General features: G+C 37.4%; 3 protein-coding genes across 22 annotated transcripts; 1 reads left to right on the top strand and 2 right to left on the bottom strand.

Annotated features, from left to right (window-relative positions):
• Positions 1 to 3,040: 3,040 nt before the first annotated feature.
• Positions 3,041 to 7,469, bottom strand: LOC128923155 (uncharacterized). The gene is made up of 2 exons (XM_054235672.1): positions 5,296 to 7,469; positions 3,041 to 5,226 (listed from the first exon to the last, which is right to left on the bottom strand). The coding sequence occupies exon 2, from the start codon at positions 4,242 to 4,244 to the stop codon at positions 3,339 to 3,341; it is 906 nt and encodes a 301-aa protein (XP_054091647.1). The 5' UTR covers positions 4,245 to 5,226; positions 5,296 to 7,469; the 3' UTR covers positions 3,041 to 3,338.
• A 22,608-nt stretch (positions 7,470 to 30,077) lies between these two features.
• On the top strand, positions 30,078 to 100,875 carry LOC105219319 (synaptotagmin-7). 11 transcript variants are annotated; one of them, XR_003752998.2, is made up of 11 exons: positions 30,242 to 30,440; positions 33,179 to 34,436; positions 39,788 to 39,952; positions 42,081 to 42,242; positions 51,403 to 51,487; positions 51,581 to 51,883; positions 58,510 to 58,590; positions 59,036 to 59,204; positions 66,107 to 66,319; positions 69,994 to 70,361; positions 77,120 to 100,875. XR_003752998.2 is itself a non-coding variant. In XM_054235584.1 (10 exons), the coding sequence occupies exons 3-10, from the start codon at positions 39,792 to 39,794 to the stop codon at positions 70,092 to 70,094; spliced, it is 1,275 nt and encodes a 424-aa protein (XP_054091559.1). In that variant the 5' UTR covers positions 30,078 to 30,164; positions 33,179 to 34,436; positions 39,788 to 39,791; the 3' UTR covers positions 70,095 to 100,875. The 11 variants fall into 11 exon arrangements, 7 of the variants coding, with proteins under 7 accessions (XP_054091559.1, XP_054091565.1, XP_054091558.1 ...); XR_008472179.1 differs by having other exon boundaries at positions 69,994 to 87,475; positions 89,941 to 95,848; XR_008472177.1 differs by having other exon boundaries at positions 69,994 to 87,475; positions 89,577 to 95,848.
• Positions 100,876 to 107,897: 7,022 nt separating this feature from the next.
• LOC105219320 (fibrillin-1) lies at positions 107,898 to 132,925 on the bottom strand. Of its 10 annotated transcripts, XM_029044958.2 has the most exons (12): positions 132,178 to 132,400; positions 131,827 to 131,916; positions 128,368 to 128,602; positions 121,921 to 122,484; positions 121,730 to 121,861; positions 119,297 to 119,800; positions 112,922 to 113,062; positions 112,439 to 112,792; positions 109,285 to 109,422; positions 108,550 to 109,204; positions 108,251 to 108,481; positions 107,898 to 108,178 (listed from the first exon to the last, which is right to left on the bottom strand). In XM_029044958.2, the coding sequence occupies exons 3-12, from the start codon at positions 128,495 to 128,497 to the stop codon at positions 108,016 to 108,018; spliced, it is 3,012 nt and encodes a 1,003-aa protein (XP_028900791.1). In that variant the 5' UTR covers positions 128,498 to 128,602; positions 131,827 to 131,916; positions 132,178 to 132,400; the 3' UTR covers positions 107,898 to 108,015. The 10 variants fall into 10 exon arrangements, with proteins under 10 accessions (XP_028900791.1, XP_011193669.1, XP_011193667.1 ...); XM_011195367.3 differs by lacking the exons at positions 131,827 to 131,916; positions 132,178 to 132,400 and adding an exon at positions 132,454 to 132,925; XM_011195365.3 differs by lacking the exons at positions 131,827 to 131,916; positions 132,178 to 132,400 and adding an exon at positions 132,425 to 132,912.
• Positions 132,926 to 135,878: the final 2,953 nt, after the last annotated feature.

The raw sequence follows: 135,878 nt of genomic DNA, 5'->3' as shown, positions 1-135,878 counted from the left end.
TTGAATGCTCAATTTTTGCTCAATTTCTTTTACACATGTTTCTAGTGTATGTTTCTTTTATTTTTAATGCTTGGTAATTGTCCCTTTTCTAGCAAATATTTATTTTGTTTTAGTTTTTCTACTAAAAATTTAGAAATGTCGTAAATTTCTATTTTATTGTTATTATTTGATCCTACTTCTACTTTTCTTTTACTTGACGACACGTTTGCACTTCTATAACATTAGATGTTTGATCTCCCTTTGCTCAAGTAATTGCAATTGGTTTGAACTCATTTTTATGCATACGAAATTGAGCAAAAGCTGTTGCTGTTTGATCGAACTCGACTTCCGAGCAATTGCTCACATGCCTGAACTCAGCGCTTTTACTCGTTTTTTTTTTTATGTTTTTATAAAAATTTGTGTGTGTTAAAATAATTGCAGGTTGAAAACAATATAGGATTTATCATAGAGATCTCCTTTAGGAGTAATCATAGAGATCTCCTATAGAAGTAATCATAGAGATACATATATACATATTACCAACACAAATACATACAGTCAGCGTCATATTTCATCGTACGGTACTCTAAAATGAAAATTTCCGTTTTTAATCCACTCAAATGAAAAAAGTTCTTCTATAGATAAAAGAAAGCTTGGAAATAGTATAATTTATATGCAAATTAATTGAATATATTTCAAAATAAAAATGATAAATTAAGAAAAGCTTAAACTGAACAAATTTTTTGCGTCATATTTTATCGTACGTTACACATTTAAGTAATCAATATATTTACTATTATGTTATACGCGATACATTTGTTTAGAAACTTAAAATATAGTAGTTTGTGGGTCTCTCATTCTATTTAGCATCGAAGAGATGAGTGTAGCTGTAAAAGTAGTCGGCATTTTGTTCGACTTTTCTATTAAGCCCTTTCTTGAAGTGACACATACGAAATTGTATGTTTTTAAAGATTCTATTTCATATAATCGCTTAAGTACATTTAGTTTGCAAATAATTTTTATAACTGGAATATGAAATCTATTTTGTTTTTTATTTTGATCAGTTCATAGAAGAACTTTTTTCATTTAAATGGATTAAAAACGGAAAATTTGATTTTAGAGTGCCGTACGATGAAATATGACGCTGACTGTACATATGTGCATAGCCAAAATTACTTGCTCCTTTACTTAATACTCTGTCGCAAAACATATTGAACGTATGTAAATACAAAAAAAAAAGCCATTTACGCGTACGGCTTTGCAAATTTCGCATATACATATACTGTACATCAGTGATCGGCAGCCCATTGCCCGCGGAGCGCTCTCTGAGCGCACACTGAGTGTACGTGTGAAACACACGTACTTGCAATCATTTTTACACCATAGACGCGATGTCAGGTCAGTTGCTTGCTGACTTCACAGCATAGATAATATGATACGAAACTCTTTCATTCGTGAGAGAGCTGTCAAAGTCCGCATTTTTTATAACATTTGGCAGTGGTGCCACTGCGGGAAAACATAAGTTAGGAGATTTTTATTCGATTTCTTGGGTATTTTGCAGTTTCCACACCACCACTGAGGTATGCAAAAGGCGCGTTACCGAAGTTAGTTTTGGGTGCTCGGTTCCCCTATAGGCCTATATCACCCGTATAAGTACAAAATAAAATCACAGAATTTCAAATAAAAAATAAAAATATAAGCGATAAAATATTTCAATTATTACAAAAATAACTTAAACTTTACAAACAAAATATCACATTTCAATGAACATATGTTGTTAAACAACAAAATATTTGTACATATTTATATATAAAATAATAAATAACAAAATAACAAAATAATATAAAATATTTACATATATACATATATACAAAAGCGACCTAAACCCAGTCTTCAGTAGCGAAATACCTAACAAAAAACAAAACTTAAAAGAAAAAAGAGTTTCGAAATATTTAAAATAAAAATTCAAAAAACAAAACCTGCACACATATGTTTCTAAAACCATTTCAAGAAACCTATTCTACCTACATATGGGATACGCATAATATTTTCGACTTGAAATTAGGGGTGCTAAGGCTTCTATTAAAAAATTTAAGTACAAAGAAAATCCTTATCTTAATAAATAAGGTTAAAATTAAATTGCTGTTGGAGTTTTCACAGCAAGAATAGGGTCTGACATTTTTAAGCTTGTCAAATAGAAGCTGACCTATACCTATCCTGTGACAAGTTGAATCAAATTCTTTTAGGAAAATTATTTCTAACTCTTTTAAATAATCTAAAAATCCCTGTGGCGGTTTTATTAATCCAGGTGTCTTTGTTGAGTAAAATAAAATTCTCTGGAAACATCGTCTTCTTCTATATAAGGTAAGGGTTGGGAGCAAGCGTGTGTCTGGGAAATTTTTAAATAAAGGTAACCGCAAAAATATGCATAGGCATTCTCTTTAAAAAAGTCTACTTCTAAATCTTCTAGCTCTGAATTATCTTCACCTATTATCCTATTAAAAGTATGGTCTGGTCGGGGTAAACCTTGAAATTCCTGCCAAGAGAGATCCCGTACTGTATTGTCATTGCACACGCTTGCGATTAATTCGTGAGTCTGTTCTCTAGTTATTTCGTTTTGCGGAACGGGTTCGCAATTTCCCTTTACTACGATATTGGCGTATCGTAACCCCCAAGATTTTTTGAATAGGTTGCAAAACATGTAAGGTGTTATCCTTACACTTCTGCCACCTCCTCTTCTAATTTGTCCGAAGTAATGTTCTAAATTATCCTGGCAAAGTCGTCTCGTCTGTAAGCTATTGAATCCTGTCAGTGACAAAAATCGCCACAATCGTCTTAAACTACTAATATTTAAAATCCAACCCTTAATGTAATTGAATGAATTGGTTATATCAGAACCATTTTCATCCTCTACTCTAATCGATTTTAAAACTCCTACTGCTTCATCTAAAAAGTTTATTTGAGCGTCTGTTGCCGAAAATATTTTTTTGGTGGGTAAAACAGCTTCAAAATTGCTGCTGTTGAAAATATCGAAAAGTTTATTAAAAAACAAAACATACTCAGATGTATTCAAAAACCTAGCGTCAGGACAGGACAGAAGACCAGAGCTATATGAAGCGAGCATACCCGAAGCTACGGTGTCACTCATAACCTGGGAGGCTAGCTTCACGCTCATCTTTTGGAAATTGTTCGGAAACATATGTGCTTCAGTTAATTTCGGGGCGCATCTCACGGGATTTTGCGAATCTTTGTGATAGAAATGAATGATATCTTCCCAACTCACCGGACGCGATTTATAACTGACTCTGTTCTTCGAATTTTCTAAACAATTCCTGGTACTCTTTAAAAGGTGGGGACTATCAAAAAAAAAAGAATATATCCTTGCCATTTACCTGGAAATATGGGCGCTCTTCTGATACTCCTAAAATTCTGGACAAATACAAAAAGTTAGATCCCTGATCTGAAACAAAATGGCAAGGTATAAGACCAATATTTTGTAATTGGGTGATGGCCTCAAATATATATTTTTTGGCAACATCCCCTTTACATGACCCATGGACAATAAAATAAGAAAGTGGATGTGACCAAGGTATTCCACCAATACCTTGAACCATAAGAGTCATTGCACTATTGCCTATCCTAGACGTACGATTTTCATCGCCGTAATCTTCAACTCCTACTATTTTATCAAATTTAGGGACGTATTGAAAATGACTCTTAAGTGCCATTTCGTCACACAAAATTGACACGAACTTTTGCTCCTGAGTGAAACCCCGGCTTCTTAACTCTAAACATTTCAAAGAACTATTACTACAACCGGGGTCTCGGGGCCATTCGGAAACGAACTCGTCAAGTGTTCTCTCTTCCGGAAATCTAAGAAGAGGCTTTAGGTGTCTATATGCTAAAGGAGAAAGAAAGTATACACCTAAAGCCAACGTTTTAAAATAATTGTCGTATCTACGACCTTTTGGTTGACGGGTGCAATTTAACAAGCTGTTTTTTATAATACTTTTTATTTGTGGAGGAAAATCTCTATCTAAATCCCTATCACAATCCTTTCTCAAAGTTTTAATATCCCTCTCTAAAGACTTAACTTTTGATGACACTTCTACCAATTGATACTTTAAATAGCTAATCTCCTGGTCTTTTTCTTCCAATTGAGCCCTCAAACTTAAATTTTCCTCCATATATTTTGAATTACTTTTTACGATGGATGTCAAACTAAAATTCGTTTGAGATCCTCTATCTACACAACTACTGCCCATGGGGAAATTGTTCAAAACTCCTATTTCATGTGCCTGTGCACCTTCAGCTGCAGAAGCTAGTAATAAAAGGTCGCTTGAATCAGAGGGATTCTCGACAATATTTGGGAAAATCTCTAAATCTACCTGAAAACTGGGAGTAGGAGGCAAATTAATGTCGGGAACCGCAGTTGGCGACAGTTTTTTTTTTAATTTTAATTTGCCGGAGAAGTGGCGGTCGCAAGCATATAAATACTTATTGGTATTTTTTTCTCCTACGCCCAATCGCTGAAGCCAAACTGAATGTCTAATAAAATTATACAAGAAAACAAATATTCCCTACACCTTAATATATTTACTTATCATACTATATTTAAAAATAACGAACTAAAAACGACTACGTATCCAATTTAGCCGAAAATAAATATAATAAATTGCAACGCATTAAAGTACCTCAACATTTATTACTACTTACTAAAAACTATTCTACTCTGATTATATTTATAATACTCTATTGTTTTTTGTGGACTTTGGTCCATACTTAAATATTGTAACAAAATTAAAATTAACATACATAATTTGTTATTTAGCAATAAGTTGCAAAATTATAAAAAATATGAACAACTCATCAATAAATTCTAAGTCCACTAATTTATATTAGAATAAAACTATAAAAATGGAAACATTCACCATAAAGCATTTCTAAGCTTTACATAATAATAAAATATACTATCTACTAAATAATATTAGTATAATAAATAAAAACATTTACATTTACATGGTATATTTTTTATCATGCAATATATTGCGTGTAAACTATATATAATCACTAATTCGTTAGAATTAAATCTACATGTTACAAATATATAAATTTACACATTTTTCACTACAAATTATAATAAATTAACTGACCTGGATTCATCCTTCTCCTTGCATGGAAAATTAAAAAACCGTCGCGCATCTACGCATCCAACAACACATCGATTTTTTGTTTTTGGCATTTTTTCTTCAAATAGTAAGAAAACACAATCTTTTAACTTATATATATCTACTATTCCTTAAATTGTATACTTACCAACTGAATTTGTAATATTAATGGGGTTTTACGTCGTTTTCAGTGTTGAAATTTAACTTTTGCACTTATAATGAAAAATAACGCACTGATTTCGTTCGTAATTATTGGCGGGATTTTCTCTGGCAAGTCGCCTTATTGTCTACCAGCTGTTCAGTAGCCCATGATCTGGCTTTGTTGCCAACATCAAAAATGAGTTCATGGGCTCTCTCAACAAGCAAAAGAGAAGAGTTTCGTATCATATTATCTTTGCTTCACAGCGAGCAGGACGTATGGTGGATGGTACGCACGCATGTATAAACACAAAAGACAATGCTTTTATATATATTATTATATTTCTATTTAGATTATTATTTTTTTTTATTATTTTTGCAAGTCAGTTCATAAAAACACAACGATTAATTTTCCAACTTCATTCGCCATTTAAAATGTTTGTAATATAATTAATAATTGTGTGTTTAACTCGAAGTAGAACTATCGATTTTTGTTTTGCAAAAAATGTAATTTACATAAAGTTGACTGCTTTATAATGTTTTCATACACATTTCTACGCAGTAAAAACAATTGATTGTATGTGTTAAGTTAACGTACACTAGAAAAATTATGGTTAGGTAACCTGTATTGGTATATTTCCCCAGTTCTAAAAAAGTCCGGGACCAGTAGAACAGAACTCTTGGTCAGTTGAGTAGTTCTCAACGCGCATACACTCTCACAAAATAAATTGTTTGATTGTATAAGTTTGCCGACCACTGCTATACATACATAAATACAAAAGACAAAAAGTAATACCTGCATATAGACTTATTCTGTGTCCCGAAACACACCACAAAATAAACCACAAAACTAATATTTTACATAAGTCAAGTATTATATACTTGCAATTTCTACAGCGATACCCCTTAAGCTAAAAAGCAAAAAGCAGGATCGCTAATAATTCTAAGTAAAGGCAGAAGAAAAAAGAAATAAAAAATAATACACTGCTTAAAGAGATTTAGGTATGTACATATATTCCTCGCTATATATATTCGCGCTATATAAATGATACCGCAATCGTACCCATCCTTGTGCTCTCTCATTTCCCATACATATTCTCTCTTCATATACATACTACATTAAACAACAATATACATATAAACACACATAAATATACGTAAAAATAGTTAATACAACTATTTCGCGCTCTCACTTCTCTCATTATATATTTACTTGTTACATATATAACGGGTGATTTTTTTGAGGTTAGGATTTTCATGCATTAGTATTTGACAGATCACGTGGGATTTCAGACATGGTGTCAAAGAGAAAGATGCTCAGTATGCTTTGACATTTCATCATGAATAGACTTACTAACGAGCAACGCTTGCAAATCATTGAATTTTATTACCAAAAAAGTTGGCAGAAAATCCGCTTTTTTATCGACAAATTTTGTTCAGCGATGAGGCTCATTTCTGGTTGAATGGCTACGTAAATAAGCAAAATTGCCGCATTTGGGGTGAAGAGCAACCAGAAGCCGTTCAAGAACTGCCCATGCATCCCGAAAAATGCACTGTTTGGTGTGGTTTGTACGCTGGTGGAATCATTGGACCGTATTTTTTCAAAGATGCTGTTGGACGCAACGTTACGGTGAATGGCGATCGCTATCGTTCGATGCTAACAAACTTTTTGTTGCCAAAAATGGAAGAACTGAACTTGGTTGACATGTGGTTTCAACAAGATGGCGCTACATGCCACACAGCTCGCGATTCTATGGCCATTTTGAGGGAAAACTTCGGAGAACAATTCATCTCAAGAAATGGACCCGTAAGTTGGCCACCAAGATCATGCGATTTAACGCCTTTAGACTATTTTTTGTGGGGCTACGTCAAGTCTAAAGTCTACAGAAATAAGCCAGCAACTATTCCAGCTTTGGAAGACAACATTTCCGAAGAAATTCGGGCTATTCCGGCCGAAATGCTCGAAAAAGTTGCCCAAAATTGGACTTTCCGAATGGACCACCTAAGACGCAGCCGCGGTCAACATTTAAATGAAATTATCTTCAAAAAGTAAATGTCATGAACCAATCTAACGTTTCAAATAAAGAACCGATGAGATTTTGCAAATTTTATGCGTTTTTTTTTTTAAAAAAGTTATCAAGCTCTTAAAAAATCACCCTTTACATATACAACAATTATACTTAACTACAAGGGACACGATCAAAACAAAACAAGGAAGGAAAACATCATATGGTACACATAAAGCATATGCAAACATATGAAAATAAATACATAGATACAAACAATTTTACTTTGCATTTTTCTTTCGCGTTCTTGATTCGGTTCTCTTCTTCTTGACTGGCGTAGACACCGCTTACGCGGTTATAGCCGAGTCCAAAACAGCGCGCCACGCATCTCTCCTTCTGGCAGTTTGGCGCCAATTGGTTATTCCAAGCGAAGCCAGGTCCCTCTCCACCTGGTCCTTCCATCGGAGTGGAGGTCTCCCTCTTCCTCTGCTTCCACCTGCGGGTACTGCATCGAATACTTTCAGAGCTGGAGCACCTTCATCCATTCGAACAACATGTCCTAGCCAGCGTAGCCGCTGTTTTTTTATTCGCTGGACTATGTCTATGTCGTCGAATAACACATACAGCTCATCGTTCCATCGTCTGCGGTATTCGCCGTTGCCAATTCTTAAGGGACCATAAATCTTCCGCAAAACCTTTCTCTCGAAAACTCCTAGTGCCGTCTCATCGGATGTTGACATCGTCCACGCTTCTGCACCGTAAAGTAGGACGGGAATGATGAGAGACTTGTAGAGTTTGGTTTTTGTTCGTCGATAGAGGACTTTACTTTTCAATTGCCTACTTAGTCCATAGTAGCACCTGTTGGCAAGAGTGATTCTGCGTTGGATTTCCAGGCTGACATTGTTATTGCTGTTAATGCAGGTTCCCAGGTAGACGAAATTATCTACAACTTCAAAGTTATGACTGTCAACAGTGACGTGGGAGCCAAGACGCGAATGCGCTGACTGTTTGTTTGACGACAGGAGATATTTCGTCTTGTCCTCGTTCACCACCAGACCCATACGTTTCGCTTCCTTATCCAGTCTGGAGAAAGCAGAACTAACGGCGCGGGTGTTGTTTCCAATGATATCGATATCATCGGCGTACGCCAGTAGCTGTACACTCTTATAGAAGATTGTACCTTCTCTGTTTAGCTCTGCAGCTCGTATTATTTTCTCCAGCATCAGGTTAAAGAAATCACACGAGAGTGAGTCACCTTGTCTGAAACCTCGTCTGGTATCGAACGGCTCGGAGAGGTCCTTCCCGATCCTGACGGAGCTTTTGGTGTTGCTCAACGTCAGCTTACACAGCCGTATTAGTTTTGCGGGGATATCAAATTCAAACATCGCGGCATAAAGGCAGCTCCTTTTCGTGCTGTCGAAAGCAGCTTTAAAGTCGACAAAGAGATGGTGTGTGTCGATCCTATTTTCACGGGTCTTCTCCAAAATTTGGCGCATGGTGAATATCTGGTCCGTTGTTGATTTTCCAGGTCTAAAGCCACACTGATAAGGTCCAATCAGTTTGTTGACGGTGGACTTTAGTCTTTCACACAATACGCTCGACAGAACCTTATACGCGATGTTGAGGAGGCTTATCCCACGGTAATTGGCGCAAATTGTGGGGTCTCCCTTTTTGTGTATTGGGCTGAGTACACTGAGATTCCAATCGTCAGGCATGCTTTCTTCCGACCATATTCTGCAAAGAAGCTGATGCAAGCACCTTATCAGCTCTTCGCCGCCGTATTTGAATAGCTCGGCCGGTAATCCATCGGCACCCGCCGCCTTATTGTTCTTCAAGCGGGTAATTGCTATTCGAATTTCTTCACGGTCGGGCAATGGAACATCTGCTCCATCGTCGTCGATTGGGGAATCGGGTTCGCCATCTCCTGGTGTTGTACTTTCACTGCCATTCAGCAGGCTGGAGAAGTGTTCCCTCCACAAACTCAGTATACTCTGGTCAGCAATAACTAGATCACCTCTGGGGGTCCTACAGGAGTGCGCTCCGGTCTTGAAACCTTCAGTTAGTCGCCGGATCTTTTCGTAAAATTTTCGAGCATTACCCCTGTCGGCCAGCTTGTCAAGCTCTTCATACTCACGCACTTCGGACTCCTTCTTTTTTTGTCTGCAAATGCGTCTCGCTTCCCTCTTCAGCTCTCGGTATCTTTCCCATCCCGCTCGTGTTGCGGTCGATCGCAAAATTGCGAGGTAGGCAGTCTGTTTTCTCTCCACTGCGAGACGACAATCCTCATCATACCAACTGTTTTTTTGACTTTTCCGAAAACCAATGGTTTCGGTTGCAGCTGTACGTAAGGAGTTTGATATGCCGTCCCACAGCTCCCTTATACCGAGATGCTGATGAGTGCTCTTAGAGAGCAGGAGTGCAAGTCGAGTAGAAAATCGTTCGGCTGTCGGTTGTGATTGCAGCTTCTCGATGTCGAACCTTCCTTGTGTTTGTTGACGTGTACGCTTTTCTACACAGAGGCGGGAGCGTATCTTAGCTGCTACAAGATAGTGGTCCGAGTCGATGTTGGGACCACGAAGCGTACGCACATCAAAAACACTGGAGACATGTCGTCCATCTATCACAACATGATCGATCTGGTTGCGAGTGATTCGATCCGGGTACAGCCAATTAGTTTGATGGATTTTCTTATGCTGGAATCTAGTACTACAGACGACCATATTTCGGGCCCCGGCGAAGTCGATCAGCCTCAGACCGTTTGGTGATGTTTCGTCATGGAGGCTGAATTTTCCAACTGTTGTGCCAAAGACACCTTCTTTACCCACCCTAGCGTTGAAATCGCCAAGCACGATTTTGACATCGTGGCGGGGGCAGCGCTCATAGGTACGTTCTAGGCGCTCATAGAAGGTATCTTTGATCACTTCGTCCTTCTCTTCCGTCGGGGCGTGGGTGCAAATCAGCGATATGTTGAAGAACCTCGCTTTGATGCGGATTGTGGCTAGACGTTCATCCACCGGAGTGAATGCCAGGACTCGACGACGGAGTCTCTCTCCCACCACGAATCCCACACCGAATTTGCGCTCCTTTATATGGCCGCTGTAGTAGATGTCACAAGGACCCACCTTCTTCCGTCCTTGTCCCGTCCATCGCATTTCTTGGATTGCGGTGATGTCAGCCTTTACTATTACGAGGACATCAACCAGCTGGGCAGAGGCACCTTCCCAATTAAGGGTCCGGACATTCCAGGTGCATGCCCTTATTTCGTAGTCCTTTAAACGTTTGCAGTGGTCGTCATCAAAATTGGGGTCTCTCATCCGAAGCTGTTTTTTCTTTTTCATTGGGGGGTGTTTTTATGTGGTGGGTCCCAAACCCTACGCACAACCGCATAAGCGGGTTTCGCCTTCTCACTTTAGCTCGCCTCCAAACGGATGTCTGTTGGCTACCCAGAGGATACTTGGTCTAAGACCGGAAGTCGTGAGCTGCTTGAGCCACATGTAAAAGAATCGTTCCTGGCCATTCCCAAGTGAATGACAGTCAGAAACTTTCCTCACTTACGTGAACTTCTACATATGACTCCATCCTCTTGATTCGGTTACAGATACAAATATACAAAAGGAGCGCAAGAGAACTGGAGATACACGGATACACTGTAAAACAAAAAAAAAAATTGTTTTCTTCCAGTCATCTATAAAAAAAATATATATATATTATATATAAAATATTTATTTAAATATACTATTAATCGGCTTATGCGGTACCGATTCGAAATCTTCACGAATTTACAGAAAAATAAATCTCTTCACAAAATTTTTTAATTATATCAAAATTATAAATTATCAAAAGAGGTTAAACCAAGAACACCTATATCATTAGAAATTCCTAAAATGGCTGATGAAGATAAAACACAAGGCCCACCTGCAGAAGCTACACGCTCAAAGAAGAGTGTAAAACAAAAAAGATCAAAAGATCATTTATTATCAAAATTCATCAATGAAGGTGATACTTTTATAAGCTATTGCACAAGATTCAAAGCTTCCCCTATCGCTGACATCTCTGAATCAGTTTTAAAGGCAAAACTTGAAAGTGTCCACGAAATATGGGCACGCCTTCTGGCAGCGTACGATGCAGTAATTGAAGCTGACGACGCGAGAAAACATAAAAGCTTCGGCGACAGCCAAATTAAATAATTGCCGTGATCAGAAAGAAATAATAAATGGAATGATAAGCGAACAATTAAATGTAATAAGGCCAAATAGCGCCACTACTCCCCCACCCAGAGTAGTCACAACAACAAAAGAAGACCTAGATAAAAGCATGTATCTAAATGTACCAACTTGTGATACTGAAGTTTTTACTGGATGTTATGACCAATGGCCGTCCTTCCGGGACATGTTCACAGCCCTTTACATAAACCATCCTAGACTTGCAGAAGCACAAAAGCTTTTCCAACTAAGGTACAAAACACAAGGGGAAGCAGGCATTATCGTCAAGCAATTCGATATAAATGGCGACAATTTTAAGCTGGCTTGGGAAACACTAGCTCAAAGATACGAAAATAAAAGGGTAATGATAGAAAACCCCATAAAAACTATATTACATTACCCAAAAATTAAACAAGAAACCAGCCAGGAATTTCAAAAATTTTACTCAACAGTGACTAATTGCCTGTCAGTGTTAAAAACACAAAATTCTCCCGTAGAATATTGGGACCATATGATAGTAACTATCTGTGCAGAAAAACACCCTCAGGCTGCGTTACTACGATGGGAACAATCACTTGACAATAGAAGAGCAAAGCCCACATGGGAGCAAATGAAAAAATTCCTCGCTGCTCAGTACGAGATAGCTGAGCGAATGGGCAGCCAAAATATGAATATATCAAGTCCGCCAAATGAGTCGAGTAAAACCTCGTTTAAACCTCAAGCCAGCAATAATATTCAATACAACAGACACGTTAATAAAAGTCATTCCTTCGTGTCAAATCAAAATAATCAACGGCAATCGTTATGTGAACTCTGTAAAGGAGGTCATAAGTTAAGATCTTGCGAGAGATTCAAAAAATTACCCACTTCAGATAGAAACAATCTTGTTCGGCAACACAAACTTTGCAAAAACTGTCTGTCAAACTATCATATGACAAAAGACTGTGAAAGCAAATTCAATTGTGTATATTGCCAACGAAGACATCACTCATTGCTTCATATTAACAATTTTCAAAATATGAAGCAAAATCAATTTCAAATAACCTCGGGGTTAGTCGCTACAACTTCATGTAGTAATCCCTAAACATCAAATCCCGAAAAATGGGAAGAACAACCATCTTGCTCTAAAGCAGCAAAAATCCAAGCGCTTCATTCAGAAAATGAAAGCAAAATTCTTTTACCCACTGCGGTCATCACCATTGAACATAAGGGTGATTTATTCAAACTAAGAGCACTAATAGATCAAGGCTCTCAAAGATCCTTTATATCTTCAAAGGCTCAAAATCGGCTGCCAAAAAAACATTCTAACTTTCAAATCTCGGGAATGGGTGGAAGAATTATTCAAAATTCCAACAAAATATGCCCAATCACCATTGTATCTCCAAGTGCGGATATTAGAATAGATGCGCAAGCCATCGTTCTACCGCAACTTACAAACTTGCTTCCTAGTTATGAAGTTAATAAAAAACACTGGGAAAAATGCTCACATCTCAAGTTAGCAGATCCCAACTGTCATACCCCATCTCAAATCGACATATTATTAGGCAGTGACTTAATACCTCAAATAATTCTGGAAGGTATTGAGAAAATCTCCAATAAATTGTTAGCCCAAAATACAATCTTTGGGTGGATTATAAGTGGCCAAGTCACTGAAAAAATCAATTCTTTCACCACTCAAGTGGAAAATATCTCAAACGAGTATCTAAATAATGAACTTAAAAAATTCTGGGAAGTAGAAAAATTACCTCAGACTATTCAACCTTCAGAAGAAGACCAGGCATGCGAAGCCTACTACAAGTCCACAACAACAAGAAACGAACATGGTCGTTATGTTGTGCGACTACCATTCAAACCAACTTTTCCAGAAACAACAGCTCTAGGCCACTCTAGAATATCAGCAGTCCAGCAATTTCTAAGCCTGGAAAAAAGCCTGATAAAGAAAAGCGAGCTTAAATCATATGGAAGAGACTGTACCATATGAAAAAGTATCTAAAGGTAGATATCTATCTTTTTATCTGCCACATCACGGGGTAATTAGACCAGATAAAATTACAACAAAAGTACGAGTAGTTTTCAATGCCTCGAAGATTACTAGCTCAGGCAAATCACTTAATGATGTACTATACACAGGGCCAACGTTACAACCTGATCTCATGTTGCTAATTCTTAATTGGCGCATATTTAAATACGTTTTCAATGGGGATGTAGAAAAAATGTATAGGCAAATTCTAGTACACGAAGATGACCAAGATTTTCAACGCATAGTCTTCCGCAAAACAAACAATAGTCCAATTAACGACTACAAACTCAAAACAGTAACCTTTGGCATAAATTGCGCACCCTATTTGGCCATTAGAACGTTACATGAAGTTGCAAAAACATGTAAACAAAACTTGCCTTTACCATCTTCTGTGTTGCAAACACAAACATACGTGGACGACATACTTTCTGGTAGCCACAGTATTCCATTAGCATGCGAATCACTATCGCAAGTGATCGAAGCACTGAAATCAGCAGGTTTTCCTTCAAAGAAAATCACATCAAATCACCCCGAAATAATAAAAAATATAAAAAAGGAAGACTTATTAGATACAGACTTTCTTAAATTTGAAAAGGCTAGCACAACCAAAACTCTAGGGATTCAATGGAATGCGATAACAGATTAATTCTCATATACAATTGAGTCAATTCCTGCAATGTCCGCCATTACAAAACGCCAAATACTTTCCTCGGTGGCAAAACTTTTCGACCTCGCAGGATGGCTTTCGCCAATAATGATTCAAGCAAAAATCCTCATTCAAGAATTGTGGCAAGATGGCACTGAATGGGATGAACAGGTCAAACCTGTACGTTTAACTAAATGGGTTCAATTTGCTAACAACTTTCACACCATATCAGAAATTCGAATCCCTCGATGGGTTAACTTCACCCCTGGCATTAATGTAGATTTACATGGTTTCTGTGACGCCTCTGAAAAAGCATATTGCGCAACGGTCTACGTACGAACTCAGTACGATAGCAAAATATCTTCACATCTCTTGGTAGCCAAAGCCAAAGTTGCACCTTTGAAGACACTAAGCCTGCCACGACTCGAACTGAATGGTGCTCTTCTGTTAGCAAAATTAATTTCAAACTTCACTTCACCTCACCAGCACTGCACTCTGGTGGAACGGTCCTACATGGCTAACAGAATCACAAGAGTTCTGTCCAAAGTCTCCTGCTCGGAATATAATACCGCCAGAAAGTCGGAGAATTGAAAATTTCCATATCACTCCCGAAGAGGATGATATTCTCCACCGATTTTCATCATTTCCTAGAGCACTAAGGGTAGTCGCTTATATGCACAAATTTACCCAAAGACTTAGACACAAAATAAAAGGAATACCAAATGACCCTTTCGTGCATCTAACGCATTCCGACTTGCAACATGCTAAAGTTAGTATCATCACATACACCCAAACTCGCTACTTCAATCGAGAAAAATCTAAGTTATTAGATAGACAACCTCTCGAAAAGGGAAGCTCTCTTCTCGTCTTAAATCCATTCTTGGACGCTAAGGGATTAATCAGGGCAAATGGAAGACTAGCGAACTCCAGCCTTAGTTACAACGAACGGCATGCCGTTATTATGCCACGGCATCCCATCATTATTCCAGAGAAATCCCGTTTTACTTATCTATTCTTAATATATCTCCATCAGCTTACAATGCATGGTGAGCATCGCTTGATGCAACAAATGGTCCGACAAGAATTTTATATACCGCGACTAAAACCACAAATTAAAAGAACCATCTTCATGTGTAAACAGTGTACTATATACAAACACAAGATGCGTACGCAGATCATGGCAGCCTTACCACCTGAACGCTGCAATTATGCTCTACCCTTTACCATCACTGGGGTTGATTTTGCTGGACCTTTCCAGATAAAGGCCCCGATGTTAAGGTCTTCCTCATTTAGAAAAGGGTATGTGGCTGTTTTTGTATGCTTTACGACAAAGGCAGTACACCTCGAGCTATGTTCAGATCTGACTACTGCGGCTTTTCTTGCAGCATTTGCACGCTTTGTCGGACGACGCGGATTTCCTTCAAAGATAATGAGCGACAATGGTAAAAACATTGTCGGAGCCCAAAGAGCCACAGAGAAGGTTTATAAACTTCATGAAATAAGTCTCTCCTGAAATTGTCAATAAATATGCACCCCAAGGGATCGATTGGCAATTTATACCCCCATGTTCTCCACATATGGGCGGACTCTGGGAATCAGCAGTAAAAAGCTTTAAGTCCCATTTGAAGAAAAGGGCCGGCAATCATAAATTCAATTACGAGGAGTTTACCACACTACTCGCTCGAATAGAAGCCGTACTAAACTCAAGACCAATATCACCCCTCTCGCAAGATCCCTCCGATTTCACAGCCCTCACACCAGGCCATTTCTTAAAAGGAGCTCCTCTTCTCGCCATATCTGAGATAGAAGGAGACTCACTCTCTTTAATAAATCGATCGGAAAGAATAAAGGTTCTCCATCACGAATTCAGCCACAGATGGAAGGAGGATTATATTAAAGATCTCCATAAGAGATATCGATGGAAAACAACCCAAAAGGAACCCAATGCAGGAGAATGCATCATCATACAGGACGAATGCCTTCCTCCAACAGAATGGCGACTAGGCCGCATTGTAAAGGTCCATCGAGGATCAGATGGTCACATCAGAGTAGTCGATATACGAACACAAACCGGCATATTAACTCGACCAGTCGTAAAATTGTGCTTTCTTCCAAACAGCGAAGAGCACCAACCAAAACCGCAAAATAAACCGCAAAATTAATCAAAAATAAATAATCAATACCGCAAATTCGCAAAAAAATCCGAAATTCAATCTTTTAAAATTCTTAGACACAAAACAAATCCTAACAAACGCGATTAGATCAATTTTATGTGTATATCGATATGTATATGTACCCCATAACCAAAAAAAATATTGTTCCAAATTAAGAGTCAAATCATGTTAATATGTATTCCTATTCCCATAGAAATGGACGTAGAAGACGTACAAATTATCAGCGAGACATTGAGGTCCGAAAAAGCTACACCCATAGCGCCAGCTGCACCTGTTGCCGCTCCAAGAACCACGGTTATGCGATCATCATCTGCCGCAGCAGTCAGGAAGACAATGGAAGAGCAGCTATTAAAAGATCAAGGGCCTCCTCGATGTCGTCTGTGCCATCGCCCACACGCCCTGAAGAGATGCCCGATACTTTTGACCATGAAGCCTATTCAACGCCAACAAATTGCGAGAGCCTACGGGCACTGCATGATGTGCTTGGCAGACGATCACGCAACCAACGAGTGCTGGGCCGACCAATCATGTAAACACTGCCACAAACCACATCACACGCTGTTTCACCGATTTGCGAGACGACCCAATCCCACACCAACTCGCACTCGTCAAAGACAACACCGCGATCCGGTCCAGCGCCGAAGAGGCAATCGCTCTGAAGCAACCAGGGTAGCACGATCACGGCCGTTCTCGCCACGTCATGAGTATCATCGTCAACATCGCCGCCCAACCGGATTAAGCGCCGTAGTCAGCACGCTCCAACAACTTCAGAGACTTCTAGGCAATTAATTCGCCTAGGTAATTAATACACCCATAGCGTCAGCTGCACCCGTTGCCGCTCCAAGAACCACGGTTATGCGATCATCATCTGCCGCAGCAGTCAGGGAGACAAGGGAAGAGCAGCTCTTAGAAGATCAAGGGCCTCCTCGATGTCGTCTGTGCCATCGCCCACACGCCCTGAAGAGATGCCCGATATTCTTGAGCATGAAGCCTGCTCAACGCCAACAAATTGCGAGAGCCCACGGGCACTGCATGATGTGCTTGGCAGACGATCACGCAACCAACGAGTGCTGGGCCGACCAATCATGTAGACAGTGCCACAAACCACACCACACGCTGTTTCACCAATTTGCGAGACGACCCAATCCCACACTAACTCGCACTCGTCAAAGACAACACCGCGATCCGGTCCAGCGCCGAAAAGGCAATCGCTCTGAAACAACCAGAGTAGCACGGTCACGGCCGTTCTCGCCACGCCATGAGTATCATCGTCAACATCGCCGCCCAACCGGATTAAGCGCCGTAGTCAGCACGCTCCAACAACTTCAGAGACTTCTAGGCAATTAATTCGCCTAGGGGGGCCGGGATGTTTACATGACTTAGTAGCATGCAACAACATCTCACAAAACATCATCACATCACATTACATCACGCATCACATCATTACATCTCAATGCAGCAGGTTACAACCCACACCACTACACACGCACGCATCATACACAGCGTCTAACATCGCTCATCGTAAAACACAACAACCACACGATCATCAACGAATTGAGTCAGATATTCACCACCAAAATCATTAAAAGGGATAGATCCCAACGGGATCTTCCTCATTCGATTCTAATCGTGAACCAGAACGCTCGCCACCAACCCGGTTTAAAATCGTATATTCCCAGCAAGGAATCTCATTCCGTCCGTCCATTCCAGTCAGGATACGGACATCAGTTCTAGTGCGCTGTGTGTGTGTGTGCGGTGACTCATCGTATCTCAACTCAGTTTAATTAAAGATAAGCCAAATTGTTTTCGACAAAAGTGAATATCCCAACATATGTTCATATTAGAACAAATTAAGTTGAAATTTTAATAATAAACTATTATAACTTTTAACGAATCTTGAGTGTTTGCGCTTTCACTTTCGACTCAAACTTTCCGCACGTAAGTATACCAGTGTTATACGTATACACCAACAAAAGCTGTCCCATTGTCGCTGTATAAATCATGACAAGGACCGCGTCTGCTGGTGAAACGAGTGAAAGCGTCTAGGAATGCCTGTGCCGACAGGTCATCGACAACTTCAATGTGTACAGTCTTGGCGACCAAACATACGAATATGGCGAGGTATGTCTTGATGAGCGTTCGCGAACGTTTCGTTCCTAATCGCAGTGTGAAAGGTCCACAATAATCCACACCAGATGATATGAACGGCCGTGCTGCTGTGATCTTCTGCCCGGGTAAGGAAGCCATTTGCTGCTTCAACACTTCCCCTCTGTGACGCCGGCAGATCACGCAGTTATGGATGAAACTCTTGACCGCCTGTCTGCCACTGAGAATCCAAAATCTTCGGCGAAGAGTATGCAGCATGATTTGTGTTCCTCCATGTAGAGTGACTTCATGAGCTTGTTGTAATAAGAGTTTCACCAAAGGCGTTGCCTTTGGCAGGATAATCGGGAATCGTTGATCATGTGCTAATTCGGCTTAATGAATTCGTCCTCCGACTTGTAGGATCTAGTTCTCGTCTAGAAATAGATTTAGAGGCAATATTCGAGAGGAGGATACCAAACCTGAACGAGACTTCAAATGTCGGATTTCATCTGCAAAATGTTCCTCTTGCTCTAAACGGATTATGGTGTATAGTGCGTTATCTAGTTCCTGCGCGACGATGACCGATTGACGAAGATGTCGTCGGCGCCGTAACCAACGAAGAATAATGGCAATTGTGCCCAAGAGGCGGGTAATTGTATTGAAACGTTCAGTTAACAAAATAGAGTGTCCGTTTGGACGATGTGTATACAATGGATGTGAAAAGAGTACAATCATCTTATTAGTGTTACGAGTTTCAGCGACTATAATTTCTGACTCGTCCTTGCTGAGCAAAGTATCATTGTTGGTAGAATAGATCATGTGTGTCTCGTCCGGGCCATGCCACCAAATGGGGTGTACTAATAGCTCTTCAGGTGTGATGCCTCTGCTGGCACAATCAGCTGGGTTTTGAGCGGAACGGATGTGATCCTAGCGGGCGGGGGATGTCAGCTCCTGTTTTCGACGAACTCGATTGCATATGAAAGGTTTCAGTGTTGTTGAATTCTTCTTTAACCAACACAATACAATCGCAGAATCTGACCAGAGATAGTAGGGAACATCAGCCAAACCCCATTGCATCTCGCTCGTTTTGAAGTATCTTAGCGAGTAGTAGAGCTGCCGAAAGTTCCAGGCCTGGTATAGTAGCGGCCTTGAGTGGTGCCACCTTGGTACGTGCAGTCTAAAGGGTGAAACGAATCGTCGGAACAAGATGTCCTTGTGTAGATAACAGCTGTGTATGCGTGTACGCTAGCGTCGCAAAAGCCATGAATCGAGGTTGGAGCATGTGGAGTCAAACCTATCCACCGTCCGATGCGAACTTGATCTATATTTCAGCCACTCGCGACAAAGATCATCAGGTAATGGTGTGTCCCAAGATAGGCCCGCAGACCACAGCTGCTGAATGAATATTTTCCCAGTTACAACCACAGGCGCCAACAATCCAGTAGTATCAAAGAGCCGCGCTATTTCGCAGAGTACTCGGTGCTTCGTAGGTATCTCTCCTGTCTCACTGAGATCGACACGAAAGAACATCTGACCCGTCCCATCGTAGGCCCAAAACGAAATTCGTACCAGAATGGAAGATGTAAGTAGAAAGAGATGATTCATTAGCTAAGCACTTCATCACCTGACTATCGTTCGAATTCCATTTTATCAAGGTGAACTGCCCTGCAGAGAGAATGGCATCCACGTTTTTCGCCAATTTCATTGCGTCTGTAGTGCTTTCCCAACTTGTTAAAGAGTCATCAACATAAAACGAAGTTAGTATCGCCGTTCGAGCAAGTGCAGCTTGCTGTGTATTTGGAACCACAGTTGAATTGTCACGAGCACATTGTTGCAGTGTACGAACTGCATTGTAAGGACTGCATGCCATCCCATATGTGATGCCTTCTAGCGGTACACTTGGATGTCGTCTTCAAGAGATTCTCGCCAGATGATTCGTTGATAATCGCGATGCTCAGGTGCAACCAACACTTGCCTGAACATTTTATCTATGTCCGCAGTTATCGCCACTCGATAGCGTCGAAAACGTAAAAGTATACTACTAAGTGAATCCTGAAGCGTTGGACCAACCAGTTGAATATCGTTGAGTGAGACTCCAGAGCTGGAAGGTGCCGCAGCGTTGAACACCACGCGGAATTTAGTAGTGATCGCATGATGTGGAATGTAGTAGCAGTTAGTGTGATTGTAGGGTCGTTGCAGCGGTAACCGTACAATATAACGGCCATCTGAGGTTCAGCTATATGTGGTTTCGAAGATCTGCTCGCATTCATTCTCTCGCGTATCGCCAGCAACCGCTATGTCTTCCATTGCCAAAACTTACTCACCAGTTCTAAACGGTGATCTTCTCTCTCTACTAACGTGGTGAGTGTGAGCAACGATTCCTTCGAAGCATGAGACACTGCTGCTGGGCCAAACACCACCCATCCAAAGCGGGTACGCTGGGCAAAAGGTTCGTCTGGTACTCCACCGATGACTTCCCCTTGTATGAATCGACCCCACACGTCCGCGCGGAAAAGAAAGTCGATTGTTCCAGGCGTACCAAACTGGTCGTCCGCCAAAGCTAAGCCTTTCAAGTATGGCCATTGGTTCATGTCAATCTTCACTGCTGGAGTCGGAGAAGTAATGGACGATAAAATCATCCATTGTGGTCGCAAGCACAACACAGATGATTGTGATTCTCCACGAATAGCGCGAAGTGTGCTTCAACTGATCTGGGTTCTTGTTGAAGATGAAAAACATCCTGATCATACATGACGCCATCAGACACCCGTGCGTGTATACGCTTTATTGAATTTACCGCAGATGTACGCCAGTTGAGTTTCGCCATGAAAAATACTCAACCGTATTAACACACAAACTTTAAATATTTGTCCTCACAGGAGGCACCAAAAAATTTTAAGTAATTAATTTTACAGCGGGTAGAGTTCCTATTGAATCTTCCGTTTATTGGACGACTTGACCGTATAGCTTGACATCAGAAAAGAGAAGGACTAGTGCATGTATGTCCTGCACTATTTATAGTAGTTTGTAGGAATGTAAAAACCGTAACATTGAATTCGCGTAAAGAAATAGCATAGCAAACAGAAGTGGATGATAAAAGAAAGAAAACAAAGTAAGCATAGATAAGGCATTGCCTGATAGGAATTATAACAATTGGGAATAAACTTAAATATTAGGACTAAAATGAAAACTATTAATCTTAAACAAAGGGCATGCACCTGAAATGTCCGGACCCTTAATTGGGAAGGTGCCTCTGCCCAGCTGGTTGATGTCCTCGTAAGATTAAAGGTTGACAACACCTTCTTCTTCTTGACTGGCGTAGAAACCGCTTACACGGTAATAGCCGAGTCCACAACAGCGCGCCACGAATCTCTCTTTTTGGCAGTTTAGCGCCAATTGGTAATATCAAGTGAAGACAGGTCCTTCTCCTCCTGGTCCTTCCATCGGAGTGGAGGTCTCCCTCTTCCTCGGCTTCCACCAGCGGGTACTGCATCGAAAACTTTCAGAGCTGGGGCACTTTCGTCCATTCGAACAACTTGACCCAGCCAGCGTAGCCGATATTTTTTTATTCGCTGGACTATGTCTATGTCGTCGAATAACACATACAGCTCATCGTTCCATCGTCTGCAGTATTCGCCGTTGCCAATGTTTAAGGGACCATAAATCTTCCGCAAAACCTTTCTCTCGAAAACTCCTAGTGCCGTCTCATCGGATGTTGACATCGTCCACGCTTCTGCACCGTAAAGTAGGACGGGACTGATGAGAGACTTGTAGAGTTTCGTTTTTGTTCGTCGAGAGAGGACTTTACTTTTCAATTGCATACTTAGTCCTTAGTAGCACCTGTTGGCAAGAGTGATTCTGCGTTGGATTTCCAGGCTGGCATTGTTATTGCTATTAATACTGGTTCCCAGGTAGACGAATTTATCTACAACTTCAAAGTTATGACGCGAATGCTCTGACTGTTTGTTTGACGACAGGAGATTTTTCGTCTTGTCCTCGTCTACCACCAGACCCATACGCTTCGCTTCCTTATCCAGTCTGGAAAAAGCAGAACTAACGGCGCGGGTGTTGTTTCCAATGATATCGATATCATCGGCGTACGCCAGTAGCTGTACACTCTTATAAAAGATTGTACCTTCTCTATTTAGCTCTGCAGCTCGTATTATTTTCTCCAGCATCAGGTTAAAGAGATCACACGGGAGTGAGTCACCTTGTCTGAAACCTCGTCTGGTATCGAACGGCTCGGAGTGGTCCTTCCCGATCCTGACGGAGCTTTTGGTGTTGCTCAACGTCAGCTTACATAGCTGTATTAGTTTTGCGGGGATACCAAATTCAGACATCGCGGCATAAAAGCAGCTCCTTTTCGTGATGTCGAAAGCAGCTTTAAAGTCGACAAAGAGATGGTGTGTGTCGATACTATTTTCACGGGTCTTCTCCAAAATTTGGCGCATGGTGAATATCTGGTCCGTTGTTGATTTTCCAGGTCTAAAGCCACACTGATAAGGTCCAATCAGTTTGTTGACGGTGGGCTTTAGTCTTTCACACAATACGATCGACAGAACCTTATACGCGATGTTGAGGAGGCTTATCCCACGGTAATTGGCGCAAATTGTGGGGTCTCCCTTTTTGTGTATTGGACAGAGTACACTGAGATTCCAATCGTCAGGCATGCTTTCTTCCGACCATATTCGGCAAAGAAGCTGATGCAAGCATCTTATCAGCTCTTCGCCGCCGTATTTGAATAGCTCGGCCGGTAATTCATCGGCCCCCGCCGCCTTATTGTTCTTCAAGCGGGTAATTGCTATTCGAATTTATTCACGGTCGTGCAATGGAACATCTGCTCCATCGTCGTCGATTGTGGAATCGGGTTCACCATCTCCTGGTGTTGTACTTTCACTGCCATTCAGCAGGCTGGAGAAGTGTTTCCTCCACAAACTCAGTATACTCTGGTCATCAATAACTAGATCACCTCTGGGGGTCCTTCAGGAGTGTGCTCCGGTCTTGAAACCTTCAGTTAGTCGCCGGATCTTTTCGTAAAATTTTCGAGTATTACCCCTGTCGGCCAGATTATCAAACTCTTCATAGTCACGCATTTCAGCCTCTTTTTTTTTGTCGCGTCTCGCTTCCCTCTTCAGCTTCCGGTATCTTTCCCATCCCGCTTGTGTTGCGGTCGATCGCAACATTGCGAGGTAGGCGGTCTGTTTTCTATCCACTGCGAGACGACAGTCCTCATCATACCAGCTGTTTTTTTTTACTTTTCTGAAAACCAATGGTTTCGGTTGCAGCTGTACGTAATTAGTTTGTAAAAAATCGTTCGGCTGTCGGTTGTGAATGCAGCTTCTCGAAGTCGAACCTTCCTTGTGTTTGTTGACGTGTGCGCTTTTCTACACAGAGGCGGGTGCGTATGTTAGCTGCTACAATATAGTTGTCCGAGTCGATGTTGGGACCACGAAGCGTACGCACATCAAAAACACTGGAGACATGTCGTCCATCTATCACAACATGATCGATCTGGTTGCGAGTGATTCGATCCGGGGACAGCCAAGTAGCTTGATGGATTTTCTTATGCTGGAATCTAGTACTACAGGCGACCATATTTCGGGCCCCGGCGAAGTCGATCAGCCTCAGACCATTTGGTGATGTTTCTTCATGGAGGCTGAATTTTCCGACTGTTGTGCCAAAGACACCTTCTTTACCCACCCTAGCGTTGAAATCGCCAAACACGATTTTGACATCGTGGCGGGGGCAGCGCTCATTGGTACGTTCTAGCGCTCATAGAAGGTATCTTTGATCACTTCGGCCTTCTTTTCCGTCGGGGCATGTGCGCAAATCAGCGATATGTTGAAGAACCTCGCTTTGATGCGGATTGTGGCTAGACGTTCATTCACCGGAGTGAATGCCAGGACTCGACGACGGAGTTTCTCTCCCACCACGAATCCCACGCCGAATTTGCGCTCCTTTATATGGCCGCTGTAGTAGATGTCACAAGGACCCACCTTATTCCGTCCTTGTCCCGTCCATCGTATTTCTTGGATTGCGGTGATATCAGCCTTTACTTTTACGAGGACATCAACCAACTGGGCAGAGGCACCTCCCCAATTAAGGGTCCGGACATTCCAGGTGCATGCCCTTAATTCCTAGTCCTTTAAACGTTTGCAGTGGTCGTCATCAAAATTGGGGTCTCTCATCCGAGGCTGTTGTTTCCTTTTCATTGGGGGGTGTTTTTATGTGGTAGGTCCCAAATCCTACGCACAACCGCATAGGCGGATTTCGCCTTCTCACTTTAGCTCGCTTCCAAACGGATGTCTGTTGGCTACCCAGAGGATACTTGGTCTAAGACCGGAAGTCGTGAGCTGTTTGAGCCACATGTAAAAGAAAAAACAAATGCCAAAGAATATTCTTCCGAATGACAATAAACATTTTCTGTTAATTTGTTCTTTAAAAAAGTAGTGAACCTCGAAATAAAGCGCCGTTTATTTATCACTTTGGTGTGCGTGGTCCCCAACAGCATTTAAAGGGTCGATGGCTGAGAACAAAGTTATTTTTACATTTAATATTATTATAATAATGTGCATTTCAAAAAAGTTCGAAAAGTTATGAAAAAAAGCGGGTTTAGTATCCGTTATGTATTGTACCGAGAAAAAGACCTAATTAGAAAGTAAATAAATATCAAAAACCGACCAGATTTCGTACTGCGGTATGCTGACAAATCACGAGAATTGCATACGAACGTGTAGTTTAGAGAGGAAAGAAAGCATACAAAACGACGAAAATCGAACTAATGATGAAGGAGTGGAACCAAACAACGGGTGAAACACTAAAAAGCGCATATTTTTCGGTTGAGATTAGATAGCGCAGGCCTAGGCAATCCCAACTAAATACTAAATAATGAATATATTTTCTGTGGAATTTTGCATAGATTAAATTTAAGTATATTTCTGTAAAGGGTACGTATAATTTTCTTCGTTACAAAACAGATTTTTGCGTTTTATATAAATTTGAAGCATTTTATTTTTTATTTATATAACTGAATCAAGATTTTTGTTCTTATAAGTTTAAATGAAGTTATTTTTCGCATAACAAAAAAATAGGGGAGAGGGCGTGGCGTATACGTACTATAATCTGTGTAACTGTATATTCTACGTTTACGTTCAGTAACAGTAACAATAACGCCGATTTTTATTTTATAGAAGGGAGTCAACATATCTTTATGCAATGACGTTATTTAAATTAAAAATACTATATACTCAACAGTTTACATACATAATTATTGTGTTTACTGGTTTCTATGGTAAAGTATACATATTTAACAATATTAAATGGTTATGTTCAGTAACACTTGTTGTTGTAATGATAGAGGTCATGCCTCAAATAATTTAGAAGAATGCAGCCGCATTGCTAGTATACGGGCGGGTAAAAATCCAGGTCCATTCAGTTAAGGATTTTGGATGATTTTAGTTGCTGAAACAATTGTTTTTAATGTATACCAGCATATACAGAGGTAGTCAAAATTATTTACACATCGGACGTTTTTTTACATGTTTCACAGAAAAAGCCTTCGCTTGTTGTTGTTGTTGTCGCAGGGTAACAAAATGCTATGTTGTTGTAAACCTTGATCTATTCCTGAGCGAATGAAGTCGGTTTGGCTAGAATAACTAGAAATATGGCGGAGAAATAAGCAAATGAACTGAAGACTCGCAGTAGTCAAAAGTATTTACACACATTTTTTTTTGCGTCAAAAGTATTTACACACGGCGATTTAACCTTTATCCTTGGATTTGGTTTGAGCAAAAGTAGTAATTGGATTCTATTGCATTCTTAACAACCTAACTCAGCCTTAAAATATAAAAGTTAGTAAATTATCGATTATAACTAGATTGCAGACTGTTACTAAATTTAAGACTCGGGTTTCGGCTTCGGAGTTAGTTAAAATTTATAGGAATTGATAAAATACTGCTTATAATGTTATTAAAAAGAAGGACACGAAATATTAAAAGGGCAATTAAAGATAACTGGGCGGAAACCTGGGATAACTCAAAGAGAATGCAGAAGATTAGTAGGAAATGTCATACAAAATCCCACAATTAGTCCTGTTAATATTGCAGCAGCATCGAATCATCATATTGCATGAACAGCCAATGATGCCACACTGCTAAGGACATTTAAAAATAGTAACATAAATACATACGTTGTGCATAAAGTTGACCACTTCCGAAACCAAAAAAGCTTAATTTCTGAAATCAAAAATCTCTTTTTCCATTGATTGCATCCTAAAGCCTGTCGTGGGCATATAAGGCTAAATTTTAGTTCCAGGGCTTCTTTAGTAAACGCTTTATGCATCTACCACGTGAAAAGAAGAATAATGCAGTTTAGACGCTAAATGGAGTCGGGTGTGACATTATGATTTTTTGAAATTTTTTTGGAAATTTTCCTTACTTCTGTTTTGAAGATTTGGTACTAATTTAGGGACCCTAAATCATCCGGATATATAGGAATTCACATGACCATGCCATTCTAGTGCTCCGTCGGCCTTTTCCAACTATTGACTGCATTTTACAACAGGATAATGCTCAATTTCATAAAGGATCTTTACCTACAAAAGTTTTAAATGAAGCAAATCAAGTTGACCTCCGCCCAGCCCTGACCAAAACTTTAGTCAAAATGATTGGTCTTTCGTTAAATATCACAGGACAATTGATATAATAACCGAAAACGCCGAGATTACCGACATTTGGTCTAAATTAACAGTTAACTTAGCGCACAGTTGTGTTGAATCAATTCGGACCATAAAGCAGGCTCTTATTGATGCCAATGCTAAAGTAAGCAATTATAAATTTATCGCCTTAGAATAGGAATTTATACAGAACATTAAAATTGTATAGTTATCATTAAATGAGAACAGGATAATAGAGTTCGAGTTGTGTGTAAATACTTTTGACGCAAAAAAAAAATTATGTAAATACTTTTGACTACTGCGAGTCTTCAGTTCATTTGCTTATTTCTCCGCCATATTTCTAGCTATTCTTGTCAAACCGACTTCATTCGCTCAGGAATAGATCAAGGTTTACAACGACATAGCATTTTGTTACCCTGCGACAACAACAACAACAAGCGAAGGCTTTTTCTGTGAAACATGTAAAAAAACGTCCGATGTGTAAATAATTTTGACTACCTCTGTATTTCATTAAAACAACTCATATTTAAATAATATTTGGTGAAATTTTCATTTAAAAATTTCGAAAACCCAATCGTTGGTGCCACATCTCTATTGACATCTCAAAAAATAAAAGCGCTTGCTGTGTACAGCATAATACATTATCCTAGTTAATGAACGCAGGTAAAAGAAAATATTAAAATTTGTATTTTTCACAGAATTTCAACGAAAAATCTCACATTTTTGAGTAATTTTCGCCATATATTGGCCCGAAAAAATACTTGTAATAACAAGTAAGGAAGGGGTAAGTTCGGGTGTAACCGAACATTTTATACTCTCGCAATTTGTTTATTTAACTTTATTTATATTATATAATACACAATTTGACCCACATATTCGTCATATATATTGTATAAAGTCCATTGAAAGTTGGAAACCATAATATTAGGTTAGAAGCACCGAGGTCCTCGTGTTCGATATATGGGGCCTTAAAAACCTATGGTCCGATTTCGGCGATTTTTAGAATGGGGCTGCCACACTATTAACATTGTATTTGTGCAAAGTTCTGCATCGATATCTTCACTAGTGCTTACTTTATATATTGTAATGTAAACGATTCAGATCGTCTTCAAAGTTCTGGTATATAGGAAGTAGGCGTGGTTGTGAAGCGATTTGGCTATTTTCACAACATATCATTGGGATGTAAGGAAACTATTACAAACCAAGTTTCATGGAAATCGGTCGAGTAGTTCCTGAGATATGGTTTTTGACCCATAAGTGGGCGACGCCACGCCCATTTTCCATTTTGAAAAAAAATCTGAGTGCAGCTTTCATCTGCCATTTCTCATGTGAAATTTAGTGTTTCTGACGTTTTTCGTTAGTGAGTTAACCCACTTTTAGTAACTTTGAGCCTAACTTTTGTATGGGAGGTGGGCGTGGTTATGATCGGATTTCTTTCATTTTTGGACTGTATGTGGAAGTGGCTAAAAAAAACGACTGCAGAAAGTTTGGTTTATATAGCTCTATTGGTTTGCGAGCTATGTACATAAAACTTAGTAGGGGGCGGGACCACGCCCACTTCCCCAAAAAAATTACATCCAAATATGCCCCTTCATAGTGCGATCCTTCATACCAAATTTTATTTCAATAGCTTTATTTATGGCTTAGTTATGGCACTTTATGTGTTTTCGGTTTTCGCAATTTTGTGGGCGTGCCAGTGGTCCGATTTTTGAAAGCAACCTTCCTATGGTGCCAAGAAATAAGTGTGCCAAGTTTCATCAAGATATCTTAATTTTTACTCAAGTTACAGCTTGCACAGACAGACGGACGGACGGACGGACAGACAGACATTCGGATTTGAACTCCACTCTTCACCCTGATCACTTTGGTATATATAACCCTATATCTAACTCGTTTAGTTTTGGGTGTTACAAACAACCGTTATGTGAACAAAACTATAATACTCTCTTTAGCAACATTTGTTGCGAGAGTATAAAAATAAAACATGGAAGGAAATGCTAAGTTCGGGTGTAAACGAACATTTTATACTCTCGCAATGTATTTATGCAATTTTATAATACACAATTTGACCCATAAAGTCCAATAAGATATCTCACATTTTAACCAAAATAACTTATATTTAGGTACGTACTATATGTATATGGGTGCTAAGAGAAATTAAATATTTTTGGTACAGAAACACGCTATTAGAAGAAAAAGATTCCCTCTGAAATACATTAAAATATCTAAGAGATTTACTGATATTTTCGGTGAAAAAACACCCTTAGGCACTGCGTTCCTTATGTTCGATATCCGGGGCATTGAAAAGTTATAATCCGATTTCGTCAATTCTTCCACAAGCGATGCCGCACCTCAAATACAGTATTTGCGTAAAGTTTTATTCCGCTATGATCATTAGTTCCTAATATATATTATAAAGTAAAAGAATCGGATGGAATTCAAAATTAAGTTATATGGGAAGTAGACGTTGTTGCTAACCAATTTCGCCCATTTCGGAAATATCAGGAAGCCGAACAAGTATTATATACCGAATTTCATTGAATGCGGTGGAGTAGTTCCTAAGATATGGTTTTTCACCAATAATTGGCCAGTTTACCATTTTTTTAAATATCTGAGTGCAGCTTCTTACATATAATTTTGAAACCCACCTAACTCCTTAAGGTAGATCCGACTCTCATAGTAACGGTTTATGGTATGCTTACAACACCATTGCTTACGTTTTAGCCAATTCTACCGTTAGTTGATAAGAGCAAAAGAGAGCGCATGGCATTGAACAGTATGTGCGTCATGGTGGAAAATTTTCTTCCTGTTTCGAAAAAAAGTGGAGTCGTCATTACTGTAATCAGCCAACAGTTGAAAATGTATGCAAGCTCGACAGCGAAACGCGTACACAATAACGAAGTGCTGGCGCTTGCTCTCTTTCGGCAACTTATGCTACGATGTGAACGTTAACGAAAGCCATGAAGTAAGGGATAAAATATGACCGAGCCATGTTAACTTGGTGAAGACTCAAACAGTTCATATTTTTGGTTACGTTTGAAACGTACAACCAACGAAATTATTCAGAAGAGAGTTAGTTATGTATATACAAACATTTTCTCTAACATTCATATAAATCTATAACAATTAATAATTAAAATTAAGCATATATTATGATTAACAGGCAAATTACGTTTTTAGAGGTAGTAATCCATAGCTAATGACGTGAAAACTACATAACAGTGCATTAAAAAAACTGTGATTTGAGAATGGTGTTGCAAACTCACGTAGTACGACCTACACACCAACATATGGATATTGCATATGTAATCAGCATTAAAATATTAGCAGTAACGGGACTATGCAACGGTAATTTAAAGGAAAGGCAAATAGCTACGCTGGTTTTGATGTGATTGTTACAATAATGAGAAAACGTATTGAATTCAAGTGGGAAGGAAGTAACAAAAACAATACGTTAGCGTGTATTTTTGTTGTGCCATATGTGCTGTGTGTTGTGCCGTGCGTAATAATAAATATAAAATATATTAATTTTCACGTATTGGAGTGCACTGACAGAGTCGCATTCCCATGTTGCTATTGTTTATTCATGAATGCGTATGAGGGGGAGTGCATGATGACACACAACTTCCATAAGCTACATGTGTACGTATGTAAAACGGAAAGGAAACACACACACACACACATATATATATAACAAAAAAACATTGATAATGATAGCAGTTATGATTTGGTAGCAACTACATTGTGAAGCAGGCTCATGTAAGTAACGTTTAACCAATGCGCATATGTGTTGCTTCACAAACAATTCCTGACTTCTAATAACACTTTGGATTGAATATAGAGTTAAAAAAGCAACAAAAATATTCCATACAAAATATATTATGAAAAAGTTAATGTTTTCAAAATGCAAGCAAAACACATTGCAACTGAAGTACCGACATATTTACATAAAGGACTGTGCATAATACAGTTTAACAAAATAGCAAGATAGTGTGAGCGACGGTCGCTGTACATGCACATATGTTTGTCGATAAAAGAAGCTACGACTATACAGCGTTAGAATGACACTGATCACGTAAAAGCAGTGTTAATACAAAATATCTAAAAGCACTTTTGTGCGTATAATGCCATTAGAAATTGAGCAATATTATTGCTAAAATGCATTAGTTTTGGCTACTAAGTGTTTAAATGCTTGAAGAAAAACAATTTTTAGTGTTTAAATAGTGGTATATGGCTTACGCATGTAATGCCGCACAGATGGTGTAAGTTTAAGGAGCGATGTCATAAGCGCTTGCACTTGCTTTCTTTCTTGCATATAGAGTTTCAATAACATTTTATAAAGCAGCTGCTTAAAGCACAGTGTCACAATTTTAGGTACATAAAGGCATATAGCAACAATTATATAAGGCTTCGGATAGTAAAAGTTGATACGAAAGACTTAATATCCATGAGTTGAGTTTTTCAAACGCAATAATTTGCAATATTTGATATGCGATTATAATGCTGCGTACTGCTCGCTGTACTTATTTTCATATTTTTGTATTTTTCCAATTATCACTACATCCATTAATAAAAGAACCGAAACGAAAACATCAATTGCGGAAAGTTGTATTTAATTTAAATTATTTATTTATTTTATATTTTTTTATTTATATTTGTTATATTTTCATTTTTATTTATATTCTATACTTTACTTTAAATTAAAAATCTAAAAATTTTAATTAGTAATTTATTTATTTTATACCTTTTTATTTATTTATATTTATCGTATTTATGTATTTTATATATTTCTTTATATTTATACTCTCGCAACAAATGTTGCTAAAGAGAGTGTTATAGTTTTGTTCACATAACGGTTGTTTGTAACACCCAAAACTAAACGAGTTAGATATAGGGTTATATATACCAAAGTGATCAGGGTGAAGAGTGGAGTTCAAATCCGAATGTCTGTCTGTCCGTCCGTCCGTCCGTCCGTCTGTGCAAGCTGTAACTTGAGTAAAAATTAAGATATCTTGATGAAACTTGGCACACTTATTTCTTGGCACCATAGGAAGGTTGCTTTCAAAAATCGGACCACTGGCACGCCCACAAAATTGCGAAAACCGAAAACACATAAAGTGCCATAACTAAGCCATAAATAAAGCTATTGAAATAAAATTTGGTATGAAGGATCGCACTATGAAGGGGCATATTTGGATGTAATTTTTTTGGGGAAGTGAGCGTGGCCCCGCCCCCTACTAAGTTTTTTGTACATACCTCGCAAACCAATAGAGCTATATAAACCAAACTTTTTGCAGTCGTTTTTTTTAGCCACTTCCTAATACAGTTCAAAAATGAAAAAATCCGATCATAACCACGCCCACCTCCCATACAAAAGTTAGGTTGAAAATTACTAAAAGTGGGTTAACTCACTAACGAAAAACGTCAGAAACACTAAACTTCACTTAAGAAATGGCAGATGAAAGCTGCACTCAGATTTTTTTTACAAAATGGAAAATGGGCGAGGCGTCACCCACTTATGGGTCAAAAACCATAACTCAGGAACTACTCGACCGATTTCAATGAAACATGGTTTGTAATAGTTTCCTTACATTCCAATAATATGTTGTGAAAATAGGCCAAATCGCTTCACAACCACGCCTACTTCCTATATACCAGAACTTTGAGGACGATCTGAATCGTTTACTTTACAATATATAAAGTAAGCACTAGTGAAGATATCGATGTAGAACTTTGCACAAATACTATGCTAATAGTGTGGCAGCCCCATTCTAAAAATCGCCGAAATCGGACCATAGGTTTTTAAGGCCCCATATATCGAACATGAGGACCTCGGTGCTTTTAACCTAATATTATGGTTTCCAACTTTCAATGGACTTTATACAATATATATGACGAATATGTGGGTCAAATTGTGTATTATATAATATAAATAAAGTTAAATAAATAAATTGCGAGAGTATAAAATGTTCGGTTACACCCGAACTTAGCCCTTCCTTACTTGTTTATAATTATATTTAATTTTCTCGTTACTGAACTTCGTTAGTGTCACATTTCTACATTACTGTTCTTTTATTTACTTTCAGACGCATACCAACGCAGTGAACAACAAAAAAAAATAATAATGTGATTCACACGTACCTTTTCGTAATGCATCAAAACACAAAAACAAAAAACCAAAAAAATTTAAAACAAATATAGCGAGTACTAAAGTAACAATAAAACAAAAAAATTAATATCAATATCAAAGCAAGGATATACTGTAACATTTAACTAAATATAATAATTTAAAACTACTACGAAAGAAAATAAAATTAAAATAAATGAAAATGAAAAAAAAAAAATAAAATAAAAAAAATAGAATGAAACAAAATACAAAAAAAATACTTCGCGCAAACCTACAAGAAAAAACACACTCCGATTTAAGACGTAATTTATTTACAAAAAAAGTTATACACAAACAAACGTAATTTAAGCGCTCAAATGGAAATATATATAAAATGAATGCTAAACATACAGAACATTTTGCTTTATATTAATGTTTAGAACAAACTACATTTAAGCATAATATTCATTTCGCGCATATTCAGTGTTAAGTATACTACATACATATATGAAAATGCCTTCAAATAGTGCATAAAGTGTTATCAGTATACCCAAACCAAAGCGTAAAGTGAGTAATTGTAAGCAAACAAAGTTTAATAAAATGACTAAAGATTTAAATTTTTATAAAAATTGAGGTAACAAACAAATATTACGCCCTAAGTAAATCATACATCAACGAATTAAATAGAAGTGATCACGAATTTTTTGTAAATGAAGCTGTAAAATACCGAAACAACGTTTCTTTTTCGGCTTAAGTGTTATTAGTGTGTTTTTGGACGTCATTGTCATTTGATATTTGTCAAAGTTTTATGTAAATGTGCGTATTGTCAAAAAACGTTTCATATTTCTAATAATTGACAGTTATTACATTATTGTGAAACATAATAAGCTAGTTAAAACTAAAAATATTTAAAAAGATATGGCTTAAGAATACCAAGTAAAAATAAGTGGAAACAAAATCGTTCTAAAACTGATTTTTTGCATCTGACGCTGAACATAATTGAGGAAATTAAGATAAACCGTAAGCATTTTGACATGCTGTAGATTTAATAAAAAAACTTCAATACAAAACAAAAACTGCAAAGTATCTTCCATGCTATTGACAGTGTGCTGTAGTCTATAGCGAACCCATCAGGCACACAAATTCATATGCTTTGAAACACTTACCGGTAACGCAGCAATACTTGCGCAGGAAAGTCTTTGAAACATTACCGCCGGACCACAAGGACATTAAATAAGGTAGTTTACATGTTAGCACTTTCAAGATCAAATAATGTAGTTCCAATATGTGTCAGAGAATTAATTTATTTGCAGCACATATTACTTTATATTAAAAAAATAGCTGACACAGCGGTGAAGTTTCTTCCCCCTTAGAGGCAGTAAATCAAGAGATTTTTGATTTTATTGAGTTAACGTTTTTATTAGAATAATATAAAAAATAAAGCTTTTTAATGATTTTTTATTGGTTATGTATTTTGGAGCATGGATTTCACTCTCTGGTCAAACACCTTGTGATATGCATTCCTTCTAACAACGTGACTGCTATTCCAGAAGAAGCAACAGCAATCACAATGTTGGATCTCTCACGAACGGCTCTCACTAATTTAGTAATGACATATCTACATACATATGTTGTTCTCTGTCAGTTTCAAATCTATAGTTTTCATAGGACTTCAATTCGACTGTCGTTGAACCACATACCAGTTCCTTAAAGAGAAAAATACTCTTCAAAGATTGTAATCCGGTATGTATACCATCCATCCAGTCTATTGTACATAATTCTATTCCATGCTTTTTATATCGTTTAGTATCCAGTCTTCTTCCAGTACTTTGAATTGACCTTATTATATTTTTATACTCGCGCAACAAAGTTGCTAAAGAGCGTATAATAGTTTTGTTCACATAACGCTTGCTTGTGTCACCCAGAAATAAAAGAGTTAGATATAAGGTTACATATATCAAAATGATGAGGAGAAGAGTTGAAATCCGGATGTCTGTCCGTCCGTCTGTCCGTGCAAGCGATAACTTGAATAAAAATTGAGATATCTTGACGAAACCTGGCACATATGTTCCTTGGAACCGTGAATGGGTTGCTTTCGACGATGGGCAAAATCAGACCACTGCCCACAAAATGGAGAAAACCGAAAACACATAAAGTGTCATAACTAAGCCATAAATAAAGTTATAAACGTAAAATTTGGTACAAAGGAACGCTCTAGTAAGGGCCATATTTGGATGTAATTTTTTTGGGGAATTGGGCGTGGTCCTGCCCCTAAATAGGTTTCGCCCACTTATGATCCAAAAACCATATCTCAGGAACTACTCGACCGATTTCAATGAAATTCGGTGTGTAATATTTTCTTCACACCCTGATGACACGTGGAGAAACTGGATGAAATCGGTTCACAAAAACGATAACTTCCCATATAACTAAATTATGAATTCCATCTTATTCCTTCACTTTATAATATGTACATAAGGAACCAATGAAGATAGCGAAATAAAATTTTACACAAATACTGTATATGATCTGTGGCATCTCTTGTGAAAAAATTGTCGAAATCGGACTATAACTTTTCAATGCCCCGGATATCGAAATTGGAGAACTCAGTGCCTTGGGCAATTTTTCACCGAAAATATCGGTAAATCTCTCAGATATCTTAATTTAATTCATAGAAATTCTTTTTCTTCTAATAGTGTGTCTCTGTATCAGAAAAAAATTTGAAAGTCGGGTCATAACTTCCCCTACCTTTTATATACCTAATAATAGGATTTTCAAAAATACGATGGGCTTAATAGCTTATAAATTGGTTAATATGTGAAATATCTTAGCCAAATTAAATGAGCATATAATTATAGATATAATGTATGTTGGTGGTGAAAATGAGTGAGATCGGTTCAGGAATTACCTCAGCCCTCATAGTACTATATATGATGATTTTCGTTTTTCTATTGGACTTTATGCCGAATATATGGGTCAAATTGTATGTTATCTTAAAAAAACTATATCAATAAATTGCGAGAGTACAAAATGTTCGGTTGCACCCGAACTTAGCCTTTCCTTACTTGTTTTAAATTTTTTTATTTTATTCTTTTATGTTATGAAATGAACAAAGCTATATTTTTATGGGTAAAAATACGGACGCTCATTTTTTTTACTTTGAAAAAAACTCGTTTAGTTAATAATCCAAGGCACAAAATTTTATACATTAGTACTAAGGACAAGATTGCATACCTAGTTTAAAAAATAAATAAAAATGGAAATATCCTCCTTTGAAAAGAACTTAAATTATATATTATTAATTATATTATTATTGAATCTTATAATAAGTTTTACATTTATATGCATATATCATCGTGTGGCATAAACAATATTAATCTTTATATTACAAATGCCAACTGATTAAACACCAATCAACGAACATTCTCCATCGACATGCGTTTTGGTATCGTTTCCTTTATCATATTATTATCTTTATTAAATGTCGTCATGCCAGTTCTCCACTGGGAGTTAACGTTTTTATTAGAATAATATAAAAAATAAAGCTTTTTAATGATTTTTTATTGGTTATGTATTTTGGAGCATGGATTTCACTCTCTGGTCAAACACCTTGTGATATGCATTCCTTCTAACAACGTGACTGCTATTCCAGAAGAAGCAACAGCAATCACAATGTTGGATCTCTCACGAACGGCTCTCACTAATTTAGTAATGACATATCTACATACATATGTTGTTCTCTGTCAGTTTCAAATCTATAGTTTTCATAGGACTTCAATTCGACTGTCGTTGAACCACATACCAGTTCCTTAAAGAGAAAAATACTCTTCAAAGATTGTAATCCGGTATGTATACCATCCATCCAGTCTATTGTACATAATTCTATTCCATGCTTTTTATATCGTTTAGTATCCAGTCTTCTTCCAGTACTTTGAATTGACCTTATTATATTTTTATACTCGCGCAACAAAGTTGCTAAAGAGCGTATAATAGTTTTGTTCACATAACGCTTGCTTGTGTCACCCAGAAATAAAAGAGTTAGATATAAGGTTACATATATCAAAATGATGAGGAGAAGAGTTGAAATCCGGATGTCTGTCCGTCCGTCTGTCCGTGCAAGCGATAACTTGAATAAAAATTGAGATATCTTGACGAAACCTGGCACATATGTTCCTTGGAACCGTGAATGGGTTGCTTTCGACGATGGGCAAAATCAGACCACTGCCCACAAAATGGAGAAAACCGAAAACACATAAAGTGTCATAACTAAGCCATAAATAAAGTTATAAACGTAAAATTTGGTACAAAGGAACGCTCTAGTAAGGGCCATATTTGGATGTAATTTTTTTGGGGAATTGGGCGTGGTCCTGCCCCTAAATAGGTTTCGCCCACTTATGATCCAAAAACCATATCTCAGGAACTACTCGACCGATTTCAATGAAATTCGGTGTGTAATATTTTCTTCACACCCTGATGACACGTGGAGAAACTGGATGAAATCGGTTCACAAAAACGATAACTTCCCATATAACTAAATTATGAATTCCATCTTATTCCTTCACTTTATAATATGTACATAAGGAACCAATGAAGATAGCGAAATAAAATTTTACACAAATACTGTATATGATCTGTGGCATCTCTTGTGAAAAAATTGTCGAAATCGGACTATAACTTTTCAATGCCCCGGATATCGAAATTGGAGAACTCAGTGCCTTGGGCAATTTTTCACCGAAAATATCGGTAAATCTCTCAGATATCTTAATTTAATTCATAGAAATTCTTTTTCTTCTAATAGTGTGTCTCTGTATCAGAAAAAAATTTGAAAGTCGGGTCATAACTTCCCCTACCTTTTATATACCTAATAATAGGATTTTCAAAAATACGATGGGCTTAATAGCTTATAAATTGGTTAATATGTGAAATATCTTAGCCAAATTAAATGAGCATATAATTATAGATATAATGTATGTTGGTGGTGAAAATGAGTGAGATCGGTTCAGGAATTACCTCAGCCCTCATAGTACTATATATGATGATTTTCGTTTTTCTATTGGACTTTATGCCGAATATATGGGTCAAATTGTATGTTATCTTAAAAAAACTATATCAATAAATTGCGAGAGTACAAAATGTTCGGTTGCACCCGAACTTAGCCTTTCCTTACTTGTTTTAAATTTTTTTATTTTATTCTTTTATGTTATGAAATGAACAAAGCTATATTTTTATGGGTAAAAATACGGACGCTCATTTTTTTTACTTTGAAAAAAACTCGTTTAGTTAATAATCCAAGGCACAAAATTTTATACATTAGTACTAAGGACAAGATTGCATACCTAGTTTAAAAAATAAATAAAAATGGAAATATCCTCCTTTGAAAAGAACTTAAATTATATATTATTAATTATATTATTATTGAATCTTATAATAAGTTTTACATTTATATGCATATATCATCGTGTGGCATAAACAATATTAATCTTTATATTACAAATGCCAACTGATTAAACACCAATCAACGAACATTCTCCATCGACATGCGTTTTGGTATCGTTTCCTTTATCATATTATTATCTTTATTAAATGTCGTCATGCCAGTTCTCCACTGGGTAGTTTTGGTTGCGGTTTCTATACTCTCTTTTGTCCTCTAGAGCAGATAAAATTTCTTAAGACGAAAATTAGCCGTACTATACCCACTTGTCACTGCCTTTTCTTTTCAAAGTAACTCGCATGAGGTCAAGGGAACTCTTCGTCCTCAGTAAGGTCAATCTTTCCCTAGTCATAGGTGTCCTAATTGGCCACTGTCCCATCGGTATTCACGCGGTCAAACTAAGGACTGTTCTTAATAGTCTAAGTGTGTTTCCTTTTAGGGAACAGCCTTAGAACCTAACTTAATCTATACCCCCTGGTTCAACGCCTGTACCATATTTTTGTTATGTAAAGTTTCCTTCATACTTAGTAATAAATATATATATGTATATTTCTTCCTACGTTTTTATATCTATCTACATATATTTGCTTCTCCGAGACTATGAAAGCCTTTTTTTATTGATCATCCGAATTTTTTCTCATTTCAAATTGTGTCAATCGAAACCGGGAACTTTGAACACAATAACAACGTTGCATTGAAGAATGTCGATTCTTCCAAAACTACAAACAGTTTAATAGCCTTCAGCCCCACAGCCAAATTAATTTAATACATTATTATAATTGAGAAACCACTTTTTGTCTTTCACACAGCCGACTACTCGATTAAATATCAGTTATACATTTTGGGTTTTTGCTAATCATAAGAAGTTGGTAAGATCAACAGCTGATTGCTACTTTATCAAAAAACACAGCCAAATTTACACCCTAGATTTGTATTCGTTTAAAAATTAATGTAGTAAAATGTGAGTATAAATTCACCAGCAATATGCTTTTCCAGCATACTGGTAATAACCTAGGGCTTCCCCGCTCTCTATAAAATTTCTTCCAATTCTAATCTAAGTTTTCGTGCGTATGTAGCTTTTTGTGTAAACTAAATATAATATTTAGTAACCGATTCTTAATTGTGCTGTGGTTTTTTCTTGTTTTCGTTTCTTTACAGGAATATGGCAAACATAATATTGATAGCTTGCCTTGCAGTATTGGGCATCATAATTGCTATCGCGTTATTCCTTGCTGGAGGCTATCTCTGGTGGCGCCACAAACGTTCGCAGCTGCAGTTTATCGAACCCAATGAGGATGAGGACTCCAGTAGTTATAGTTTAAGGCAAGTATATGAAAATAAAATATATATATGAATTATGAACCAATGAAGATATCGAAATAAAACTTTGCACAGTTGCAGCATTGGTAGTCTAAAAACCGAAACCGATTTTAAGTCATTTAGATAGTCGATTAGAACTCTTCCAGACCGCGAGTACCGAACATAAGAATTCTAGCAGCTTTGTCAAACTTTTTACTGAAAATATCGGTAAATAACCATAATATTTTAATGAAAATCAGAGGGCGTATTTCCCTCATAATAGTTTTCGCTAGTGCCCAAAATGAATAATCGGTACTTACTCTAGTCCCATATTTTATTAGTAAAGCCACAAAACCTTTTGAAATTCGCAGGCATTCTAAAGGATGATTACTGCTCATTAACTACGTGACGGCACTCCATCTGGTATCGAAAAGGACCAAAACTGGTCTATGTATGACTTTCTGGCCTACCAGATTAACCTAACCTAACCTAGTTCCATATCCACGTACCTGATATAACGCATTCCAAATGGCGGTGGATCATTAGGCCTATTAAGAATTAGAAATATTATTCAACAATCACACAAAAAATCTAGTATATAAACGAGAATCCATTTCGAGGTTCCCTACTTTTTTTAAAGAAGAAACACAGAAAATTCAAATTCAATAGGATTGTTTATCTTTGGCACATATATTTTAAAGATTATCTCTTTCAAATATTGGCCCTGGCTATGACTAAGATGGTCCGTCCGTTGAGTCTAATTGTCCGCATAGACTTTAGACTTGGCATATCCTCCACAGGAAAAAGTCTAACGGTGTGATATTACATGTTCTTGGTGGCCAATCGACCGGCTTAAAACGCGAAATAATTTGCTTACCGAAGAGTTCTCTCAATAAATCCATTGATTAATGCGATGTGTGATAATGATTCCACCGGTCCACAAGTTTAAGGAGCGATGTCATAAGCGCTTGCACTTACTTTCTTTCTTGCATATATAGTTTAAATAACATTTTATAAAGCAGCTGCTTAAAACACAGTGTCACAATTTTGGGTACATAAAGGCATTATTACAATTATATAAGGCTTCGGATAGTAAAATTTGATACGAAAGACTATAATATCCATGAGTTGAACAGTTTTTCAAAAGCAATAATTTGCAATATTTGATATGCGATTATAATGCTGCGTACTGCTCGCTGTATTTATTTTCATATTTTTGTATTTTTCCAATTATCACTACATCCATTAATGGAAAAGCCGAAACGAAAACAGCAAACGCGAAAACTTGTATTTAATTTAAATTATTTATAATTATTGATTGATTAATACGATGTGTGATCGCGATTCCACCGGCCCACAAACCACGAACCGTTATTTATTCAGGATGAATTGCCAGCTTTGACTCGAAAACGTCTGATCTTCTTTGAACTTTTCAAGAGCCCATAGAGCGAAGCGATATCGCTTGGAAAGGTCGAGCGGCTTCAGTTCTTGTTTATGCTGTATCTTGACGAAATAAGCGCCAAGTCGTGCCATACGTCAGTCCGAGTTGCTGCGGCGCCGAATCGACTCTCCACGGTCTTCGTGTACACTCTCAGCTACGGCTACTATACTTTCTTCACTGCGTGCTGGACGTGGTCTATTCGGTCGAACATTATCCGAAAATGAATGTTGGGTCTCAAGATGAGTAATGGGGTTGCGAGTAGGCCGATTATGTTGACCAAAAGATGAGCGAAGCGCACGAAACACATTCTTTAAAGAAATGAAATTTCGTAATAATGTTGAACAATTTGTAAACATCGTTTAGGCGTAAGTCTTTCCATGATGAAATGCCAAACAATACTGAACAAAAATAACATGACAGCTTGACACGATTCACGCGTGAGCTGTCAAAAAAAGGCTATTGAACAAAGTACCTCTACTTGGATCACACGATATATTTCATTACACCCTAAATAAGTGTTGCTTCCGAATATGAGAACTGCCAATTTTCCCATTAATTTTCAACTTTTCCATTTTTTTCCCGAACAAAAGCGTAGATATCACTAGCTCTCTACACAAAAAAGAAATTTCACGTTATAATATAAAATCTTATTAAAAAGTTAGTGAATGTATATTATTTATAAACATTTGCTTGCATTTTTATATTTTTCAGACTACCACAATCCTCTACTCAAGAGATGCAGGATGCAACAATTCCACCTGCGAAAGTGCAACAACAGCAACAGACCACCGCACAATCATTAACAACACCATTGCAAAATAATATCAATAAGAAATTGAACGGATTTCTCAATTTAAAAACTCCCTTAATTGGGTAAGTAATTAAGTATATACTCGTATAATTTAACATTATTCAAAACGAACCATATACATATGTATATAAATCTTTATTATAATCTCTAACATGACTTAACTTCAAGCAAAAATTGTGGCGTCGTGATGAAACATGGTACATGTAATCTTACATGTGACAAACTTCACCCGAAATAGTTCGAACTCGGCCTTTATTTTTCTAGCATCCAATATAGCGCTTCTTGTTGACCTTATATCATTATATACAATATGAGAAAAAAAGTTTAGTAGTTTTCCACCTCAAATCTTTGTAAGAGGGGTCAGCGTGGATGTAGCCCGATTTCACACATTTTTATTCATAACAAGGCTTTGAAGAGATATTGTAATTGATATAGCTTTAGAATCTTAAGAGATATATAAAAAAAACCTATTACAGGGTTCAGTACACATTATTTGGCAACTTTTAGTTCCTTCTCAAGAGTTTCATAGTTTATTTTGTGGTTGTGATTCGTTAAAGCTTAAATAAGTCGAATTTAAAAAATGTCCGAAATGTAAAAAAGTAATACAGTTGAACTTTTCAAACTCGAATCACCAGAATCCACAAAAGAACTTTTAGAGAGACTTCGAGTTATAAAAAGTAACTTGTATGAAATGTTTCTTCTATTGGCAATTAAACAGTTCGATTTATGGAGAACGAACAACAAAACTGGATTCATCTTGTTTGGCGAATTGTTAGCTTCTCAGAGGAGTGCAAATGTAACATTTTTTGTAGCGACGGTATGTTCTACGTAGGGAGCAGATCCTGTGAACGGTTCAAGGACTAATGTGTTTAAACAGTTAAGCAGGAAGGTAGCCGAATGGTCGGTTGCTTTTCTCACCATGAACCTGGGCAAGTATCAGAGGATGCTTGCAACAACTATAATTCGTTCTAAAATAATATAAAAGAAAACATAATTTTTTAGTTATCCGGAAATTATGCAGAAACAAGAAAATACTTCAAACGCCTTTAAGAGACAACGTGGGTTTCAAAATTTTATTTAACAAATTGCCTTTTAACATTTTTTGCATTGAGTGCGCTGAGTTAAGTCAAATGGAAAACATATATATATTTTTGTAATGTTTTACCATATTTATTAAAATTAGTAAGTATTTTTGTTATAAATAAGAAATAAATATGGCTTTCATTCTAAAGGAAAAAATAATAGATCGACGTATTTGATAAAAAGCTTGGTAAGTACCACGAGGCACTTATTCAAAATACGCTTATTTTCATCCGCTTAAACCCAGCTAAATCCTTAATTCATAAAAATATAGCAGCATACATTGTGCGGCTGCACACGAACTTAGTTCGTTGTTGCTTGTTATTAAAGACTTTCGTTTCTGCACCTTCTGTGCATAAGTTTATCACTATCGTCGTCTTATCACAACAACTGATGTGTGCTAAAAATTCAAAGGCTATTTTCTGCAGCATACATTTATTGTTGGCCATCAAATAAGCCACGCAGCATTATGAAACTGATGTGAACTGATAAAAATCTAACTGGGAGAGTACATACACTTTTCATTCAACCGTTCTCTCAGCTGCCATAGTACTGCGCGTGGGGAGGTTTTTAGGGTTATGCTGGTACACACATTTTCTAGCAATTTGAGCAACAGCACTAATAATAACAAGAACATTTTTACTCTCGCAATTTATTGATATATTTTTATTAAGATAACACATAATTTTACCCAATTAGAAAATCGTTTAATTGGGTATATGAGAGCTAGGTGAAGTTATATTATTAGAAGAAAAATATTTCCTCTAAATTAAATTAAGATACCTGAGGGATTTACCGAAATTTTCGGTGACAAATTACCATGGGGCACTGAATTCTTCATATTCGATATTCGGGGCTTTGAAAAGTTATAGTCCGATTTCGACAAATTTTTCACAAGTGATGCCACAGATCATATACAGTATTTGTGTAAAGTATTATTTCGCTCTCTTTATTGATTTCTTATGTATATATTATAAAGTGAAGGAATAAGATGGAGTTCAAAATTGAGTTACTTTGGAAGTTGTCGTGGTTGTGAACCGATTTCATCCATTTTCCACACGTGTCATCGGGGTGTCAAAAAAATATTATATACCGAATTTTATTCGAAGCGATCGAGTAGTTCCTGAGATATGTTTTTTGACCCATAAGTGGGCAATGCCACGCCCATTTTCCATTTTGTAAAAAAATCTGAGTGCAGCTTCCTTCTGCAATTTCTTCTGTAAAATTTAGTATTTCTGACGTGTTTCGTTAGTGAGATGACCCACTTTTAGTAATTTTCAACCTAGCCTTTGTAGGGGAGGTGGGTGTGGTTATTATCCGATTTCTTTCATTTTTGGACTGTATTAAGAAGTGGCTAAAAAAGACGACTGCAGAAAGTTTGATTTATATAGCTCTATTGGTTTGCGATATATGAACAAAAAACCTAATTGGAGGGGCGGGGCCACGCCCACTTCCCCCACTTCCCCAAAAAAATACATCCAAATATGCCCCTTCCTAGTGCGATACTTTGTTCCAAATTTTGCGTTTATAACTTTATTTATGGCTCAGTTATGACACTTTATGTGTTTTCGGTTTTCGCCATCTTGTGGGCGTGGCAGTGGTCCGATTTTACCCATTCGATAGCAACCCTCTCACGGTCCCAAGGAACATGTGTTCCAAGTTTCATGAAGATATCCAAATTTTACTCAAGTTATCCGTTGCACGGACGGACGGACGGACAGACAGACATTTGATATATATAACCCTATATCTAACTCGTTTAGTTTTATGAGTTACAAACAACCGTTATGTGAACAGAACTATAATACTCTCTTAGCAACTTTTGTTGCGAGAGTATAAAAAGGACAACAGTGTACAATCAAGCTAAGTGAAGATATAAATATAAATTTGAGGAAATTAAATTTGAAGTTAAAGTGTTTAAAATTGGTTTAACGTTTTAAACGCGCACTTTTAGACCGCACATACATACAAAATAGCAAGCGTACTATTTGAAACCATTGTGCATATGTCCTTATGTCCATGTGCCAACTTTGGTACAAATTTAGCACAATTTTATGCACACACTCATACATACATATATGTATCTAGCGAATACATTTAAGTGTCCAACTCGTTGTTGTGTTTAATCGTTTGAAACACATACATACATACATATATGGTAGATTGTGTCGTGTGTATTTCGTATTGTGCTGTCGCGCTGTTGTCGGCACTTGTGGCGAGCAGCGCGTTACCAGTGCAGCAACAGTTAGTACCGCAAACGGTCTGCTCTAGTATAGCCTTCACCTTTTAGCCAAATATTGCTGCGGGGCTTCATTGCTGTTACTAAGGATTTCAGCAGCTAAATTATTACAGACTAGCAATTTATTAAAAATGTAAAATAAAAATGCAGTGTTTTCCTACCTTCACACATATTCTGAGTAAAAGAGTGATTTACATACATATATGAAAGGTACATCTGTAGCGATTTGAAGGCATAAAGCATAAAGCAATGCTCACTAAAAGCAATTTGAAAAGTGTGTGTAAAGCTTTGACGCGCTTTCAATTGTGCAAGGAAATGTGTTTCAAAGAATAATGATAATGAAAATCTAAATTCATATATATATATGTGTCGATATCAACTGAAATACAGCGCGATAAGCAGTTAATACACATATGAATGGCCTTTAATACCTACATTAAACGTATAGAGCTTAGAAATTAATGCTCAAAATAATATTTGATTTTTATATATACTATAATATAGTATATACTCCTTTCATTCTTGTTGAAAGGAATAAAGAAACAAATGGTTTCTCAGCTACTCCGCTACTTAATAAATTAAGCAGACAGTTTTTTTGCTTTCAATTGAGTGCATCACACACACTTGTGGCATAATTTATCAATTTTGTACACTTAATGTTTGTACTTACCGATTTAATGCAACTATGTAAAGTGGTATTCCAATGAAGCGTACGAGTTCAAACAGAAATTTATTTGTAGAACATTGTGCTTAAACTGAACGCAATACATTTTTATTACAATGCAATTCAGTTTAATTTTAAAGTTTCAACAACGACTGCAGCGCTCTTAAATGCAGCTAGCACATGTTCGCCAATGATAATTCCAAACATTTGTAATGGGGTTAAGTTTATATATTATTCGCATACTTATGATATTTGAAAATTACGACCTACAAATTACGTCTACAATAGCGATAATTTGTTTAAAATGAAATTACTCATAAATTGACAAAATGTGTTGTGTAGAATTGGTAGCAATAATAGTAACGTAATTCTGAATAATAATATTATCTTATGTGCTTAATTTTTTTTATTATGTAACAGTATTATTTACAGGCGAATTTGTTTAACGACCGCCGAGCTACCGTATTAACATGTGTGAAGCGGTTATGTGGGTTTCAGCGGTTGAACACAATCGTATTTTTAATGTTTTTTTTAATATAATCAATCATATATTTTATTTAAACTATACTGCATATCGAAGTTACATATTTAAGAAGTACTTTTTGAAATTTTTATTTAGAAATTAAGAAAACTCAGCCGTTAGTAACTCAACTCCCTTGAGGTCGCAAAAACCAAATGCGCTTGCCGTGGATGGCATAACTAATTATTGGTTTAACCAAAAACAATAAACAAAAAATATTTCATTAGTAAATGTTAATCTAAATAATGAACGTATGAGAAAAATAAAATATTAAAAGTTGTATTTTTGACAGAATTTTAATTAAAAACTCACTTTTTTGCTCTAATTTTCGCCATATATTGGCTAAAAAAAATAATTGTAATATATGTAAAAATACAATTTCATTCGTTAATTATCTAGAATATGTTATTTCAAAGAAGTGTGCAAAATTTGAACAAAATCGTTTCAAAACTTCTCGATATAAATGCGCTATATGTAACCCATGAAAGGCGATTAGGCGATTTTCGTGAATTTTTTTAAAGAAATTACTTACTTGATCGAATGTTTCGAAGTTTTTTGGACATAATAAGGTATATTTTCAGCTATATTTTTAGATATTTTTACATAAATATGTATGTCATCGGAGGTACCAAAAAAAGTTCCCAAACTGCTGACATGATTCCGGCCAAAGGAGTAGCGGAAACAAAAAAATTCAAAAAGGTTATTAAAGTTGAAGGCTACGATTTCATTTGTCATTGTATTGTATTATATAATTATTATATTGTATATATATAAATACTTTAAAAATTATCATCGATTAAAATGTAACCAAGTTCAAACAGCTGCTTCTTTCTCCTTTGTAATTCTCCATTTCAAAGGAGCTAGCTTGACAAAATAATGTAGAACAGCGCAATAAACAAGTGTTGAAGAAAAGTTTTGATACGCTTCTTATAAAGGACGTGTACCTTGTAACTGCTTATGTTTAAACGTTGTACATTGCATTAATGTGCATGCTACCTACCGGCAAACACACGCTAAATGGCGCACCAAAAGTGCAAGCGCCTTACGCATATCATAGCGCTACAGTAATGAACTGACTCAGTATTATAAAAATAATTATGACAATAAGTAGTTGTGTGGAAATATGAAAAAGTCTAAAGCAAGGCAAAAATTTTTATAAGCATAGCTTTTATACAAATTTAATATGAATATACGCTGAAAATGTTCTACAAAATCTGCAAACAAACAAGTTTTTGCAACACTACGTTACAATAATTATTAGTCGAAATTGCACATATCATATTGTGATGACGGCAATGTGGGCGACTGTGGCGAGATCGTTTGAAATGATTGTTGCATTAATTGAGTATTATGCAACAAGCACTGGTTCTGAAGCCATCATAGGCAACAGGTAAGTTCATCATATATGTATATGTACCTACTAGCTGTCCGACAAACGTACTGCAATATACAAATGAATATTATTTGTAAGAAATATACTTTTAGGAAATGTTTTACAATATAGCAAACACTAAAAAAAAAGTGTATGAGGATGTATTATATATATATATAGTGAAACCACTCTTCGGCGGACCGTCACCGTCGAGCGTTTTTTGTCCGTCCAAGAGAGATTGTCAAAATGATTCTGCGTTGGATTTTAAGTCTGACATTGTGAGTGTTGTTGATGCTGGTTCCAAGATAGACGAAATTATCTACAACTTCTAAGTTATGACTGTAAATAGCGACATGAGAGCCATGACGCGAATGCACGATATGGAGCCACCCTTCAAGATCCTGACAGAGTTTTAGTGAACACAACCGTATTAGTTTTTACGGGGATATAAAATTCAGACATAGCGGCATAGAGGAATACCCTTTTCGTGCTGTCTTGGACAACTTCGTCTGTGTTTTGTGATAACCAAATACTCCTGACGGATCGCCAATACAATTATGATTCGATAAAGCGCTTGAACTCCATTATAAAGTTTTTAAGTCGGCTAATGTCGATTCCAGACACTTTGCTGAGTTCGCCAAAGATATGCTTACCGAGCTTTTTTATGAGGAATTGCTTTGATGAATACAGGTTATGTAGCAAGTTTCAGAGTCTTGCTAAAAGCATTGCCAGCATTCGGGTGGTAAAATGTGAAATTGATTGACTTAGTAGAGCTTAGCAAATTGTTTGATGTATTGAATACAGATAAAAGTAAATAAATGGAACTGAATGGATATTCATTTGGAGCACAATGCGCCTTATGGGTCGATTTTCAACCAACCAACCTAATATACATATCGCTCGGTTACATGAATGGTGTCACAACTCAAAAAAGTCGATTTTCAGGGCAGCGTTTTAAAGTTTTCAATTGTCTCTTATTTAGCCAATATAGAAGAACGCCATAAGTTTATTGAATAAACTAGTGACATGTAATATATTAAATCAAATGCTGAGCTTAAGTGGACTAAAAAGAGTGTACTAAAGCTTTTTCTTAGGCTTAGGCTAAAAGAAACCCCTTATTCGTTATTTGAGAAAAATATGAATCAATTTCGTTGTCATAACATGAAAAATTTAATTACAATTTCAGAAATATTTTTGCAACATAAAATATGTCGTTCTTTCTGAACAGAAAACCAACTTCACTCTATGACAATATGTGTTGTAACACCAAATATGTCGTTCTTTCTTAAAAATAATTATGACAACTGAAATGTGTCGTTATGGGTCAAAACAATATATCAGTAACTGCACGACAGATTTCAATGCAATTCGGTATATAATATTTTCTTGACACCTTGATAACACGGATGAAAAATGGGCGAAATCGGTTCACAACCACGCCTGCTTCCAATACAACTCAATTTTTAATTCCATCTCATTCCTTCACTTTATAATATATACATAAGGAACCAATGAAGATAGCGAAATAAAACTTTACACAAATACTGTATATGATCTGTGACATCACTTGTGAAAAAAATTATCAAAATCGGACTATAACTTTTCAATGCCCCGGATATCGAATATGAAGAACTCAGTGCCTAATGGAAATTTTTCACCGAAAATATCGGTAAATCTCTCAGATATCTCAATTTAATTCAGAGGATATCTTTTTCTTCTAGTTGTGTGTCTCTGTACCAGAAATGGTTAAAATCGGGTCATAACTTCCCCTAGCTCTCATATAGCTAATTATAGGATTTTCAAAAATACGATGGGCTTAATAGCTTATAAATCGATTAACCCCTTGACGTATTTCCAAGAGCCTGACTCGTAGTACAATTTCTGTGCCTAACATGATTTTAACGAGTCTGACTCGTGGTACAATTTCTGTGACTAACATGATTATCACGAGTCTGACTCGAGGTGTGTAGAAGTGTACATTTGGTGAAAAGAGAATTAAAATTTTCCCGTTATTTCCGTGCACAACATCTAATCTAAAATAAAGAGTTTTATTACATGCATTCACATTACGTCAAGGGGTTAATATGTGAAATATCTTAGACAAATTAAGTGAGCATATAATCTTAGATATAATGTATGTTGGTGATGAAAATGAGTGAAAGCGGTTTAGGAATTACCTCAGCTTATATACTATATATTATGATTTTCGTTTTTTCTATTGGAGTTTATGCCGAATATATGGTTCAAATTGTGTGTTATCTTAATAAAAATATAGCAATAAATTACGAGAGTATAAAATGTTCGGTTGTACCCGAACTTTGCCTTTCCTTACTTGTTATACAATATGGCGATATGATCTAATGATTCTAAATATATAACACTTTGTTTAATTCTACATACAAAATAATAAACCGGTAACAATGTAATTGAGTAATATAAAAGTAGAAAAGGTGATTTCGCAATAAATGTTCAAATATTGTGTGATATTGAACTAAAATCCTAGATATCGTGGCTCGATGGTCGGGCTCTATACATGATAACTCGCTTTTTCGAAACTCTCGATTTGCATTCTAAAGAATATGGACGGAGTATTGTAATTACTGACAGTGGTTTTGAAAACTCGAATGTGATGATAACGCCATTGTTAAGGACCCGCACACCTTCTCACTATTCAATGAATCCATTATTAGAACAATTGTGTTGAGGGGTCCTCCGAAGTATGGAAGAGAAGACTTCCCGTGTTGTCTGTAGGAATAGGGATGAGTTTCATAAAGGTTCAACTCCACAGCAGCGGAAACATCTTTTGTAAGTGAACATTCAAAATATAGGATACTTTGAGCAGTGTCTCATATAACTCCTGTTAAGTTCTTAAGTTGGAGACGATCAAATAATTACGTCAAGCATTACATATGTGTAAACAAGTCAAGCATCATGTTATATTTGCTCTGAGTGCATTCGGTTTTCATGTAAACATCGGATAGTGATATGCTTTTATTGACATCGCCCACAATTTTATTGAAAACAAAAATAATTTTTAAAACAATGCAAATTATTTCGTCCACGCATCCATGTTGAACGTCTGAAGACAAATGAGCTTGTTTTCGTCAAGCAAGGATAAACCATCAAAAATGTTTGATATTCATCAAGCACAGTCGACAACAAATCTGTGTAGCGTATGTGTAGTCGACAAAAGCCGACGATCCCAATGCACTTAAGAAATTTATGAGTTTATTTATGCCCAAACATATAATGAATTCTATTGTAGAAAATATCATATTCTAAATATAGAATGACTTCTAAAATAACAATAATCTGATTTGAGATTATTTTGTTTTATTATTTTGCAGAACGGCAGCACCGGCTCAACATAAGACTGTAATCGGCTCAAGTACGAGTGCTGGCAATGAGAGTGGTGGTGTTAAGGATGGCACAGTAAATATTTTTCTTAAAATATTTCTTAATAAGAAACCGACAACCAAATTTACTAAATATGCTATTAAATATAATTAATTTATATCACCACAGAATAAGAGCATTTCTATGACCGACATGTATATAGATAACTCCGAACCCAGCGAGAATGTCGGTCAAATACACTTTTCTTTGGAATACGACTTCCAGAATACAACACTCATATTGAAAGTGTTGCAAGGAAAAGAGCTACCAGCTAAAGACTTAAGCGGTACTTCGGATCCATACGTACGCGTTACATTGCTTCCCGATAAGAAACATCGCTTGGAGACAAAAATCAAGAGACGCACATTAAATCCACGATGGAACGAAACATTTTATTTTGAAGGATTCCCCATACAAAAACTACAATCAAGGGTAAGAATGATATGGACACAACAGCATCAAATTAATAACATATAATAATAAATTCAACGATTTCCATGCTCCCGACCAAACGGGGAGACGGGTGCCATTTGTATACGTGCGAAATTTGCTTAAAAGCTAAAAAAGATGGGATTTAACAGGGGACTTGGAAGGTACGACCTTTGAAATTCCTGTCGGAACAAGATTTCGCGGAATAGAAAACGGGCGCCATCGGTATACGTGCGAGATTTGCTTAACAGCTGGTGAAGTCGAGATCTAATAGGGTATTATCTTGGAAATTCCTGTCGGGGCAAGACATCGTCGAGAATAGAAGATATCTTTACTCTAATAGCTCCGACTTCTCTACCTAACAGGAGTTGAAGTATTACAATGTACTGGGAAGACGTTATTATAACAGAAGTAAGGAAGGGTTCAGGTACAATGGGGAAATATTTTCTGGTTTCAGGTTATACTTTAAAATTAATAAATTAATGATTACTTAATCACACATAATAATCGATATTTACGGTATAAAGGCAAACGAATGTTTTAAACTGCTTACACAAAATCTAATAAAAATAAATTCAATATTTTGTGCATTAAACTGATCATAATAAGAATGATTAGATTCAATGAAATATGCTCGAACATAATTCACTTTGCTAAGCTCATATTATATGATTGCCTGCCAATCTCACAAAATACATAGGAAAACGTTCTCAACCATGTAAATACTATCTAGGTCATCCACTTTTCTTCCTTACTCGACAACTGCTAAACTTTCATCTAATTACAGTACTTTTCGCTTAATTGCACATCAAAATTTGTTCAATTAAAAGAATCCCGTTTAAATGAACAGCTTGTTCAATTACAGGAATCACGCTTATTTGAACCATTTGGTGAAGTAAGCTACAGAGAGCTGCAACGAGTATGATTAAATCAGAACAAACAGTCGTGCCAAAAACACAATCAAATCAATTCAGTTCAGCATAGACAACATAGTTAATCAATTCGAGTAGGCGCCAGCGTCAATCGATCTTACGAACAATCTGTTCTTCGGCAATCACGATCGTGTAAACGGTATGGCTGGCCTCGGTTGGAATCGTATCATATCAGTTTATAGTGTTGCTACGATTGTTTGAATTGAAGTGAAACTTTGGGTAAACTATAAGTGAATCTACGAGTAAATCTATGGGTAAATCTATAAGTACAGCAAACAACAACTATTTTCTGCTGGACTGATTTGAATCATGTGTTGCGAAAAATGTATCAGCTTTGAAAATGTGCTCATGTTACAAATTTTCGATGCGTATCATTATTAAAATCTTCATTTATAAAATGATCTAATATAATCATGCATATTTATAATTAAAATTATATGTTTTGTTACAAAAAGTTCGCCATTTTGCCAACTTTTTTGTTGGTTGGAAAATTGAGAAAAAAATCTTTATAGACGACTTTTTTGTACTATTGTTGTTTAATTCCGACATTGCGGACTTCTTTCACAAATTAATACATTTTTCACTTAAAATTTTAAATAATAATTAAGCACAAGCCTTGACTTCAGCTCTTTGTTTTGGTTTTATTGTTTTGTACCACCGTGCAATTTTGTTTTGCTCGCGTGTTCGTGGTCGTGAAACATGTCACTCAACAGGAACTCAAAACTCAAAATAACTAACTGTAAACGCCTGTCGTAATCTTGTCTTCTATCATTCTTGCATTTAGGGGATAATATAAAGGGTGATTTTTTAAGAGCTTGATAACTTTTTTTAAAAAAAAAAACGCATAAAATTTGCAAAATCTCATCGGTTCTTTATTTGAAACGTTAGATTGGTTCATGACATTTACTTTTTGAAGATAATTTCATTTAAATGTTGACCGCAGCTGCGTCTTAGGTGGTCCATTCGGAAAGTCCAATTTTGGGCAACTTTTTCGAGCATTTCGGCCGGAATAGCCCGAATTTCTTCGGAAATGTTGTCTTCCAAAGCTGGAATAGTTGCTGGCTTATTTCTGTAGACTTTAGACTTGACGTAGCCCCACAAAAAATAGTCTAAAGGCGTTAAATCGCATGATCTTGGTGGCCAACTTACGGGTCCATTTCTTGAGATGAATTGTTCTCCGAAGTTTTCCCTCAAAATGGCCATAGAATCGCGAGCTGTGTGGCATGTAGCGCCATCTTGTTGAAACCACATGTCAACCAAGTTCAGTTCTTCCATTTTTGGCAACAAAAAGTTTGTTAGCATCGAACGATAGCGATCGCCATTCACCGTAACGTTGCGTCCAACAGCATCTTTGAAAAAATACGGTCCAATGATTCCACCAGCGTACAAACCACACCAAACAGTGCATTTTTCGGGATGCATGGGCAGTTCTTGAACGGCTTCTGGTTGCTCTTCACCCCAAATGCGGCAATTTTGCTTATTTACGTAGCCATTCAACCAGAAATGAGCCTCATCGCTGAACAAAATTTGTCGATAAAAAAGCGGATTTTCTGCCAACTTTTCTAGGGCCCATTCACTGAAAATTCGACGTTAGCTCGTTAGTAAGTCTATTCATGATGAAATGTCAAAGCATACTGAGCATCTTTCTCTTTGACACCATGTCTGAAATCCCACGTGATCTGTCAAATACTAATGCATGAAAATCCTAACCTCAAAAAAATCACCCGTTACAAACCGAACGCTGTCGATGGGCACAAATTTTTTGACAACAGCACGACTACGCGACAACAGGCTTGTAGTTGTCGTTGTCGCCAAATTAGAAATGTTTCTAATTTTGCCGACGACAATGGCCACTGTAGAGCTGCCACTAATATGTGATATGTAAAATTATTTAAAGTTCTAACAATTATGACGTTATTTTGCAAGTAGAAGCGTAAAATAGCTTTGATTCATCATTTGTAATAACAATCGAGTATTTAAAATAAATAAAACGACCCTTTTATACATTTTTTGTACAAAAAATTTCACTTTAAACTACATATGTAAATTTTATTGAAGTGAAAGGTTTCAGTACGGCAGCAATGAAATTGCTGCTTGACATGTAGCTGCCGTCTTCAAAATGTTCAAGACGCTGGCTTCAAAGCAACATTTGTACTCGACCGTCGCTACGTCGTGTCGTGTCGTCGTCTTTGTGTTCAGCACTTTAGTTTGCATCACTTCGGGTATTTGCTGCTGATGCGAACATTCATAAACAAATCAGGCATAAGCTGATCGCTAGTGATTTAAATTTGTTCTCTATCGCTGATTTGAAGACAAACGGTACGCTTCATGTACATGAACCGAAGTGACAGAATTAGACAGAGTAACGTATCAGTATTTAAGTACATATACACTAACATTTATTACTCGTTGCAGTTATCTGGTAAGCTATTACGTAGGAATCAAAATTTGAAAGTTTTTTATCTACATTAAAATATTATCCAAAATTATGAAATCGATATGACAGTGGCGAACGCAGGAAAAAAATTTGGGGGGAGTTTTAGGTAAAAAGACAATGTTTCATTATTTTATTCACAAATTGAAGTCTAATCTTCTTTTATTTTGGCATAACATTTAAAATCTATTCCTCCGTCACGTCTATATCTCTATGGATATTCAAGAGAGCCATTCCGTTCAGGCGTGCTTCTCCAGTTTTATTTCTTAAATATGTTTTAAGCCTGCGAAGTGAGGAAAACGAGCGTTCACTTGAAGCGACAGATATAGGGATTGTTGCTCCAATCTTTAAAAAACGATGCACTGTTTTGAAAATTTTTGCATCGCAACAATTCAACGCGTCTAAACAAGTTTTGGATCTCTTTGTTTGATTTAACCAGTTCCTGAAAATTTATTCAAAATTTTAGTTAGAAAATATATTCTGAAGAAAAGATTTTAACATTTTCCACATTCTAAATTCAGCAACGAAATCATCGGGATCTTCTACATCAGCGGACCATTGCTTTTCTAAAACACGAACAGTCTTCTGCATCTCAATAACGTCAAGGTTTATGCATTTATTTGGCAAAATGTTTTCAATTTTGGAAAGCAGCTTTCGATGTTTTAAAAATCGTTCATTGATTTGGTCCAAAAAATGATCTAAAAACGGTATATAAATTGATCTGCGGTAATATTCTACCGGTTCGCCTTCGAATGCAAAAATATAAGGAAAATGCAAAAACGGCACAAGAACAAAACACACGTACGCACATAATTCATTTGTTCTATTCTTATTCACGCTCTAATAATTAGTGACAAGTGTTGCCGTGAGCTAAAAAAATTAAGTATATGTTGCCAAGCAAAAAAAGTATCAAAAAGTATCAAAAGCACAACCGTTGTTTTAAAAAATTTCATTTGAAAAACAAATAATAAGTAAAGTTGTGTATCTAATTCAGACCAGTTTTTTCTGGTTGTTTTTATTAAAAATGTAGACATTTTAGTTAAGGCACTCAAGTATTTTTTTGCAATTAGCATATTTTTTTTTTAATTTAAATTTATTTCACAACAGTTTGCTCATGGAACGAAAACTGAAAGTCATAATAAATTAGTTTTTATTTTTCCTGTATTATGATTAACAATAAACTCTAAAAAAATAATAGAAACCTTATTGGTGACTTTTCAGTTCAGAACTAATTTTCAAAAGAAGTCTATTTTCGACTCACAATTCCCCTTAAATCTAAAAAAATCCAGTTCAGCAGCCACAGAGTTATAAGGCAAACTCATTACTTTGAAGCAAATTAAAAAAATGTCTCTGTCCAGTGTATCTTTTTCTGGGTTTTTTAATTGGCCTACATTCCCACAACTGTTTAATACTATCCAGATACAATAGGTTTGTTTTTAGTTTAACATTTTCATAGTTTCAAAAAATTAAATTCTATCAGTAGAAAAGTATCAAAATAGGCCGTTTGTGAACAAAAAAGTATCAAATCACAAAATTTAGAAAAAAAGTATCAAAAAAGATACAATTGTATAAAAACGGCAACGCTGTTAGTGACTAATGTATTCATTTATTTTACATATTCATACATCGTTGGCAGAAAGATTGCTTGGAAAACAACAAATTACAATTTTTCAAATGGCTATGCAGAATAAAATTCTATTACTTAAAAATTCAATTACTTTGGGGGTTTGGGGTGTTAAAACCCCCCCCCCCCCTGCGATATGATTAAAATTGCAAGAATGTAAAACTTTAAGCTGATTTATCTCAAAACTTTTGAAGTCAGTAGATACGATTTCTTTCAAAGTTATGAAGCGATTTTGTTGACAAATTTCCACACATCTTTATTACAACTACTTTTCAAGTCAGTATAAGGCGAAAACTTGATCACAAAAATTAGTTTTTTTGTTGAAAATCTATCAAGAATTCAGTTTTTAATCTTTTCTTTTTTCCTTCGTTCATTAACAACAAATATTTTTGGTAAATAATGAGTTATGATGTCCACGACAAGATCCTTTTTTTGGACACTTCATGGAAGATGAGGTACCAACGGCTAAGCTTTCGGAATTTGTAAATATGTATAAATTTCACAAAATAATGTTTAAATATGTATCATTAATATGCTGAATGAAATATGTATATGATTGTATACATAACAAGTAAGGAAGGGCTAAGTTCGGGTTTATATTATATAATACACAATTTGACCCACATATTCGTCATATATATTGTATAAAGTCCATTGAAAGTTGGAAACCATAATATTAGGTTAGAAGCACCGAGGCCCTCGTGTTCGATATATGGGGCCTTAAAAACCTATGGTCCGATTTCGGCGATTTTTAGAATGGGGCTGCCAGCTATAAACATGGTATTTTTGCAAAGCTCTGCACCGATATCTTCACTAGTGCTTACTTTATATATTGTAAAGTAAGCGATTCAGATAGTCTTCAAAGTTCTGGTATATAGGAAGTAGGCGCGGTTGTGAAGCGATTTGGCCTATTTTCACAACATATCATTGGGATGTAAGGAAACTATTATAAACCAAGTTTCATTGAAATCGGTCGAGTAGTTCCTGAGATAATAATATAAGAATAAGGCATTCGATAAACATGACCTAGCCAGCGAAGGACGGGAATGATGAGGGACTTGTAGAGTTTGTTTTTGTTCTTCTCAAGACAACTTTAATTTTCAATTGCCTACTCAGTACAAAGTAGCACCTGTTGGCAAGAGTGATTCTGCGTTGGATTTCGAGGCTTACATTGTTGGTATTGTTAATGCTTGATCAAAGGTAGAGGAAATTATCTACGAGTTCAAAATTATGTCTGTCAACAGAGACGTGGGAGCCAAGACGCGAATGCGCTGACTGTTTGTCTTGTCTTGTCCGTTCGTCTTGTCCTCGTTCACCACGAAACCCATACGCTTCGCTTCCTTGTCCAGTCTGGAACAAGCAGAACTCGTTAGTTAGCGCGGTTGTTGTATTATAATATGGTTTGAGTATGATATAATTTATGTCGCTGTAATGTTATTAGGGTGCGGCACATTACTCGCGTGAAATTTATTGTTTTGGGGTCACATGCAGCCTCATAACAAAACAGGCACGATAGTTTGGCGAATGGCAATCAATAAAAAATATGTTATATGCTGATATTTACAATCGAATATAATGTTTTTATATTAACTAAAGTAAACAATAACATTAATTATAATAACTATTCTTTGTCCAATAGGTCTTGCATCTGCATGTTTTCGACTATGATCGGTTTTCGCGTGATGACTCCATCGGTGAAGTGTTCCTACCATTATGTCAGGTAAACGCATATTTTTACATATTATTAATTTCACATTAAAAGATAAAAATATTACTTATTTTAACATTAAAAATAAGTATCATGTTATGGCTATTACTGTTATTATGCAGTATCTGCAGTATATTATCATTTATCACATGTGAACGTTTGTATAAATATTTGCGTTCTTTAAGATATATTTGTTTACAACTACAGCAACAGTAAGTGACATTTAATCATTTCACCGAAACAACATACAACGCGTCCATTGTTGACTTAGATAAAAATTATATTAGACATTGCATATGATCATCAAATAGATATAGAAATGTTGTTTCGTCTTATGTGTGTTAAAAATTGTGTTGTGTATATAGCAAAATTTGCAAGGAATTTGTACTCATATGTAAAGTTTACATCTTCATTTACCCCTTTATATCTATTACATGCGTGTACGACATGCCTATAGGTTGATTTCGCTAGCAAGCAATCCTTTTGGAAAGCACTAAAACCACCGGCTAAGGATAAATGCGGTGAATTGCTTTCATCGCTCTGCTATCATCCATCAAATTCAGTACTAACATTAACATTGATTAAAGCGCGAAATCTGAAAGCAAAAGACATCAATGGTAAATCAGGTACGTAAAACGTAAACAAGCACACACACAAGTAACACATGCAACGACGCGACATAACTAAACATTTTTTCATACATATTTTATGTAAACACACATTATAGAGTTACAAACAACATATGCTTGAAGCTTACATTATTTACATAAATCATTGTTTTAATTCATCTTCCCTATTTACGCAAAGCTATACATAAATAAATAAGTATACTGGTTCTCCTTTATGTCTACATATCATATATGGGCACGCGGTGAATAATGCCTTGCTATTGTCATAAAATACACTTTACTTCTAAAAGGTCTTATTTTAGTGAAACGTCGTAATACATTTGGTATAATTCAGTTGCAAATTCATACACAAAACCCAGACTTAAGCTGGTATAAAACACCCACATTGGAAACAGCGGAACGCGGTCAGCTATGAAAAAGTCCAGCAGCAATTTTTATTCCGACAAAGGTCAAAGTACGATTCGATTCCAGCGCATAATGACTACTTTACCTTTCAATAGCCATACTTCCTGCCGACGGTAGAGAAACGCAAATTAAGAACGTTGAAGTGCCTTGTTTAAAAAAGCCAATTTAAGGTAATTCACCCCCAGCATGGAATGGTCCACATATCGTCTTTTATTTCCGTATTTGGACTTCGCTGTTTGGTATATGCACATTCATCAGTGCCTCAAAAGGCTGTTAAGTCAGCATTGTTAAAACTAAGAAGTTTTTCGAATAGCGCGTTTAATCGCCGCGTGATTTTCAGTGAAATAAAGGGTGATCCACTTCGAGGTTTCCTACTTTTTAAAAGAAAACAAGTAAGGAAAGGCTAAGTTCGGGTAAAACCGAACATTTTATACTCTCGCAATTCATTGCTGTAATTTTATTAAGATAACACACAATTTGACCCATATATTCGATATAAAGTCCACTAGAATAACGAAAATCAACATATGTGTATGGTACATGACGGCTAAGGTAAAACCTGGACCGATTTCAATCATTTTCACTACCAATGTACACTATATCCAAGACTATACGCTCACTTAAATTTGCAAAGATATTCACCCGATATGTACCGATATATACGGAATAAAGCCTACCGTATTTTGGAAAAACCTATAATTGACCCGGTTTTAATAATTTTTGGAACAGAGATACACTATTAGAAGAAAAAAATTTCCTCTGAATTAAATTAAAATATCTGAGAGATTTACCGATATTTTCGGTGAAAAATTATCCTTAGGCTCTGAGTTCCTCATATTCGATATCCGGGTCTTGAAAAGTTATACTCCGATTTCGTCAATTTTCCCACAAGTACAAGCCACAACGCTAGGGTGGGTAAAGAAGGTGTCTTTAGCATAACAGTCGGAAAATTTAGCCTCCATGACGAAACATCGCCAAACGGTCTTAGGCTGATCGACTTCGCCGGGGCCCGAAATATGGTCGTCTGTAGTACTAGATTCCAGCATAAGAAAATCCATCAAGCTAATTGGCTGTACCCGGATCGAATCACTCGCAACCAGATCGATCATGTTGTGATAGATGGACGACATCTCTCCAGTGTTTTTGATGTGCGTACGCTTCGTGGTCCCATCATCGACTCGGACCACTATCTTGTAGCAGCTAGGATACGCACCCGCCTCTGTGTGGAAAAGCGCACACGTCAACAAACACAAGGAAGGTTCGACTTCGAGAAGCTGAAATCACAACGAACAGCCGAACGATTTTCTACTCGACTTGCACTCCTGCTCTCTGAGAGCACTCATCAGCATCTTGGTATAAGGGAGCTGTGGGACGGCATATCAAACTCTTTACGTACAGCTGCAACCGAAACCATTGGATTTCGGAAAAGCCAAAAAAAAACAGCTGGTATGATGAGGATTGTCGCCTCGCAGTGGAGAGAAAACAGACTGCCTACCTCGCAATGTTGCTATCGACCGCAACACGAGCGGACAAAAAACGAAAGAGGCCGATATGCGTGAGTATGAAGAGCTTGACAAGCTTGCCGACAGGGATACTGCTCGAAAATTTTACGAAAAGATCCGGCGACTAACTGAAGGTTTCAAGACCGGAGCGCACTAGGACCCCCAGAGGTGATCTAGTTATTGATGACGATTGGAATCTCAGTGTACTCTACTCAATACACAAAAAGGGAGACCCCACAATTTGCGCCAATTACAGTGGGATAAGCATCCTCAACATCGCGTATAAGGTTATGTCGATCGTACTGTGTGAAATTTGGTAACCCCGCAAAACTAATACGGCTGTGTAAGCTGACGTTGAGCAACACCAAAAGCTCTGTCAGGATCGGGAAGGACCTCTCCGAGCCGTTCGATACCAGACGACGTTTCAGGCAAGGTGACTCACTCTCATGTGATTTCTTTAACCTGATGCTGGAGACAATAATACGAGCTGCAGAGTTAAATAGAGAAAGTACAATCTTCTATAAGAGTGTACAGCTACTGGCGTACGCCGATGATATGGATATCATTGGAAACAACACCCACGCCGTTAGTTCTGCTTTTTCCAGACTGGACAAGGAAGCGAAGCGTATGGGTCTGGTGGTGATCGAGGACAAGACGAAATATCTCCTGTCGTAAAACAAACAGTCAGCGCATTCGCGTCTTGGCTCCCACGTCGCTGTTGACAGTCATAACTTTGAAGTTGTAGATAATTTCGTCTACCTGGGAACCAGTATTAACAGCAATAACAACGTCAGCCTGGAAATCCAACGCAGAATCAGTCTTGCCAACAGGTGCTACTATGGACTAAATAGGCAATTGAAAAGTAAAGTCCTCTCTCGACGAACAAAAACCAAACTCTACAAGTCTCTCATCATTTCCGTCCTACTTTACGGTGCAGAAGCGTGAACGATGTCGACATCCGATGAGACGGCACTAGAAGTTTTCGAGAGAAAGGTTTTGCGGAAGATTTATGGTCCCTTAAACATTGGCGACGGCGAATACCGCAGACGTTTAAAGTTTTATTCCGCTATCTTCATCGGTTCTTTATATGGGAAGTACTCGTGGTTGTGAACCGATTTCGCCCAGTTTCCATCCGCGTCATCAGGGTGTCAAGAAAGTGTTATGTACAGACGCCACGCCCATTTTCCATTTTATAAAAAAATCTGAGTGTAGCTCTCCTCTGCCATTTCTCCTGTAAAATTTAGTGTTTCTGGTGTTTTTCGTTAGTGAGTTAACGCACTGTAGTAGTTTTCATCCGAACCTTTGTATGGGAGGTGGGCGTGGTTATTATCCGATTTTTTTATGGTGTGATGGCGTAAGGAAAACGACTGTAGGAAGTTTGGTTTATATAGCTTTATTGGTTGGCAAGATCCAGAAAAAATTTATTTTGGGGCGGGGACACGCCCACTTTTCCAAAAAAAATTACATTCAGATATGCCCCTTCCATTTTATAGGTTTGCGGTTTTCATTTCATTAATTTCATTTTGTGGGCGTGACAATCGTAATTTTTACTCAAGTTATCCGTTGAACGGAAAGACAGACGGAAGGACAGACAGACATCCGGATTTCAACTCGTCTCTTTGGTATATATGACTCTATATCTAACTCTTTTAGTTTTATGACTTACAAACAACCGTTATGTGAACAAAACAACATTTCAACTAGTACGACAGAGACGACAGACTTGCATCTTGTTTGGTCCAAGGCTTGATTAGAAGCGGGATTGTCCGCACTGTCTTTAGACTTTACATATTCCCACAGGAAAAAGTCTAACGGTCTGATATCACACGACCTTGATGGTTACCCGATCGGAAACCTATCAAAACGTGAAATTATCTGGTGACGGAATTGTTCTCTCAATAAATTCATTGATTGATGAGAAATGTGGGAAGTGGCGCCATCTTGTTGAACCCAAATGTCGCCGAGATCAAGAGTTTCAATTTCAGGCATCAAATAGTCGGTTTTCACGGCGCGACAACGGTAGCCATTGACGGTTACATTCTCACTGGCATCATTTTTGAAGAAATAGAGACCGATGATACCACCGGTCCACCAACCACACCAAATAGTTGTTGCTTTTGGATGAAATGCCAGCTCTTAAATTTATTCAGGTCTTTCGTCCTAAATGGGGCAATTTTGTTTGTATACATACCCATTGAGCCAGAAATGTGTCTCATCGTTGAACAGGATTTGGCAAATTGTCGGATCTTCTTGAAACTTTTCAAGAGCTAATAGAGCGAAGCAATGTCGCTTTGGAAGGTCGATCGATTTAAGATCTCGACGTAAAATGCGCCAGGATGTTCCATACGTCAGTCCGAGTTAATGCGAACGACGCCGAATCGACTATCCACGGTCTTTGTGTACACCCTCAGCTACGGCTGCTATATGTTCTTCACTGCGTGCTGGATGTGGTCTATTCGGTCCAATAATGAATGCTGGGTCTCTAGATGGGTCATGGAATAGCGTATAGAACGCCCCGTAGGCCAATTATGTTCACCATAAGTTGAACGAAGCGCGCGAAACACATTATTAACAGAACGTGAATTTTAATAATAAAGTTGAACAATTTTTAATCGTTGTTCATGCGTAAGTCTTTCCATAAGGAAATGCCTAGAAACTAGTGAAAAAAGTAGCTCTACTTGGATCACCCATTATAACTGCGAAAACAAATCCTTAAGGTATACATGCGCGTGATGTGGATCCGCGGCTTAAACATTTGCAACAAGAACTGTTGTTAAATTGAAATAGGTTAAAGTAACAAGAGATTTGTCGTAAAAACTTGTTGGGAGAAATGAATCTTGAAAATGTACGACGAATTTAAGCGAGACAACTACAACGTTAGAATAATGGCAGCTAAGGCGTATTAGCAGAATTGAACTACGAAAACTAAGCCAGTAACAACTGTAACGGAAAGACCAAAGGAAGATATTATATACTTATTTTGCTACGTTACATTGTCACCTACTTGCAATGCAAAGAAACTATGCAAGAAATCGCGTTGAATTTAGGGGGTAACAATGCCCTTATACCATATAAATAGTGAATTGCTAAATAGTAATTAGTATAGTAATAGTCTTTATTGTTATTGTTTATTAAGACAAGTCGCTGACTAATTGTACTGGTTTTTATTATTTATTAATTTTAAAGGGAATTCATACTACCATTTTTAGCGAAATTAAATTTAAGGTATAATAACAAATTGCCAACTATTGAATAATAGCCTGATAATGAAGGCTGGGAAAAAATACTGGTCGATTATATTATAGTTTCTTTCCAACTAATGTCATACTAAATGAAACCATCTAGCTTAATTGTATTATGAAAAGTATTTGAAATTTTCGGTGAATGCAGTATTAAAAAAAATATATATATTTTTATGGAATTTAGCTAGGCGTATATAAGGATTTCAGTTTCATTTTCATGTATAATAAGAAAAACCCAACGAATACGCTTCTCTCGTCGCACCGACGCGAGTGGCGCAGTTCGCAAACGTGCGGAGTTAGCCAAGTCATGAAAGACACTAGAGTTTTTTAAGCGTCGAGATCTTGAACTGCTCAGCTTCAAAAACGAATAATTTTCAATAGCTCAGATTTTGAGTTATATTAAAGAAAGTTATATATGTACATATGTACTAGCGACTGGGCCACGACGCATTGCTGTGGATAAGACGTACGTTAATTTGTATTTTAGTTAACTATTTAATTCTCGAGGATGCCTAGATTTCGTAAACGCTTCGCATTCCAAAACGAAATGTTGAGAAAATTCCTTATCATCCTCCTCCTAGCAGCTTCTGCAGCTAACGACCGGTAAAATTTTTAGTTTGACCGCGTGGTCAGTTAGAACTCCGATGACTAGGGAAAGGCGAAGAGTTGCCTAGACCTCGTGCGACTGTCAGCGAGCTCAAGGATAGTACCGCCGCTCTACTAGCATAGTGGATCGTAGTTGTTTCCGCTTGAAAAGTGCTACAATAGTCCGGAAGCTGAAACTGACTTCGACCCATCCGTAAAGAAGCTCATCTCGCCTCTCCTTCAGGGACTCAAAGCTTTCTCGAATGTATAAGAGCGGAGAAAAGACCGCCAGGGCTAAGCTCGGCGACATGGTGGTGATCTAATAGCCTCGGAGTGAAGTCGAATTGCCCAACGATATTAAAGTGCCGGGTACCCCAAATCTATTTAGGACTCTGGATACCGGTCCCGGTAATATTTTGTTGAATGCTCCCACAAAGTCGAGAAAGGTTCCCGCTGCATATGTTTTGTGTCTGATAGCCTTCTCTATCCATGTGAACCATATGTAAGGCCGTGTAAACTGACCCAATTTTACTGTAAGCGTATTGCGCATTAGAGAAACGATAGGGGATACCTATCCCTTCCTCTAATGTGCCGATCGATCAGTACCTCCTGCGTTTTCAATAGAAAAGTGTTTTAGGATGAGCTCTGTATGTAAATCAATAATAATATTATGTCTAGGTGGGGTATAGAGTGCGGTAGTACTTATTTTTTCAATAGTAGAATTAACCGATAACCGACCGATTAAATAACAAACTGCTGTAAACAAAGAATATTGAAAAAGAACAATAAATGGCTCGTCGAATTAATTCGGACTAGTTAATAACACAATTCAATTGCGGTGCTAAAGCAATAAAGCACAACACTTATTTACATAAATCACTGCTTAAAACTTAATTAGATTTAAAACAAACGGTTTTTTAACTGAAATTAATGTATAGAAATGCACTGATTGGAACTAAAGAACCAGTCATCGTCTTACCTAGCTGCACAAAGTAATTATAGCATTAAGAATGGCTACTATATACTATAATACATTAATGCATATCTTATGTAAATGCTATAGATAAACTAACAAAAGATATATAGTTTTATCCTGTATGCATGTATAAAATATTAAAGTCATAAACTATCACTGTCATAAAATCCATTCGAAAAATCCTTTCAGATCCATATGTTAAAGTGTGGCTACAATTCGGCGATAAGCGTGTCGAAAAACGAAAGACTCCAATATTTAATTGCACACTCAATCCTGTCTTTAATGAGTCATTTAGTTTCAATGTACCGTGGGAGAAGATACGGGAATGCTCCTTAGATGTTATGGTAATGGATTTTGATAATATTGGACGAAATGAGTTAATTGGAAGAATTTTATTGGCTGGTGAGTAAAGACAAAAATATTTTCGAAATCGTGTAAAACACTCATACTCTTAACAATGCATGTCTAATGCCTAAATATTATTTTCCTTTGTATATATGGTAGTAAAAAATAAAACAATTTTCAGTGCTCAAGGCACCCAATTACTTCTCTCATATTAACTAAGTTCTACACATAGCAAATACGGCTGCAGCTCACTTTTGTGCCCTATATATTGAGTTTCCTTATGAAAGACGCAGATAATTCAAGTAATAGGCGAAAATTTTTTAACAGCACTGGGAACGATAAATTGCTGGTCATAGAGGAATTTACCAGAATCGCCAGTGGCCGTGAAAGTGCGTCAGTTCCCATCGCAATATGGAACTCTTGGGTTTGTCGAGCTCCTGGTGACGGTAGGATCGCAAGTACTCGGCGTTTAGAACTGAGTTAGGTTACGCTAAAAATGCTGACCTCCGCGAAAGGTTTCGTGGTGGATCCCATTTTGACAGCTAAAGGTGCAAGTACGTTGTGATTCTAGAAGACTTTTCAGTATGGATCGCAAAGAAGACCGGCTAATTTCTAATCCGGCAAATTTTTAATCCTCAAGTTCGCAAGGTTCGCCTAAAATATGTTTACCAAGATGTTCCAACCTCAGTATTGCGAATGCTAAGTTACAATGAAAATATAGCCGAGATATTTTTTCACATAACAGTAAGAAGTGTACCACCGACGTTTCACCGGCTAATGAACACTACATTTATTACTTCGATGATATCACGCAGTTTAGTCATTATAAAATGTATGTATGTATATGTTAATGTTGAAATGAAAAGTTGTAACCTAGCTAGGTTCAGAAACTTTGATCATTTTCTACTCACACTTAGTCCAAGCTCCAATGGCATCCGCCTACCCGAAAACCAATGCAAAGCTTAGGCGCAATTTAAATGAAATGCATGCACCTATTACTCTTGCTGCTGGATTCTATACAACAGCCTGACCCACTCGACAGGTGGTCATATGAAATAAATGAAATTTATTAACTGATTTAAATATATATTATTTCGATAATCTTTCTTGCTATTGTATTAAACCGTTTTAGCAAACGGTGAAGGCGAAGGAAAACCCTTCTTTGTGTAATGCATGCGATTGCCAAAATCACTTTACCAACATATTTTCTATTGGTGTATCCGTATCCGAATGCCATTTTAACTCCACCGACTATATGGAGGTTCGGACTCTTTTCCATATCGATAATTGTAAGCTTTGGTAAATACATTTCAAAATATAATTAGCCAAAGAGCTAAAGAAAGCTTATTATAAACAAATATTTAAAGAAAAGACATTTCACACGAAAAACCAGCCAACCAAATCTCGAAATCTATTGAAACTCTATGTAGGTTTTTACACAATTGTAAAGCAGGTCGCAAAAAAACCTATTAGAGTATGCTAAATTCTTTTAAGCTCATAGTGTCAAAATATTGTCAGAAATTCTGTATAACCATAAACGGGCAAGCAGCGTTACACGAATATCATAAATCAGCCAAATATGCATTCAACACTTTCTACACGCTATAATTTGAATTTATAACGAAATTCAAAAAGAAAAACATAGCCAAGTTCTCGTCGTAAGAATTTAAAGCATGGACATTTTTTCCAACATGAAAAACGTTTAACATCAACTAGAATGACGGAATCCATTTCATTGAGTATACGGAGGTAAGATCTTTATCTTCGATTTCTACGATTTGTGGCAACAATCTACACTATGTCTAAAATTATATGTTTACTATACTTAATATGTCTCTTACCGATTTTTATCGATATCTTCCGGCAGAGAAATCATTATATTGAGCAAATTCTATCACAATAAATATAACACTTATATAAGATATGGGGTATGAGGATTGAGGGTGTAATGCACCCATTGCAGTCATTTATTGCACCGTGCCACATTATCTCTGATCTCTGTGCTACAGGAGATCCCACTCGGACAGCTAGAGCCAATCTTTTGTGATGCCGCAGACTCCTCAAAGTTGATGCCTCAGACACACCACTGACGATAAAGCGATTTGAGCCTTTTACAAATTTGTAAATGCTACTAATTTGTATTTGGGACAGTTCATTAGTCTAGCGAAAGCTGGACAATCAAGAAGAAAGTGTCGTGATGTCTCAATCTTCCCTGCATTCATCAGGATATTTAGCCTCACGGTATGTAGCTCTAATGGGCAGTGTCCAGTAAGGACTAATCTCCTTACGGAACCTTGTCACCATGAGAAAATAGCTCAGTGCATCTTCTGCGATCCATCTTAGCCATAATGATCTCGCACAAGTACTGTCAATGCCCAACGTCAATCGTGTACATTCGTCGACCACTGATCAAACGCAAAGAGGCAGAAGGATAGTGAGACACTTGTTTGTTACCAATCTGATGAGATTGCAGCTTGGGTGCCCTAACGCGCTATGGTCTGGAACCCAAACGATTAACTTATCATATGCTGACTTTATAGCAACCATCTCCGCTTGAAAAACTGGCAGCCTAAAACTGTAGTTGTTGCCAAGCTCCATGCAGAAAACTGCTCTTTCAACTATACCTATGAACTTAGATCTATCCGTGAAAAAGGTCACCGAACCTCTTCTCCGTTGGCTACGTCCCGCCAACATCTCTTTGCGAAATACGGACAGAGAAGGATCCACGAGGATTAGACTCCGCGGTCATCAATTTTCTTGTATATATGTTTTGCAGGTCGATAGGACCTAATATACGAAATTAGGGAGGTTTACACAGTAATTGACCCAGATTATGGGGTCTCTATTCTTGTGGATTGCCTACAGCACTCTTATTCTGCAAAGAATCTGCGGGTAATTGCTATTCGAATTTCTTCATAGACGGTTAATGGAACTTCGGTATAATCGTATAATCGCTTGGGGACTGTAAGTCGCCTCATTTTCTTATCAAACTATCGAACATTACCCATTTTTGAGGTTTTCAAACTCTTCTTATTCACGCATTTCAGCCTCTTTCCGCACTTGTTGGCTTGATCGTGGTAGGCAATCTGCTTTCTCTCCACTGCAAAACGACAATCCTCATCGTAGCAACTCTTTTTTTGGTCTATGCGAAATCCAATTGTTTCGGCTGCTGAGTTTGAGACGCCGTTCCATGTGTATGTTCTTATGTTACTTTATCATTTTTATTTATGACTTATAACTTTATCCCAAATTGTGAGTACCCTAATTATGTATTTTTAATTAATAATATTATTTTATTTATTAACAATATCGAATTATGAATGCAATACTGGCATTTATGACAATCTCATCTATGAATTGCAAATCAGAATACAATTTAAAAATAAAAGCCCTAATAACCTCTATGGATGACAAGTTGCCACTGGTATTGTATTCAACTCTTAGCGTTACAAGTGCTGAAACTTATTATTTATATATTAAATATTAAAGAGAGTATGGGGCACTTGCTTAATGAAAGCAAGTAAAAATATATAAAAATCTTTATACAGCAATACATTTCATAAATTTATAATATTTTTTATAAAAATTTTTCCATGTATTAACAAATCGGATTGTCAACGACTACCTGACCAAATATGCAACGATACCGAACAATATAAATGACTCTTGCGTCACTTAATTAAAAATACGTATCTACTGCTTTATTGGGATCCTAATCTTTATAACCTCAGGAAAGAATGGCTCGGGTGCTTCCGAAACTAAACACTGGCAGGACATGATATCAAAGCCGCGTCAAACTATTGTCCAATGGCACCGATTAAAACCAGAGTAAGCAGCACAAACACTGCAGACTATGCGCCGCAAAGCAGCCACGATATGGGCTGAGCAAACGCGCCTTACTATTCTTATCAAGCAATCCGAAAAGCTGTGCTAAGCCACAGTATACACTAATATGCAGACATAAGCTAAAATCGAAATTCACTTATTACAGAAAAAAATATCATACACAGAATTGCGAATATCACTATTATTGTTATTGCAGTTTTGGAATTTGATGTTGACAGTGCAATTCATAACATACATATGTACATACATATGGGTGAGTAAAACTAGCATTGTAAAAATACATATGAAATATTGTAATCCAAGTATTGTATACATAGCATGTATGTACATACATTTTACTGCTGTATTTGTGCTTTTGTGTATGTAGGTATGTAGATTTATACATATGTATATGGGATGGTGATGTACAGTAAACATTTGACAATGATATACAGTTGTAGTTGCAGGTTGGACCAGCTGCACCAGTACTGAATCGCACAACGGCGTACTCAATGGAGTTTCCACTTTCTAACTACTCCATGAGTAGCTGAAACATAAATTATTCCAGCTGTCATAGTCGACAGCACATCGTGTAGAGTTTAAACAAAGTAATATATTTTGGAGTGCTTCAAAATTCATAGCTCCTAACTAACAGCAAACACAACTCCCATAATTGTCTACAATCGGCGAAAACATTAGCACCTCTGCTCATCATAGTAGAATGTGGTGGAATAATTTAGCTGCAACACAATTTAATAAGCTCCCATAAAATGATGAGCTTCATAATTTACTGGATATCGGAGACAGACATTGGCAGAGATTTTTCACTTCTATATCCGCTATTTCGAGCGTTTGTTTATGAAAGTGAAATTTGTGAAATCTTTGCCTTGATCTCGCAAAGGCAGCCCATTCCAGTAGCAGGTGATGAGATGATTCCACCTCGTTCTCCTCCAGGCAACTTCTATAGCTAGTATCCAGTAAGATTTTTAGACACACAGCGTGGAACCACTTTGGACAATCGCCAGTTAAAACCCAAACCACTAAGAAGTAAATTACACCTCTCATCATCAGCAGACTTAATCTTCCTGTCAGTTTTGATAAATTGTTTCAATTATAAACTAAACTAACTAACTCATAGGCTGGTTATCAGTCCGTATTCTAGCTTTTCGGAAGCAGTTTGCTCTTTTATGGAATTAAATTTGTATGAAATTTGACTTCTAAAAGCTCTTACCAATTCAAAACTTTGGCTTATAGATAACCTCGAATTTTAGAAGTTTGAGTTATGAAGTTCAACTGTATTTAAAATAATCATATTGGTCTTCATATTAATTCTCGCACCAGAAAGTACGGGGGAGTTTAATAATAGTGTAGGAAACGTCGAATGGAAAGGTGTCGTGTACCCTCAATAAGGCTGTCGTTCGTAGTAGTCTGTGCCTATACGCTTAACCCTGAGCGCTGAACAGCAGATTGCTTAATGTTACATGCTGTCCAGAAAACCATATTGAAATTTGTTTATTTATTCTTTCCACGCACATTATTTGGCACAATTAAACAAAAAATAACTCTAACATAAGAGCCGGTGCGACTACCACTTTGAACCACCGCACAACAATTGCATGTTATCAGTTGTTCTATACTCAATTACAGCCTTTGCGCGCATCAGTTAATTGAAGAATTAACCGGCATTTGCTCGATTAAAGCGCTGATTTAGAACCATTTACCATACAAAAGACAAATCTCATTTTACTACAGTAATTTTTAAACGAATACATTTCAAGTTGAAACTGCAATGCAGCGCTGCGGGTTGTTGTTCACGCTGCAAATTTGTCTGTATATATTGTTAAAATAGCAATCAGCGGCTGACCTTACCAACTTCTTATGAAAAGTAAAAACTGAAATGTATAACAGCTGATCATTAATCGAGTAGCCGGTTGTGCGAAAAAGCTATTAAAAGGCATTGAGCACTTAATTGTGACTAATTATTATTTATATTTTTGTTGTTTACAAATTGCCAAAACACAAATGCATAAATTCCACATAAAATACCACAATAGTTTTGGTATTTTGAGGATACGTTTGAAGACAATTATACACAAACGAATATATATTCAATGGATATGCCATCAATGCGTGCTTCAAATACATATGTATGTATATCTCCCGATAAAATACAACTTGCATAAACATTCTGGTAACTGTTAACTGCTGAGTTGTAGTAAATTTAATTTAATCTGTTAATAATTCGTTAGCCAAAACCAGACACACCTTCAATTCGAAGTTAATTGAAAAAGCATGCATATTTGTGTATTTGCAGCGCTAATATATATTATGCATATGTAATTCCCACATATATTATATCATAAATATAACCAATTATTACCGAGTTCGTTGCAAAACGAGCACAAAAGCGTAACAATCCCCACCGATTGAAACTTCCAAATGTAATTTGCACATCTGAGCCACTGTGTGCATATTTACCATATTTGTAAACATGTATGTGAAACGTGAAGTGCACGTGAAGTTTTAACACAAAAACACATACACTGTTATACATTCGCTATGTGTGAGTTAAAGCAAACTATATACCATGCGAATATAGTACAATGGTATAATTCAATAAATTATGCGCTATTTTAATATTTAATAGTAGTCAATTCAAGTTAAAAACAACACAAATTTTTGTGCATATTAACTAATTACAACTTACAATAATTTAATGCACAGTACAATACTATCAATTTGCTTCAGAATATTCAGGAATTTCGAGCCGTTATATTCTGTTCGCACATCAGTTAATTGAACAATTAGCCAGCCCTTTATTTAGCTCGATTTACCATGCAAAAGCAAATTCTTATTTTCTACATTAATTTTTAAACGAATACAAATCGAGTTGAAACTGGAATGCAGCGCTCCGGGTTGTTATCGACGCTGTAAATGTAGTTGTGTTTATTGATAAAATAGCAAACAGCTGATGAAATTTACCAATTTCTTATGAAAAGCAAAAGCAAAAATGTATAAAAGCTGATCGTTAATCGAGTAGCCGGCGAAAATCAGCTCAATTATCTTCTTAATGTATCATATTAAGGCCGTGCGAAAAGGCTATTATTATAGGTTGCGAATCGTACTACAATTATAAACTAGAACTAGGCACTTAAGCTCACTGTATATTCAATTAGTCGACAGGGAGTGCAAATAAAATCGCGTCGCGCAGTTTCCCATTATTACCGTCGACGTGAGGAAATGAAAAGTTATGTGATCGTCGGTCGTCCATCACAAAGTAATGTTTTTTCGCAACTAGAAGGCTATTCTTATATCCAATAATTTTCTAACGAATAATTTAATAATTTCTCACGTGTGCCTATGCGGTCCATCACTGTTAATATTTTCTCAAGAGCAGACCTTAAAAAATGTATATTGCAATCATTTGTTAATAAAAATAATAAATTTGAACATTTCTTTCCTTTGCTGCGGCAAGCAATTCGCCACATAACAACAGACGATCGCTGTAATGTACAAAGCAATCAGCAACGTTAATGCAATTGCTTATGCTTTTAAGTGTAATTTCACTTTACTATCAATTTCTGTCTGCATATTTTCCAAATATTATTATACTATACATAATGCATTTATTGAAAAAGAAATAGTTAGTTATTGAATTCCGCACGAGGCAAGTCGTTTTCGTGCTTAATTACACATAATACAAAACAAAACAGGAAAAACGGCCACTCTCTCAGCTCTATAAAGAAATATGTGAGAAATATTGCAAGTTTAGCACGCTAAAAAAATCAAGTGATAGCAAATTCTTCTTCTTCTTAAAATAAATATGTACTTATGTTAGATTATTTGTGTTTTGACTTATGATGGTTTTCGAATTGACATGCTCTTGAATCATCTCACAATGACAAACAGAAAAAATAGAAACAGGTACACAAACAGAAACCGTTTAGACACATTTTTAGTGAAAACTTATACATACACTAGTAGCCGGGCCACGCACTGCTGTGGATAAGGTATACATATGTATGTTAAATTCTATTCTTGTTAACTATTTGATAATCTTGAGGAGACTCTACTACTTTCGGTCAGCTTTAGTGGTTTGTGATAAATATACAAAACTAACTAACAATTAACATATGCTCTTCCATGCCTAGATCATGTGTTTCGATCTTTATAGATTAAATTGTAGCTTTGTTATATCCCTTTTTGTTCAACTATTTTGTAGTAGTTGCATAAGTCCGATTTTGGCCATCAAGAACACCAACCTTCTCATAGTATCAAGGTTTAAATATGAGCTAAATTATATTAAAATATCCAGACCGGGCAGACGGTGACCACGGCCCTTACCCAAAAATGTGTTAATCCTAATGTCCTTTCGTGCTGTGAATATCTGTTGTAAAAGTCGTAACTATTTTTGTATATTTTGCCGGTTTTGACTATCTATAACACAATCTCATTTTGCTAATTGTAGCATGTACGAAGTTTTATTAAGATATCTAGATTTCAATTCTAATTATCGCTTGGCTCATTGGCGGAATGGACAGACGGATGGACACTGCGACTAAAATTTGAAATATAAACTATTCTATATTTTAAGTTGGGCCGAGCAAAATTTCATTGAAATCGGTTCAGTAGTTTAGGCGCCAATTCCGGACAAACAACGTGACATGAAATTTTTATATATATAAATAAATCAGATTTATGGAATGGACAGACATTGAAAAGTAATGCCTAACTGCTGTGTTTCGATTTCCTCAATCTCAATAATCTAGCGAATTGCATTTCAAGACAAAGTCAATGGTCCTGCAAAAACCACTAAGCAGGCTTTGAATTAACAACAAGAACGACATGTATTTTCGCTTCATACATAACTAGCAGACCGCTCCGGCTTCGCACGGGTTTATACAAACATTTCAAATGTTTTTACACACTCTCCCATACATGTGTATGTACTTTCCCTAGTGCGACCTTGTATATTTCTAATATTTTGTTCTTCAAGTCGCTGCACACGCTCCGTACTCGACTCTCAAGATCGTACTTGGGAGGTTTTGAAATTTTGTTCAGCAAGCAGCTGCGAGCGCTCGTTACTCGACTCTTTGGTACGCGATTGCGATGCGAAGAGAATGACTTGCAAGACGATTTTATGTTTCAGATTAAGATTCTCCATCACGGAGATTCTAGCAATAAATATAGCCTATGTTACTCGGGGTGAATGTAATATCCAATGGTTAAAGTATTTTTGAAATCGGCACAGCAGTTTTTGACATACAAATCTTTCCTCTTTATAATAGTAGTATAGATCTCAATTTCTCATAGTATGGATCTTAATTTCATGTTCATGATAGTTCAATAGAGCACGCGAGTTTGGCGATTTCGCCGACAGTGGCTCTCTAGTGCATGTTTTGTAAATGGGCCTCTCGTATTCCATGAACCAGATTTATGTATATGTAAGTAAGTTTAGACTAAAAATGTGTCTAAACGGTTTCTGTTTCTGTTTTTCATTGTCAGATAAGACCTTGAGTTCCCTATGAACCTATCAGAGGCCACTGACAGCTACTTTCGGCTTTGAAGTAGTTTTCGACTCTCCCTCTTCCAATTTTGTTGCTCTAATAAAGTATATTCTTAACTCAGAGCCCCATTCAGCTCCCGGTAGTTAGTCACCTTTAATGGTCCCAAGTTAATATCGGTTAAGAGGGCAAGGTGTGGATTGACGCACGCTCTTAAGAAAGAATGCGTTCAGAGCCGATCAACGCAAAAGTAAAGAGTTGAAACGGTTGCAGTCTCTATTTCAATGAATTCGGTTACATACGAAGTAATAGCTTTTGATGTACGAATGGAAAGACAAAATTGATGCATCCTGCATGCAATGTCTTTAAATTAAAAAAAATACTAAAATATAATACTTAAAAACAAAAGTAAGATCAAAATTATTAACAAATACATTTATAAACAAGCGAAAAGGGAGTAAAATGACTGTGAATGTTGCGTATTAAATGGTGGACAAAGTGATTTTTTTTCTATTCCTCAGTCGTTTCTTTGCATTTATTGTATTCAATACATCTGACATACTTACATGCATACGAATTCATTTGTAAAATAATACTTATATATCAAACTATTTGCTTGCAAACAATTGGGACGGTCAGAAAACTATGCAATAAAAGCAAATCAAGTAATAATCAGCATACATTCGTACATATGTATATATAGGTTTATGTTAATAACAACAAAATATAAGGATTTATACAATGATAACAGTTATTAAAATAAGCATACTTACATTACAAGCAACGTAGTATACATTAGCCATACTAAGTTTACAATAACTCTGCTTTCCTGCTAACGATCGACAAAATAATGCATAACACAAATGGAATAAGAGGTTTTGAACAACGCTGAAAGCAGCCTACAGGATTTTCCCAACACTTAGTAAGCTGTTGTTTATTTTATATTAAAAGAAATTTCTTATTTTCATGAAATGAAAACTCGTATTTTACTGCATTAATTTTTAATCGAATACACATCGATTTGAAATGCATCAGCTGTTGAACTTATCAACTACTTATGAAAAGCAAAGACATAAATGTATAACAGCTGATCGTTCATCGATAGCCGGCAGTCGTAAAGCAACAACTGATTTTGGCTGCGCGTAAAGGCTATTGAGATTTCCTACTGGACTTGAACAGGTTAGCACACCTCTGCAACAAATAATTTTAGTTAATTTCTATCAAAACTAAAGAAGAATCTGAAATGATTAATGATTATTATTGAATATTTTTTTTTTACTAAATAAACAAAGTTTCATTACACCTTTCTTCAATATTTTTTTTAACGAAATAAATAGAAAAATTAGTGATTTCAATTTGGTCATCAGGTTAGCACATACTCTTTTTTTGCTTTTGTTAGAAAGATATTTTTGTGTATTTGTATTAAATATTTTAAACATTTATAACATTTTTTAATCATGTGTCGATAGGCACTTATTGAGAATTACATTAAACAACCGATTCGTCCAATGTTCTAATATAATTTCAGGAAAATAAGGCCTTTTAATGCTTTGCATTTGAACAACTTTAGTGATATATTGCCTGCGAGATTCGTAAACTCTGTCAACCCATGATATTCACACGTTTTCAACTATACATCACCATGGCAAATTTGCAAACATATTTTTAAAATAGCTAAATCAGTTTCATGTACATTTTATAAGACTTTGCGGTCATATGCATTAGTATTCAAAAATTGCAGTCCGCATATACCATGGTAGAAGATGACTAACCAACGACCATGTAGTCATTCCAGCTGAAGATCATGAAAATAATTGTATCCAACGTACAAAAAGTACAAAAGATTTAGTGTCAATAAATGTTCAAACTCCGAAGATAAATATAGGGTAATCTATTTCAAGATTCCCTACTTTTTTTTAAGCAAAAACGCAAAATTCAAATTTATTGGGCATTTTTTATTATCATTCGAAAGAACATTATTTGGCTATTATTTTTTAAAGATTATCTCTTTGAAATGTTGGCCAACACTACGTCTCAGATGGTTCATCCATTGAGTCCAATTTTCGATGACTCGGGCAATGTTTTGCTCCAAGGCCTGAATCGAAGCGTTATTGTCTGCATATACTTTAGATTTCACATACATATCTCCACAGGAAAAAGTCTAACGGAAAAAGTATTTGTGGACAAGCGATCTGCACAAAACCTGAAATTAAATCCATTGATTGATATGATGTGTGGGAAGTGGCGCCGTCTTATTGAAACCAAATGTCGCCGAGATCACGAGCTTCAATTTCAGGCATTAAATTGTCGGTTATCAGTCAGCGATAACGGGTGCCATTGACGGTTACGTTCTCACCGCCATCATTTTGGAAGAAATATGGATCATCGATCCACCGGACAACAGACCACATCAAACCGTTGTTGACTGTTTATAATAAAGGGTAATAGGAAAAAAGAAACTGTTCATACATAGATGAAAAAATAGCAAATCGGCATCAAGAACAAAAATAATCAGTAGGAATGATATTATACTAACAGCTGGTAAATTGTGTTTGTGCTTCAAATGATTTTTTGTTTTTGGTTTAATGTGCATTCTTTTGCCGTTCGATTGTAAGCGTAAGTCTGGAGCGAAATATTGGAGTAAATTGGTAACAAATACGACATAGTAATATGCATGTATGTACATAGATATATATAATTGAATGGATATTAGCACATACATATATTTTAGTGTGGCGTAAATGAGTGAATTCTACAACTTTTGCAAATAGAACTAAAATTGCTGTGATTGCTATGCACGGGTTTTTCCATTTGGTTTTTTGTTTTTCAAAAATACAAAAATATCGTAAAGTTAAGACCAAAACAAAAAATAAAAAAAAAAATGGGAAGAAATGTGCCAAAAATGTTACGATGTGTACATAAAAGGGAACATATTCCATAGAACAAAGCACTTTAAATAAGTATTGTGCAACAAATAATAATAATAATACTTGAATAACATGAATTCAAATGTGCATATGAAGACCACAAAATAACTGATAATTTATATTTTTGCAACTGAAATGAAAATAACTAAACCAAACCAAAGCGAAGTACATACATATGTTGAAAAAGATGCAAACGTTATTAGTTCAAAAGTTTACGAAAATAATTAAATAAAATAACTAATATTACTTAAAAAAACAAAAAAAAGCATGTTTGTTGAAATATGTGCATATGTATGTGTATTATCAACACTGACGTGAGAGTATAAATAAACACATATACATAAATATACATATATATGTGAAAAATTGGGCTCGGACGCAATACAAAAATATATACAAATATGTATTTATTTGTATTTACATAATATATACATATATACATTACATATATATATATATGTTGCTGTTAATTTTGTTAACTCGTTAAATTTTAACTTTTAAGCCTTAATGTTGTTTACATGTTGCCATTGGTAAGCAAACGATATTTGTTGTAGCAACAGCACTGTACTAAAACCAACTGAGCAACCAAGTGTTGGTGAAAATTGTAATAATAATAATGAATTATTGTATTTTTTAATGTTGTTATATTTGTTATTGCAATTAAACAATTTTACACAAGCTAGCAAACAGTTTTGCACACTTTTCAAATTCATATGTGCGTTTATTTTCACATATACAAATAGTACATAATATACATATATGCATTTACACAGAACTCACTACAACACTGTGCTGGTCGTCAATTCTAAAGTCGTTGTAAAATCAATTAGGCAATTCACAAGCTTTGTTGTATGTCTTATGTCATATTTTGATCTTCTTAAAAAATACGACACTTGTGAGCACCATTAATTGTTGTATGTCATATTTTGTCATATTTCTACACTTAATCATAGCGATTTTTGCTGAGGCCAAAACCAGAAATATGTCCGTATTTTCCAGATATATACAATGTGCGGTATAAATCGGTTGAGAAGTGTTCGGGCAGAAGGCCACGACCACTGACCGACCCAAAAAAACCGGTTCTTCACAGAAAACCGACTACCCACTCGTCGAAGTTTTGCCCCAAAGCCCCGCCCACACTGCCATGAGTGTGTCCCAAAAAAACCGCTTCCAAAAAGTAACCGGTTACTGCAGTACTAGGCATATGCCGCAAAAAACCGAAAAAATTCGTCAGCAAGTGGGTAGGGGTATAGAATAGAGAACTCAAGAAACATACCACGCAGTGTTGTATCAGTCATATTTTAATTTTGCATGTGAAACAACAACAGTGTTGGTATGACAGTCATAAAAAAATATGACAATATGACGATATGACACACTATGACACCTTGTGAATACCCTAAATGGCTCAAAGCATTGTATGTCACATTTTATAATCTCAGTTTTTATATACACGGTGTAAAAAAAAGTCTGGGTACGTATGTAGCGAGCAGAACTTTGAAAGATAATTAGGTTGATACGCTTGCTCTTGCAAGATTTCATGAAATGACAAAAATTCTACACCAAAATATGCAGAAAACAAAATATCTGCAAAGTGTATGTGTGTACAATAGAATACCGATTATCCTGTTAAAAAGCGGGGAATCCGTATAATCAAGTTCAAAGTTGATTTTCGACTAAAATAAAAGTTTGACCAATTAGGAGATTTAAAAAATTAACTTTATTCCAAATAATTCAATAAACAAAAGCCACAGAATTCATTGTCATTTTATGAACAATTAACTAAAAGAGAAAAGGTCTCTGCTCATAGAGCAAAAAAACATGATTAGGTGTGGAAAGTACTAATATCCTCTGATAGAGCCCATAAATGCTCAATTGGATTGAGGTCAGCAGGTAATTGTGGTGGTGAATGTAGCTGTTTTGGAGCAATGTAAAGTAGGCAAATACGAACAAGTTCCGCTGCATACTTATGGTCATTGCCCAGTTGGAAGCTACTCCACTAGCTGTCATATACCGCCACAATTGAACTCCACCACCCAACCATGCTTTACGGTTGAAGAAAGATTTCGTGCTTCAAAGGCCGTACCAGTTCTACACCATCTGTCTTCCTTTTATTCTCAAAATACAATATTTGGTCTCATCCGACCACAAAACCGATTTACAGAAAGATATAGCTTTGGTAATGTGTTTGTTTGCGGATGTAATGCGCTTCATTCGATTTTTTAACGAAATTGATTCCTTTTTGCGTGCCACTCGCCTATGATATTCAGCCCTTTTTAATATTTTACCTTCTGTGTCTCTAGATATTGTTTTTTTAAATCGTATTTTAATATCTTCTGCTATTTGGAAAGCGGTTAAACGCAGATTAACCTTTACAAGAGATACAGCTTTGCGTGTCTCCCGACCACTCAATTTTCTCGGACCTCCAGAACGAGGCAATCGGCTATTCGTATAATCGATGTTTGAATAAGCGTGACACTATTGTATTTGGAAAACTTTATAATCCATGCAAGACTTCTGCAAGAGCAAGCGTATCCACCTATTGTAAATGTGAATCCACATTTCTGCATGTAAGCTTATAGAAATACTGGAGTCGACGACAATGTGGTGGAACATAGCATAGTTGGAATGCTTATTCTAAAATCATATTTTTTTGGGAAATGTGTTGTACCATAGCATGTTTGTTGAAATATGGGTAGCTCGATAAAAATTTATAAAATCAAAATTAGAGTGTAATCAAAATTGTCAAGCGTGAAAAATGAATTATTAACTCTGTAAACATCACACCACGCCAACGATGTACAGCTGTACTGTTCATCTCAGTTTATACAGTAGAAAACCTTTTTTGTTTACATTAATTTTCATCTTTTAACACACCACCGAGGCGTACTTGGGTTGTGTGCTACGCTTTTTTGCTACAATTGTGGTAATTAGGGTGTTGTGATAGCATTTAATCTTCACAAAACTTTTAAAGTCCGATGAACAGTACTTAAATAATTATTAAATAAAATAAATTTTTTCATTATTATTGGAATTATTTCGGATATTTATTAATTTTTTTTGGTGGTATTAAGTGTTATTTATTGATAAGTTAGTTATATTTTAGGTACAAGTGTATACCGCGATTCAACTAATTTTTAAATATTGAATTAAAATAAATACATCCCTGGATTTGTGACACTGCATTTGGGGCTTTCAAATTATAAAAGATTTAATATTACTATGAAATAATTTGAAAACTTTTCACTAAATAACCTTGAAAGAGTATGTATGTATGGTTCAAGATAGTTCTTGTAAAACTTTTCAAGCATTGGCAATGCCTTCCATAGATAGTCAGCAATCTATTAGACATTGTATGGAAATTGATATAATTGAAAACGATTTCCTTCAGAGAAATTCATTTTTATATTTATATGGTTATATGTATAATGAATATTTTACAATGCACAATTGTTTGCTGTATTTAACATTATTCGAGAAAGGGTAGATCTCTGAACACGCCTATACTTTTACTAAATAAAAAGTGTAGGATTCGTCAAACTTAGTAAAAGCTCTTGAGCTTTTTATAAATTTCATAAAAAAAGTTATATTAGTATTAAATGACGATTTTGATTCTTGTTACCTTGGACCCGATGGTTTGAAATGCCTATTCAATAGGATCATGACATATTTTGTTTTAAAAATGTTTAATAAGGAGGCAAACACGTATCATTTCAAGCTTATAAAACTTTTGTGTACTTCCAAGCTTTGCAATTCAAAGTATTTTAAATATAATTGTTTGTAATAATTCAAGTAAAATCTAGCAAAAATGGATTTTTTGCTAATTTTGTGCCAGTTAAGTTTAAATAAATGTGGGCAAAAATACCGTACCACAGAAAAGTACTTGTATGAGAGCTGTATTTTATTCTCACCACTTATGAAATATCTCATCTACATTTAATAACTTTTTTGCAATAATATGGCATACATTGATGTTAAAATCTTCTATAATTGAAATATAGTATAAATAAATAATTTCGCTTTATATAAGACAGCTATATACATAATATTTGCTATTTTATGACTAAAGTTTTACTAAAATGAAGTACTCAATATATACAGCACTGCGTTTTTCCAAGATGGCGGCTATCTTACCACCGAGAATTCCCCACGAATAAGGTTTTCTACTGTATGTACTGTGCTGTTCATGTTATAGACTCTGCTTTAATCTCCGCTCCACTATGAACACCACATAATATATATTATTTTTGAATATGTACCAATGTGTAAAAAATTACGAAGCACCCGTGATTCATATAGCAATAAAAATAGCCTAAAACTATTGGTATGTTTCCATAATTTCTAACTGCGAAATGAAAACGTTTAACTCTTTTTTTAAGCCGTAGGACAAGCCATGGTGGTAGTAGTTGGAGTAATGTATATTAATGTTTTAATTTATTTTGTACTGTTTTTTTGTGTACAGCACAGTTGCCTTCACTATTATTTAATAATATTTTCAGTACTTTAATTCGCAATATCTTGACGATTTCCAAAACAAAGTATGTTGCTTGAAACGTCTCCGCGAAAAATCCTGCCAGATCTTGTGTATCTTGAGTAGTTCACCGTCATGTAGCTTGTTATATATTATTTTATTTTTACAATTGCTGTTTAACAATAATTAAATTTTTAGCGTGAGAAATGTTTAATAGTTAAATAATTACACAACTTTTATATTGAATTCAATGCCACTGAGTACATGAGAAAGAGATTCAAAACCAAAAATGCCAGCAAGCTTGTACAAGTATTATTCCGTCAAACTCTAGGGTTTCAACAGCATGATAGCTTTGCGTCAAAATACCGTATGCGATAAAGGACTAAAGATTAATTAGACGAAAAGTTACTGCCAGCACGTATAATCAAGAATGATAGAAGACAAGATTACGACAGGCTGAAGTGCTGAACACAAAGACGACGACACGACACGACGTACCGACGGCTGATCACAAATGTCGCTTTGAAGCCAGCGTCTTGAACATTTTGAAGACGGCAGCGACATATCAAAAAGCAATTTCATTGTTGCCGTACTAAAATCTTTCGCTTCAATAAAATTTACATATTTAGTTTAAAGTGAAATTATTTGTGCAAAAAATGTAAAAATGGTTGATTTATTTGTTTTAAATAATCGATTGTTATTATGAATGATATATCAAAGTTATTTTAGGTTTCTGCTGGCAAAATAATGTCATACTTGTTAGAACTTTGAATAATTTTACATTTCACATATTAGTGGCAGCTCCACAGCGGCCATTGTCGTCGGCAAAATTAGAAACATTTCTAATTTGGCGACAGCGAAGACTTCAACCCTTTTGTCGTGAAGTCGTGCTGTTGTCAAAAAATCTGTGCCCATAAGAACGCGTGTATTTTAATATTTGACAGATGTCGCTCGTCGCTTGTCGTCTTTTATGTGTTCAGCACTTGAGCGTTCACGACCAACGAATGGGAATAGGCAACAGAAGAATTGTCAAATGGAAAACGGAAATGTGAAACATAGTGAACCAAATTGAATAATGTGCAGATAAAATATCACAATGAACGTAATTCTTAAAATCTTCATTTATAAAATGATCTAATATAATCATGCATATTTATAATTAAAATTATATGTTTTGTTACAAAAAGTTCGCCATTTTGCCAACTTTTTTGTTGGTTGGAAAAGTGAGAAAAAAATCTTTATAGACGACTTTATTGTACTATTGTTGTTTAATTCCGCCATTGCGGACTTCTTTTTCAAATTAACACATTTTTCACTTAAAATTTTAATAAAAATTAAAAATGTTCATGCACCAACAATACCCGAACTACCAGCCCATTCGGCTCAAGCGCTCAAACTGGCATTCGTGAATATTTTCGCTACTGAGCTAAATTCAGCTCAATTGCGGTAAATTCGTTTGCTTGCTGAGTTTATTCACGCTCGTGTTGAAACAGCTCTACTAAGGCGTTCGCTCATTGGGTTCAACAATGATCGTGTTGAATGAAAACAAAAACACAAAAGAGCAAACTCAACGCCTATGAGCAAACTCAATGGGTATGAGCAAACTCAACAATAGAACACAATGTGTACCTAATTCTTAGTGCAATGCATGTGACGCATAAGCTGATCGCGAACAAATCATACAAAAACAATATACATACCAGAGAACTGCAAAACTCACTTCTTCCTTGAATCAGCTCATACGCAAAAGTTTCTATTCACTTCCAATCACTGAGCGAAAGTGAGCTAAAAATTTCGTGAAGTGAGCGAACGTGAGATAAACATTTCGTGAAGTGAGCAAACGTGAGCAAAGCATTTCGGACCGAAGGCTCGCATTGTACGCGAATGAGCGGTGCGGCAACATGAGCTGATTTTTACACAACGCTGTGTTTCGTTCAGTGATTGGAATTGGATAGAAACTTTTGCGTATGAGCTGATTCAAGGAAAAAGTGAGTTTTGCAGTTCTCTGGTGCACACTTCCAAACACAGTTTGATTACTAAAGCCAGTTCTACCTTCCTATAACGGTAGCTCGTAAGTTAGAAGCTAAATACGTAAGTTAGAAGCTTTTTTGAAGAATATACTAATTTCCTTCCAATTTAATACTATACGGAGGTCATCAGAGTTGCATGTAATAAGACAAATCCAGAGTTAAAGTCAACTTTTCTACAATGCATACAATAGTCAGAAAAAGTTTGCGTACAGATATACATACATATATGTATATTAATTCCTGCTACTCCTGCAATGAGCATAGCGCCACTTGCGTACAACTAAAGTGGGTATTAAACTATTTAAAAAACTTTTATAAAATGAAACATTTGGCATATAAAGATGGTGAGATTGTGATGATGTATGTAATTGCTTTGGTACATTATATAACCACCAGTGTGTTTCGGTTCGTTAATCCTTTAAAAATTAAACACATTTTCGGGACCAAATTTTTTAGCACTTGGCTTTAAATTTGCGTTTAGCATATTAAGATACAATCCCTTATCCATATTAGTATCAATAAATTCCAGTTTATCGACGTCAGCACTCGCCATACACCGCCACGCCATAATACGACCACGATGGGCGCCAGGTATCCGTAAGCTCGGTTCGCTCGGTTATTTAAGTTCCCTCAGTAACGCTGATCATCGGCATGGGTCGCAAGATACCTTGACACAGCCCTTCTTTGTATCCCAAAAATAGTAAGACTACACATTTTGAATGCTGTGCTATTGAGGAGCAGCAAAAACTCAACGATAAAGTCAAACCTTAGCTAGAAACCTTCCGACTGCAACGTGGGCGAACTGTTTCCAGCTCGTTCATGCACCAGTCGAGACTCTATGTTATCTATTACCAGTCGGCGCTCCCTGGGGAGGGTTCAGCGGGGGATTTTTGTCTACCTTTTTGCCAGTATACTCAAGTCGATGTTTTTTTTAACATCCTTAACTTACCCAGCTTAGAAGTCACTGCGCTACTCGTACCAACTGTGTACGCAAACTTATTCTGCGACAGATATAGATTATAGATTATATTTAATTGATAGGGGTTCTAGTGGAATTGGCTACTGTGTACACAAACTTATGCTGACTAGTGTATATTGGAAATCACTTCTATTTATTCTTTGGGTTTCCGAATTGCTTGCTTTTAATAATAGTGTGAATTCAAAGTTAGCAAATATTTGGTGTTGCAGGAGACTAAACGCCAACATTTTCAACACTGCGTTGCATCAAGATTTTGCTGCTACATTTTCTTCCGCCATTATATAGAAAGGGAAAGTTAGTACTTGTATATCTATTTAGGGGATAGGTAGATTTCAGCGCCTGAAAACAATGGCATTTTTTAATATATATAATCAATGTTTCATTTAGACAAAGGTCAAAGGCTCTATCTCTTTGATTAAATCGCTGATTTAGCTCGATTAAATATAGAAAAATATTCTTATTTTACTACATTAATTGTTAGTCGAACAAAAATCGAGTTGTTTATTGATAAAATAACAATCAGCTGATGGAACTTAACATCTTCTTATGAAAAGCAAAAATAAAAATGTATAACAACTGAACGTTAATCGAGTAACCCACTGTGTGAAAGGCAAAAACTGATTTTTCAATAATAAAATTAATGTATTCAATTAATTTCGCTGTGCGAAAAGGTTACAAGTGTATTGTTTAAAATTATAGGCAAACATTATGTACAAAAATATGAGTAAATATTACGCTAGCGTGGCACTAGCCCGTTAAAGGCTCTCTGACATATCTGAAAGTTAGCGTGCAACTTCATTAAAGTTAACTGTATGCAATTGAATATTTCATGAAACTCTTTGCTTAAATTGTTTTTTATTTTTGATTTCTTTAAACTTTCCAATAAAATAATGTTTTTTTCCAAACCACTAACTACTTAGTGGTGTCACGTGAACGATTATTTTATTCATCTATTTTTATTTTTCTGTAAATTAAAAAAAAAAATTGTTAAGTTCTATAGTACCTTGTGAGCAACTATGTGCGATATGCTAAAGTTAGCACAGTGTACCCAGTAACTGCATGACTTTAAACTTACGTAAGATGTTTTAAATAATATTATATTTATGTTCATCAAATGTACAGTATATATGTAAATTATTTGTTTTTTTTTTATACCGACACCCAAAGCTACCATAAGAATGCAATAAGCAGCATATGTCCGTATATTTGTTGTTTAAATGCAATACGAGTGCCTCTTTGTAAAGTAGGTAAGCAGTTAGATGTGGACGATTCACATGCAGTGATGTTTAAATATAAGCGCGTTATTGCTGCAAACTAATACATAAACAAAAAACGCAAAAACCCTATTCGTTCATATGTGAAGAAATTAAATTAGTATAACAAAGTCAAACAAAAAGCGCAACATTATAAAAAAATTAAATTAAAATTAAAGAACACACACAAACAAGTTTAACTTAATTACAATATTAATTTAGCCGTAAGTGAAATTAAAATCGAAGAATCAACCCACCTTAAAATTACATATTGGTTATATACCTGATAAACTTAACTTAATATAAAGATAACCAAACATTAGCGTTGTATTATAGTTTTTATTATAATAATCATCGAGAGAAAACATTATTATATGCAACTATCATGGTAATACTATGAAAAAAATACAAATAAACCAATCATATGTGTTAACGAAAGAATAAAAAAAAAATAAAAACAAACATATAAAAAACATTATATGTATATACGCATTCGTAATTGCAAATACCAAAGCGTTCATACATACATGTGTACGTATATGCTTATGTATTAATTATTAATGAATAATTAACAAAAAAATTCGAACGAAGCCGAACAAACAAATTGCATAATGGCATACATATTTGTATTTATGCGAAATACATACAGTGGCAGTCAAAAGTATTTACAAAACGAACGTGCTTTGCACATGCCACAGAAAGTTAGGGCTGAGTTAGGTTATGTTAAAGCTCCTTTTTGCATATAGTCAAACGCTTCTCATTTGTGTTAGATTACATCATGAAACCTGTGCAATTTTGGTATAATGTGATAGATTAGGCTGCTTGTTCGTTCTCGGGTATTTATTTGCCGCGTAAGCAATAGAAAGCTGCAATTCAGCCACGAAACAGAGTCGTAGCTGACATGCTGCTTCTTGGAAAAGATTAGCTTAATTCGTTTTATTTGTACTTAGTAAGTAATTTTTGAAAATTAATTTATGGGCCCTAAATCAATCCGGGTATACTACAATTTACATGCCCTGAATTTTATTGACTGGATTTTACAATAGCTGCCGAGATGTTCCGACCTTAGTCTCGCGAACGCTGGGCAGTGTAGAAGGAAATAACTTGTTGTTTCTTCCTCGCCTTCCTCCAAATACTTATGGCAGTTTGCGTCCGGCAGGATTCCTAGCCTTATCGCTTGTATGTACATTTCGCAGTGTCCCACTATTGAACTTCTTTGGGACAAAAGAAACTCGCAACCGAGCAGGTTTTAGTTTTTAACGAGAGTTTACCAAGCTTGCAAGAGGTCCATTTTTGCAGTGCTAGAGCATGATCAAACACTAAGACGGGTGCCTCTTCTTGTGACCTCATCCGCTCTGCAGTTCCCAGCGAAGCCGCTGTGAGCTGGCACCAATACGAGTCTGATAGTAAAAAAGTTCGACGCTAACGTTAATTACCTACACTCCTTACTAGCTTGGATCACACATTTAGCGAACCAAAAATTTCCGCTCTGCTATCTACATATATTCTGGTAACCTGAAACTAACTCTAACCTTCGCCCCACTTATCGAGCTATTCGTGAAAATGCAAGCTGCGCTTTTCTCCAATGACTTCGTCTTGACCACACTTTCCTCGGGAGAAATGAACGGAGCTGAAAAATTTCAAAAATATCATTGGGTAAGGACCGGATAATGAAGTTGAAATTGTACTTTGACTACCGCTAATTGCCAGTTTATTAGCTTAGTTTGCTGTCAAATGTAACGCTATCTTTATCAAATGTACCGCAGTGGCTTAAGCATATATCAAGATTTACAACAACAAAAAATAAAAGGCTATTTCTGTTGACTTTGTAAAAACCCTCGTTGTGTAAATACTTTTGTGACTACCACTGTATGTTACTTGTGTTATAACCAAGCTTAATATGCATGTACTTGTAATGAAATATAGTTATATGAAATGCACAGAGTATATTAAATACATCCATATACATATATACTATTGACATGACATGTTGAGTTTATACTATATTTAGTATGTATAGTACATATGTGAGTTTGATTTTGCTTAGTTAAAACATGTCACGAATCTCAGTGTGATTTCTCCGAATTGCAGCAACACATTTTATAATAAATAAAAGTCCTACAAAGTCCAAACTGTTTTAAACAATTAAATTTCTTTTCAAGTTAAAAACGATAAAAACAAATATTTGTGTTGTACGTTTTGACAATAATTTGTACTTTGAGCCATTTTTTAAGCAGCTATGCGCTAATTAAACGGGATAACTTTGTACTTGTTTTTATATGTAAGTTTTTAAATTAAACTTTTTAACCTCAAATTAACGTACAGAGAAATGGTAATTCGAAGACAGCTAGTATTCCTAAAGATATGGACTTGAAACTAAACGATGCATAATTATAACTTGGGGAATGTAAGACTAACTCATTCCAACGTATATCCTATAGAGAGTACCAGGTGTATGCACTTTAAATATGATTAGCACAATTTTTTTGGAGCGAATAATGTTGTTAAAACAAACAATGAAATTGAAAGGTAATTAAAACGCTAAAACTTTCATATACATACATATGTATTAAAAAATATTCTATGTTATGTAAAATGATAGCGCCAAATTGATGAAATACGCAAATTATCAATGAAATTGGCGCTCATTTAAATACTTCTTCCCATTACTAAAAAAATAATATTTTAGGTGTGTTTCTTAAATGCTAGTATCAGCTATCATGCCGAAGAAGCGTGAGAAAATGTATCAATTACTATAGCAGAGCGCAAGACAAAGAAAGAATAAAGAAACGGAAAACTCGCAGAAATCAGCAAGAAAACAACAGCCATATAATCTTACGGACCAAACACAATTTGTGCAATCATTATTTTTAAATGAACAACACAAGGTTATTGCAACAAATCGAAACTATTAAAACAAATGAAATTGAAACAAATTCGTATTGAACAGTTGTTGTTGCAAATTCCGCTTCTTTCTGCTAATTTTTTGTGTTCAGACGCGCTTTACCAGCAAAAACTTGGCTAACTATACAGTATACGAAACACATTTTTTGATACGTGTGCCATAACAGAATACACATATGTAGTATAAATATTGCCAACTCTTTTGAAGTTCCAGTAGATCCATGCTGAATAAAATGGATGAAAATTGTTAAAATTCTAATGTTGTGTTTTTTGTATAAATATCAACGGTCCGTTTACACAGCTAATAGCTTTTTCGCACAGCAGTTAATTGAATAATTAACCGGTAAAGCGGTGAATAAGATCGATTTACCACACAAAAAAAAAATCGTATTATTGATAAAAAAGCAGATCCGCTGTTGAGCTTACCAACTGCTCATGTACAGCAAAAACAAAAATGTATAACAGCTGATCGTTTTTCGGCAGAGCGAAAGACAAAACTCTTGTCTCAATTATAAACTAAATATATTCAATTAATTTGGCTGTGCGTAAAGGCTATATGAAAGAGTTGCAGCCAATGTTAATAAGCAAAAGGCTGTATTGCATTCAAGAATGATAGAAGACAAGATTACGACAGGCTGAGCGTTCACGAACAACGAATGGGAAGAGGCAACAGAAGAAATGTCAAATGGAAAACGGAAATGTGAAATATAGTGAACCAAATTGAATAATGTGCAGATAAAATATCACAATGAACGTAATTCTTAAAATCTTCATTTATAAAATGATCCAAAATAATAATGCATATTTATAATTAAAATTATATGTTTTGTTACAAAAAGTTCGCCATTTTGCCAACTTTTTTGTACTATTGTTGTTTAATTCCGCCATTGCGGACTTCTTTTTCAAGTTAATATTTTTCACTTAGAATTTTAAATAATAATTAAGCACTAGCCTTGACTTCAGCTCTTTGTTTTGGTTTTATTGTTTTGTACCACAGTGCAATTTTGTTTTGCTCGCGTGTTCGTGGTCGTGAAACTTGTCACTCAACAGGAACTCAAAACTCAAAATAACTAACTGTAAACGCCTGTCGTAATCTTGTCTTCTATCATTCTTGATTGCATTGCAAGTTGTAACAGAGTCACCGCCTGTCACGCAGTATCATACAGTCCAAGTATGCATTATGTTAAATAATAATTAAATTATTTTTAAATTAAATTTTTATACATATTGTGGTCGGCTGCTGAATTTTTTTAAACAAGTGTCAATTAAGCAGACAATGGAACCAATGGCTCGTATGAGCAAGGATTTCGCCGGAATGGTTTACGCGCCCACTAAAAGTGAAGCTACAGCGCATTATGCTGACAAGTAGTGATGAGCGATATTGCTATTTTTGAATCACTGTGATTTCAATGATTGCTACTTTTAAATCACTGTGATTTTTTATTGCTATTGCGATCACAACAAAAAAAAATGAATTTATGAGAATTTGTACTCCATTTTTTTTTTAATTTTATACATATACATTTTTATTAATTTTAACAATATCCAAAATTTACCTGCTTTTGTATTCACTATTAACTAATTAATAAATTTTGGGTACATTTAACTGCTTTTGTAATCACCGTATCCAAAATTATCGAAATCACAACTAAAATTCTTACTGTGATCACTAAACTGATATTGGTACTGAACGGTGATTGCTACTTTCGAACAGATATTGTTACCGAACAGTGATTGCTACTTTCGAACTGATATTGTTACTGAACAGTGATTGCTACTTTCGAACTGATATTATTACTAAACAGTGATTGCTACTTTCGAATTGATATTGTTACTGAACAGTGATTGTTACTTTCGAACAGATATTGTTACTGAACAGTGACTGATACTTTCGAACTGGTATTGCTACAGTGATCGAATTAGAATCACTGAACTGCTATTGCTACAGTGATCGAATTAGAATCACTGAACTGCTACTGTTACAGTGATCGAATTAGAATTACTGAACTCGTATATGTACTGTGTTCGAACAAAAACACTGAACTTCTCTATAGCTACTGTGATCGAACTCAAATTACTGAACTGCAATTGCGATTGTAAATCACTGATATTTACAAAAATTGATCACAGTTGCTATATGTGATTTTTCAATCACAGTGAAAAAATCACCGGTAGTGAAATATCGCTCATCACTACTGCAGAAATAACTGCATATTGTATTTGTAACCATAAATATTGTAACAAATCACAAGCCGTATATTTTTTATTATACACATTTATTATAAATAATTTAACAATTATATAATTAATATTTTCCAATAGCAAATGTATGGATATTTTGTTTTCCGTTGTGTGGCTATGCAATAAGAATTGAGATACATATGTATATGAAAATTAAAAATATATGCATGCAAAATATGCGTTAGAAATAAAAATTAAGTTTGTTCACCAAATTATATTAGTATAAATAAATATTGCAGTGATTTGTTGTTACATTTAAAGTTTTTCAAGTGTTTGATTCAAGTTTGCTACCAGCAGGCGGTACATTACACGGCAAGTGTAGTTAGACTATTTCTTTAGATGTGGAAGAAACTTGTTGCAGTCGGAGGTACATATACATACATACATACATACATACATACATACATACAGAGGTAGGTAGTCACCGCTATTAGTTACGGAAGAAGAACTAATGGCCATAGTAAAAAAAAAAATTAAAAACAACAAAGCGCCTGGAATAGATGGTATACCAAACAGAGCCCTAAAGGAAGCTATAACTTTGAAACCCACCCTGTTCACTAATATGTACAATGCATGCATAAAAGAAGGAGTGTTCCCCGACCCCTGGAAACAAAGGAAACCACCGAAGGAACCTTCATCGTATCGACCCTTGTGTATGCTCGACACAATGGGTAAAGTATACGAAAACATTATACGAAACCGCTTGGAAGTTGCGATCCAGGAAGCCGGCGGATTATCTGAGAGACAATACGGCTTCATAAAACGCAGCTCCACTATTGACGCACTAAAGGAAGTCGTTGTCACTGCAAAAGATGCAGTCAGTGAAAAAGATGGAAAGGTGGTACAAAAAAATACTGCGCACTTATTACCCTGGATGTTAAAAACGCGTTCAACTCCGCAAAATGGGCAAACATTATCAACATCTTATATGTAATGCGCGTCCCCCAATACCTCATTAACATAATAATAAGTTATTTTAAAAACAGAAAACTAATATTTGACACGGACGAAGGCACGAAGAGCTATTTTATTTCGAGTGGAGTACCGCAAGGATCGGTCTTAGGCCCCCTCTTATGGAACTTGATGTATGACGGGGTACTAAGAATACAACAACCAAAGAGCAGTGGCCAAGCACCTCGATGACCTCAAGAGAAAATGCAATGAATGCATCAACGGTTTACGCCAATGGTTTTCTTCCATGAGTCTGGAACTAGCAGAGCATAAAACTGTAGTGTTGTTCATAAGCACAAGGAAAATTGAGGAAAGATGAACAGTCACTATTGGGGAGTGTGAGATTATCTCACAGCCACAGCTGAAGTACCTGGGGGTAATATTAGACTCAAGGTTAAAATTCAAGGAGCACTTGGCGTACTCGTCGAACAAAGCAAACAAAATTTATAACGCCTTATCAAGAATGATGGCGAATAAGGGCTGCGTGCGTTACGGCCGAAGATTTTTAATTGCAAAGGCTATGAGCTCTGTAATTTTGTATGCGGCGCCAATATGGATTCAGGCGTTAGATGTTAAAGCGTATGCGAGACCAATAAACGCAATACATAGACTGTCGGCAATAAGAGTAATAAGTGCTTTCCGAACCATATCTAGCGATGCTGCTGAAGTGTTGGCCAGCATGCCGCCTATTGACATCCAGGGAGAGCATATGGTAGCAGCGCCCCCCTCAGAGAATAAAGAGTTAGACGAGAGGAAAACGAGCATCTTGAAGGGGCAGCAACGGTGGGAAGCCTCAACTAAAGGACGGTGGACACACAGACTAATACCAGACATCCACTCGTGGATTTATAGAAAGCTTGGTGACCTTGATTTCCACCTGACCCAAATGTTAAGTGGTCACGGGTGCTTCAGAAGTTACCTATACAAATTCCGTAATGACGTTAGTCCGTACTGTCCGGTGTGTGCAGAGTCCGTAGAAGACTCTGAGCACGTATTTTTCTATTGCCCTCGCTTTTTAGAGATAAGGGAAAATTTGATAACAACCATGGGTGGTAACTTGACGGTGGAAAATTTGACTGCACTTATGTGTCAGTCCTCTGATAATTGGAAAGCTGTTAGCGAAGCGGCAGCTATAATAATGACAGAATTGAGACATATACAACAGGCTAGGCGTCAGTCAGTCCGCGCTATAGAGGAGACTTAAATTGTCTTGACACTCCCATGAAGTAATACTTAATCCGGTGGTTCCGTGGGAGTGTTTTGTGCTGGGAGTAGGTTAGGTTTAGCGGATTAAAGTTCCGCACTTCGGCTTTCGATGCTTCCCCCTACTATAAAAAAGGTAGGTATTTACACATCAAACGTCTTTTACAAATTTCACAGAAAAAGCTTTTGCTGTTTGCTATGTTGTTATAAACCTTGATCAATTCCTGAGAGAATGAAGTCATTTTGGCAAGAATAGCTAGAAAATGGCGAAGATATAAGGAAATGAACTACAGATCCGAAGTAGTCAAAAGTATTTACACACAACTTGAACACTATTATCCTGTTATTTTTTAATAATATTTTTTTTTTTTAATTTTAATGTTTAGTCTAAGTTACTATCCTAAGGTGATAAACTTATAATGGGTTACATCGCTTTTGGCATCAATAACAGCCTGTTATCTGTTTCGAATTGATTCAATCCAATTTTGCGCTAAGTTAACTGTTAATTTATACCAAATGTCGGAAATTTCGGCGTTTTCGGTTATTATATCAATTCTCCTCTGATATTTAACGAAACCCCAAACATTTTCAATAAAGTTTAGGTCGGGGCTTTCCGGAGGTCAACTTGATTTGCTTCACTTAAAAGTTTTGCTTGTAACGATCCTTTATGAAATTGAGCATTGTCCTGTTGTAAAATGTAGTCAGTAGTTGAAAAGGCCGACTTACCACTACAATGGCATGGCCATGTGAATTCTGATATATCCGGATGATTTAGAGTCCCTAAATTAGTACTATATCTCCAGAACTTAAGTAAGGAAAACTTCCCCAAAAAATCATAATGTCACCTCCGACTCTGTTTAGCGCCTAAACTGCATATTTCTTATTTTCACGTGGGTAATGCATAAAGCGTTTGCTAAATAAGCCCTGGAACCAACATTCATCATTATCTGTTCACGACAGGCTCCAGGATCTAATTTAAGGCAAATGACTGGCATATCGCTTTTTTATTTTCGGAAATATTGACCAATTTTCGCCAAACGTCTGGTATTCAGGTTAACTTTTTTAATGTCCTCAGCAGTGTAGTATCATTGACTGTTCATGCAATAAGCTGATTCGATGCAGAACTAATTGTGTGATTTTGTATGACAGTTCCCACTAATCTTCTGCATCCCCTTTGAGTTATCACATGTTTACGCCCAGTTATCTTTAAATTGCCCTGGATAGAACATTATAAAAAGTATTCCATCAAATTCTATAAATCTTAACTAACTCCGAAGCCGAATCCCCAGTCTTAAACTTAGAAACAGTCTCCAATCTAGTTATAATCGATAATTCCTTTGTTTTCGGCATTTTATTTACTAATTTTTATATTTTAAGGCTGAGTTACTTTGTTATGAATGCAATTACTACTCTTGCTCAAACCAAATCCAAGCATAAAGGCTAAATCGCCGTGTGTAAATAATTTTGATACAAAAAAATTTGTGTATAAACTTTTGACTACTGCGAGACATCAGTTCTTTGCCAATTTCTCTGTCAAATGTCCAGCTATTATATTATATTTTCACCAAACTAACTTTGTTCGCTTAGAAATGAATAAAGGTTTCCCACACCATATGATTTTGTTTCATGGCAACAAGAAAAAGCTTTCTCTGCGGAATTTGTAAGAAACGTTCGATGTATAAATAATTTTGACAACCTCTGTATATAGATTTTCAGCTTTATTTTCCAACAGCGAGTTGCGATCCAAACGAATTCATAAATAAACATTTATTTGGTTGACTTCTATAATTACAATTACTAATGTATACAAAGACATGTGAATTGCATTTAATACAATTTGGCCTACATGGATTTTAATATCAAGCGGTAATTCTTATGTTTATGTTTATGTTATGTTTATCTTATTATTTTTATACACGCGACACCATTAAATGCTTTAATAGCAATTCATAACATTATATTCTTTGAAAAGATTTATTATATATACTATATAACGGCATCTCAAACTCACTGCGTACCGCTGCAGCCGAAACAATTGGTTTTCGGCAACGACAAAAAACAAGCTGGTACGATGAGGAGTGCCGTCTCGCAGCGGAGAGAAAACAGACTGCATACCTCGCAACATTGCAAACGACCACAACACGTGCGGGATGGGATAGATACCGAGAGCTGAAGAGGGAAGCGAGACGCATTTGCAGACAAAAAAAGAAAGAGGCCGAAATGCGTGAGTACGAAGAGCTTGAGAAGCTGGCAGACAGAGGGAATGCTCGAAAATTTTATGAAAAAATGAAGCGACTTAACGAAGGTTTCAAGACCGGAGCATCCTCATGTAAAGACCAAGGTGGTAATCTACCGATGTCCAGGGCATACTGGGATTATGGAGGGAACACTTCTCCGACCTGCTGAATGGCAGTGAGAGTACAACACCAGGAGATGGCGAACCCGATCCCCCAATCGATGACGATGGAACAGATGTTCCATTACCCGACCTTTCTTCATGGCAATTACCCGAATAGCAATTACCCGCTTGAAGAACAACAAAGCAGCGGGGGCCGATAGATTACCGGCAGAACTATTCAAATACGGCGGCGAAGAACTGATAAGGTGCATGCATCAGCTTCTTTGCAGAATATGGTCGGAAGAAAGCATGCCTGACGATTGGAATCTCAGTGTGCTCTGCCCAATCCATAAAAAGGGAGATCCCACAATCTGCGCCAATTACCGTGGGATCAGCCTCCTAAATATCGCATACAAGGTTCTATCGAGCGTATTGTGTGAAAGAGTAAAGCCCACCGTCAACAAACTGATTGGACCTTATCAGTGTGGCTTTAGACCTGGAAAATCGACAACTGACCAGATATTCACCATGCGCCAAATCTTGGAAAAGACCCGAGAAAAGAGGATCGACACACACCACCTTTTTGTCGATTTTAAAGCTGCTTTCGACAGCACGAAAAGGAGTTGCCTTTACGCCGCGATGTCTGAATTTGGTATCCCCGCAAAACTAATACGGCTGTGTAAATTGACGTTGAGCAACACCAAAAGCTCCGTCATGATTGGGAAGGACCTCTCCGAGCCGTTCGATACCAAACGAGGTTTCAGACAAGGTGACTCACTATCGTGAGCTGGAAAAAACCTGATGCTGGAAAAAATTATAAGAGCTGCAGAGCTAAACCGAGAAGGTACAATCTTCTACAAGAGTGTACAGCTCCTGGCGTACGCCGATGATATTGATATCATCGGAAGCAACAACCGCGCCGTTTGTTCTGCTTTTTCCCGCATGGATAAGGAGGCGAAGCGAATGGGTCTGGAGGTGAATGAGGACAAGACGAAATATCTCCTGTCATCAAACAAACAGTCGGCGCATTCGCGTCTTGGCTCCCACGTCACTGTTGACAGTCATAACTTCGAGGTCGTAGATAATTTCGTATACCTGGGAGCCAGCATCAACAACACGAACAATGTCAGCCTCGAAATCCAGCGCAGAATAACTCTTGCCAACAGGTGCTACTTTGGACTGAGTAGGCAATTGAACAGTAAAGTCCTCTCTCGACGAACCAAAATCAAGCTCTACAAGTCGCTTATCATTCCCGTCCTGCTTTACGGTGCAGAAGCTTGGACGATGTCAACATCAGATGAGACGACACTAGGAGTTTTCGAGAGGAAAATTTTGCGCAAGATTTATGGTCCTCAGAACATTGGCAACGGCGAATACCGCAGACGATGGAACGATGAGCTGTACGAGTTATACGACGACATTGACATAGTTCAGCGAATAAAAAGACAGCGGCTACGCTGGCTAGGTCATGTTGTCCGAATGGACGAAAACACTCCAGCCCTGAAAGTGTTCGATGCAGTACCCGCCGGAGGAAGCCGAGGAAGGGGAAGGCCTCCACTCCGTTGGAGGGACCAGGTGGAGAGCGACCTGGTTACACTTGGGATCTCCAACTGGCGCCGAACTGCGAAGGAGAGAGACAGGTGGCGCACTATCGTCGATTCGGCTATAACCGGCTAAACGGTTGCAACGCCAATCACATACACATAATCCATAATTATTGAAATCATGCTGCAGCAACTGTTTCAGCTGTTTGAAATTTCTTGATCGGTAGTTCTTTCAGCAGCAAGTGTAGCGGTGTAGTTTTAAATTTTTAAAAGCAACCAACTTCGTTCGTAATAGCAGTGACAGAAGAGCAAAATTAATGCGCCTTAAGAAATGTTAATGCGAATTAAAATTTTATGCTGACAGACGCCAAGTTTATGCATTTAGACAGCTTCTTGAGAAATCTGTTAATTCATTAAAAAAGTGAATCTTTCGCAACAAAAGTTGCTAAAGAGAGTATTATAGTTTTGTTCACATAACGGTTGTTTGTGTCACCCAGAAATAAAATATATATATTATATTTTTCGATATAAGGTTATGTATATAAAAATGATTATGTTGACGAGACGAGTTGAAATCCGGATGTCCATCTGTCCGTGCGACGGATTGAGTAAAAATTAGATATCTTGACGAAACTTGGTACACATATTCCTTGGCACCCTGAGGAGGTTGGTATTGAATGGGCGAAATCAGACCATTGCCACGCCCACAAAATGGCGAAAACCAAAAACCAATAAAGTGTCATAACTAAGCCATAAATAAAGTTATAAAAGTAAAATTTAGAAAAAACCAGTAAAGCTATTTAAACCAAACTTTCTGCTGTCGGTTCCCTTAAGTACCCCACCATACATCATGAAAATAGTTGAAATCGGATAATAACCATCTTCCATACAAAGGTTAGGTTGAAAATTACTAAAAGTGCGTTAACTCATTAACGAAAAACGTCAGAAACATTCAATTTTACAGGAGAAATGGCAGATATAAACTACACTCAATTTTTTTACAAAAATAAGTGGCATCCACCACTTATTGGTCAAAAACCATATCTCAGGAACTACTCGACCGATTTCAATGAAATTCGGTATATAATATTTCCTTGACACCCTGATTCCACGGATAAAATCGGTTTGCAACAACGAATACTTCCCCTATAACTCAATTTTGAATTCCTTCTCATTCCTTCACTTTATAGTGTATACATAAGGAACCGATGAAGATAGTATAATAAAACTTTGCACAAATACTATATATCATTTGTGGCTTCACTTCTGGAAAACTTGCCCTCAGTCTTCATATACCATATATAATGACTTTCGTTATTTTATTGGTTAGGTTAGGTTAGGTTTGTAGGCAGATCTCTGCAAGACAGAAAGATGTCACTTAGACAGCCTGGCGCTGTCCATTGTGGTACCAATAAAACTCCCCGTGGATCAAAGACCTTTAAGATTCAGCAAACCGCTTGGAATCCGTTACAAATTTCTTAAGACTGGTAATATCGATTCTAGCCAATTCGCTAGGATCGTCGAAAAAGGGCTTTCGGAGGTGTTTCAACCTCAGTCTGGCAAAAGCTGGACAGTGCAGTAGGAAATGCTTAGATGATTCCATCTCGCCTTCCTCCATACAGCTTTGGCAACTAGCATCTGCCACGATCCCAAGTCTAACCGCATGGGTACCCATTGGACAATATCCAGTAAGTACCCCTATGATTGCGCTGAGATGGACCTTGCCCAGAGAAAGCAGTTGAAAGGACCGCTTACGCTCCACAGAGGGCCAAAAGGACCTCGCTACTGCACAAGTGGACCATGGACTACCAATGCACTCCCATTCCGACGTCAATGTAGCTAGGGTACCCTCCCTTGCAAGCTTGTCTGCTATGCAGTTACCAGCGATCCCGCGGTGACCGGGTACCCACACTAGTCGGATTGCAAAATAGCTGGAAGCTATTGATAAGGATCTAAGATACTCCTTAACTAGCACAGAGCGTACCGTCATCGATTCCAATGCCAGTATTGCCGCCCTGCTGTCGGAGTGAATACATACCTCTCTAAAAGAGTTCACCATAAGAAGCAGTGGGTCCACTGCTACTTTGATCGCAGCGACCTCTGCTTGGAAGACACTACAGTGGTCAGGTAGCCTAAAGCTGGTATTGATAGAAAGCTTTCTGCAGAAAACTCCCCCTCCCACCTTTCCCCTAAGCTTCGATCCATCCGTGAAAAAGCTGACTGCACTTTTCCTCCATTGATTTCTACCTACCCACATATCCCTCGTAGGTACATGTGTAGAGAAGAAGCCTCTAGGGGACGGTTCCGCAGTGCAGTGGTCCAAGTAGTCAGGGATGCAATCGAACCGACGGAGAATCTCAGAATGCCCCTGCTTGGGACTTAGCGCTCCGCTGATTCCAAAGGGAGCCGCTCTTTGGACACGCTCTAGCTGCTTAGCTAATGTGACTTTCTCGAGTGCCCTCCACCAGACGACAATGCCATAGAACATTATAGGTTTAATAATGGTCTCACACAACCATAAAACCACTTTCGGTGAGAGACCCCACCTTTTTTCAATAGCCCCTCTACAGCAGTAAAGAGCTACCGAAGCCTTTCTTACCCTCTCCTCAATGTTTGGCTTCCATGAGAGCTTCCTATCAAGAATAAGCGCCAGGTATTTCACCTTATCCGCAGGTTGCAAACTGGAGCCTCCCAATGAGGGGAGAGTAACATTTGGAATTTTATATCTTCTTGTGAATAAGACGAGTTCCGTTTTACTCGGGTTTATTGTTAAGACACTTCTATGCGCCCCGCGGGTTACCATTTCTAGGAAACCTTGGGTCATTTCATATATGGTGTTTAGGAATTTTCCTTTGACCAAAAGGGCTACATCATCAGCATAGGCCGTCACTCGACAGCCTTGATTTTCAAGTTCCTCCAGTAGGTCGTTCACCACCAGGATCCAGAGCAAAGGGGAGAGAACGCCACCTTGCGGGGTACCCCTATTTACAGTCCGGAGCGCATTTACGCTTCCCCACTCCGCAAAGACAGTTCTGTCGCTGAGCAGACCGTAAATGAGGTGCTTAAGGTTCGCTTCTACCTTACATTGTTAAAGGCCCCCTCGATATCGAGGAAGGTACCTACCGCGTAATCATTATTTAAGAGGGCTTCCTCTATCCACGACACTACAGAGTGCAAGGCGGTGTCCACCGACCTGCCCTTACAGTAGGCGTGTTGAACTTTAATAAGCTTATTTCTAGGAATTTTGTCCCGGATGTACAGATCCATGAGCCTCTCCAGCGTCTTCAAGAGGAATGAGGAGAGGCCAATAGGCCTGAAATCTTTTGCAGTAACATGAGAGCTTTTACCAGCTTTTGGGATGAAAGACACCTTAACCTGTCTCCAAGCCTCCGGAATATGACCCAGTCTGACGCAGTTCGCGTAGATCGGTGCCAGCCAGCTGCATGGTACCTTGGCAGCTCGCTGTAGCTGCGCAGGTATAATGCCGTCTAGTCCGGGGGACTTAAAAGGTTTGAAAGAATTCAACGACCAGGTTAGGTGGCGATCATCCAGAAGGTTTACGAAGGCGCTTTCGCCCCCTTGAAGCTCTCCGAGGGAAGCTCTTTCCACAGATTGGTTTTTTGGGAAATGAGCATCCAAAAGTAGCTTTAGTGACTCCTCACTGCTCGAGGTCCACTCCCCAGCACCATCTCTCAAGTAACCAACGGAAATTGGGCTCTTGGACAGAATACGCCTAAATCTCGAGGACTCCTTTCTACTGCTTTCGCAGTAGGCTCTCCAAGAAGACCGTTTGGCCTTCTTCATTTCAGACTTAAAAATGGCAAGTCCTGCCTTATACAAAGCCCAATCGTCACCTAGACCACTTCTACGGGCTTTATTGAAGAACCTTCGACTAGAAGATCTGAGCTCCGAGAGTTCCGGCGTCCACCAAAGAGGTTTCCCTTTGCCTTTCTGAGATCTCAGAGGACAGGAACTTTTAAGGGCCATCCTGCACCCAGAGCTGAAAACTTCGACACACTCATCAATCGCATTGGCCGAGAGAACTGAGTCTCGTGGGGGCGCTGCCGGAAGAGCTGAACGAAGCTTCCTACAATATAGAACCCAATTTGTATTCCTAAGGTTCCTAAAAGGTTTGCGTACTGGACAGGCTCTGTCCAGATTGAAACTGATATACCTATAGTCCGAAAAGGAGTGATCATTGAGAACCTTCCATTCCGAGATCAAAGGTACGGCGTCTAAAGATACTAGGGTAAGGTCGAGGACTTCCTCCCTACCCGCAGTCACGAACGTAGGGGAGTTCCCCCTATTGCATATAAATAAATCAACGCTACTTATAGAATCAAAGAGCGACTCACCTCTAACGTTTATGTCCGAGCTTCCCCAGACAGTATGTCTTGCGTGATGGCGTTGACTTTCCTCCGCAAGGCCTCCCAGAGAGCCTTTCTCAGTATAACGGGAGGTGGTTCCACCTCGTCGTCGTGCGGCATATAGGCCGAGATTAGCCAGAGTTCTCCGGCATCACCCTCCAATCTGGTGGTCACAACGTCTCCGCTACTGTAATTGGGTAAAAGGAAAACGTTAAGTTCATTACGGACAAGCATACAAGCTCTGATTTTACCTGCGCAGCTAGCTGTCATTAGCTTGTGGCTCTTCGCCCTTAAACCCGATACACCGTTGCTGCTTAGCCACGGCTCCTGCATCAGGACGACGTCGGCCTCGTCCAATCCTAGACGAAGCAATAAGTTGGCGGATGCCGCCTTTGCGTGTTGGAGATTAATTTGCAGGATCTTCATCCTCCAAACTCTTCTCCAACAGTGCGAGTTCCGCACTCTCCATACACTCGGCTCGATCCTCCTCGAACAGTTTGCCGAGATCGAAGACGGATCCATCTCCAATACTCGCCGTGTCCGAGTGGGATGAGTCAACATCCATGCCCGTTTGGGCATCAATTCCCTCCTCTCCCGCTCCTGGAGGTATAGGGACATCGGCTTTGGCATCGGTAGGGAGGACCCGAAGGACCACCTTCTCGAAACCATAGCTGATGACCCCCTTTACATCGCTGAGAGGACCCAAGGACTCCTTGTTCAGAAGTATCAGCGCTTGCCGATATGGCTCCTGAGTTTTCTCTAGCCGAATGACCTTCCAATCTTGAACGGGAAGAGAAGGATTGCAATAACGCAAGATTTCTTCGACACACCCGAGCACGAGGGCGTAGTGGAAGTTTTTCCTTGGCCACCGCCTCGAGCTTAGCCACCTTCCAGACCTCTCCCACCAGGGACACCGCTTCCTTGTACAGAGATGCTGATCTTTCATCAGCACACCTGACAAGCTTGTGGATGCCGTAGTGCCATCCTGCGCTCTCGCAGCTTGGAGGGGGACCAGGGTTTCCTCTGATCACCCTCATGAAAACCGCGGAAATGGCCACCGCGACCCGCTTCCACTCATCGTGGGAGATGGCTCCATCTTCCCTGCTCCGATCGCATAGCCCAAGCTCAATAGACCCCGCAAGTTTGGCGATTTCGCTAAACTTCGGGGCCTCTCCAACCCGAGGTTTCTTACCAAGAGAGGATTCCCCCTCGAACGACCTATGTCGCTTAACCTGCGATTGAGTTTCACCCAATCCCACCGGTTTACCATCGCCACCGTCGCAAGCACCTTCCTAGCCCACTCGAGTGTGCTAGCATGCTGCCCAGGTTTCTGCTCAGCATGCTCGCCACCGTAGCGTTCCAAGATTTTGGCTGCCATGCGGCGGTCCGACTTCAACTTTTTGGACGCCGACACCTGTTTCCTAGCGTTTGCTCCGGGCCCCGGGACTCCTGTGAGCTTAGCAGAGGCTCCTTTACTGGTGCTGGCGACTTCTCCTCGCACATACTAACCGCTGTTTTCGGCAGGCTTCCGCCGACAGCGCCTATCTTGTTGCCCTTTACGGGGGGTATCCTCACCTGCGAAGGTTTTGTTTTTGCGCCGCCTTTCGCGGTAGACGGTTCCGTCGCCGCCGGCAGTGAACCTCCCGGTACACTGTCCGTTTTGAAAGTCGATTCCGACTTTCCATCTCCCAACTCCTGTTTTTTGTTTTGTGGACTGTTCATATTTTAATTGGGTCCCCACTCAGAGCCGCTATACATCTCCCGGAAAGGTAGTCGCCTTTAAAATGGTCCCAAGGTTATCTCAGTTAAGAGGCCAGGACGAGGGTTGACGCACGTCCTTATGGGGCAATGCGTTCAGAGCCGACCAGCGTAAAGAGGGAGTCTTCTCAACGTACACCTACCACATCAACTTAATGATGACGGGAGCGGAACGTACTCCGAGGCCTGCCAGGGTTTTAACGGGACGGAGGCAGCCTTGGCATTAAGCCACCAGCCATTACTGTAGAGTGACACCCCTACATACTCAGGTGGCGGAATACCAAGACCACCAGCCCAGGTAACAACCAAATCCAAAAGAGAAATTTCAAAAATCGTAGTCCGTGTCGGTCCAGGGTCGTAGTCCGTGAGGAGCTTCAAAAAGGCCGTGGAGGCCGCAGGTCATTTAGCGTTACCCAGGATCCACCACTAGGAGGCGACCCGCTCTACATCCCAAAAAATTCTATTGGACTTTATGCCGAATATATGGGTCCCATTGTATGTTATCTGAGTAAAATTACATCAATAAATTGCGAGAGTATGCAATGTTCGGTTGCACCTGAACTTAGCCTTTCCTTACTTGTTTTTTTATGTGCGTTGATTTTTTTGTGCTATTATAAAATACTATTATAAAGACGAAAGATTTGTATGTATGTTTGTATTGAATAAAATGTGCCGATTTCAAAAATTCTTTAATCATTGGAAAGTTACATTCACCCCGAGTAACATAGGCTATATTGCCTAGAATCTCAACTCTGGAAATAGTTGCCATGTGAGGCTATCGAAAAGACTTCGTGATGGAGAATCTTAATCTGACACTGAAAATCGTCTTGCAAGTTATTCTCTTCGCATAGCAATCGCGTGCCAGAGAGTCGGGTAACGAGTGCTCGCAGATGCTTGATGAACAAAATTTCAAAACCTCCCAAGTACGCGCTTGTGAGTCGAGTACGGAGCGTGTGCAACGACTTGAAGACAAAATATTAGAAATATACAAGGTCGCACTAGGATGTCGAGCTGTGAGTGTTCCCAACGCGTTGCAACGCCTTCATAATCAGAGAGAAAGACAACGGACACAAAAGACTAGAGGTCGTAATCAAGTTTTAGATCATTGCAAATAAAATATAATTTAATGTTCGAATTGTCCTCATTTTACTTTTTTAAAATGAACCCACGCAAGAAATGGTAAGTACATACATATGTAAGGGAGAGTGTATATAAATGTGTAAAAACTTATAATTTTTAAAAATGTTTGTTTAAGCCCGTGCGAAGCCGGAGTGGTCTGCTAGTTGTTAATATATTTGCACATAATGTAATTAGAAAAATAGAAATTTAAATCATTTGCTTACGTTTTTGTATCTTGTTTATTGTATCCATCACCATAGCAAAGATATGCCATTTTTGGGCAGTGTTGCCAAATCAAATTTAGTAAATTCTGCATTAAGATAGATCGAATGCGCAAGTTAATGCAAATCAACAGTTGATAGTATGGCGTTTTTTGGCAGCACGCCGCCCTGGTTGCTATGTCCAATATGTGTACATCAAATTTTTTGGACGTCAAAAGATAGAGAGGACTCCAAATGAATGAAATGTAAGACTTATATAGACAATAGCATTTCTCTAAAAATTTTATTTTATGTGTGGTTTCGCACTACCAACACACACATTTAACATCTAACTACAGGTGAAATATAAATAATAGAATAAATTTTCAAATTACAATATTTGCGCCATATATTCTTGTATTTGTATATTGTTGTTGTTATTGTTATCATATCAGCGACAAAATATTCAGATGCATTAAAGGTATATGCAAGCAACTATATTAACCCAAGCAAATGTATATTAAAATGATATCTTCGCATATAGAATTAACAAAAATATAGAAAAATAGAAACTAATCGTTTATTATATAATATATAATAATTAGCTGAATTGAACCCAAACATTCAAATAAAATGTACTCAAACAGTTAAATGTTACACAAGTTTTTTTTATTCATAAGCATGTCGTACCGAAAGGTAAGTAAAATAAAGTTAATGTTAGTTATAAAATAACTCTTCATTGCTAAATCCGCTTTGAATTGATAGCTATGGAAAAAATTGTTATTGTAAAGTGGATGGTGCTACGAACATGACAGCCTTTTCCGTACCGTGGGCAGATTCATGGTGGGCTTCAAGCGTATGTCAAATTACTCGTTCTGATATTATGCTCTATATATCATATGTATGCTCTCACGTCACTGGTGCCAGTCATAGCTTTGAAGTTGTAGTTAGATAATTTTGTCTACCTTGGAACCAGCATAAACAACGCGAACCACTCTTCCCAAAAACACTTCGGTTCATGAAGTTTTCTAACTAAACTATAAGAATTCTTTGGTACTCCGAAGTTCGTCCTACCAAGATGTTTCAGCCGTAGAGAAAGTCTAAATCTCCCCTTCCAGCATCCATCAGGATATTTAGCCTCACGGCATGTAACCCCATCGGGTAGTGTACAGTAAGGACTCTGTCATTACGGCGAGCTGAACTTTGCTAAGAGCAAATAGCTCAGTTTATCTCCTGCGACCCAATTTAGGCCAGAATGATCTCTCAGTCGCACAGTAACTGGTCGTTGCCCAACGTCTAACTTGTTCATTCGACGTCCACTGATTCAACGTGAAGTGTCAGGAGGATGGTGAGGCACTAGGTTGTATCCAATCTGCTGAGATTTCTGCTTCGGTTTCCTTACGAGTCACATATTAAAGTAGCTGGAAGATATGGATAGAGAGGCTAAGCACTCCTTGACTAGCTTTGAGGGAACAGTCAGCGAACACATGGCTAGGATTGCCGCTCTACTATTCGAGTATATGTATGTACTTCTGTGTATTCTATCAGTTGCTGTATTTATGGCAGCCACCTCCGCCTGAAAAACGCCAAGCCATATGCCAAGCTCCTTGCAGCAGACTCGTCCTCCAACTTTCCCTCTGAACTTAGATCCATCCGTGAAAAGGGTCACCGCGTCCCTTCCTCACCAGCTACGTCCTGTCCACATCTCTCTTGTAGGAATGCGGACAGAGCAGAGGCGAGAGGGTTAGTCTTCGCAATACAGTGATCCAGATTTCCAGGGATGTTAATATGTGTGGTTTGAAGTCGAAATCACTAAGAGCTCAATAAGTGTTGAATTGCTTTCAACATCATCTTAACATTGGATAATGGTCGTCACACCATTCAGTTTAATAAGATAATTTATATCTAAAAACTACTGCATATAAATAACTAACTTCGTTTTTAACATTTCCCTTGCAACCATATGAAACTACACCTACGTATCTTATTTGCACTTAATGCTAATTTATCACATACATATGTATGTATGTATGTATATGTTTGAAACATTTTTGGTTTATTATTTATTTTATAATTTCGAAGCAAATCATACGCAATATACATGTATTTCATAAGTACTATATTGCTTTGGTGCTAATTTTAAAAGGTGTACTGTGATACTAAAATAAATATTTTAGCAACGCTCTTTCCCCGCGGCATGCCATTTGTGAAGACCGTCATACTGAGTTCGAGTTCGATATCCTGCGGACCTTCCAATGAACGCTTCAGTTGTAAGTGAACTTCGTGTTTGCTCTTGATGGTACTATAAATTATCAAAAGAAATTGAAAGCAAAAGTTACTACAAACCAAAGACATTACCTTTCGTACTACTTACTCAAAGTGATTATCCGACGCTTTTTCTATGTTAGCCGCTGCCTGTATTTTTATGATTTTCAAATCAAAGTCGACATCATCATACCAAAGCGGTCCACGTAGTGTAAATATAATCCGACCTTCTGGCGGTATCATAAGCTTTGAGACTAGCGTAATGAAATTATAGGTGTATGCAGATGGTTTACTATAGCAATCGTCACCCTCACAGAGATTACTGGTTAACCGACAACGACTAAGGTAACAAATGGATGAAATGTTATATTTTGGTTTATATCAAATAATATTTTGTCTAGTATTTACTTTTTCTGATCGGGATCATTGACATAACCGTACTGGCAATGTATGGTGGTACATTTGTAACTGCCGTGTATATTCGAGCATATATCGTTGCGTCCGGTACAAAACTCGCCAGTTGCGCACTCGTCAATATCGCGGCAAGTATTTTTGTCCATAGCAAGCGTATATCCGCGCGGGCATGAACACTCATATGAACCGGGCACATTATTGCAATAGCCCATGCAGAGTTTGTACGCCTTATGTACCTCACATTCGTCTACATCATTGCAAGTACGGTTATCGGCACTTAACTCGAAGCCTTGATTACAAGTGCAACGATAACCGCCCCAATAGTTAACACACTTCTGTTGGCATAAGCCCGGTATCTCCTGGCACTCGTCCACATCCAAACAAATGTGTTCGTTGCCTTTGCTCTTCTGGAAGCCAGACTTGCATTCACAGTAATAGGACCCTATGGTATTCAGACACTGCGCATTCGAAGGACAAACGGGCGGATGCCCCTGGTCACATTCGTTTATGTCTTGGCAACGGCTTATGCCATTTCGCATACGTGTAAGTTGATGCCCCGGCGGGCATGAACAAATATAACCACCATTGCGGTTGCGACAAATCTGATTCTCTGCACACTGATGTTCACCGGTCTCGCACTCGTCAATATCTACGTATAAATTGAATAAAGAAAAATAAATAATACAGCAAAGAATTTTTTACTTTTAGCACAATTCTTCGAAATATTACCTATACATTGCGTGCCGTCTGGTGTGGATTTATAACCGGCTGTGCATTGTAGCAAGTTTTGACAACGATACGAACCATTCGTATTAATGCAGCGTTGATGTGTGCTGCAAGGGCTCATCAAATCACATTCATTTAGATCTGTTGAGAACACCTGATTAATGTTATACATATCACGCATTTTGAAAACAAGTGCTTTCATCCGCCTTATTCGTAAGGCTATAGCCATCGGAATAATAAAACTTAAGACTAAAGTAAGTACAGTGATCCCCGTTTAATCGCCTTTCCCGCTTAAGTGACAATATTTTGCGGCATCGTTGTTTTTCTCTTAACACTTTTCCGACAAGCTGAATGGCGGTGAAAGTACAACACCAGGAGATGGCGAACCCGATTCCCCAATCGATATCGATGGAACAGATGTCCCCACAAAGCGACCATGAAGAAATTCGAATAGCAATTAATGGTTGAAAAACAACAAAGCGGCGGGGACCGATAGATTACCGGCCGAGCTATTCAAATACGGCGGCGAACAACTGATAAGGTGCCGTCAATTGGAACTGTGCTCTACCCAATCAACAAAAAGGAAGACCCCACAGTCTTCGCAAATTGCCGTGGGATAAGTCTCCCCAAAATCGCATATAAGGTTCTATGGAGCGTACTGTGTGAACTGATTGGATCTTATTAGTGGGTCTTTAGAGCTGAAAATCCACAACTGACCAGATATTCACCATGCGCCAAATCTTGTTTGCGTTCGATACCAAATGAGGTTTCAGACAAGGTGACTCACTATCGTGTGACTTCTTTAACCTGGTGCTGGAGAGAATAATACTAGCTGCAGAGGTAAATAGATAATAATTTTCTTTAAGAGTGTACTGATGCTGGCGTACGTCAATGATATTGATATCAGCGGAAGCAACAACCGCGCCGTTTGTTCTGCTTTTTCCCGCCTGGATAAGGAAGCGAAGCGAATGGGTGAATGAGGACAAGACGAAATATCTCCTGTCATCAATCAAACAGTCAGCTATCATCGATTCCGCTATAACCGTCTAAACGGTTTCCACGTCAATCCCATACATACTACATCAGTTATATGCACGTACGGACGGACAGACAGACGTTCGGATTTAAACTCGTCTCGTCATCCTGATCATTTTGATATATATAACCCTATATATACCTCGTTTAGTTTTATCACTTAAAAACAACCGTTATGTGAACAAAACTATAATATTCTCTTAGCAACTTGTGTTGTATTGGATCGAAGTATTTGAGAAAAAGCTTGGTAAGAACCTCGAGGCACTTAAGCGGGATTCATTTAAGCGCCTTTCCCGCTTAAGTGTCTCAAAAGTCTTGCATGTTAAGAAGTGGCACTTAAGCGGGGTACTGTATATTCGTTATTTAACTATCAGACTCAGGTGGGTACCGGTTCAGTGCTCTAGCACTGTAACATTGGACCTCTCGCAAGCTTGGTAAACGCTGGCCACTAAAACCTGCTCGGCTGCGAGATCTTTTTGTCCCAAAGTAGAACGTAAGAGGTTGGCGGAACTACTTGTACTCAAAAATGATCGAATTGCCGCAATAATGGCAGTACTCGCTGGACACTGCGGAAAAAACAAGTCATTTCCTACTAAACTGTCCAGCGTTCCCAAGACTGAAGTTGGAACATCTCGGCAACCATACTTTAGGCGAACCACGCAAACTGGCCGGAATAGACATTAGCCACCTTATAAAATTTGTGATAGGCTCTAAGCGCTTCACCGTTGTAAGGGTATTCTTTGCGATTCTCATTTAGTTGTCGTTTGGCATACCAATAGACTGGTAGCTTCAGCTGTCCAAGTGGATTTCATCGCGACACCTGGCGCCTTACCTAACAAAACCAAAGATATTCCTCCTAATAGCTCCGACGATGACCAATATTTCACAGTTTTGAAACCTGCACTAACCGATATATACGCCAAAAAGGCATCCAGACGAAGGGCATTAAAAATGGCCCCTGTAGAAATATGTTCATTTTCGAAACTTCTAACAGAAAATTAATATAAAAAATAACTGTATTTTTTTATTGAATCTTCGTCGAGCATCAGCATGATTTTTGCCATTGTTTAAGCCTGGTTTTCACATCGCCTCCAAAACTGGATAGCTATTTGGGCATCCGCCGGATAGTGAAATAGTTATGTGTTCGACGCTATCCAATCCCATGGACATTTTATTTATGTTGTGGTAGTTGGGTACCCACCATGTAAAAACATAAAGCCAATGAAAGACAAAAAAGCGCCTCGGAAATGAGGAACCAGTCCATTTCCTCATTTCATCACTGCCGTCCAGGAGAAGAGACGTAAGAACAATGAAGCTCGAAGAGGGCAACCTGTACCATGCAGAGCAGCGCGAATTTGGATGCGGATTTGTGGTTAGCAAAATGTTTCGTCACGTTTCTCCAGTGAACGAAAGTCCTGAAAAGACGATTTTCAAATGCCAAAATTTATTCTACGATGAACTCGAAAACACCTTCATAGGTGTCATCAGCTACTCCGCCCACGACTTTAACCCTAGAATGGTAAACACCGCCTGTGAGGCGAAGAATTTTTTTATTTTTAAAATACTGATAAAATATTTGATCTATAAATGTTGCCAATAATATATTAAAGATATTTAAAAGTGAATTGTTTTTTGTTTATTTTTATTACCAAGCATGTAATATATACGTTCTTGTTTTTGTTTTAATAAATTTTTGTTTTGTTAAGGGTAAAATGTGGGTTTTTTATAAAAGTCGCCTCACAGGCGAAGATTACCATTAAAGAGCAAAAAATATGTTTACCATTCTAGGGTTAAAATTGTTCTCGGGTCGGTCTAAAAGGTGTATTTGGTTCTACGGTGGGGCAATTCAGTCACCACAAGTGCACCTCCAACAACGCCGTACGACTTGTTGACTTCGCAACGGCTGTCAACAAACTTCAAAATCAGATTAGAATTAAGATAACCAATGTCTTTGCTGCTCAACTCTCTGAATGCACGAAATTATAACGTGTGTGAAACCAAACCCGATATTATACTATACGTTGTGCAACATATATATGCGAAAGATCTATTTATTTGTAGCATGCAAAAATGAGAATGGAGTCGATTTACTACATATATGTTGTATGTACATATTACTTACCTACACAAGCACCTAAATGGTTGCGATGAAAGCCTATGCTACATGGTGGTAGCTGATTATTTCCACTTTCACCAATTCCGTTGTAACGTGGCACGTCCTCACGTATATAGTTATAACTGTGGGTTTGAAGCGAAGCATAATTGGCTGGATCATTATAAGAGGTGCGATTACGATAATATGGATTGGATAAATTGCTGACTGGTGACTGCGTTGTAGTTGCAGTAGCTGCTTTCGTCGTCGTTGTAGTTGCTACAGTCGATGGTGTGCGACGGTAACAGCGGAAAGAACCCTTCGTGTTATGGCATGCATAATCAGCTGGACAGTTATTTGTGCCCAGTGCGCACTCATCATCATCTTTAAGAGATATAAAATTAACTTTATTCAACCGCTCCACTAGCAAACTTCAAATTTCAAAATTAATCAATAAATCTTTTATCGCATTTTTAATTTTCTTGCATTTTTGCTATTACTAATTTTGCTTACCATCGCAGTTGCCTGTTTCTGCATTTAATGTATAACCGGTACCACAGCTTTGAAGTCTAACGCAAACATAGGAACCGTGTGTGTTGTCACAGCGTTGCGTTGGTAGGCAGTTGTGGTTGTTAATGGAACACTCATTTATATCTGAGGAATACATATATATGGAAGTATTAAGTCATGGTGAGTATAATTTTATATATTATGTATAATGACATAAACACAATTTTGGATAACCACTGAGCGAATCAAGATGGGTAACACGATAAGGGCACCAAGCATTTAGTTCTCAATCAACCATAAACAAAAGTTTTGGTTCCAAGTAGTGTTTCGATATGTGACACTTGCCGAAGGAATGTAGGTAGGTACAGTGGATGTCGAACGACTTCTTCTTCTTCTATTTCTTGACAGCTTCTGCAAAAGTCATTGTATGGTATCCAGAATCTTTTGGCATATCTACCAATCATACTGTGTCGCATTAGAACTCCTACAAGAGTTCAGTGATTGCTTCCACTGCGACTCCGCCGCGATTAGGTGTTAACAAGTGGATATTGACATGCACATATATTCTCTCTTTATCGGCAAGCTCATCAGCTTCACAGTTACCTGAAATATCGCTGTGTCCTGGAACCCATTGCAGATTTATCGTATTATAAAATAGGAAGCTAGTTCTACTGACAGCTTAACGCATTGTAAATATATATATGTTTCTCGTTGTAAGCAGTAGCCTCAACTTGAAAGACACTATAGTGTTCTGATAGTCATAAGGCTAGCTTTGCTGAAAAGACACCTCCTCTGATCCGTCCGTATAGTTGTTCTTAATCCATCGCGTCCCTATCCCACTCCTCTCTGGAGAGGAATACAATATTGAGAGCTGAATTAAGATTTTATTCTACTGGATTACGAAAATACTTGGATTGTAAGTACGTTAAGAACACTAGAATGTCCTTTATTACAGGAAACTAGTAGAGTCTAAGACACTAAGTGAAGCATGACTCCATTATTTTACTCAGGTGACAAATCGACAGACATTGTAATCGACTACATGCAATTAATACAAAGTGTAAAACTACACAATATTCAGCTGCTATACAGAGGTAGTCAAAATTATTTACACATCGGATGTTTTTTTACAAGTTTCACACAAAAAGCTTTCGCTTGTTGTTGTTGTTGTCGCAGGGTAACAAAATGATATGTTGTTGTAAACCTTGATCTATTCCCGAGAGAATGAAGTCGGTTTGGCTAGAATAGCTAGAAATATTGCGGAGAAATAAGCAAATGAACTGAAGACTCGGAGTAGTCAAAAGTATTTACACACATTTTTTTGCGTCAAAAGTATTTACACACGGCGATTCAGCCTTTATCCTTGGATTTGATTTGAACAAAAGTAGTAATTTGATTCTATTGCATTCTTAACAACCTAACTCAGCCTTAAAATATAAAAATTGGTAAATAAAATATCGAAAACAAAGGAATTATCGATTATAACTAGATTGGAGACTGTTTTAAATTTAAGACTCGGGTTTAGGCTTCGGAGTTAGTTAAAATTTATAGAATTTGATGGAATACTGTTTATAATGTTATTAAAAAGAAGGAAACTAAGTATTGCAAGGACAATTTAAAGATAATTGGGCGGAAACCTGTGATAACTCAAAGAGAATGCAGAAGATTAGTAGGAACTGTCATACAAAATCCCACAATTAGTCCTCTTAATATTGCAGCATCATCGAATCAGCATATTGCATGAACAGTCAATGATGCTACACTGCTAAGGACATTTAATAAGAGGAACATAAATACATACGTTGTCCATAAAGTTGACCTCTTCCGAAAACAAAAAAACTTTATTTCCGAAACCAAAAAATCGATATGCCTCTCATTTGCCTTAAAATGCATCCTAAAGCCTGTCGTGGACAGATAAGGCTGATTTGTTGTTCCAGGGCTTCTTTAGTAAACGCTTTATGCATTTACCACGTGAGAAGAAGAATAATGCAGCTTAGACGCTAAATAGAATCGGGAGTGATGATTTTTGATTTTTTTTGATTCTTTGGGGAAATTTTCCTTACTTCTGTTTTGGAGATTTGGTACTAATTTAGTGATCCTAAATCATCCGGAGGATGGAGTCATATGTAGAAGTTCACGTAAGTGAGGAAAGTTTCTGACTGTCATTCACTTGGGAGTGGCCAGGAACGATTCTTTTACATGTGGCTCAAGCAGCTCACGACTTCCGGTCTTAGACCAAGTATCCTCTGGGTAGCCAACAGACATCCGTTTGGAGGCGAGCTAAAGTGAGAAGGCGAAACCCGCCTATGCGGTTGTGCGTAGGGTTTGGGACCCACCACATAAAAACACCCCCCAATGAAAAAGAAAAAACAGCCTCGGATGAGAGACCCCAATTTTGATGACGACCACTGCAAACGTTTAAAGGACTACGAAATAAGGGCATGCACCTGGAATGTCCGGACCCTTAATTGGGAAGGTGCCTCTGCCCAGCTGGTTGATGTCCTCGTAAGAGTAAAGGCTGACATCACCGCAATCCAAGAAATGCGATGGACGGGACAAGGACGGAAGAAGGTGGGTCCTTGTGACATCTACTACAGCGGCCATATAAAGGAGCGCAAATTCGGTGTGGGATTCGTGGTGGGAGAGAGACTCCGTCGTCGAGTCCTGGCATTCACTCCGGTACGTCTAGCCACAATCCGCAACAAAGCGAGGTTCTTCAACATATCGCTGATTTGCGCCCACGCCCCGACGGAAGAGAAGGACGAAGTGATCAAAGATACCTTCTATGAGCGCCTAGAACGTACCTATGAGCGCTGCCCCCGCCACGATGTCAAAATCGTGTTTGGCGATTTCAACGCTAGGGTGGGTAAAGAAGGTGTCTTTGGCACAACAGTCGGAAAATTCAGCCTCCATGACGAAACATCACCAAACGGTCTGAGGCTGATCGACTTCGCCGGGGCCCGAAATATGGTCGTCTGTAGTACTAGATTCCAGCATAAGAAAATCCATCAAGTTACTTGGCTGTCCCCGGATCGAATCACTCGCAACCAGATCGATCATGTTGTGATAGATGGACGACATGTCTCCAGTGTTTTTGATGTGCGTACGCTTCGTGGTCCCAACATCGACTCGGACCACTATCTTGTAGCAGCTAAGATACGCTCCCGCCTCTGTGTAGAAAAGCGTACACGTCAACAAACACAAGGAAGGTTCGACATCGAGAAGCTGCAATCACAACCGACAGCCGAACGATTTTCTACTCGACTTGCACTCCTGCTCTCTGAGAGCACTCATCAGCATCTCGGTATAAGGGAGCTGTGGGACGGCATATCAAACTCCTTACGTACAGCTGCAACCGAAACCATTGGTTTTCGGAAAAGTCAAAAAAACAGCTGGTATGATGAGGATTGTCGTCTCGCAGTGGAGAGAAAACAGACTGCCTACCTCGCAATGTTGCGATCGACCGCAACACGAGCGGGATGGGAAAGATACCGAGAACTGAAGAGGGAAGCGACACGCATTTGCAGACAAAAAAAGAAGGAGTCCGAAATGTGTGAGTATGAAGAGCTTGACAAGCTGGCCGACAGGGGTAATGCTCGAAAATTTTACGAAAAGATCCGGCGACTAACTGAAGGTTTCAAGACCGGAGCGCACTCCTGTAGGACCCCCAGAGGTGATCTAGTTATTGATGACCAGAGTATACTGAGTTTGTGGAGGGAACACTTCTCCAGCCTGCTGAATGGCAGTGAAAGTACAACACCAGGAGATGGCGAACCCGATTCCCCAATCGACGACGATGGAGCAGATGTTCCATTGCCCGACCGTGAAGAAATTCGAATAGCAATTACCCGCTTGAAGAACAATAAGGCGGCGGGTGCCGATGGATTACCGGCCGAGCTATTCAAATACGGCGGCGAAGAGCTGATAAGGTGCTTGCATCAGCTTCTTTGCAGAATATGGTCGGAAGAAAGCATGCCTGACGATTGGAATCTCAGTGTACTCAGCCCAATACACAAAAAGGGAGACCCCACAATTTGCGCCAATTACCGTGGGATAAGCCTCCACAACATCGCGTATAAGGTTCTGTCGAGCGTATTGTGTGAAAGACTAAAGCCCACCGTCAACAAACTGATTGGACCTTATCAGTGTGGCTTTAGACCTGGAAAATCAACAACGGACCAGATATTCACCATGCGCCAAATTTTGGAGAAGACCCGTGAAAATAGGATCGACACACACCATCTCTTTGTCGACTTTAAAGCTGCTTTCGACAGCACGAAAAGGAGCTGCCTTTATGCCGCGATGTCTGAATTTGATATCCCCGCAAAACTAATACGGCTTTGTAAGCTGACGTTGAGCAACACCAAAAGCTCCGTCAGGATCGGGAAGGACCTCTCCGAGCCGTTCGATACCAGACGAGGTTTCAGACAAGGTGACTCACTCTCGTGTGATTTCTTTAACCTGATGCTGGAGAAAATAATACGAGCTGCAGAGCTAAACAGAGAAGGTACAATTTTCTATAAGAGTGTACAGCTACTGGCGTACGCCGATGATATCGATATCATTGGAAACAACACCCGCGCCGTTAGTTCTGCTTTCTCCAGACTGGATAAGGAAGCGAAACGTATGGGTCTGGTGGCGAACGAGGACAAGACGAAATATCTCCTGTCGTCAAACAAACAGTCTGCGCATTCGCGTCTTGGCTCCCACGTCGCTGTTGACAGTCATAACTTTGAAGTTGTAGATAATTTCGTCTACCTGGGAACCAGCATTAACAGCAATAACAATGTCAGCCTGGAAATCCAACGCAGAATCACTCTTGCCAACAGGTGCTACTATGGACTAAGTAGGCAATTGAAAAGTAAAGTCCTCTCTCGACGAACAAAAACCAAACTCTACAAGTCTCTCATCATTCCCGTCCTACTTTACGGTGCAGAAGCGTGGACGATGTCAACATCCGATGAGACGGCACTAGGAGTTTTCGAGAGAAAGGTTTTGCGGAAGATTTATGGTCCCTTAAGAATTGGCAACGGCGAATACCGCAGACGATGGAACGATGAGCTGTATGTGTTATTCGACGACATAGACATAGTCCAGCGAATAAAAAAACAGCGGCTACGCTGGCTAGGACATGTTGTTCGAATGGATGAAAGTGCTCCAGCTCTGAAAGTATTCGATGCAGTACCCGCTGGTGGAAGCAGAGGAAGAGGGAGACCTCCACTCCGATGGAAGGACCAGGTGGAGAGGGACCTGGCTTCGCTTGGAATAACCAATTTGCGCCAAACTGCCAGAAGGAGAGATGCGTGCGCGCTGTTTTGGACTCGGCTATAACCGCGTAAGCGGTGTCTACGCCAGTCAAGAAGAAGAAGAAATCATCCGGATATATCAGAATTCACATGACTATGCCTTTGTAGTGGTCCGTCGGCCTTTTCCAACTATTGACTACATTTTACAACAGGACAATGCTCCATTTCATGAAGGATCTTTACCTTCAAAAGTTTTAAATGAAGCAAATCAAGTTGACCTCCATACAGCTCTGACCAAAACTTTAGTCAAAATGATTGGTCTTTCGTTAAATATCAGAGGACAATTGATATAATAACCGAAATCGCCGAAATTTCCGACATTTGGTCTAAATTAATTGTTAACTTAACGCACAATTGCGTTGAATCAATTCGGACCATAAAGCAGGCTGGTATTAATGCCAATGGTAATGTAACCCATTATGAATTTATCGCCTTAGAATAGGAATTTATACTGAACATTAAAATGTTATAGTTATCATTAAATAAGAACAGGATAATAGAGTACATGTTGTGTGTAAATACTTTTGACGCAAAAAAAATGTGTGTAAATACTTTTGACTACTCCGAGTATTCAGTTTATTTGCTTATTTCTCCGCTATATTTCTAGCTATTCTAATAAAACCGACTTCATTCTCTCGGGAATAGATCAAGGTTTACAACAACATAGCATTTTGTTACCCTGCGACAACAACAACAACAAGCGAAAGCTTTTTGTGTCAAACTTGTAAAAAAACGTCCGATGTGTAAATAATTTTGACTACCTCTGTATATTGGATTGCCGTGTTTATCTTGCTCTTCTTCCTCTATTATCTTGCAAAGCCTATAACATTCTTGGAACGTTTAAGCAACAAATTTCGATAAACGGCGCTTCAAATTACTTCGGATTTATGCCTCAGTTATCTCAAGAAATTTTTCAAGAAATATTGCCACATTCAGGAGGTTATCGCAGAGGCTGAGATATATTTGGCAAGAAGAAATTCACATAGATACTACTATGAAAAAAAATAACACGACGTTTGCTTCACTTTAAAATCATAATATCATTATTATCATATCACATTGTTGTACTCACCCACACATGCGTTCGTAGTAGCATCTAGATTAAAACCTATTTTGCAGTCACATCGGTATCCGCCTATATCATTGATGCAAATCTGACTGCTATCACATGCATATTCATCTACCAAACATTCGTCGACGTCGACACAACCATCATTTTTGTATTCAAAACCAGCACTACAGGCATTCTTACATTTCTCCTTAGTTGGGTCGCATTTCTTGGAGCTCACGCTCAAACAATGGAACCCGCCCATAGTGTTATGACAATATTGACTGCTTTTACAATTGTGCAATTTATTAGCACATTCATCAATATCAATGCATTTGCCTTTTACGTAGCTATATTCATAACCGCTACCACAACGTTTTGCATTCACTTTATTAGTGTTTTCTGGCTGGTTATCATCAATTTCATAATTTTCATCGGTTTTAAGGTCATTATCTGCATTACCATCGTCGTTAGCATCCGCATCCACATCAGCATCAAATACTTCATCTTCGTGTATTTTATCTGTACCTGCGAATTTAGTAAAAAATAATATGTTTGTTTAAATTAAATCAAATATTGTTTAACTCATCATCCCTAAACTTTTCGTTCGTTCCGAAGACAAAATATTTAAGCAACGAAATACGCACCCGCCTCTGTGCAGCAAACAACGCCCGACAACAAGCACGAGGAAGGTTCGACGTCGAAAAGTTACTTTCGCAATATATAGCAGAGCAGTTTTCCACTCGACCTTGCACTCCTGCTCTCTGCGAGCATTCATCAGCATCTCGATATAAGGGAACTGTGGAACGGCATGTGCGGGGGAGTTAGATATCGAGAGTTGAAAATGGCGATGAGGCGATTCACAGAAGGTTTCAAGACCGGTGACATCTCATGTAGGGACCGAGGAGGACCAATCTGGTAACTGATGTCCAGAGAATATTGGGTTTATCGAGGCAACACTTCTCCCACCTACTGAATGGCAGTGAAAGTGCAACACCGGGAGATGGCGAACCCGATTCCCCAATCGATTACGATGGAACCCATGTTCCATTGCCCGACTTTGAAGAGATTCGAATAGCAATTTTCCGCTTGAAGAACAAAAACGCGGCTGAGCCGATGGACTACCGGCCGTCCTATTTAAATACGGCGGCGAAGAACAGATAAGGTGCCGCCGATTGGAACTGAGACCCCCAGTCTGCGCAAATTACCGTGGGATAAGCTCCTAAAAATCGCATATAAGGTTCTATGGAGCGTACTGCGTAAAATCCTCTAAGACGCTATGTCTGAACTTGGTATCCCCGCAAAACTAATACAGCTGTGTAAACTGACGTTGAGCAACACCAAAATCTCCGTCAGGAACTGGGAGGACCTCTCCGAGCCTTTCGATACAAAATAAATTTTCAGACAGGGTTATTCACTATCGTGAGACTTCTTCAATCTATTGCCAGTCTTTTGAACATTGGCAACGGCAAATACCGCAGAGAATGGATCGGTGAGCTGTATGAGCTATCCAACGATTTTGACATAGTTCAGCGAATAACCAGACAGCGTCTTTGCTGGCTGGGTCATGTTGTCTGAATGACGAAAACACTCCAGCTTTGAAAGTGTTCGATGCAGTACCCGCTGGTGGAAGCAGAGAAAGATCTCAACTACATTGGAAAGACCAGCTGCAAAGGGGCTGGCTGCACTTTGTATCGCAAATTGACGCCAAATAGCGAGAAGGAAAAACGAATTGGCCGCGGCTATAACCGCGGCGTACGGCAGTAAAAAATATGAATAAATAATTAATTTGGGAAAGTACACCGTAAATTCAGGAAAAATTGCGAAGTATTACTCAACATAGAATTTTACCACGATACTAAAACTTATCTAGCCCTACTAAAAATTCTTATTTTTTTGTAAAGGCGCCTACGTGGCGCCAAAAATGTTTCAAATTTCGAGTGACTTTGTTCAAATTTAAAAACAAAAGGAATTCGCACGGTATTAAAGCCAGAGAATGCAGTGGATTGTGCAGCTCTTTCTAGCATAATTCGACCAATTTGGCCGTAGGGAGAGAGCGTAGATTTAGATACACTGTGATGATAGATTGATCATTGTTTCAGGTGTTCACTTTTGAATTTCAGATAAACGTAACCATCAGCTTTCTAGATAGCATAGGAAAGTCTTCGCCTTCTTCACTGAGTGAACTACACTGTTTCGACTATTCCTTGGCCTCTGATAAACGTCTCTCACGAAAACAGCAAACTCTTTGATTTAATCGAGCGGCTCTCTTTGATTTAACCGAGCGAATTCGCTACCAAAAACAAATATCGAATCACCGACCGATATTTATTTTATATATTCATTTTAATCACATTCCCGAACACGAGCGATGGTTAAAACAAAACTACTAATCCGATTCGACATTGACTTTGATTTAGTTCGTTTAATTATAATTTGTTCCATAGAAATATTTACCATTGCTTACAGGCGAGCAAGTTACATTATTGTCATCCAACTTGTAGCCGGCATTGCATTTGCAACGATACGCCTCCTTCGTATTCTCACATATGTGTGCGCACAGATTCTTCACTTTACCGCATATATCGTCTAAATCATTCGAAGAGTTATTACTTTGCATTATTAAGAATTTTTGTATATTTACTTACCGTCATCTTCGGGAAGCACAATTGTGCCATCATTAGTATTTGCAATTAACTCGTCTTCAACATTCGCATCCGCTTTCTCATCAGATTCATGCAAATAACTACTTGCTTTAGTGCCCAATTTATCGTTTACCTCCTTGCTCACATAATCACCGTTGTTGTCATCCACTATTATAGCGCCGGGATAGTTGTAATTCGTTTTACTGCCATCACAGCAAATGTGATATGATTCGATTTTCGCAAAATAAGAGAAAAGCACATTGTTGCAATCGTTACTACTGGCCTTTACAGCTAAGCCCACCTGACAGGTGCGACAGCAATCTGCGTATGCGGTAGTATTGTATTGATCATCGCAACGCGTACCCTGCAAGGCAGCTAAGCGACCAGCATAACAATATTGCTCCTCCAATTTCCGTGAACAACAAACACCATACGTCGAATGGCAAAGTCCACGCCACAAAGGCGGTATCGCGCTCACTTCGTAATCGTAGTGCAGGCAGTTGTTCTGATTAGCGGCGTATTGAATACCGCTTACGCAGCATTTTCTAATATGGCTGGCGATCTCATCTAGAATATGAAACAGTTGCTGGCATATTCATATAAATTTTGTCAAGTAATGCTTTGCAAAATGAAAACAGGCACACAAAATCAACTTTGCCAGGCGTTTTTATTGGACAAGGTTTAGTTTTTTAAGATTTTTCAATTACAGCATTAATATAAAATACATTTAATGTTCGAAAATGTAAAAAAAAGACAAAAGTATATATAGTAAAAAATTAAAATAGGCTACGTATAAACAAGCACAAAAAAATCTAGCTGTCAATTAATTTATAAGTATATAGTAAGATAACGAAACAGCTTGAATTAAAGCTTGTGTTATATGGGAAGTTGTGCCTGTAAATATTGGTCATTTTTAACTATAAATGGTGGTAATCAGAAGCTATTGAAATGAAATGAGAGGCATATTCGAATGGCATATTGTTTGGAGAGGTGGGCGTGTGTTCTTACGACCCTGATAAACCTGCCTAGAGATGGCAGTGAATTTGTATAACTGAAAGAGAAATTCTCCAAACTCAGCGAGACTAAAGTTAAAGGGGGAATATTTGAAGATCCACAAATGCGGCAACTGATAAAGGATAAAAGTTTTGAAGTTTTCTTCCGACGAAGGTGATCATATTCGGTATTATAGAGGTAATCACTCTGTTGCAAAATTATAAGACCGATCTAATTTTAAATCCTAAGTCTAACCGGTAAGTATTTTGAATAAAGTTTTAACGTTCACTCCGCTGCCTTTCCGGCTTGAACTGTTTCGTTTTCTTAATTCCATCAATATTTTTCCCTAGATATTTAAAATAAATAATTATTTGCGACGTTTAAAACAATTTTAAAGCAGTCCAAATATAAAAACATTAAGAAAAGTCCACAAAACAGAAGTGGTCTTAAAGACTGATCGGACTTATAACTTTGAACTAGAATGCAGTGTTATACTATTTTCTAGTGAAAAGGCGGTATATATTTTTATACTCTCGCAACAAATGTTGCAAAAGAGAGTATTATAGTTTTGTTCACATAACGGTTGTTTGTAACACCCAAAACTAAACTAGTTAGATATACGGTTATATATACCAAAGTGATCAGGGTGAAGAGTGGAGTTCAAATCCGAAAGTCTGTCTGTCCGTCCGTCCGTCCGTCCGTCCGTCTGTGCAAGCTGTAACTTGGGTAAAAATAAGATATCTTGATGAAACTTGGCACACTTATTTCTTGGCACCATAGGATTGCTTGCATAGGTTGCTTTCGAAAATGAGCAAAATCGGACCACTGCCACGCCCACAAAATGGCGAAAACCGAAAACACATAAAGTGCCATAACTAAGCCATAAATAAAGCTATGGAAATAAAATTTGGTATGAAGGATCGCACTATGAAGGGGCATATTTCGATGTAATTTTTTTGGAGAAGTGGGCGTGGCCCCGCCGCCTACTAAGTTTTTTATACATATCTCGCAAACCAATAGAGCTATATAAACCAAACTTTCTGCAGTCGTTTTTTTAGCCACTTCCTAATACAGTCCAAAAACGAAAGAAATCGGATCGTAACCACGCCCACCTCGCATACAAAAGTTAGGTTGAAAATTACTAAAAGTGGGTTAACTCACTAACGAAAAACGTCAGAAACACTAAATTTCACATAAGAAATGGCAGGTAAAAGCTGCACTCAAATTTTTTTACAAAATGGATAATGGGCGTGGCGTCGCCCACTTATGGGTCAAAAACCATATCTCAGGAACTACTCGACCGATTTCAATGAAACTTGGTTTGTAATAGTTTTCTTACATCCCAATGATATGTTGTGAAAATAGGCCAAATTGCTTCACAACCATGCCTACTTCCTATATACCAGAACTTTGAAGACAATCTGAATCGTTTACTTTACAATATATAAAGTAAGTACTAGTGAAGATATCGGTGCAGAATTTGCACAAATACTACGTTTATAGTGTGGCAGCCCCATTCTAAAAATCGCCGAAATCGGACCACAGGTTTTCAAGGCCCCATATATCGAACATGAGGACCTCGGTGCTTCTAACCTAATATTATGGTTTCCAGCTTTCGGTGGACTATATACAATATATATGTAATATAATCGTAAATAAATAAATTGCGAGAGTATAAAATGTTCGGTTACACCCGAACTTAGCCCTTCCTTACTTGTTTTAAGTACGTTTGTTTATTTATTATCTATTAAGCTACAGATTGGTTGAAAAATTAACGAAAACAATGCTTACATAACATCGTACGACATAAAATTAGTCATTTATGGCTTTTTTGACTTGGTCAACTAATTAAGGACACTTCAAGTTTTTGTCAATATTTTAAAAACTAAATATTATTTAACAACTTATTATTTCATGTTAGTATCTTTCGGCTAACATTTTAATTGGGTAAATGTCCTCATTCTGGACATGCATATTCAAAACCGTAATGTTTTCGGAGGAAAACTAAGTTTTAACTCTCAGTGTGTTTTGGTAGTTATCGTGCATAAAAATGTAGGGTTCAGGCATTTGTTCTTTTAAACTATGAAATTTCCTCAACCTTACTCGTATCGATTTTAAAGTGCATCGGGGGTACATTTCCTTATTTTTTTCTCTAATTCAATGCAGTTAAACTTGGATTCATCGCCCCACAGTATTTGTTTCTATAATTTCTAAGGATTTTTTGATATGCTCCTTTGTGAATTGAATACTCTTTTTTTTTGAAACGTGCCGTTTTCTTTCTAATCTATGAAAACGGCATCTTAATGTTCGTGTTGATACTTCATTGGTCAGTTGAGTCGATATTTGGCCTTGCTAACTCTGCAAATTGAGCGATCGTCTTCTGAAGTGGTATAACTTGGTCGTGCCTTTCTTATTTTACTGTAAGTACTCCCCGCACTCCAATAACAAATCAAAACTTAGTAACAATTGAATTTGAGCGTAAAAGTTCCATCGCTATAACAAGTTTCCGCAGTTCTAGAGGACATTTTATTTGAAGATTTAAGTAACACCCTAACTATTTACATAATTTACGGAAATATTTCCGGTTCAAATACTAAATATTCAACAACAAAACTTTGTGTACTTAATTATTATATATTAATTATGTGACCAATCAGCAGTACACCCAAAATGAAACTCATTCGACAAAACATAGAATTTCAGTAAAAGTGCTTTGTCGCTTAACCGAACGCCAAATTTCAGTGCACAGTTATAGTTTTCCGTTGCAACTTACAGCGGGTCTCTACGCGAAAATGTAACGTTAAACTGAAACGCTTACTTCTTTAAATTGTATCCTGTCCTTTATTCTGTGACCACCATTGTATAAATATATAACAAGAAAGGGCGGGCAAAGTTTGGATGTAACCGAACATTTTAAACATTCGTAATTTGTTTATTTAATTGTATTAAGATAAGACAAACATTGACGCATTTATTCTGCATAAAGTCCATTATTTGGCATAAATATATAGTACATGAAGGTCGGAGAGATATATAGAGGCTATTGTCTATTTAACCCATATTTAGTACAGAGTCACACTATTATAAGGTAAACATCTCCACAGAATTTCTTTAGAATATCAGAGAGATCTACCAATATTTTCGGCAAAAAATTGGCCACAAGCACAGAGGTCCCCATGTTCGGTATAGGAGATTAAAACCACATACCACATTATATATGCAGTATTTGTGGAAAGTTCAGTTCCGTTAACTTCATTAGGACTTATTTGAAAGTTTGTAAATAGTTGTGGGTTTCTAGGGTTTTGTTTAGTGACTTAAGGGGGTCATCCCATGTGACGGTCTGTTTTTTAGTGATTTTTTAGAATATTTTTTCTACGATCAGTAAATAGTTAGAGCTGTAAGCTTATTATCATTTGATAACATATATCTCGACTGTATAAATAATTACAGCGTTCTGAACACCGCATCGAAAAATTGGCCCGCACAATTCCAGCTGATTAACTTATCAACGAATTTTGCGTTTTTTTTTTGCTATTAAAAATTTGTAAGTTTTGAATAGATAGATAACAGAGTGTTTCATGCGGTTACGTGTGTTGAGTGCACACAAAAAATTTTAAGTCAAGCCGTTTTTGAGATACGATAGAAGAAAGTTTGAAAAACACAGTTTTAAGCAAAACCAAGTAAGGAAAGGTTAAGTTCGGGTGCAACATTTTATACTCTGGCAATTTATAGTTTTTCTAATATAACACAATTTGACCCATATATTCGGCATAAAGTCCAATAGAATAACGAAAATCATCATATATAGTATGAGGGCTGAGGTTATGAAGCACCATCCTAAAGCACTGTGAAAAACTGGTACAACGAATTCAATCGTGGCCGATGCTCGCTCAAAGATGAATTCCGTGAAGGTCGTCCAAAAACAGCCGTTGTGCCAGAAAACATCGATGCCGTACGTGAACTGATAATGCAAGATCGTCATGTAACATACCTTCAGATAGAGGCATGCCTATGCATTTCTCCCACCAGCATACATTCGATATTGCATGAACACCTGGCCGTAAAAAAGGTTTGTTCTCGTTGGATCCCGCACAATTTGACAATCGCCCAAAAAAGGATCAAAAAAGTGCTTCGAAAATTGGTTTGAGCGCATGCAAAAGTGTATAAATCTTGATGGAGAATATTTTGAAAAACAATAAAACCATTTTGTTTGATAAATATTCCTATTTTCATTATTAGGCCAGAAATATATATAGCAGCCCTCGTATACGAGCTAGGGGAAGTTATGAACCAATTTTAACCATTTTTGGTACAGAGACACACTATTAGAAGAAAAAGATTCCCTCTGAATTACAAAAATATATTAGAGAAATTTACAGATATTTTCGGTGAAAAATTACTCGAAGGCACTGAATTCTTCATATTCGATATCCGGGCATCGAAAATTTTAGTCCGATTGCTAAATTTTTTTCATAAGTTATGATCTGATACTGATACTGATGTGATGCACTGATCACGTACAATAGTTGTGTAAAGTTTTATTACACTATCTTCATTTTCGACGCCAGGCCAATTTTCCATTTTATAAACAAAATCTGAGTACAGCTTCCTTTTGCTATTTCTTCTGCAAAATTTAGGATTTCTGATGTTATTCGTTGGTGAGTATTTATGTCGACTATTTATGTCGTGTATGATTGGGTACGTGAGGGAAACGATTGCAGAAAGCTTAGCTTGTTTAGCTTTATTAGTTTGCGAGATATATACGAAAAACCTACTTGTGGGGTGGCCCGCCCCTTCCCCAAAAAAATTACATCCAAATATGCCCCTTCTTAGTGTGATCCTTTGTACCAAATTTTACTTTTATAACTTTATTTATAGCTTAGTTATGACACTTTATGTGTTTTCGCCATTTTGTGGTCGTGGCAAGGGACCGATTTCGCCCATTTTCGAAAGCAACCCTCTTGGCACCGTGGCCAAGGAATATTTGTGCCAAGTCAGGCCACAAGATATCTTAATTTTAAGATCGTCAAGATATCTTAATTTTAACTGAAGTTACTGCTTGGACAGACGGACGGACGGACAGACATCCGGATTTCAAATCTACTCGTCACCCTAATCACTTTGGTATATATGACTCTATATCTAACTCTTTAAGTTTTAGGTGTTTCAAACAACCGTTATGTGAACAAAACTATAATACTCTCTTAGCAACTTTTGTTGCTCTTTAGTACCGAAATCAAGGCATGTTAAGAAAGTTCGGGTAACGCCATTTTGTGGCCGTGGCAATAGTCAGATTGGGCATCTATCTGAAATACCAACCCTCTCATGACGCTGAGGATTATGTGTATTAAGTTATGAAAATAATTTAAGTATAATGTAATTTGACGTAAACCTTGCCACTGCAACGCGTTGCCGGGTCAAACTATTATAAGTATATAATATAACGGTTTTACTTACCATTCGAATACGTCGCATCTAAAAATGTCGACAATACAAATAGCACAATGTAATACATTTGTAGTCGACTTCGTGTAATAACTTTAGAGCAGATATATTTGCTTAGGCTTGACGTTAACCTTGTGATCATTGTACGACGCTGTTAGGTTTTGGTTATTTCTGATATTTTTCAGCACACAATGTCGTATTATCAATATTGATAAATTCTTTCTTCCTGGTGTTTTGTGTATACTAACTAAAATGTATTAATTTATTTGTATTAAGTTGTGTTTTCTGTGTGATTAGTTTAGGACTGACGCCTTCCTTCCTTGAAATTCAAAAGAACGATATAAGAACTCTGGTAGGTGTTCTAACGGGACATTGTTTGATTGGCAGACATGCCTGTGGATTGGTGATACCATACAATGATTACTGCAGAAGCTGCCAAGAAGTAGAAGAGGAGAAGACAGTAGAACATATAAGGCTCTCTAAAAGAAAGATAATCGCAACTATTGGACGCGGTTTCATCGATGATGTGGCGAACTCTTTGATTTATTTAGTTTTATAAAGACCACAGGGTGGTTCAGTGAGGTGATTTCCGTCCAGGTGGTGTTACAATGTGTCTCCCAAAGGCCTAGGCGCTTCAAAGGTCAATCACTAACCTAACCTAGGACATACATATATGAGACTACACAAACTTTCAGTCCTTGACCTGTTAAGTTCTGGCACACCATACCACATTCAGTTACAGTTACTTCGAAATCATTACAATGAGTATAAAATGAATTGTGGGGTAATTATTATTCTTTTCTCAAAGTCGCAGTCAACATTTAAATACAAACTTATTAAAGCAGTTCTTATTAATATGTTCGATATTTGATCGTTAGAACCTGACTAGGGGAGGTGGTTTAATGACAAAAAGGTTTACAAAATGCAACTGCATCAAGTATACAGCTATCGCTTTCGAATCAGTAGCAACAGTGCCGGATTAGTCACCTAGCAAGAGTAGCACATGTTCGGAAACAAAACACTGCAGTTATCAAGTTTTTAGCAGAACGAGGTCTTGCTTTGCCACAATCACAATGGGAATTAATTTGGCTTATTAGATTTAATAGCCCAATTTGGCGCTCTAAGCCATGCTTATAAAGGAAAAGAAAAAAGGTTATATTTATCAAAAACAACTTCTGAGGAATTTATTCAACTGATTGTATCAAATTATTTGCGAAATTAAGATATACAAACACTACATAGTTTCATTGGATTCTACTCCACTTATATCTCATGTAGACCAATTAACTCTAGCAGTGCGCTTTGTTCTAGCAACTGGACCAGTGGAAAGATTTGTTAAGTTCTTGGATATGGATATGGGTCATATTGCTGAACAACTCGCTCAAAGTTTCCTAAAGTTCATAAATGAGCGTGGCATTGATATCAAATATCGTGGACAACATACAGGGAAATACAACATCCTACAAGCACGAATCCACGCAATAAAGAGTGCTGTACAAATTACTTTTATTCGATATCGTTGAAAACCTCTTTACATTTTTTTCGAGAATAATGACAATTACATGGTTCTGGAATTATAGAACGTCGCTTGCAAGCGACTATTGCTTCACTGCAGTCAACTGATCAAGACCTTAAGAGAATACGTTCTTTACGAATCGTTACATGATTACGTCGAAGCGATGCGATACGCATTTTCAGATATTGAGACAGAAGTCAATGATTTTAACTGCTATGAATCAGCAACAAACTTCAATGCGAAGTAAGCGGAATACAAAGTATGATAATTTCACCGGCTCTACTACACCTGACAACGTTTTGAAATTCACTAGTTTATTGTCATTATTGATAACCTATTGTCTATTTAACTATACGCGTATCATACAAGTACTGTTTTTTTTTTGAGTATTTCGACAGCTAAAATCTCTTAAAACAGTAGATATTTTGGAAAACGGCTCAAGTAAGGTCAGTGCTTATGAAGATGATTTGGAGAACAGCCTAGATGACGAACTAGTGCAGTTCGCTGAACTGCTGGAAACAGTTACATGGCTGTTATTGGCGATGACTGTTTTTCAACGTTAAAACGTATGGGCCAAGAACGCCATAATCAATGACTTTGATGAATATACAGGCATGTTGTCGCCCTGTTCTGCAAATCGGAATCGTTACAATTTTTCCATTTCATATTCGGCAAGATAAACGATAGCGATTTTAAATACTAATCAACGTTTCTTTAAGAAACATATATTAAAACTTAAGTATTTAATAAAATACAATAAAAATAAACAAAATATCTACATATGTATGTATGCATGTGAACGTTTTTCTTTAAACCGACGATATTCCGCAGCTTTGTGGGGCCGTTGAAAAACATAATGAATTGTTGGCAGAACAAAATCGTCTAAAAGCACAAAGTTTAGAAAAAAATAGAAGACATCATATCAGAATGGAATGGAATGAGAATGCTTGATATTGAGTTATCGAAATATATACGCTTCAATTACATGAAATATCTATTATTTTATTTAAATTTTTGCATTTTATAACAAGCAAATATCTTGCAATGGATTCTCTTAAATTTTGGACTGCATTACCCCTACCCCATTTCCTGTACAATGCCATATGTTTGATAAAATCTACATATGTATGTTATGTAGTGTACAACATACATTGATTAACTTTGTTACTTTTAGTGGGGCGTATGGCAAAGTAGTATTTAAACAACGACAACAACTTTTTAAAACTCCTATAACGCTCAATGATGTTACGTGTCTTTGCGAATTGCTGGTTGAATCTATGTTATGTTATGATGTTTCTATATGGGGTAAGTAAGAATGGTTCTATACCGAAACCAGAATATCCCAGTAGCCAAGACCTTCGATTACCAGCTTCATACTTCGAGAGATAATATTGTTTTGCACTACTCATACTGAATATAAAATCATCATGGTTTGCGTCGGGGCGAGTTGCAGAATCATAAATCTGTAAATCAATGGCAGTAAAATTAGAAGTTTACAAACACTATAAGAATTTTCAATCATCGCATTTATGCTAAAAAACCTTTTCTGTTAAAAAAATAGTTTTAGAGTAGCTACTTGAGTGCGATCTATACATTCTATCTCTCCGGGTATTCCAAATGATTTGACAAACTGAAGTTTTGCTTTTCTGGTATACACTTCTGATATTTGAAGATTAATCCACTTCGGACACAAAATATTTTCTAACACATTAATCATTTCGGTTAAAATTTTAGATACTGTGCTTCTACCCAGAGCAATATCGGTATTCTTTCCAACTATATGAAGATATGAATCTTCAGCGAAAAACGTATGATTTGCTGCCAATTTTATGAAATTAGGTATGGGCGTTTCTCTAACTTGGAAATTTCTAAAAATGCGCTTTAGCTGGAAACAAACCTGAAGCGAAAAGAAACCATCTAATGTCTATAAGTAGAAAGGTTTTAGCAAAACTTACGTGGAATCTCTCAAATGTCGCCTTTTGTTTCTACCTTGATAATATTGTTCACGTTCCTTCAACACAAAAACGGTCATAAAATCATTGTTCCTTTAATAAAAATTGTTTAATTTTTGAATCAAAGAGTACTTTTTATATGTTTTGTCGAACTGTCACTAAGAAATCAGCTGTTTCGATTTTAAATTCGAAATCAAATAAAATCGAACGAATTGCAGAAAACCTTAAACCAAATCATACGAATTGTAATTTCGGATCCAAATTGAAATCGCGAGATTTCCAGAACATGGAGAACATGGCTGATAGGGTATGATTTGCTTAAAGTTTTATCGATATTGAAAGTGTTATCCGTACATTTGCCCATAGTAAATCCAGAAAAGTTTATTTGTAACAGTTTAGTCTTATGAGAGCCTATTGCAAACCAAGCGCCACTTGATAGTGTTAGCTACAAGCCCCACTACTGACTACTGGCTTAATCCGGCACTGCGTAGCGAGTATAGTAGTGTGCGCCATATTAGATTATCCTGTTGGGCGGGGTATGACTTTATAAATGTTTGCATATCTCAAATGAGCTAAGCATTTTCGAAATACGTGCACATACTACATACATACGTAGAACACTGCATTTACATGAGCTTTTCCCCAGGTCGCTGCAAAACTCTATACATATGTTGTTGTAAAATGCGATTTATTGCATGTAATTTTGTGATTTGTTTTTTTATTTTATCGCGTTAACTATTTTACACATTTATCACTTTATATGTAGTTATTTGAATCCACAATGAATGCTCGCATGCGTTACACATAACCGATGCACATTTTGGCATCTATCTTCGTGTCTTTATTAATTTGTGTGCAATTGCGGTTAATGGTCGAAATTTTATTGGTCTAGAAATGCGTACGGACACCTTACTGTTTAAACCGTTACAAATACCGAGCGACTGATGAACTACATAATAAATCGGCGTAACACACAACACACAACAGCTAGGCAGGCACATACACTGCTTACGATCGTTGACGGCTTAGTTAACTAACTGCCAGACTGTAGCATGCATGTCTTATTGTCTTTTTCATTTTCATTAAAAAAATATATTATTCCTTAATATGTTGTTGTTGTTATTTTTTTGTATTTATGCCTTTGTTTACTAGACTAGATAAATAGTAAATCCACCGGTTGTTTATTTGGCAAAGTTTGGGCTTAAATTTGTTATAGTTCAGTGTCCAACATAATAAAAATCGGATCATCATCATTCATTCACATGCACTTCCTACCCATGTACATACATAGTATATGCTTGGTCATGGCGCACAAGCAATGACTGTCCTCTATGTACATATGTACATATATACATATACTTCTATCTAAAGAACAAGTCTGACATTTACTCACGAAAAGAAGCGCATACTTAACCGCTATCTTTTCAAATATATATGCAGATAAATACACACCCTGCAGGGAAACCCTGAATAGATGAAACCACTCGGACCACAAGAGTGATTACAATCACTACCAATTAGTATAAGAACCTGCTGGCTTAGCAATAAGCCTTAAGCGCATTGGAAAGATGGCGATCTGAGTTTGCGGAAGTGCCTTCCTAGCTCCTAAGTAAATCCATAGCAAAGCTATAATGTTCACTATTTTATATGAATATAAGAATAATGTGGGCTTACAATTCGTAAGATCAAGCTTCTTCTTCCTTCCTGCTGGGCATATACATACATATGTATGTAAGTACACACGAGTTGTCATATCTATTCAAAAGTAAATAACTCGGATAAGAGCATTGTAAATATTGAATATGAATACATGCACACAAATGTACTTAAGTAAATATGTATGTGCATATACCCAACTAAACGAACTGACATCGAACTGATAAAATTTGGTACACTTCTGTCATGTTAAAGGACAGTGTTGCCAGAACCTTTTTGAATTGAATTTATTAATCATAGGACAGTTGTGATTGTAACTGGATATACATACGCGTATTTTTCGAACTGTCCCCTATTAGCTATATACATTTGTTACAGCATAATTAATTATATTAATTAATCCTTGATCAAAATTATTCATCAATTGAGTTATATATAATAGCATTTGCGCACAGTCAAATTGAATAGATTAAGATTATAATTGAGAAATCAGTTTTGCGTTTCGCATAGCCGTTCACTCGATTAACGATCAGCTTTTATACATTTTTGTTTTTGTTGTCAATAAGAAGTTGTTAAGTTTCATCAGCTAATTGCAATTTTATCAATAAACTCATCCAAATTTACTAAAGGTGCAAATTTTCAACTCGATTTGTTTCCGATTAAAAATTAAGGTAGAAAAATGTGATTATTATTTTTTATCTTAATCACCGCTTTAATCGAGCAAATACAGGTTAATTGTTCAATTAACTGCTGTGAGAAAAAGCTCTAAAACACGAAAATCTGTGACATATTATGTTGATTATATGAATTTCGATACGTAAAGGGAGATCCATTTCGAGGTTCCCTACTTTTTTAAAGAAAAAAATAATCATTCGAAAGAACATTCTTTGGCATTTCATTTTTAAAGATTACCCACGTCTCAGGTGGTCTATCCGTTCAATGCAATTTTCGATGACTCATTCAAGCATTTTGACTGGTAACTGACGAATGAGACGCGTGAAATTGTGCTCCAAGGACTTGATGTAAGCGGGATTGTCCGCATGGACTTTAGACTTTACATATCCTCACAGGAAACAGTCTAACAGTGTGATATCACACGATCTTGGTGGCCAATCGACCGGCCAAAACGTGAAATCATCTGCTCCCCGCAGTGTTCTCTCAATAAATCCATTGATTGATACGTTATGTGGGAAAGATGTGATTGAGATGACGAACTTCAATTTCAGCCACCAAATAGTCGGTTATCATGGCGCGATAACGGTCGCAATTGACATAATTTTTGAACAAAATGGACCGATGATTCCACCGTCCCACAAACCGTTGTTTTTCTGGATGAAATGGCAGCTCTTGAATCTCTTCGGGTTTCTCTTCGTCACAGATGCAGCAATTTTGCCTGTTTACATACCCATGAACCAGAAATGGGCCTCATCGCTGAGGAAAATTTGGCTCGAAAACGTATGATCTTCTTGGAACTTTTCAAGAGCCCATAGAGCGGGGCGTTGTCGTTTGAGAAAGTGGAGCGGTTTCAATGCTTGCACAAGCAGTACTTCGTACGCTTTCAATTTATGATTGAGTCGTTCTATACGTCAGTTCGAGTTGCTGCGAACAGCGCCGAATCGACTCTCCACGGTCGTCGTGTACACTCTCATCTACGGCTGCTATATTTTTTCACTGCGTACTGGACGTGGTCTATTATGGTTATCCAATAATGAGTACTGGATCTCAAGATGGATGATGGTGTTGCGAATAGAACGGTCAGTAAGCCATAAGTTGGGTGAAGCGCGCGAAACTCATTCTTTACAGAACTTGAATTTTCATAATAAATTTTAACAATTTGTAAACGTGGTTCAGGTGTAAGTCTTTCCTTGCTGAAGTGCCAAACAATACTGAAAAAATAGCATGCCAGCTTGGCACTCACGCTTGATCTGTCAAAAGAAAAGGCTATTGAAAAAAGTATCTATACTGTTGTAATACATATCTAGTACTAAGGGGGATTAGATTAAGATTTGAGGAACGTCTATCGCTCACCAGTAACTGCAATAGAAAATATTCGGGATGAGATGTCTATAACAAGTATCGCTAACAAGCGATCTGTTGGTGCAATTTTTCCAAGCCCCAAACTGAATTTGAATCGTCATGATATACAGTGGAACTTCCATAACTCGAACTTCTATAAGTCGAAGATCTCCATAACCCGAACTTTGGAAATAGCAATAGAAGTCAAATTTCATACAAATTACCTTCCATAAGTCGAACTTTTCGACCAGAGCATAATACAAAATTTAAAATTTTACTATCAAGGAAAAATTTTAAAGGAGTCCTTATATTGGTATGGGGGCTAGAGGTTACTATGTGAGGTTCGTAGCTTATAATTCCCCAAATATATGTAAATTTGTTTG

The sequence above is a fragment of the Zeugodacus cucurbitae genome, chromosome X (assembly GCF_028554725.1).
Source record: "Zeugodacus cucurbitae isolate PBARC_wt_2022May chromosome X, idZeuCucr1.2, whole genome shotgun sequence".
NCBI lineage: Eukaryota > Metazoa > Arthropoda > Insecta > Diptera > Tephritidae > Zeugodacus > Zeugodacus cucurbitae.
This window is presented reverse-complemented; position numbering and strand designations above follow the sequence as displayed.

Excerpts from the sequence above, each read along its gene's own strand:
- LOC128923155 (XM_054235672.1), bottom strand. The coding sequence starts at position 4,244 with ATGGGCAGTAGTTGTGTAGATAGAGGATCTCAAACGAATTTTAGTTTG.
- LOC105219319 (XM_054235584.1), top strand. The coding sequence starts at position 39,792 with ATGGCAAACATAATATTGATAGCTTGCCTTGCAGTATTGGGCATCATA. Across the intron at positions 51,884-58,509 it reads TACAAAAACTACAATCAAGG|GTCTTGCATCTGCATGTTTT; the intron begins GTAAGAATGATA and ends TTTGTCCAATAG. Across the intron at positions 66,320-69,993 it reads TGGAAGAATTTTATTGGCTG|GAAAGAATGGCTCGGGTGCT; the intron begins GTGAGTAAAGAC and ends TTATAACCTCAG.
- LOC105219320 (XM_011195367.3), bottom strand. The coding sequence starts at position 128,497 with ATGATCACAAGGTTAACGTCAAGCCTAAGCAAATATATCTGCTCTAAA. Across the intron at positions 113,063-119,296 it reads TACTACGAACGCATGTGTGG|ATATAAATGAGTGTTCCATT; the intron begins GTGAGTACAACA and ends TGTATTCCTCAG. Across the intron at positions 108,179-108,250 it reads GCGTCGGATAATCACTTTGA|TACCATCAAGAGCAAACACG; the intron begins GTAAGTAGTACG and ends GATAATTTATAG.